Raw genomic sequence first — 144,179 nt, forward strand, 5'->3', positions numbered from 1 at the left:
TTACGCGTTTCTCGTTTTACGCGAACCTCCATGGGTTTAATTGACCGTGTGAACTGAGACTATACTGTATCTCATTCTTTTTCTGTACATTTTGAGTGTTTCTCTTCAAGTTTTTGCTAATCTTAATTCTTCTTCATTTGTTTTCTTGTCAGTGAAGCTTATTCTTAGCTTTCACCTATAACACCACTTTTCAAAGGCCTCCAGCCTCTTTCTGGTGTATGCTGAAAATGTCCAGGCTTCTGACCCATACATCAGCCTTTTTCTCAAATTTAAGTTTTCATTAGGTCTTTCAGAGTTCTTCCATACATATACCATCACAACTTATGTTACTTCCCATATACATAAAATTTTCCACTGCTTGTGATAAGAGCAGTATCATCTGCATAGCGTTTATTTGATATTACTTTACCATTAACTTTTAGTCCTTCATTATCACTTACAACTTCTCTCATTAAGAATTCTGAATACAGTCGCATCACATCTTGTGCAAGGGTTATGTGTTTAGTCAAAATTACCCTTAGAAATCCCTAAAATCACCCATGGTTATATACACCGTCAATAGCGCATCTGGCAACTTGGCGAGTTAGGCCTATTTCAGTTTAAATGTGCACCACACACAGTAAGAGCCAAATTTTTTGTATTAATTACCATAAGGTCAAAAACATAAAGGGAATTAATCAATATGTGTGTAGAAGCAAGCACTAAGGGTGGGAGGTAGAGAGTTACAGCTTGCGTTTCCTCACTCACTGCTCCGCTCTTTCACGGTCTCCTGCTAAATGGCAAAGCACTATTTTTTCTTTTTTATTATTACTGCATTATATTTCTTATTTACCCCTCACATTAACATTTACTGGTACAGTATTATATTATTTTTTGTACAAAGAATAAGTTCTACCACACATCCAGCTCGCAACATAGTTCAGACAATTACCCCGCATAGCCGACTCACAAACGTGTGGTGGGTGTGTATGCCGTGATGTCATGTCATGCATTAAAGCCCAGTAACCCACTACCCCATAACTCATTTACTTCCCACATATGCTCTTTTTTTTTCTTATTTTACAGTTTTATATTATGTTTTCCCTATTTCTAGGCAACATTAGAGTATTGTAATGATTTTTTCAAAACTTGTATAGTTTCATTACAAATAACATTATACGAGGTGGCTGGGCTGGTGCGTCAGCTACATAGTTTGTAGCAAAGACCTTGGCTAGAACTGCCTCCATACATGTCCACTTCTAAAATTTACACACCCATGGTCTTCATTTTCTTGTTTTATATTATATTTTCTTTATTTCTAAGCCACATTAGAGTACTGTATTGTAATCATTTTTTTACAACTTGTATACAGTAATCCCTTATCCAATGCGGGGGTCAGGTTCCTCGAAAACAGTGTGTCGGGCAAAATCCCATCGGGCTAACTTAGCTTCATATGGGAAAAATGGGGTGTCGGGATCGTGGCCGCGTATGGACAGAGAAACAAAATGCTCAAATTCAATTCTAAAATACATTGATGTCATAGATATTTTTGGCTAATAAGTGGTGTCAAAGAATTTTAAGACAAGTACAGTTGCCTCCACATGAACATACCACAGCCTGGGAGTGGGTAAGAGATGTGACAATACACCAACAGGGCCAAATGAGTGGGCGTGAAACAGGGAAATTACCCTGTACAGTATGTGACAAAACACATAACAATAGAGGGGGGTAAAACATAAACAAAACCTGTAATGGTGTTATGCAGCATTGCTTTTGTTACCTCCGAGTGACAGGGACTAACTATGGAGACCGGCAAACAGGGTAATCCACGATTTCATGCCCATGACGCTGCATTGCCACAACTTGTAAATGTGCCCTCACACACACCTAGGCCATGGTACATTCATGTGGAAGCAACTGTACATGAAGGTCAGGGTACAGGTTTTTGTTCATCTTATCAACAGGGAATTTAAGAGTTCAGATTTGACAAGGTACTAATAAGTCTGATCCACTGTAAAGGCACTGCCTCAGTGACCTCAATTATATTGTTTTCATTGCAAGATTCAACAAATTTCTTGTTGCTTTGCCTAACTTAATAGAAAACATTGAACTGGTATGAAAAATATCCATGGCCTCAAGCTGCCAATAGTACGAAGTTGGGCATCAGTTTAGAATGGTATTAACAATATAAAAAACAAAATGGAGCTTGGTTGGATTTATTTATTTATTTTATTTTCAGTAGAGCACTTGCTTTTTCTGTGCTACACCAAGTCCCATTACACTGCTTGGTGACCTGCTGCTCTATGACCTTGGCTAAATCCAGCAATTGTTGCTTTTCTTTGGGCTCTCACCGTGCAGGTCATACATATGCACCAACATGGTGAGTCCTTGAAGGCATCATTCAGGCTTGGTTCAAACCTGGGATATAAAGTCGTAAAGAACTCCAAGTCAATCTATGATTTTAGCAGTGGATTGGCTAAATAAATTAGTACATGGCAACAGGAAACTTTGTTGGTGAAAATATTGATTGCTGTTATGTCCATATTAATTGCAATTATTTAAATGATTCCCATTTTGCAATGGGAACCCATGATTTTGCTCCCCAGCCAAGACATCACACACTATCCTTCCGAGGACAGTTGTGATCTTTTACTTTATACTGTACCATTAATATTTATACTCGAGGAAATCACCTAAAAATCTATCCATTTTCAAGCCCTTTTTATGCATCATTACCTGTTGTTGGCATTTATGCTGAATGGTCTCTTGCAGCCTCACTTCTCAGGTCATTTCTTACATTAAAGTCCTTCTTGGCTTACCCTGAAGCTTTTAATTTTAATATAATTGTTGAAAAATACACAAATTAAGGATCTCAAAATAAAAACACAGAGTTCTTTCCCACTCAAAGATTTGCAAATTCCCCAGACAAAGCATATTAATACCTTGCCTCATAGGGGCCAATCAATTTTACCCAGGTTATTCACACAAGGTTACTCTGCCAATGTTCTCATTCCTGTTACCTTAAAGTAATAAATACTGTATATACATTATAAATTAATTAGTTAGGAGTAAAGTATAGAAGTATTACTTGATAGCTATATTTAAATTAAGCAGATACAAATATTTTCATGCTGGCAGGCTCTCTGAATGCCTGCTGATGTGTATCTGTCATAAATAACTGCAGTTGCAATTTGATGCAGAAATAACCAAGCTGTTGTATAACATGTTTACATCAAATGCTTCTGTTAAGGCCATCAAGAGGTCAATCTAGGCTTTACTGTATTTACTTCACCCCACCAAAATACTTAACATGCATTACTCCTACACTTGTGCCCTGCTCTTTTAAAGCAAACTTGGGAGTCTTACAGTACAGCATTTGAATGGTCCTATAGGTATAATTATTTAGCAATATTTGCTTAAAAACCAATCTTGCATTTAAGTACCAGTTGACAATCCCTCATCAGAAATCCTTGGGGCCAGATGCATTTCTGATTTCAGAACGGTTATTTATTTTTTTTTTAACATGGATCAGCCCACCGACCCATAATGGGGCCTGGGGGGCAAAAAAATAATAATTCATAGGTCTAGGTCGTGTTCCTCATTTTTTATCTTTTCATTCTTGGATTCATTATTATTATTTTATTAGTATTATTGTTATTAATTTTATTGTGTATTTTTTATCAATTTTATTTGCTATGAGTAATAATTATTATTATATTTTCGCCCCCCAGGCCCTGATGTGGGTCAGTGACCTGTGCCAGGGTGTGCTAATCCCTGTAAAAAAAAAAAAGTAGTGCTCCACAAAAAAATAATTTCGGTTTTCAGTTTTCTAAATTTTGTATAAGGGGTTGTCAACCTGTAACTAAGGACCTTAAAAGTTTTAGAATATTACAAAAGCCAAGACACCCAAAAGGAATGGGGTCAGAAGCTTGCTTAGGAGCCCAAAGCCAACAAGTGACTGGTGGTAGTAGGTACATTGTCAAAGTTTTAATTTTAACAGAACAAAGATTGTGAACAATAGTATAATGAAACTTTAACTTTGTACATTTTTTTTTCACTAATATTTACACAATTCAGAAATTACCTTTTTGGAGAAAAAGGGAGGGGAAGGTCTCCGCCAATTCAACTACACTTTACATGTCCAAATTCCTTACCACTAAAAAATATTTTAATTTAAGTACTAGTACTAAATAAAGATTTACTGCCGTCTGCATTACATATCCCCATGGAATAACTTCATCACTAGGCACACCTCCAATCCTGCAAGAGTAATGGTACAGTACTTTTACATACACAAAAAGTAGGGTCAAGGAAACTATAGTTTTTCTGTGATTTTACTGATGAAAGTGAGAAGACGACATACACTGAATATCAGCCTGGCGTCGACATTCAAATACAATGTAAAAATCATGTAAATGAAAAAAAAACTTCTAGGTGACTGAAGTTAATCAAGGGCTACTCAATTGAAACCACACATGATGTTATGACCAACTACAATAGTCACAAGTACGGCATCCTCACCCACATTAATGACTACTGTACATATAAGCTACAGATCTAGGTGTGTGGGCAAAAAGGAATGTTAAGTTACAGCTGGCCAGAATTGGCAATAATAATCTTTGAGGTGGTCTCGCCACTTGGCCTCCCAAAACCTTCAACTTGACGAACAACATCCATGCCTTCAATAACATTGCCAAAGACAACATGTTTCCCATCAAGCCATTGGGTCTTCACAGTGCACAGGAAGAATTGCGAGCCATTTGTGTTGGGGCCAGCATTGGCCATGGACAGGACACCTGGGCCAGTGTGACGCAGAGTGAAGTTTTCGTCGGCAAACTTCGTCCCATAGATTGACTTGCCACCAGTTCCATTACCAGCAGTGAAGTCACCACCCTGACACATGAAGTTTGGGATGACACGATGGAAGGTGGAGCCCTTGTAGCCGAATCCTCTTTCTCCTGTACACAGAGCACGGAAGTTCTCTGCAGTCTTGGGAACTACGTCAGCACGCAGCTGTGGAAGAAATTGGGAATTAGCCTTGACCATCAAAGCAGATTCTATATAGGAGTCATCAAAATTGGTCCCGTCCCACAATCAAAAAAAAAATGGGGATGGGGGCTTCAATAAAGATCTGATAATTCCTTGATACCAATCTAGATTAATTACATTTTCTAACCATCAATTACAATTCCACTGCATTTATAATGAACTAATAACCAATTTACTAGACAATCCATAGCCATATTTTTTGACAAATTATTAAATGGCATATACTGTACAGTACAGGCATCCCAGGCTACAGAAATTCTCCCTTAATGAATTTTGGTGCCATAAAATTTTTAATAAAAAAAAATAATTTAACAAGAAAATTAAAAAAATGTTTAGTGTGGATTACGTGATAACCAAATAACTGTTGAAGGCCACTGACCACCCCAGTTGCCAACAAGCACAACAATGGCACTACTCGGTTAAAAAAATTTTCCCCAGCGTGTGTTCAGTTATGCTTCTGTTCAAGACTATTTGCCCTTATGGACTTCCAGTAGGGTTAATTTATTAAGATTTCCAAAAGACAATTGTGAGCACATTCATGCATTCAACACAAAAAATACAATAGAAAAACAGTTCACCTCAAAGTCTGTACCGTATCTCCTGAATGAATCCGTATTTAAACCAACGAGAAATTGCAGCACCAGCTGTGTAGATATTCTGAACTACACACCATTGAGTAGACTTGGTTAGGGAGGTTTCTTTCCCAAGGATGTTATAGGCATTTCCTCTAACCTTACATTCTGAATGTAATCGCAAAAAAATTATGAACAAACAAAGGCTTCCTCACTTTGTATTCCATTGGCGTTTAAGTATTCACCAGGAGTCCTTCATAACGACATTTATAAGGTTTTACAAAAATGTTTCTCAATTTTATACACGTGTTCATTTTAATTGGTTGTTTTCTTGTAAATGATAAAAGATTTGGTAAAGGTATGGAAGAGGGTGACCACTAGAAATTATTCAAATTGGTTTAAATTTGTTCTACACAAATATTAAACAAAAGGAAACGACAATGCATAGAATCAAATAGAACCTGACCTAATATACCCATAGGTTGGGTATGTTAGGTCAGGTTTTATTAGGTTCTATGCATTATTTTGTATTCATTGTTTTTATATAATGCTAATATATTAAACAAATGGAAACGACAAGGTACAGAACCTTACAATTTATTTATTTACTCTATCCCACTTCACAATTCTCCTCCCGGCACCATTTTTGTTGTTTACCCCACTGAATCCCTTTTCAAGAGACGTTTTCTAAATGATGGTGGACGCTTCCACGAATTCCTCCTAGCCATTGCCAATTTAACCTCAATATTAATGTAAGTTGTTAAACAAATTAACACTATAATGCATAGAACCTGAACTAACATACCCATAGGTTGGGTCAGGTTCTATGCAGTCGTTTCCATTTTTGTGTTTAATATGACATTTGTGAAGAACAAATTTAAACCAATTCGGACAATTTCTTCTGGTGGTCATCCTCTTCTACACCGTAACCAAACATTTTTACCTATGTGAATTTGATTAAATTTTTAATAAACATGAATCGCCCAGTTCATAAACTAGGGTATGATTTAACTAATGTTGCTTAGTACGACAAAGGGGTAGACTGGAAATGTCCAAGTTGGCTTTGGTGCCTATCGTTCCCCATTTCCACGTGGAATCCAGAATTCAATTCTGAACATGTGGGGTATATATTGTTTGTATAGTACAACATACTAAGGTCCACACACATTTTGACTTCCGAGATATATAATAGGCTAGTATTGTCTTACTATGTTTTCATGCGAGTTATGTGACGATCATTTCTTTTAAAAATCATTAGTTTGATAGATAATTAAGTGCCTAGGCTCACATTAGTCACTACCTTCTCTTGCACAGTGATAATTGGGCAAGGTAGGGCCCTATCAAAGCCTACGGCTAAGCACATGCGGTTCAGTTTAAGTTTATGAGGCTGCTCTCACCCCCCCCCCCCCAACCAGTAAAATAACACCATATCACAGTAAACACTGTTTAATATGCTGGGAGGCCTCAAGGGTGGAGCCTCAACTAGGAATTTAGGCAGGTTTCTTTGGTTAGGTTGGTGAAGTCTTAACGCTCTGCCACTTGTTTTCGTATCAACTAAGGTTTAGTTTAGATAAAACCACATTTTACACATTTGCCAAAACTATGACAGTGTTCACTATTAAGTGACCAGGAAGTTTTCAATTATAAAAGAGAACATTAGTTGGCATTGTCAGCCTAGATTGGTCGCCAGGGTTGGATCTTCTTGACATTTAGGTATGTCCAGGGACAAAATCTCCGTTGTAATCTGCAAAATTGTGTTTGGGTCAGCAGTAGTGGTATTGCTGTATTTCACTTGTTGCCACTCCATTCCGGGAATTTTGTATTTGCAATCAGTAGTTTTGACACTTCCAAGACTTAATTCAATGGCATTTCTGGCACAAATTAAGTATAAGCGAGACATTTAACACTGAAAATTTTTCACTTGCCACTAAACGAATCCCGTGAGTTTTATAGTTGCAATCTGTAGTCTTGACACTTCTAAGACTTTTCTTCAATGGCATTTCTGGCGGAAATTACGTTTAAGCGAGATATTTAATATTTTATTATGTATGTTCAAACATGGCAGTACACCCAGAACATCTAACGACTGTGGAGCTCCCCAGTTAGGTTTGGGGTAAATTTTTACTTTAAGACACGAGTCCCAAGGGGTTGACCAATATATTCTGCCAGTGCATTTTAAACGAATCTGACCATTTGGGGCGCAAATTGATCGCCCCCCAAATAAAAATAATGGGGGATAACCTGGGAAATCAGGGGTTTTTGGGGGGGGACCTAACACCCCTAGCCAGGAGCTCCGCCCCTGGGTCCCCCGGTAGGCCTAGCTTAAACTTACCCAAATATTTCAGTAGTTAAAAACTTTGGGGGGCGCCTTGTCCGAAAGTACAATACCTTAGAAGTGGAATGACCAGGGATATGTAAGAATGGGATAGGATGATCGTCTTGTAAAACTCTGCAATAAACTTAAAATAATAATAGGAGCACAAACGACAACCAACCTCCACCACGACCATTGTGAAACTGATCAATGAAATTAAAATCATACCACTGAGCTATAATTTAATGAGGAATAAACCAGAATAAGACTGAGGATGGGAAGGTTTGTTCACCAGACTTTTCTACCGTTAGATTTGTCAGTTTAGTCTTTTTCAAGGCGTAAAAAGATCACACCAAATAGGCCGAATTCATTACCTTATAAATGTTCTCCGGACTATAATACGATACCATTTCCTGCCTCCAAATGTTAATTCCATATTCTACCATCAACGGCGATAGGTACCACAGGAATAACCAATTAAAATACAATGGTAATTATTGGTGAATTTGGTATAAATCAGTAATTCTATGTGAAATATTAATGAAGTAACATATTGTCAAGCTGCCTGTTGTCACGTGTGTCATGACAATAAACGCCGGCATCATGACAGCTCGGCTAGGACATGTCACAAACTGATTTTTCCTTAAATAACACACATAACGTAATATTATTTCACACTTGCCTCCATAACAACTCTACCAAGAGGTTTGCTGTCCGCTACAACATCGAAGAAGACCTGAGGATTCCCCATGGCGAATATATCACGACTTTCTAGAGAGAGAACTGGACTGGCTCTGACCCACGAGTCTCCCGGAGGTTAAGGGACCACTGCCGCGGAGGGATATCTCTTTATCACTCTGTGGAAGCATTTTTATTTCAATTTGATATATTAATTTGTATATCTTTAGTTGTAAGAATTTATATTTTCATAACAAAAAATATCAATTGTTGGGAAATTATTTAATATTTAACATTACCAAGGAGTTGAAGGGACTAGTTTTAAGCGCGGATAAGTGTGAGTTTGGGTTTGTGGTGGAATGGAAAATTCCACTGCCTGTTTGGGTTTACTTGAGTAACAAATGTAAAATATTTAAATATGAACAAGTCATCTTTTAAAAATGAGTAAAAAATAGTTTTAAATTACCTAATACTATTTTATTATTATTACATTGTCAAATAATATCTAAATACAATAGATGTTTAGGTAGCTGCACCGCGGCTGACCAATAGGATTTCAGGACGTCGCACGCCAATGTAGGAGCTGAGAGGTGATTGGCTACGAGGAAGGGCGGTAACTTAAAGACCACATGTTGCATTTATGATAGGTCATTTTTCATAAATAATATCAGCATATATACTTAATATATTTTTTATTTGTAGTACCTCTTATGTAAGTTTACAGATACGATACTAAATCGAAAGAAAATAGTGACAGGACAGGATGCAACTCTGAGTTAATATTGATTGACTGTGGCCGGAAGGTGACTGCAATATTCTCTTGTTATCCAGTTAATGCATCTGATCAGTAACTCTACATCTATTTAACAACTAGAAGGCACAGTCTTCGTCACATACGGCTGTAAAGAGTTTCTCGTTTATTGTATTCAGATAAAATCTACCTATTTGATATATATTTTTTATTTAATTAAAGATGGCGGCATGGCCTTAAAGATTAGGAATCCCGTATATTTAACATATTGATTAAACACCTTGTGAATTAACCGGGGATACGAAATCTTTATGAGGTACAGGATAACTAAAGATTACATCTACAATATGGGCCGCAAGGTATATATATATATATCAACAAATAGTATAAATTGGGCCATTGTAGGGTAGCTGGTTCAGTACTGCTTGAGTACGTTAATTGGTTCAGTACGGCTTGGGTACGGCAGCTGGTTCAGTACTGCTTGAGTACGTTAATTGGTTCAGTACGGCTTGAGTACGGCAGCTGGTTCAGTACTGCTTGGGTACGGCAGCTGGTTCAGGACTGCTAGAGTACGTCATTTGGTTCAGTACTGCTTGAGTACGTCAGTTGGTTCAGTACTGCTTGAGTACGTTAGTTGGTTCAGTACGGCTTGGGTACGGCAGCTGGTTCAGTACTGCTTGAGTATGTTAATTGGTTCAGTACGGCTTGGGTACGGCAGCTGGTTCAGTACGGCTTGCACGGCAGCTGGTTCAGTACGGTTTGGGTACGGCAGCTGGTTCAGTACACGGCAGCTGGTTCAGTACTGCTTGGGTACGGCAGCTGGTTCATTACTGCTTGAGTACGTCAGCTGGTTCAGTACTGCTTGAGTACGTCAGTTGGTTCAGTACTGCTTGAGTACGTTAGTTGGTTCAGGACTGCTAGAGTACGTCATTTGGTTCAGTACTGCTTGAGTACGTCAGTTGGTTCAGTACTGCTTGAGTACGTTAGTTGGTTCAGGACTACTAGAGTACGTCATTTGGTTCAGTACTGCTTGAGTACGTCAGTTGGTTCAGTACCGCTTGAGTACGTCAGTTGGTTCAGTACCGCTTGAGTACGTCAGTTGGTTCAGTACTTCAGTAGGACAGCTGGAACAATGCTGCATGAGTAGGACGGCTGGCGCAGTATAGCTTAAAGACGTCTGATGCATTTTAGCTTGCGTAAGGCAGTTGGTGCAGTATAGCTTAAGCAGAACAGCTGGCGCATTATAGTGCATCTTGAGCAAACAGCTTGAGCATTACAACTTGTGAGACAACTGGTGCTGTATAAATTGAGTGGGTCAGCTGGTGCAGTATAGCTTACATGTGGGTCAACTGTGGGTCAGCTGGTGCAGTATAGCTTATATGTGGACCAGCTGGTGCAGTATAGCTTATATGTGGACCAGCTATAATAGTACTGAACCTGTCGGAACCAAACTGAGGTACAGTATACTCTTGTTAACGTCTGGAGCCGAGCAGCGATCCAGTGGGTGTGTGTGTATTGCCTCGTTAAAGGGATTGGATTTTTTTTAAGGGGGAGGGGGGTGGGTTAAAGGATCCAAAATTAGCTTTTTATTGTTATGGCTGTCCGTACGTAACATCCTATTGGGGCTTTTGAATTTATTTACAAGTATTATATTACTACTGTTAATAAAAATTACCCTAAACACCCTTTCTTACATTGAATAGTTTACTTCACATTTCTCTTCTGAATTTTTATTTTATCCCATTATTGTTTTATTGTTTTTTTGTTTTTTTTTAAACTCAACGTAATTTATTTTTCATTTGTATATTAAACGGAGGTAATTTATCGATACGTCAGTGAAAGTTTCATTGGATTTTATGAATGTTTATCTCGTCCTAAACATACTGCACTTAACCAGCCAATCATTTGATTTATCATGATAACTTTATCGTTCATGTGATCTCAAAAAATAATAATTTAGTCTATACCCAGGTATGTTCGGCCCACTATAATACCGTATACAATCGTGTTTTTTGTGGCCAATAGTTATTTCTTGTCTAATATAAAAAGTTTGAAAGTTGACCAAAACAGTGTTCCTTAAAATTAAAGTTTTGTTTTTATCCTTTACTTTAAAACCGATTTAAGTTGGATAAGTTTAGGTTTAGGAGGGAGATGGGAAGGAACTGGTTCACAAATAGGGTGGCAGATTAGTGGAACAAGCTTAGCAACTTTGTAGTAAGTGCTGGGACGCTGGAAAGTTTTAAAGGGAGGCTAGATAGATTCATGGACGATAGAGAGTGGTAGTAATTTGACAGGAGCTGCCATGCACAGGCCAACGGACCTATTGCAGACTCCTTATTTTCTTATGTTCTTATATTTTATTTCTCGGTTAGATTCTATACAATATATATATATATAATCACAGTAGGTGCACGTGATCCATGTGATAACCACATAGGGAACAAGAAGACACGAAGTTCCGAAGCGCTTTGTGTTAAGCTAGGAACCCATGTGTACGTAGTGCGCAATGCGTGATGCGTATAATTCAAAATAATTGAAAACAAGTTGAAATGATTCAATGTATACGTATTGCGTGATGCGTATGCCTAGTGTCTTGTGTGTTACGTATTCACCGCTCTCAAGGGAAGTGAACAAGCATCACGCAAGTAACACGCCAGGGATGAAGAAGGGGTTTTCCCGTTTCATCCACGTGCTTTCATAGCGTCTGTTTTTGTATTTGGGTGCGTTTCTATGCCAAATTGTTCTCGTCATCACTATGCTACGTAATGTCATATCAAATGTGATTCTGGAGAAGCTAACTGAACTGGTCAGAGAGCATCGAACAATATATGACGCAAGTAGGAGAGATTACAAGACTGCGCGATTTTGCTAACCAATATTTGGAACAGTATGGCCGTATTCTTGTTAATTTACTGGGACTACAGAATTGACTGGATTAATAATAACTGTTTTGTGCATCTAGCATAAATAGTAAACACAAAACAAAATACATTGGAATTTCTCTTTAAACAGCTCTTAAAATAAATCCCTTTCATAAAGAACACAGTTTCATGTTCCCAAGCACTTCGTTAAGTCGTCCCCCCCTGTATTATGCGTACTACACTATACTGTACACAGAGTTCCACACCAGATGAACTTTGCCGTGAAAAGAACTTCCACGCACCACGCATCACATTTGACGGACATATGGGAGCAGTGGATACGCACCACGCATACGCTTCACGCATTGCGCGTTACGCATATACGTACACGTGGGTTCCTAGCCCAATTCACACCTTCGGGGGTACAGCCTGTTCTCACCCCTGAAGATGTTAATTACACGAAAGCGCTCGTTGGGAACTTCGTGTTTTCTTGTTATCAGCACATCAGCAGTTTAAGGACATTCAAAGACGCATTGGGAGTTGACATGTCCACACAATTTACATGCAGTGCGGCAAGTTCAGGGTTGTCCACGTATTTCCTAGAAACCCGATAATTCAGGTGTAGTATCGTATAATAACTTGAAGTCGAAGCAGGGGTATTTATTCTTTGTAGTGGCTATTGGCATCATAATGGTGCAGTGTATGACTTCCCTGAATTTTAGCATTCATTCATTGTGCACCAAAAGTTTTTCCACTGATAGACAAGGCAAGACTAGCTTGGATATCTCCTTTATAGATTGCTTCTTCGATGAGATGATCGTCATTATCACATGATTTGATACCTGTGAAAGAGGTAACCCAGAGGAACTTTACACAGACGTTGTTAGTCGTTTCAAATAGTGTGACGACACTGAGAGAAAGTTGGAATACGAAGTTGAGGTGTTGAAGCCTCGCCAGCGCGGAGATGCTATCGTTGATGAAAGGAAGGAGGTAGTGTTGAGTGAGGGCGTCATCAGCGCTCTTGTGGATGCTAGCTAGAATGACTAAACTTTCATTGTCGGTGTAAGAGTCTAGCCATGAACTCTCATATTCTTGCGTGTTTAACTCTCAGTGATCCACGCTCCTGCTCCAGCTCTCCAGCCACCAAACCCTTCACAAAACACAAAGAGTGGAGATTGTGAAGCAGTTATGGAAGTAGCGGCGTCGCAGATGAGTATACGGTACAGTATGTAGCAGACCTGACAGGTTTTGTGACCAGAGAGTGTTGAGGACAGTATTAATGGTGAAGAGCGTCACATGATGGAAGAGGCATATGAGTAACATTGGGGTGGGTCGGTAATCGAGTTGTGTGAAAGTGGATCTGCTTGACTTAGGGAGAAACAATTGAGACCCTGCAATTGTGTGTAAATAAAGCAGAAAATCAGATCAGCAACCTGGGACTTGGTCACAATTTTTGTGATGCCATATGGCAGCAGGGTCTACCATTAGACAACACATTATGCTTCCAATATCTTCCCAGGCGGTAGTACCTCCCTGTTTGTGAGGTCCATTGTCAACTCTACAGTATGTGGGACGGATGATCGTTGCGGAATGGTCAGATCACCTTCCCTATCGTTTTTTCCCTCTTTAGAGAGAGAAAGGGAGGGGGGGGTGAAAGGAGACATTAGCGTGGAAGCTGAAGAACCTGCTGTTGTTAAGCTAAATTTGTGAGTAAAGGCTAAAAGTGCAGTATAGTACGAGATATATATTATATATTTATATCAGCATTACTAAGAGTCTCTGGTGGTCGTTAAGTATGTGTTAATTCATCTATGATTGCACTATCTACATTCCTCATTATTACCCCACCCCAGAGACTCCGCCTCTCTCTCCAGCCCAGACTCCTCCCAGTCCCACAAGAGACTGCATCTCTCCCCCAGAGTTGTGTTTACCTGGACACATTCCCTCCCTCTCTCTTTCATTTTCTTCCTCCCTCTTTCTTCTCTACTCTCTTTTCCCTCCGCCCCACCACATTCCTCCTCTCACGCTCTCCTTGCTCCCTTACAGTCCTTCCCCTTCCTACCCATTCCTGCCATCCTCTACCCCTCCCTCTTTCCTTTCTTTCACCCCTCCCTCCCTCCACCATCTTTGCCTTACCTTTCATCCACCTCCTCCCTCTCTCTTCCCTTCCTTCCTTATTTATTTCTCATTACATAAAACAAATTCCTAGAGAAATAAATCGAGTGATTCGAAAACGTTAATTCTGGGAGAGGGCGCCACAGCTAACAGTAACTACACCACACCACAGCTAATAGTAACCACACCACAGCTAACAGTAACCACACCACAGCTAATAGTAACCACACCACAGCTAACGATAACCACACCACAGCTAACAGTAACCACATCACAGCGAACAGTAACCATACCACACCACTGCTAACAGTAACCATACCACAGCTAACGAAGAGCATCACAGAACACAGTAACTACACCACAGCTAACGATAACCACATCACAGCTAACAGTAACCACACCACAGCTAACGGAAACCACGCCACACCACAGCTAACAGTAACCACACCACAGCTAACAGTAACCACACCACAGCTAACAGTAACCACACCACAGCTAACGGAAACCACGCCACACCACAGCTAACAGTAACCACACGACAGCTAACAGTAACCACACCACATCACAGCTAACAGTCGCCACACCACAGCTAACAGTAACCACACCACATCTAACAGTAACCACACCACAGCTAACTAAGGACACCGCCGATGCCTCCGGGTGAAGGAGGGAGGGAGGAGTGAGATACGTGACTGCGACAGAGTGCACCAGTGTAGGTCAGGGACGAGACTGATGACAAGTCCCACAAAACACTTTATTCTACAGAGTTAATGTTTACAGTGCGCGATGCTATGAAACAACTGGTGTCGATGTGCGGGAAATATAAGAGTATTGTTTAGAGAAGGATTGGATCACCTGAACTTATGTCACTTGATGTTAAACATTCGAGGGGTGTTGCTGGTATGCTAGATGAGAAGGCTATCGAGAGGACCCTTTCCGTGGCAGCACTAAAGTGTACTTGTGGCTGTTGACATGTGCCTGCTAGCTTCCTCAGAGGTGCCTTTCAGTTTTTGTCTACATTTTTGTCTGTTCCTCCCAATCAAGTTTTGGACCTTATAGCCATTATATTTTGACCTATTCAGAAAATACACCCGAATTGGCATGATAAGTCAGTAAACCTGCAAATAAATCTGCAAGAGCTGCCGGTAACACTGGAATGAGCAGATATCCACCAGTTTATTAAGAGTTGATAAAGCTTATTTCACCTTAAGATTAACCACCTAAATAAAAAATGCCTTTCTTATCTCAGTCGGATTACAGATTTACAGATTGCCCACGAGGGGGTTAGTACCTTACCCGAATTGGTGGGGGTCGTTGGTGGTGTTGTGAGAGGGTAATGAGGTAAGTTTGAACAACAGGAAACGTGATAGACGTACAGGTGTAGCCAAAGAATTCTTGAAGAGATTATAAACATATAGAATGTTTACTCTACAATGAATACATTAAATAACTAAAACGTAACTGAGAACCGAGAGCAGGAGAAATTTTACACTAACTGTCAACTTGAGTAACTGAGGCACACGTGAAATTAATACTATACTTGTACGTGCATCTTAAGGCTATCATTTGTTCTGTAGATAATTAGCTCCGCGTGTTGTTGAGGAAAAGAAATGTCAGTCCTCTACACACAGATTCCCTAAGGCCTAAGCCATACCACTCTGTCCCTTTATTAGTATTATTTTTTTTTTAGGATAAATATTATCTTCTCTTTGCACCTTGTCAGCAGCTGAACTAAATTCTGAGTCACTTTGAGCGCTCTTAGACGTGTAACTGTGAGCGCTCTTAGACATGTAGCGATATTAGAACTCTTGATATCTGGGTTCACGTGAAAATTAGCAGCCACAGATTATCCCACCTGATGATTAAACTCCCTAACGTTAACCTAACCTAATCTAACTTAACATAACCTAACTTAACCAAATTTTACCTAATCTAATCTAACTTAACCTAACTTTTACTGAACCTAATTTAACTTAACCTAACCTTAACTCCCAGGTAGCGTTAGGGTGTTTTAATCACCAGGTAAAATAAGTTGAGGGTACTAATCTTCATATAGTCCTGTTAGTGTTATACATAGGGATGAGGACCACTTGGACACAGACCTTATACCACAGCTCCAAATGAACCTGTTCACCATGAGTAAGTCACATGAGAGACTTTAGTATCATCAGATTAAAGGTGACGTGGGGTAAAGATGCGCTCGTGTTGCTCCACTCTGCGAAGGTCCTGGATTATGTGCGTGTAACACTACCTTACTCTCCACCATTGTTTGTATACCTACTCTGTCTAGGTACATGTACGGTCTAGGTACCTGTACGGTCTAGGTACATGTACGGTCTAGGTACCTGGACGGTCTAGGTACCTGTACGGTCTAGGTACCTGTACGGTCTATATACCTGGACGGTCTATATACCTGTACGGTCTAGGTACCTGTGCCGTCTATATAACTTGTAAGATGATTTTAAGGATATATATCTCACCAGAACTCCCTAACTACGCTTCACCTCCTGTAACTTCGGAAAACCTCACTTCATAAGGTAGCAGGGAGGCCACAGCAGCAGGAGGAGGAGGTAGCAGGGAGGCCACAGCAGCAGGAGGAGGAGGTAGCAGGGAAGCCACAGCAGCAGCAGAAGGTAGCAGGGAGGCCACAGCAGCAGCAGCAGGGTAGCAGGGGCCACATCAGCAGCAGGAGGTGGGGGAGGCCACAGCAGCAGCAGAGGTAGCAGGAAGCCACAGCAGCAGAGGTAGCAGCAGGAGGCCACATCAGCAGAAGGAGGTAGCAGGAATACAGCAGCAGAAGGAGGTGGCAGGGGCCACAGCAGCAGGGAGCAGCAGGAGGCCACAGCAGTGAAGGTAGCAGGGGCCAGGCAGCACAGCCACAGCAGCAGAGGGAGCAGGAGGAGGCCACAGCAGCAGAAGGAGGTAGCAGCAGAGGGAGCAGGGCGCAAGCAGCAGAGGTAGGCACATCAGGAGGCCACACATGCAAGGGTAGCAGGGAGGCCACAGCAGCAGAAGGTAGGTAGCAGGGAGGCCACATCAGCAGTAGCAGGGAGGCCACATCAGCAGAAGAGGTAGCAGGGAGGCCACAGCAGCAGTAGCAGTAGCAGGAGAGCAGCCACAGCAGCAGGAGGAGGAGGTAGCAGGGAGGCCACAGCAGCAGCAGAAGGTAGCAGGGAGGCCACAGCAGCAGGAGGAGGAGGTAGCAGGGAGGCCACAGCAGCAGAAGGAGGTAGCAGGGAGGCCACATCAGCAGAAGGAGGTAGCAGGGAGGCCACATCAGCAGAAGGAGGTAGCAGGGAGGCCAGCCAGTAACCCAACACCGAGACAACATCAGCCATGCGCGTTCCAACCCTCCTCCTCTCTTTCCCCTTCACACGCCCTTCCACTCTCCTCTCACTGCTCTCTTTCCTTCCTGCTTCCCTCTCTCTTCGTCTCTTCTTCCTCCCCTTCCCAGCTTTTATCATCATCTCGCCCCACTCCTGTTATTCTCAATCCAGTTTTCATTTTCCTCATTCTTGTCTTGTTTTCTCTTATCTATCTACGTATGTCTTCATCTCCCCGTATTTTAATTCTATTTATTACTGTCTTTGTTTCTTTTATTTATCTTTCCCTTACTTTTTTTCCCGTCTCTTGTTATCCTTAGTTCTCTTATGTAACATTAGTATTAAGGGTTAAACAATGTGTACACTTTACCCCTTAAATCAATGGACTCGTCTCCCCCTTATTTTTCAACCCACGGAATGTTGCCTCAGAAAATATTACAGAGAGGTTATTAAGTATTTGAATAATATTAAAATGTGTTTTATTTATTTTAATACAAATCAATTCCTATTTTAATTGGTATTATGGAATCACTGGAAACAAACGCCGTGACTCATCAATAAAAGCGTGTGGGTTGAAGATGTGACGTCAGAGCAAAACAGTGTATCGATCACCTAAAGATTAGACACCCCAGGTTTATTTCACCTGATATGACACTTTAGTTTATTTTAACTGATGATTAAGCACTCTAACCCTATCTGAAGGGGGTTAGGTTAGGTTAAGTAAGGTTAGGTTAGGTTAGGTTATCTTGAGGTGAAAGAAATTAGTATTTTGTTTTCATTAGTAAGTTGAGTCTTCCACCACGCTCTCAATATTTACTAACGAGACTTTATAAAATAGATAGATAGATAGATAGATAGATAGATAGATACTAAGTGAATGCCTAATTTCCCTCCCCCTCTCTCGATCCTCCCTTCCTCCTCCTCCCCTCAACTCCCTCGTCCGCGAAGCACCACAAAGAATTTGGTCCAAACCTCATCACCCACTCTCACACTCTGACGCCCACACTTTGAAAATCATGCTCACCCACACCCAAGCTCAGCCATGCCTCTACTGCTAAGGCCACGCTAACCCACGCCTGTGCTTTGAAGCCTACGGTCACCCACGCCCATGCTCTCAGGTCCACGTTAATTCACGCCCATGCTCTTAGACCCACATTAACCTACACCCATGCTCTCAGGTCCACGTTAACTCACGCCTATGCTCTCAGGCCCACGTTAACCCACGCCCATGCTCTCAGGTCCACGTTAACTCACGCCCATGCTCTCAGGCCCACGTTAACCCACGCCCATGCTCTCAGGTCCACGTTAACTCACGCCCATGCTCTCAGGCCAACGTTAACCCACGCCCATGCTCTCAGGTCCACGTTAACTCACGCCCATGCTCTTAGACCCACATTAACCTACACCCATGCTTTTAAGATGAAAATCAAGCCATAGCCCATGCTAAACCATGCCCCTGCTATCACTTTCTTGCCTGTTTCACCCACGCTCGCCTACATTCACCCACACTCGCCTACACTAACCCACGCTCACCTACGCCCATGCTGACGCACACCCATTTCACCGACATTTGTATTCAAATTTGTTTCATTGTTTTGTCCTGTCCTTCAAGGTTTCGTGGTCCTGTTCTTCCAGGTCTCGTGGTCCTGTTCTTCCAGGTCTCGTGGTCCTGTTCTTCCAGGTCTCGTGGTCATGTTCTTCCAGGTCTCGTGGTCATGTTCTTCCAGGTCTCGTGGTCCTGTTCTTCCAGGTCTCGTGGTCCTGTTCTTCCAGGTCTCGTGGTCTTGTCTTCCCAGGTCTCGTGGTCTTGTCCTCCCAGGTCTCGTGATCCTGGCTTCGTTGGCTTTGTCACACTGAATACCTCCTGAACTTGGTGTTGTTGGTTAACCTGAGTCTCTCTTCTTGACGCTCACTTTCTTTCTCTCTCTACACACACACACGCATGACATTTACTGTATATGAGAGTACGTACCTGTAATGTTAACTAGACGTTGTTAAAGGAGACGAAATTATTTACATACAGTATCTTATACTGAACAACATTCCCAGGTACAGTGTAGCGATGTTTCTTGTTTCGTAATATCGTTTGGAGTCTTGGCTAAATCCTGTCCTGTGTGTCTGTTTAATTCTTGAAGGGCGTCTGGCCTATTCTGGCAGACTGTTGACTTCAGAAACCCCGGCAAGTAGAAGTCCGGGTTCTGGCTGGTCATGGAACATTTCCAGAACGTGAAACGAGATGGTGTGCGGATGACCGGTCGACCTGTCCATTCATCCGTCCATCCTGCTGGAACCAAATTTTATCTTCATATCTTATCGGTTCACGTGAAGATTAATTGTCCCAGACGACGAGTGCGGGGAGATATGATAGAAGTATTTAAATGGGTGAAAGGAATCAATAAAGGGGATATAGATAAAGCTCTTATAATATCCGAGCAGGATAGGACTCGTAGCAACGGATTTAAGTTGGATAAGTTTAGGTTTAGGAGGGAGATAGGAAGGAACTGGTTCACAAATAGGGTGGTGGACGAGTGGAACAAGCTTAGCAACTTTGTAGTAAGTGCTGGAACGCTGGAAAGTTTCAAAAGGAGGCTGGATAGATTCATGGATGATAGAGAGTGGTAGTAACTCTCGACAGGAGCTGCCATGCACAGACCAACCGGCCTATTGCAGACTCCTTATTTTCTTATGTTCTTATTTCACCTCGTGATTAACTAGTCTAACATTGGCTGGTGTTAGGTTAGGTTAGCGTTATTTCCTCATAATTTCCTCGCGTTCCATCTCATCTTCCTTAGGAGTGGTACATAATTAGTTGGTTTCGCTCCACACCATGTATTAAGAACTACATCCGATAATGACATCTCTCTCTCTCTCTCTCTCTCTCTCTCTCTCTCTCTCTCTCTCTCTCTCTCTCTCTCTCTCTCTCTCTCTGGCTGTTTGCTTCCAGCAGCTCACCAGCGTCGGCGGCGGCGGCATGTTAAGCAGTCTAGACCAGCAAGAGATACGTTACTGTGTCGCCTCCTGCTATGACGTCATTCTGTGTCACGGCAACTGTTTCTCTATCTCTCCTTCCAGAACACAAACAGGGCGATTAAATGTCTCAACAACCTGTTTGCCACAAAGATAATATGCTTTAATTTACTTTATAATTTATCCACTTATCTACAAATTAATTAGTTTATATTTCTGTTCTTAAATTTTTATTTGATCACACACACACACACACGAGATGGTCTGCTTATATTATATAGTATTGTATAATTTAGTCTCAAGAGTCTTATAGGTTTGACATATTCTTTACGTATATAATTCTTTTAACGTGATATTTGGATCACCAAAAGATTAGACATCCTAGGTTAGGTTTGGTTAGGTTAGGTTAGTGTTGTGGTAGTCCTAATTTTTGTATCAATATTTGAATTTTATGTGATTTTTTTCTTATCATTTTCTTCCCAATAATCTCCTCTTTTATTAATATTCTCACACGCTTTATCATTTGTGCAACACTCAATTTGATTTACAAAGTGAAACGCTTCCACACCTGTGACCCCTCGTTATCACCTTGTGGCGGGAAGTCCGTATCTTTTCTTGTCACCCCAGCTTGAAAGGCCGAATAACAACAGAGGTTCACATTTTGAAACCAACACTATATAACAATCAAGTCACCTGTCACCCCTAATGAACATATCTTTTCCTAATATTTGCAAAGAAAGATAACTTTATTTACCTATTTTACTTACTTTATGACCACCCCTAGAGGTAGCCATGCCGAGGGAGGGACCCGTGTAGGATGCTTCCGTTGTTTTTGATAATTTTGTCAAGGGTTAATTTGAAGCCCAGTACTGTTGTTGATTCCACAGCTTGGGCTGGTAGACCGTTCCATAGGTCTGCCAGTCACTGTGTGAAGCAGTATTTTCTTTTGTTTGTTCTTCTTGATAACGTGGTGAGCTTGTAGTTATGCCCTCTCGTGTTGGTGGTGCGTGACATCACAATAAATAGCCCGGGTTCACGTTTTCCATCACTGCAGAGATGATAGTCCTAAGGTCCTCAGTTTACTTGGGTAATCGAGGTGGTATAGTTCCGGAATCATCTTAGTCACTCAGTCACCTTTTCTAGGGATGCTACTGTAGATCTTTCTGAAGGTTGGGTTTTCCAAGCCTGTATACAGTAATCCAGACTGTGACGTACTTGAAATTTATGCAGTTAAAAGAACATTTTGCTATTTTTGTATTTAAATCCCAGTTTGCCTTCTCACTGCTGCCTCCTACTTGTAACGTCGCTTTCAGTGACTGATCTATTGTAACGCCCAGATCTTGTCACTTATCAACAGATAAGATATATGAATTATTTATAACGGCAGTGTTTGTTAGAACTGTTACTGAACCTTTGCAGCATGCACGTGGTCATTATTTTTCATAATTTCTTATATTCTCTGCAGCCATATTAGTGTTACCGTACAAACACGAGTCACGACAAATGTAAGTTGACTGCACTTCACCAAATTGATTCTGACGATCTCCTTAAATCGCTAGTCATTGTTGGTTTCCCTCAATACTGTCAAGGCCTATGGCTATGGCCTGGCACTTAACATTATAAGGGACCTGCTACGCTTTGCCATAAACAGATAAATTGTACCGGGATATTTCCCCCCACACACTCATCATTCTGTCACTTTATGCAACTTGCTGACAAAACCCATGACCCTTCAGGCTCTTACGCCCTTAATGCATGATCATAAAAGGCAAGCATGAACTCTGCTTGCTTCCCAGATGGGCGCTGTAAACGCTTCTACGCTTCACCTTGCACAGGATGTAAGGGGATGCCCAATAAACTAGCCCCCTTCGGGGCAATCTAATCTGACTCTGACCCATATGTACTGTCAATGAATATGATGTATTCTTTGTTAAACTTAAAACGTGTCCCTTCTGATCGGTGGCTTGGTGAGTGATAACCCGATAAGTAAAATTCACCCGGCGACATTATCTTTACGGCCCCGTGAGTTGCTAATCTCAATGACGTCTGGTTGTTCTGTATCAGCATATGCGTTCATTATCTCAGTCTTGTCAACAAATTATAATAAACTGGATTTATAACTTAGTTTACCAACACCTTATTGTCCCAGTTATCGTTATCATGTCCGCTCTGGTATAAAACTTGTCACAGAAATTGTATAGAACACATCACAGACGTCTATGATACATTCTACACAATTTCTCCCACAAGTTGTAAGTCACAGTAGAAATAACAACGAATGCTACATCACATGCAGATTAGGTACCCCTGCTTATTGCGTGTGAACACTCTCTGGTAGGGTTGTGTTAACATAAGTTTAACTAAGTTTGGGTAGCGTTTGGATGCTTAATGACCACGTTTAATAAGTTGGTGTGTTTAATCTTCAAGTGGTCCGAGTTCTCTACTTTATTAAGAAAATAATGAAGTACTTTACTGTACATACTACATCGTAATGTTTCGGGTGTCTAACCTTCACAAGGGACTGTAAGCAAAAACATCAACAGACGGTGTAAAAAGTAAACCGTTGGCATTAACAGAGATCTAAAGAACTATGTCCCCGCCCCTCCACCCTGCCACACAGAACAAACAATGCCCAGGGGCTCCTCGGCTTGGCCCGGAGGTGGTAGTAGGTAATCCCCTCTACAGCCAGAGAGGGATAAGGGAGAGCATTGTATTTATGGCTGTGTTCGTTAATGCTGTTGGGTACGGCTTTCCAAAGAGGGAATGACTACGTACGTATTCATCTGTGTGTGTGTGTGTGTGTGTGTGTGTGTGTGTGTGTGTGTGTGTGATGTATTATTTTATATACAATTAACAATTCTACATTTAACAATAACAAGAATTATCAGACAAAAGTCGGGCCGCCCTTTCAACAAAATTTCTAAACTAAAAAAAAATTGTCATTTAATTCCAATTTAAAGTTTAATGTCAATTAAATAACAATCCCAATAATAATAATAACAATAATAATAGTACCAATAATAAAATTAATTAGACTACCTAAAAGTCAATTAAATAAAGTAAGTAATTTATACAGTACAGTACTTTGTAAATGAAGTTTGGGTTTGTGGGCGCTTGTCCATCCCGTGGAAAAAATAGAAGCATGCTGGATGGGACTTAGTTTAAGAATAAAGGTGTGTGTGAGAGCCCTGGATCCTGGGGTAAAGGTGTGTGTGTGAGAGCCCTGGATCCCGGGGTAAAGGTGTGTGTGAGAGCCCTGGATCCTGGGGTAAAGGTGTGCGTGTGAGAGCCCTGGATCCTGGGGTAAGAGCCCTGTGTGTGTGAGAGCCCTGGATCCTGGGGTAAAGGTGTGTGTGTGAGAGCCCTGGATCCTGGGGTAAAGGTGTGTGTGAGAGCCCTGGATCCTGGGGTAAAGGTGTGCGTGTGAGAGCCCTGGATCCTGGGGTAAAGGTGTGTGTGAGAGCCCTGGATCCCGGGGGTAAAGGTGAGAGCCCTGGATCCTGGGGGGAGATAGAGAGAAAAAATAGGCCAGTGCTGATGGAGGAGAGTATAGGGAGAGTGTGGTAGTGAAGGAAGAGTGTGAGAGTGAAGGAAGAGTGTGGGAGTGAAGGAAGAGTGTGGGAATGAAGGAAGAGTGTGGGAATGAAGGAAGAGTGTGGGAGTGAAGGAAAGTGTGGGAGTGAAGGAAGAGTGTGGGAGTGAAGGAAGAGTGTGAGAGTGAAGGAAGAGTGTGGGAGTGAAGGAAGAGTGTGAGAGTGAAGGAAGAGTGTGGGAGTGAAGGAAGAGTGTGAGAGTGAAGGAAGAGTGTGAGAGTGAAGAGAGCGTGTGAGTTAAGGGAGATAGAGAGTAAAGACAGGAAGAATAAACTGACTTGGAAATGACTGGTGCGAATAGGTCAAAGTTCACTACAATCCCATATAGCCTGACTGACCTCGTCGACAATGGGGCAATATCCTGTCTAACTTATTGGCTTGACCTAGTTGACCTGTGTCGCATGTTGATTGTTGACCCTCCACCCCACCCCACCCCACCCCACTCCACCCCACCCCATCCGATATATCTTACGAATAAAGAATGTAAATTTTATCATTTCTTAACGATTATACATTTTACATAAATTTGAAAGTCAAGATAGCCAAGACTTATTTTAGAAATGGAATCAATTTCAAATCACAAAACTGTTAGATGCTTTTTATGCAGATTTAGTGCAGGAGAAACCGGAGAAAACCTGTGATATTTGGGAGGTTACTGTACACTGGATCACACTCTTCTCACATCTGACCCAGTCCGGGGATCGAACCGGGACACAATTAGGAGAGGCACTTGTGTTACCTCTGTACTATTAGACAATTGTTGCCAGTTCTGTTGCTAATCTACGTCTGTCAATGCTATTATTACCACTGTCACTACTACATCAAATTATAATACTACTACAACAGTTACTTATAACGGTTATCACAATCAGAGACAGACAGAGAGACAGACAGACAGACAGACAGACAGACAGACAGATAGAGCAGGGGTATCAACAGCACCAAACACACTGCTAATAAACCAATTATGGCAACTCAGGTTAAAACTGGCACTAACATAACCATCATAATTAAAGCATCAACATTATTAACAGTGACAGTATGGGTAATTTTGGTATTATTATTGTTAGTATTAATAGACTGTAGTGTGGAGAAGGAAGGTAGTGGCACGTGGTCGGGGTGCGGCGGGGCGGTCAGTGCTGGGATACAGTGCCAATACTGCATCTGGACATTCCTGTCTGGTCGTCACACCCACACTGTCGCGAGTCACTCTCCAACACGCCGCCAAGGTGACACTTCCTCAGTACTGATGAAAATGAAGATAGTAGTATTAATAAATGCTAGAACAAAAACCTATGTACTGTATGAGAAACAAATAGAAAAACGCAGGAACAGTAAACAAATACAGTAGCACTCTTGCCTTTCACCGCTCTGACATGAGTTCGATAATCACAAGGGTTGGCTGCAAGACGATCGTTATCCGGCGTGACCCTGACGAACACAGTAGGTTTTCTCCGGGTACTCCAGTTTCCTCCTGTACTAACACTGAACCTATGGGAACGAAGAACCCTAACTGGACCTCTAAGGAGACCACTTACACATAACTGATAGAATAATCCAGTATAAATATATCAATCAATCAAGAAGGGCGGTGGATAATGAGCCACATCCACTTAAGGCAACAGTATATAATGAGAAAGCAAATTGGTATATTATTTCATTTACAAAACAACCTAGCAAAGAATCAACACCCAACAGTTCTGGGCACTGTCGTAACTCAAAATCGCACTGTAGCTCAGGGGACTTCTGTCTCTCTTGAATAAAAAATGAGAGAGAGAGACAGAGAGAGAGACAGAGAGAGAGAGGGGGGGGGTATTAGAAGTTTAACCCGGAGATCACTGTGAACGCTCATGTTGGAAAAATGAGCAGCATCTAACTCCACAATCTCCTTCCCACATAGAGGCGGAGACTACATGATTATATTCATAAGTGAACACGCCCCAAATAGTATTGTGGATAATGTAAATTGTGTACAGTCCACACCACTTATAAGCCAAACAGACTGGCGGCCTCGAAATTCCTAACAGGCAACTTCGCTGGGTGCATCCCTCCCCCACCTCCAGAAACACACAAACAGGCAATTAATCGGTGGTCGGCCCCCGAACACGATAGCATAGATAAATAAATAAATAAAATGTATTTGCTTTCTGTTTATAAAATCTCCACGCATTCGTTTTAGTTACAAACATGATAGAATATGTTATAACATGATATTGGAGCTTCCGAACAGGCCACTGGTCATTTACACCGGATATTCCACCAATGAGCGTTGACCAGAGAGGTCGACAAGACGCCCACTGTGCCTCGAGGCTCGCCTTCGCTCGACAGTATATCGATAAGGAGGAGGAATTTTGGCCAAGAGAAGTGTTCACCGATAAAAACATTTTCGTCCACCAACCATGGCCGTATCCATGTGTGGCGCCGAAACAACACAAGGTAGCATACCCATAAAGTTATGTTTACAACCTGTAACATGATTAATATTAGTATACTGTATATTAAATTACTTTATAAAGTCCCGCATATCTTACAGTAAAAAACGAATAATAATTTGACATGAAAATTATAAGGTCTACATTATTTTACGGAGATATGATCGGTACAACGGAGGGGCCGAGTGTGTGGGGGTGGATGACTCTCCACGGCGTCGGGGATGTCAGAGACTCAGGAAGGTTTTTTTTTTTTTACGGGCATTAGCCCACCCGGGCACAGGTCACTGACCCACATCGGGGCCTGGTGAGGCGAAAATGTAATACTACTACTACTAATAATAATAATAATAATTCATAGCAAATAAATTTTATAATGAAAAATAATAAAATAATAATGATAATAATAATAACTGTGTAGTAATAATAATAATAATAATTAACAATAATAATAATAATAATAATAATAATAATAATAATAATAATAATAATAAAGAACCATAAATACAAAATGAAAACAGATCAAAAGTGAGAAACAATATATGTATGTTGTGTTGTCAATAGTAAGAGAAACAAGTGAGACCCTGCAACTTTCGGAATAAGAAAATAATAATTTAAAATGTGTTATATCGTTATTTGTTGTGGGTAATACAGTCTTATCTTATCTCTGTTTGTTTCTTGTTGTTTTGTTTGTTTTTAGTAAGCAAATAAAGCGGGATAAACAATATAAATTACTCTGAATACTTTTTGTCACCAGTTGACTGACACCATTTCGACACATCGGTGACGTAAGTGTTTCGAGGGTTCAGGAACAGCTTTTCGACACATAAGACTCAATCATTCAAAACAAGTCATTATATGAACTAAAATATTAGCATATAATCTTGTGTAATACATCGCTTTATACTTTATAATTATAACAGATAGAGACAAAGATCACTAAAGCTATATGTGGGGAGAAACGAATGAATAAAACACGACCAAACTCAGTCCATTATAGCACTGCCTGGACGAAGTTTGGCCGGTTCGTTCAGGTCTTGAATCTGCCTCGTTTCGCAGTTTCGGATTTATGCGAGTGTCAGCAGAAGCCTCTAACGAGACAATTAGACCAGACGTACACAGTGCTGTCTCTGCCTTAGTGCCGGTAAGGACGTACAAACAAATGGCCGGTGAAGAGACTGAAATTGACGACGACTGAAAAGTATAGTAAAGTGTTCGTCAGTGTAATAAAGTGTTTGTAAGTGTAGTAAAGTGTTTGTAAGTGTAGTAAAGTGTTCGTCAGTGTAATAAAGTGTTTGTAAGTGTTGCAAAGTGTTTGTGTTATGAAGTTTTATAAGTGATGTGACGTGTTAGTGTCATGAAGACTTATAAAGGCCATAAAAGTGGTCTAAAGTGTCGTAAAGTGGCATAAGGTGCTAGAGTGCCATAAAGAGTCACGTTATGTTAATGGTTAACGTTATGTCCAAAACTTTTATAAAGTGCTTTAAAGTGCCAGATGGTCTGATAAAGTGCCATTAAGTCGAATAAGTGTCGTATAATGTCGTAAATTGCAGATTACAGCAACCAAAGAATCCTAACCTAACCTTACCTTCCTGAATTATGTGGATGCTGTTTACTGCAAAATATTACCGTATAATGTCCTAAATTGTAGTGCACCATGAAAATTGCTATGAAGTGTCAGAGGTGTGTTATGAAGTGTCCAATGGTGTCAAAGTGTCCTAAAGTGCCGTCAAAAGCCATATAGTTTGATAGTGTCACAGTGGCATAAAGTGTTATGAAGTCTCGAAATAACTTAAAAAGTGTCCAAGCAAAATCCAAGTGTCAAACGGTGTCGAAAAGTGTCGTAAGGTGCTGTGAAGTCTCTCAAAGTGTCGTAAAATGTTGCAAAGTGTCTTAAACTATCGCAAGGTGTAAAGTGTGTCGTGGAGTACAACAAGGTGTCAAGTGCCATGAGATATCATAAAAGTGTTAAGACGGTGCCGGGAGGTGACCCTGTACGGCGCCAAGGCTTCCGCTACCACCAGCACAAGGTAACTACTAATAATACTACTGTTGTGTTCTTGACATATTGAACAAGGTCTCTTAGTCATCCATTAGGCATAACTAATGCTTAAGATCATTGGTTCTTTCTTAGTTGTTACGGTAATTTAAGTGTGAATAATCGCATAGGTGTGTGTGTGTGTGTGTGTGTGTGTGTGTGTGTGTGTGTGTGTGTGTGTGTGTGTTATGCGGCAGGTAATCTCAACTGGGTTTTTCCTTTTCCAGGTAAGTGTGAGTTACAACAGCTCTCCGAGGAACATTAACACAACACATCTCAGGTACGTCAAGTTATCATGCTCATTGATTATCGTTTTATTCATCAGCTAAGTCTGGAGTCCTTCGTGTGCCACAACAGTTTTAAAGGAACGTCACCCTTTCTCCCTCCATCTTTGAGGAGGTCGGTGTCCCTCCCTTATGATGAGTCAACTTGATGCTCCCACTCGTTCACGCGGACGTCTTTGTGGTCGCCTTTTTTTATTTATTCTTTTTTTTTAGAGAAAGGAGGGGTGAAAGAAAATTAGAGGTGGGGGAAGGAAGTTATAGTTCGGAAATTGAAGAAATTGAGGGGAGGAGGTAAGAGAAGGCGGGTTGGTCGCCTAGCTAAGCTAATGGTGTGTTAGGGCTGTGTCATGGGTTAGTTATTGTCTGTCGGTACAGGCACTAGACATCCTACCCTGTCCCATATATGGGTGTTTTGGGGTCCTTATTTCATATTCCGCCGTCCCTACTGGCGGATGCTGGTCTAGGGAGGTTGTCTATTGCCTGGCCGTGCAGATCGGGGGTGGTAATGGACCTTTTGAGATTTGGTAACTTTTTGGGAACCATGTATGGTTGTTGTCGTTATCTGGTGGGAGTCTTTGAAGGAGTTCTTGCTCTGATCGTTCTATCTTTGCCAGACTCTGCTGGCCAGGGTGTGGAGCTGCTGGTTGATGGGTTTTATTCTCAGGTATCTCGGCTGTGGTTCTGGTGAAGGGGTATCTTTCACTTGTGACGAATCTTAGGGCTTCATTTTGGACCACCTGTAATTTTAATATTTGAGTGGTGCTCGTAGTATGAAGAGGTATTACTGGGAAAGTTAATAGTCGCCTGTGGTCTCTATGGAAGTGTCCCCCTTCCCTTCCCTCACGCCGTCTCTGAGGGCAGCGGAGTCCTCCCCCCTCCTACCGTCTTCCCGTCACAGCCTCGCCTCTTCCATTCAAGTGGGCACATTGATCACACTCACCTGTTTTAGAGGCATCTGTATCTTTACAGGATAGTTCTTGCTACACTGACATAAAATGACCCTCACCATGCTGCCATGGTTTCTTTATCATGCTTTGCAGGCTATTAAATAATCGGCTTCGTGTTTTTTGAGGCGTCATGTTCTATCTATCAGCTGTTGATTCGTCAAACAGGCCCCAGACCTAATTGCTAACAACCAAACCTAACCAATGGGATTGGAGCTTAGTAATAACGGGTCCCAATCCCAGTTAGTACTTATACGAATGGATCCCAATTTTAATGGGCTCCAACCGAAATGCTCAGAACCGTAATGCCTCGGGGGCGATTAGGATTAAGGTTATTTTGGGTCAGAGAAATATTTGATCATCAACTTTTCTTTGTTGACCGTCACAGCTCAGCATCAGAGACAATGTTTTCATTGAGTTGGGTCTCTCCTCCCGTCTTAGACGTGTGGGAGCGGCGTCCCCACACCTCGGGAGCATTAGACCACCTCCTCGTGTTTCAAGAACATCAAAGTATTTTTTAATGTAATTTTTAGGGATGCCAAGTTTTCCTAAGCTTGTATGAACCACCAATTTTTTTAAGTTTTATGAAGATAGAAAGTCATTCGTTTTACTGTATTGGGAGCGACGTTCCTTGTTGACCAGCGTTAAATCTATTTATCTCGGTATTCTTCTCGAAAAAAATGGGGATATGCAATATAGCAATGATGCCATCCATCCATCCGTCGGTCGGTCCATCCATCCATCCATGATAGATTTCGTGTCCACTCGGTAACTCGTCGCAGACGCTATGGATTAATTTCAGTATTAGTGTGAGAGTGTAAATCATGGCGGGGTCTTACCGGGCAGTACTGGGCGTGTTGATAGTTCAGTACTTCAGATAATAATTTTTTTATGGGGGGGGGGACTTTAGAAAACGACGTTGTTTTGGGGGCAAACTACTTAAAAAAACAGTATTTACGGGAACGAAGGAAGCCACTTTCAGTACCCAAGTAAAATTAAGTATTAATGAGGAATAAGTTCCAGGGAACAAATGGTAGCAAATACATTACAAAATTGTTAACATAGAACATTATTGAGTGTTATTCAGCCAGCAAGCCACTGTGGTGTGAAGGCCTAGTCCGGGAGATTAAGGTCCAATCCCAATTAGGCTAAGCATGACGAATATAGTTGCAAAGTGTCGTAACCGTAAGGTTGGTATTGGTATGGTTTACCACCATCACAGCCTAACCTTAAGGTCATGTTATAGACTGGAGAGATTTAACCTTTATCTTCCACAATCTATTAAGGCTATTTAGGACCAACCTTAACACCGGCATAGTTTTGGTAAACAACAGCATTGTGTTGTCCCCCACTAAAGACACTTACATCAGACACCCGTCACCACTCCCACGGGGTGTTTCACAGCAACAGCGGAACAAGGTCATCACTCGATCTAATCCAACCTCACCATATTCTCACACCAAATGAACGTCTCATTAATGAACGAAACTAATTGTTTAATTATTTACTTATAATACTGTTCTCTTATATTTCGTAGGGGTTTTCTTTTCAAGGTGATATCCCCAAGTGGAATGTGTACAGTTATATTTGGAGTAGTAGACCACAGTTCACACTTATACATTTGTCCTTCGTTATTATTCCTACCACCACCCATTTGGAAGAGGAGTTTAAAACATTTATTTTCTCCCTTTATTAAGTAACCTGTTCAGCCTCCCTCCTTCACTGTGACTGCCTGCAGTCTTGACCTCCCCGCGTGGTTCCCAACAAGGTCCGTGTGGACCATCAGCTCCACCACTGACCTCTCCCTCCCCGGCTCCCAGGTGTTCACAATTGAACCCCAAAGATTTTCGATCTGGTTCATGACTGTCTCTTTGCTAGTCCAGTCCAACAGGTGGAGGTTCTCCTGTGTGAGGAACCACTGGTGAACCAGCCTAGCTGTGTGGACAAGGCAGCGATCCTGGACAAATATTATGGCGCCGGAAGGGAAGGGAAAATTCCTCTCGCGGAGAGAGGGAAAGAAAAAATCCTGTGGTTGTCACTGCACATATGGTCACGTACAGGATACTAAGAAGTTAGTGGTACGACACCGTAATAGTGACGACATATGTTCTGTCTCTAATAAGGTGTTTTTAAAGGGGTGAGCTTCATCACTTGGAGAACCGTAATTCTGTTTGAACTCTGAGATATACCAAAGACTCAATTTATTGAGAACGTCCAAAGGATAAATTCCAAGCTAGTGCAAACACTCGGACACAGACAAGAACGTTTTGCAGCTGCCCAGTTCATATGAGTAATAGGGGTTAAGTGAAATGGGACGGCCCAGTATGGGCCAATAGGCCCACTGCAGTTTCCTCCATTCTTATGTTCTTATGAACAGCCAGGGATGGTTAATATAAGTCTATAACCACCTCAATCGGCACTACTCAGGAAAATGTACATTAGATGATGGCCGCTACATTAAAAGTTACGGTCTCGGGCCATGTATCACTGTTTGTGGTCCTCTGTATCCTTCTGTTGATCGTACTAGAACTTGTGGAATAACACATCAGTAAATGTAGTGACAGCTTTATAAGTAATCTCCTTACGATCTAGAACTGGCCGCCACTTGATCCATGGCCAGATGAATCCACTTAGACTTACTTTTATCCTCTTCACCACTGATCGGCTCATAGCCGCTTGGGCGGTCGGTCACGTCTCTGTTACGCACTGTTGGCCAGAGCCTTTACCTGTCCAGTATTTGGCCACTGATATATGGCGAAGTGGATAAGTACATAAGTAAGTAGGTAATGGTTGGTGGGGGTGGTGAATGCCATGTTCGTGGTGGGGCAAGAGGGAGTGAAGGGGTACTAGTGATAGTGGTACGTGATAGTGGAGAGTGGTGGCAATGGTGTTCCTGTAGCCGCTGTTACCATGTCGACGAGACCAGACCTACAACATACAAAACTGAGTCACAAATTCAAACCTGACAACAAACCTGCTCATACTTAATGCATATACAGTAATATGAACTACACTGAACATAATTCTGAGGTTCTTAAAATTTATCCTATATAATATAAACTTAAGTGGTCCAGGATTGGGTAATATAACTTAATCATAGTCCTTAATTATCTTGAGTATACTTTACTGTACGTCGATATTAGGCAGTTATTAACCTTGACACAACCCTCCTCGCTGTGTGTGTGAGAGAACCTACATTGAAGAAATAAAAGATGGAATCATGGAGTTGGTATATCTCAGTACACGGACCTTCTTCAGCCACATAAACATGGTAGTGAACATCAGTGGGGCAGGGGTGGGGCCGAGGTGTTGCAGGGGTGGGGCCGTAGTGTTGCAGGGGTGGGGCCGTAGTGTTGCAGGGGTGGGGCCGAGGCTGAGATGTTGCAGGGGTGGGGACGAGGCTGAGGTGTGGCAGGGGTGAGGGTGGGGCTGAGGTGTGGTAGGGTTGGGGGGTGGTGGTAGATTAGGGTGTGGCAGCGTAGGGATGAGTCAGGGTGAGGAGTGGGGAAGAGCAGGTGTTGGTTGTGGGGCGGGGCAGGATCGGGCGGGGCGGAAAGTTGGGGAGCTTTGGTAACCTGGCCATAACATAACAAAACACTCCCACTATTGCAAGGCTAATTTTACCACACCACGCTGTACACACTCACGCTCCTCACCACCACCACCATCACCACCACAATCACCACCACAATCACCACCACCACCCCCCCACCACCACCCTCAGTTACTGGACGCTGAATCATATAATATTTAATGTCGTCATCTTCACTGTTTCCCTCACCACACCTCGCTCAACTTCACTCATGTGTGGTATATCTTCTACAGACAGAGGTGTATCATCGATTATCGCACACATGTGAGAAAACAACTATGTGTGTGTGTATGTATGTGTGTTTCTGAGCGTGTCTTGAGTCTAATATTTCCGTGTGTGTGTGTGTATGTATGTGTGTTTCTGAGCGTGTCTTGAGTCTAATATTTCCGTGTGTGTGTGTGTGTGTGTGTGTGTGTGTGTGTTTGTTTGTTTTCGTGTTAGGAGCTCGTCTTTGCTTGTAAATTTGTGGTTCAGTTATACCTTATTGACCTCGTAAGTGTTGGTGTACCACACACGCACACACAGCCTGATTCTCCAGTCGCATGGTGTTTAAACCTCTTCTGGAGGCTTGTTACCTTCGCCGTTTTGAGGTGACGTGAAGGGAGAGTGTGTGTGTCTGACAAGCCGATGATTTGCGTCACAGTGAGGGGCACATCTCGCCGATCTCTCACTGACAATGATGTAGTCAATGAGATGCCAGAGTTTTGATCGAAGGTGTTGCCAAGATCCCTTGAACATGTCGGCTTGCCTAAATAAGGTATTGCTGAGGAGTAGGCCGCTGGGATTACGTCTTCCCACTCCGTTTCTCCCCGTGGTTCCCTGCCATAGGTAAGCATCTCTGCCAATTCTGGCATTAAAGTCACCTAAGAACACAACCTTATATCCTCTGGAGATAGAGGTTAGCACTTTGTCAAGGTCGGCGTAAAAGGTCTCCTTTATTTCATCCTCTGTATCCAGTATTGGGACGTATGCACTGTTGAAGATGGCATGACATGAGTGATTCGGTGGGAAACGGAGCATCATGGAGCGCTCGTTCACCGCCACAGGTATTTCAGTTAGCATATACAGGATGGCTTGGTGAATGGCAAAGCCAACTCCATAAATGTGGTTTCTCTTCACAGCAGGCTTACCCTTCCAGATGAAGATTATAGACGGACCCCCGTTCTGTGAGTCGACCCTCGTCTGGGAGCCGGGACTCACTAATGACTGCCATGTCGACGTTATACCTAGCCACTTCTTTTGCCACAAGGGCAGTTATTCTCTCAGGACGCTCGTTTGTGCCAGTATCCTGAAGGGTCCTGACATTCCATGCAGCGACCATAAGAGGTTGTATGATTTGTTTTTGCTTTGATCTATTATTATGATTATATTTTCGACCGCATTAGGATGACCTTACTAAGTGCGGTTGCCCAGTCAGGTTGGTTTTTTAGGCAGGCTATGTTTAGGGCACCTTTTTTCGCCCCCTCCCATGTGGGGTGAACAGAGTGGCTCCTGGGAAAGTGCTGCTCAATCGCACAGACAGGACCGGATTGCACTGCTGCCTAGATCCAAGTACATAAACGACCATAGAGGTATGAGAGGTATGATGAGCTGGATGATGGCTGCGCATGAGTTGATTTATGTGGTGAGGCAGGAGTGCAGGCTGCAACCACACAGCTTGGCTCTCCCTTTTCCTGAATCCAGTGGTGCAGGTAGTTGCAATGACTGGGAAGAGGTGGACTGCAGAAAGCCTAGTTTGTTGGGTATTGCTTTAGTAGCCTGTCCATCTTGCATTGCTTTCATCTGCCGGTGTGGTTGGTGTACTGAGCGATGGGTTTCCGTACCGGTCACCTCTTCCGTCTAAACCGCCGTTGGGGTCTTGTTGGAGCTCTATAAGCATGTCTGCCTGATGTGGGGCTCCACTGCAGATATTTCGTTCGGGGTTTACCCCCGTAGCCGTATACCTACCAAGGTTAATACGCAAGGCAGCGGGGCAATGGCTGGTAGGTCGCCAGAACTTGTCCACATGCCAGTGAGCCTATGCGCCATCCCTCTAGGGCCCACTGCTACTCCGAGATCCCCTGCTGGTCTAGCCTGGGTCCACGAGGCACCCAGTTACCGCGTGTTGCCACGAGGAGGCACAGCAGGAGTCTTGGTGGTGAAGAGGCTGTGTACTGGCAAGGGAAGACTTAGGCAAGGTTTGCTCCCCTGTTCACCTCAAGGGCTAGCCAGCGGCGGCAGCTGAAAGGGAGCAAGCTGTACTTGCACCTTAACACTTATAATGCTGCCACACTAGACGCATTTCATCACCTTGTGTGCCCCACACCTCTCTCTCATAATTACAGTACATATAAAATGTAATTAACTTTTACTTTTTGTTTGATATGTCGAGAACATAGTGTGTGTGTGTGTGTGTGTTGTATGGATCATAGGTGGACGCCCAGCCATCTCCTCTAACTAAAGGTGAACAGGTGAGACACACGTGCCCTCCACACCTGTAGCAGCCTCTCGGGTATGTGTACCAACACTTGCACATGTGTACCACTACTCGTACATGTCTATCACTACTCGTACATGTGTACCATTACTCGTACATGTGTACCACTGCTCGTGCATGTGTACCAACTGCACTAACACTCATACACAGTCCAAGAAGACCAGAGAGAGAGAGAGATTGACTCGCGGGCATTCAGACAGAAGGGCAGGTAGGTAGACAGGAAGATTGACAAACAGACAGACAGACAGACAAACAGGCGGGAGGCAGTAGCGCATGTAGGAAAATGTGGAGACAAACACATAGACAGACAGAAGACATACGGACAGGTAACTAAAGAGAGGCAAGCAGACAGAGAGACAAGCAGGTAGACGGGCAAGTATACAGTATATGCAGACAGACGTACAGGCAGACAGAGAGAACAGGAAATTAATAAGTTGTTAACTATTCCCAGAAGAAGAATAAAAATCAGTTTCTCAATATAACAGCAGAAAGTCATAACCCAGCGGTCTCCCTTTCCCAGAGTCACTGACTACCGTGAGTATAATTTTACCTGAAAACTACCATTGTCTTAATTAAAAAAATATCCGTGAAGCCTCAGCACATGCTCTTTGCTAAGAACCATTTATGATTTTTGTTTTGTTGAAAGACGAAAAGTGTTGTGCTCTAATTTGAAAAAGTTCTTAATATTTGTGTGTGTTTTAACCTGCGGGATATGTCAGCATTTAACAACAATAACGCAACGAAGAAGAAATAAATAGAAATTCGAGTTAGAAAAAAAATCTTGCTTTGTCATCACATGGTTATTGTGATCTTCGATGAGGTATGTAACTTTTGAGTCAACTTTTAAAGTCTTTACCATCATAATTATTTATTTAGAAAAGTAATCTAGTTTTGTCTCTGGTTAAATTGTGTTATGATAATCTGCCTAGAATAAATCTTATCTATTCCTATGGTTTTCAAGATATAAATTTAACATCTATATACTGTTTACTATGTTTACACTATGTAACTTCAAGTCGTCAGTAACACCTATGTAGAGCCCCTACGTATAGAAACTCGTATGAAGTACAGCTACGTAGTAACCTTTGTAGCAATACCTATGCAGTACACTCATGCAGTAAAGCTCTCTTAAGGGAACTTTGACAGCTAATGAGTTTTGACTTCGATATGGCGTATGGGCACGTAGTACCAGTGTATTTATTTTTTATTTACAGTATTACCTTCATTTTACACATTCTGATACAGATAAAGTACCATTTGTCAGTGAAAGTAAAACGGAGACTTATTTAGTTACACTTACCAAATACGTTTGAAAATGAAACGGCACCTTATATCACTTGCCCTAGATCAGGGGTTCTCAACCGGGGGGGAATTTCCGCCCCTCAGGTTTTCAGGGGGGGAAAACTGATACTAATATGGAAAAAATAAAGGATTTTCAGTCTTATATGCATATTATTTGGAATGCACTTTTTGAGGCAGACAATCTTGGAAAGGAGGGGGAATGACATTCTGACATATGGTGAAAGGGTTCATGGGGCAAACAAGGTTGAGAACCACTGCCCTAGATGATGTCACCTCACTTTCGTATCCTAACACCACGGCCCATCAAGTATTCTTTTGACACCGTCCGCAATTTTCATGTTTATTAAAATTAGTAAGTTTTTTTAATCTGATTTATACATTTGAATATTAGTCAAGGGAATTTCTACATATTATAAAAATTCTTAATCTAACTTAAATTCTCACCTCCTGTACACTCACCTCTCTCACCCCTCTACACACTCATCCTCTACACACTCTACCTACACTCCCCCACCCTCTCACCATCAGTTCGGTACTCTCCTGGGGCGCATGCTAGCTAGCTGCTGCTTTAATTCCTTGTCAATTTATGCCGTACCTCACACCCACAGATTCGTCCCTCCCTCTCTCCGTCCTCCCTCTCCCCACCTCCGTCTCCCTCCCTCCCCCCTCCGTCTCCCTCCCTCTCCCCTCTCCCTCCCCTCTCCCCCACCTCCGTCCCCCTCTCCCCCACCTCCGTCTCCCCCCCCACCTCCGTCACCTCCCTCCCCTCCGTCTCCTCCCTCTCCCCACCTCCGTCTCCTCCCTCTCCCCCTCTCCCTCCTCTCCCCACCTCCGTCTCCCTCCCTCCCCACCTCCGTCTCCTCCCTCTCCCCACCTCCGTCTCCCTCCCTCTCCCCACCTCCGTCACCCTCCTCTCCCCCCCTCCGTCACCCTCCTCTCCCCCACCCCCCCCCCCCTCCCCCACCTCGTCCCACCTCCCCCCCCCCACCTCCGTCTCCTCCTCCCCCTCTCCTCCCTCCCCCACTCCGTCACCCTCCCTCTCCCCCCCTCCCTCTCCCCACCTCTCCTCCTCTCCCCACCTCCGTCTCCCCCCTCCACCCCTCCTCCCCACCTCCCTCCCCCCCCCACCTCCGTCACCCTCCTCTCCCACCTCCGTCACCCTCCCTCTCCCCACCTCCGTCACCCTCCTCTCCAACCACTGTTTACCTTTTTATAACAATTAAAAAAAAAACATCTACATCATCTCTACTAAAATAATTATATATGTTCATCTCTCTGTTAACATACATACATAAATTCTATTATACCACATACGAAAGGACTTGCTACTGGGGTGTATGGAGGGTAGTGAAGAACGTGTATGTGGAAGTTACTGGAAGGAGAGGGGGGAACGACCCGGGAAGAATACCGTTTAGAGGTACCATGTGGATATTTGTGCTCGTTTTACGTGTTATGAAGGTAAACTTAAAGAACGATAGATAAGAATACAAAAGCAATAGATACGGTTACAGGAACGTTAGACATAAACTACAAGAAACTACAGAATAAAATAGACAACAGATAAAAAACTACGGGAACGAAAAAACTACAGAAATCACATTAAAACTACTAGAACGACTGGTAAGACCCCTGAAATGTATTGTCATGTTACAGGATGTGGGTAGCGCACGTAGGATGCATCATCACCATGAACCAACGCACAGCCACATTGTCGGTGAAGCCAAGGTTAACCAGACCAGTATGGGTGTGGGCGGCCTCACCTTACACGCCCATACTCACATTCCCACACTAACTGCATCTGTTGTTGTTTCTCGTGGTCCAGCAGCATTTTTTTTTTTCATATTGCTGTTCTTCATATTTCTGTAGCTGTGTTTCCTGTTGCTGAAATTACGTCACGTGCTCCAATTGTTCCTACAGTCAATATAGCTGCCTTTGTCCGTACTGGTTTACTTTTGTACTTGAGTGAGTGAGTGTGTGTGTGTGTGTGTGTGTGTGTGTGTGTGTGTGTGGTAGGTAGGTAGTGTATCAGTATATGCATGGTGGGGGTGAGCTATGACTCACGTCTCCATAAATAATTTGTTTAATAGCGATTCGTGACCAGATACTGTCGCCCCGCGCCCTCACGCCACACATTTCTCCCCCTGTAACTTGTTGATTACATAAAAGAGATTAACGCATGTCTGTTTATTAATTATACTGGTGCTGTATTCTTCAAAAAGACCTACGCCTCGTTGTCAGGGTTCATTTTGTTCGTCTTGAAAATCCCTAAAATAGGTTTGACTTTGGCTCACATCTTCATAAATGCTCCCCATCTCTGGCATACTAACTTGGAAACCTGTATTTTGATTGTGGGAATATACAGGGGGTGGGGGGTCCAGTATTTTAAGAGGTGGGTGGCCCCATATTTGCACGAGGTGTAAGGAGGCGTACCATATGTCCCAAAGTGACGATGACATTTACTGAAGTTAGATGTGAGAAAAATATGAGCGTTAATGCTGATAATAAACTGAAGTTATCAGATCAGTTTGGGAAGAAGGTGGATCACTGCCACCACACACACTTTTTTTTGCTTTGATTCTGGAGTGGAATAGATCTACCGCTGGGAAAAATTCTATGAAGTATATTACTGTATTAGATTTGTTCTTTTATTAAAATAAGTAAAAAGAACGTAAAGAAGCGCTCTGTTAGAGACCTGTGAGCTAATTCTTAAAAGCTGGACTTTGAAAGTTTTCCACTAAATAAAGCTATGGCTAAAATGACATTAGAATTGAATAGTTTTGTACCGTAATCACCTAATGTTTTATTATCATCATTTAGGGGAAAATATTAACGTCTTTATTTATGAGAGTTCGTATCGTACCCGCAGACACGAGCTCCTGAGATGGTGAGGTGGGGAAAGGGGAATACTGTACCTCAGTTTTTGCTCTAAAATGGAATTGTGTTGATATAAAATCGCCTCCTGTTCACCGGGTCACCCGCACCCGTGTCTTGATCGAGCAGCCCACTCCCCACCAACCCCGTTTGAGCCACCTCAACAGGTAATCGACCCGGCCTCTCACACCATGTCTCCCCCTGGCTACTGACCGGCTACTGTTCTAGAAGAAAAGAAGATATCCTGACCGTGACCCTGACGAAGGAGGGTTACAGCTGCAGATTAAACAGGAATTTTTACTTCAGAGTTTTTGGTATGAGTCACAACCTGCTTGAAAATCAAAGGGAGGGACAGTAAAGTCTGTCTGCTTATTAAAATAAAAGTTATCTTAATGTTGTCTTACGTTGTGTTAGGCCGCATGTCTTTTGACGAGTTTGCCTCCCTTTGGGTATAACTAATTAATAAAAAAAATCACAAATATTGTCTTGTAAATGCGATTAAAGATACCCAAACTCAATATTGACGAGCTACTTCACTCCTGAGCAGTTGCTTCAAATTTATAAGGGATTCATTCGTCCTAACTTGGAGTACTGCTAATGTTCAGTGGATTTGACATCCTGTGTACCGCCGGCAAGGCAGTGGGCTTGTAACACTAGTCTTGCCAGTGGTGACCACAGTTTGTGTGTGGATGTCGGTCACACTCGAAAAACCCGTTATAGTGCATCCTTCTTTCCTCACACAGCCAAACTATGGAATGCTCTGCCTTCTTCTGCGTTTCCATACTCTTACAATCTGTCTCACTTCAAAACTCTGCTTCTCCTGCATCTTTGTGGTAGATTAGCATTTTTTCTCTTATATTTTTTGTTTCTTTTTACTCTTATTTTTCGCACCCTTCGATGACCTGTGCCCGGGTGGGTTATTCCCCGTAAAAAAAAAAGTACGAAAAATAGGTATTATACAGTACACAAATGATGGCACCTTGAGAGCGTCAAGAAGGAAATCATCGTACACCAAGGCTGCGCCACCCAGTCCTCTTAGACCCCCAGTAACATCAATAAATACTTTAACTCACAGTGAACCAGTGGCCCAGGAATACTTTGGCCGTGCTCGTATATGGCCTCACTTCCTTGTCACACTGTTACATACATGAGGGTATCAACAGCGAAGGCGATGTGTTGTAAATCGATAGAGCAGCAGCAGTATTAAAAATTTGGGACGATACATTTTGAAATATGTTAATGAAAATTCACAAAGTGTATGGCATATACGGTACATATTTTAAGTTAAAAACAGTGTTATATTTAATTTTATTATTAATATTTTATTTTATTGGTATCGGAATTGTGTGAATCTTGGAAATTCTTTTAGAAGTATTTTATTTGACTAATTAATTTACCTCCGTTCGTCCTCTAGGCGATAATAAGCTTTCCTGTTACTAATTTAATATTAAAATTATCACCGTAAAATACGGAGTTGCGAAAGAGCGTTTTGTGTTAATGGTGTTCATAATTTGCATATTAATATTATTTCTTTATTTCATTACAAGATCTTGTATTTCTATATTTTATTACCTATTTTAAATAATGGCCACCCAACTAGGGGCGGCCATGTCAAGGAAAGGAGGCCATGGCCTTTTACTTTTATCATCTTCGCCACTGATCGGCTCGCTAGCCGCCCGGGCGATCGGTCACGTCTCTGTCACGTACTGTTGGCAAATACTGGGCATGCACCGGTTCCTGAATGTACCTGAACCCGCTCCAGTGTTGGTCAAGTCTTGTCTTGAAAGAGCTCACACTCGGTGCCGTCACAACACTCTCTGGTAGATTGTTCCAAGAGTTTACAACCCTCACTCAGAAGAAGTTTGCCCTCACAGTTTTCTGGACTTGCGGCTTCTTCAATCTTGAGCTGTGACCCCTTGTGGGGCGAGCGTCCGCCAGCTCCAAGTAAGGACACTCGACTGAGTAGTGCCCCCTGAGATGCTTATACACCTCATCTAGGTCACCCCTTGCCCGTCTGTAGTATAAGCTAGGCAAGTTCAGGCGCTCCAATCTCTCAGGGTAGCTGAGGTGCCGAAGTGCAGGCACCAGTCTGGTGGCCCTCCTTTGAACATTTTCTACCAACTGACAGTCCCTGTTTAGGATACCTCCATTATTCTTGATAGGCTTGCATAGGAGTATTCTGAAGCCCAGTACTGTTCTTGTTTCCACGGGTTGGGGCAGTGTAACTCATTAGTTTTAGTTATTACTAATTTAGTATACGCGTTTTAAGTCCTTAGCAATTGGAGCGCCTGAACTTGCCTAGCTTATACTACAGTGGGGCTAGGGGGGACCTAATTGAGGTGTGTAAGCATCTCAAAGGGCACTACTCAGTTGAGTGCCCTTATACCTGGAGCTGGCGGACGCTCGCCCCACAAGGGGTTACAGCTCAAGGTTGAAGAAGCCGCAAGTCCAGAAAACTGTGAGGGCAAACTTTTTCTGAGTGAGGGTTGTAAACTCTTGGAACAATCTACCAGAGAGTGTTGTGACGGCACCGAGTGTGAGCTCATTCAAGACCAGACTTGACAAGCACTGGAGCAGGTTCAAGTACATTCAGGAGCCAGTGCATGTCAAGTACTTGCCAACAGTGCGTAACAGAGACGTAAACGATCGCCGAAGCGGCTAACGAGCCGATCAGTGGTGAAGAGGATAAAAGTAAAAGTAATGCAGTCTTGATGACCAAGTAGCCTCTGGACGTGTTGCTACCATGTGTCACAGCACCTACTATAGTTCTAAATTATTCTTTTGAAGATAAATGTCTAATAAAAACTTATGTTGACAACTCAAGATAACCGTGTAACAGCGTTAAGAGATAACAATCAAACAACATGAACTAAAGCCTCTTGATTTACCCAGCAGAACGACGGCGTCTGATTAGCTGAGGCAGTGAGATAAGTCAGTAAGTACAAACATGGCACACGAAAAAGGGCTAAAATTACAAATTGATAAAAATAATACTGCAACTCGTCTTTCATTACTTAACAAATCAACCAACCAGGCGCCGTCGTTCCGGCAATGGGAAAGCATTAACCCACGTGGCTTCCCCTGAAACACCTGAAAAACTCCAGAACTGTGTAAAGCACCTTTACAGTGGTGTGGCTTCAGCAGCGCTGTACTCCTGGTATATTACTGTATCACACCACACACACGTAAAATGCTGCGGTTGGTGCTACGTAGGCATCTCGCTTACCTCTCTCATTTCGACCCGGGACTCCCGCTTGGCCCCGATACGTGACGCTAACGAACATAGTAAGTTTTCGGTAGTTACTCCACTTTCTTCAGTACTAACACTAGACCCATGAAGAAAATAAGATGAAAATTTCGATACACAGTCTAGACTTTTTCTCTCAGTACACTCAGTTAAATCAAAATCAATATTATTATTGACCGGTTTATCATTAACTTGTACATGTTTCCACAAACAATAATACAGTAAAACTATAATACTGTATCTTAATAATGTTTAGCAGTATAATCGCCTTCTGAGCTATTAAGGAATAATCAGATCCGTCACGTTGAATCCGAACGTTATAATTCTGTCAAAACTGTTGAATACAATTCATTCTTAGTATTTCAAATAATAAATCATACATAGGCAATCATACACAAATGTTTACTCCAATATATATTCACATAACAATCATAGCTATAGGTAGTAGGCAGCTACCAAACAGGAAGGTATACCGCCTGGGAAGATATTGGAAGCATAATGTGTTGTCTAAGGGTAGACCCTGCTGCCATATGGCATCACAAAAATTGTGACCAAGTCCCAGGTTGCTAATCTGACTTTGTGCCTCATTTACACAATTGCAGGGTCTCAATTGTTTCTCTTGTTTTGACAACACAATATACATACAGTATAATGTTTCTCACTCTTGATCTTTGTTAACGTGCCCGCGATCACTTGTGTGTGTATATATTTACACACACAAGTGATCGCGGGCACGTTCGTGCCCTTGTGAGAGTTTGAACGCTCGTGACAGCGTACAGCGAATGAGGGTGCGCCAAGTCCGTAGACTTGCACGGTTAATTAGGGTGCGCCAAGTCCGTAGACTTGCATCGTTTTCCATGGTAAATAAAATTGTTAACTAATGCCTTCCTAAAGAAACCATCGACATGGGACCAGGTTTGTTCCACTCTACGAATTTTTTGCGATTTTTCCACCAAGTTTGATGAAAAACGATTGTGACGTTTTGGCTGCCCAGAACAGACACACACACGCCTGGTCTTATATATATATATATATATATATATATATATATATATATATATATATATATATATATATATATATATATATATATATATATATATATATATATATATATATATATATATATATATATATACTCAAAGTACTGGATATTTGGACCCGAATTCTAGAACAGGGTGGTAATATCGACAATATATACCTAGATTTTGCCCAAGGCTTTCGACAGCGTACTCCATGAGAGGCTGAACATTAAACTGGAAGGGTACGGGATTCTGGGGAGTGTTCTAGCGTGCATTGGAGACTTTCTCTACGATCTCAAGCAGTGTGTGGTGATTACTGGCATGAAATCATCATCTGTACCCGTCACAAGCGGGGTATCACGGCTGTGTATTTGGCCCGCTGTTGTTTGTTTCCTTCATTAATAGCATGCCAGAAGCTATACACTCCTCCATACAAATATTAGCGGACGATGCCAAGTTATTTAGGGAAATTAAGAACCAAACAGACTGTGAAGAGCTGCAGAAGGATCCCTGTGAGCCCTTCTCTTTTATCAACCTTAATCCGGCCATCTGTGTGTGTGTGTGCTTAAACAAATTTACCGTGAACACATAAGCAGGATATACAAGAGTTCTTGGTGTGCACATCACGTTTTCATGTTGAAATATCGATTTGTATACATATCGCTTTCAGTGTAAGGAGAAAATCTTGTAACCTGAAAATGTATAAATTCCCATAAAACAATACGAGAAAAGGAAATCTTTATCAAGGTATCAAAATAATTATTTATATACTTTTGTGAAGAATTTATTGTAACTTGTTGAACAACTTCGGCATACAAATGATCTATACCAAAAGTATTAAAATATATATATATATTTATGACGAAAGAATTTGAACATGTAAATGGCACCAAACTTATTGTGAGTAAATGATAAACAGCCATAATATATGCAGATTTTCTTATTTAGCGGCCATATTGTCCGCCATCTTGAAAATCTCAAATTCCTCAAGGGTGCTGAGGTGGTATCATCTATAGTTTGAATGAGAATACCCGACAGGTGCAGAAACACACACACACACTACATCCTTGACCACCGAAGGGTCAAGACGTACCTGGCGCTCCTCTCGGAGCAGCCAGGTCAACTGTTAAGTTGGCCCATACCAACCCCCTCCCCTGAACCCTCTTCCCCACCGGAATATCAACAAGTTCTCGCCAGAAGTTACTACTTCATTTAGGAAAGGAATGGAACCAGTGTTAAACAGAGGTGAACAGTGGTGAACAGTGCTTAAGTCAGTGAGAACAACTCAACAGTAACAGTGGTACCCAAGTTGACCTTCACACAGTGAGGTCCCAGGTACCCAGTGATAACGGCCCGTGAGACCCAACAACAACCAGCGATGTGTTAATCCGTCTACGATAGGAAGGCCTGGGACCACACCTCACTCATATAACACCATCTGTGAGGGAATTACTACACCACATGTCCCTCATAACACCATATGTGAGGGAGTTACTACACCACGTGAGGCCCCTCATAACACCATCTGTGAGGGAATTACTACACCACGTCAGGTCCCTCATAACACCACCTGTGAGGGAATTACTACACACGTCAGTCCCTCATAACACCATCTGTGAGGGAATTACTACACCACGGGCCCTTCATAACACCATCTGTGAGGGAATTACTACACCACGTGAGGTCCCTCATAACACCATCTGTGAGGGAATTACTACACCACGTGAGGCCTCATAACACCATCTGTGAGGGAACCTGTGACACTACATCACGTGAGGTCCCTCAAACACCATCTGTGAGGGAGTTACTACACTACGAGTTTGCTGTTCAACACCTACATTAATCTGTATGTTCACTGTATGTTCCTTTACCTTTCTCTAATGAAGGCTTTTGTTAAACTACCAATGTATGTAATAAGTCATTTATGTCCAATGTATATTTTCAGCCTTCGGGCTGCAGAACTTTTTCAATAAACCGTCAATTATTATTATTATTATTATTATTATTATTATTATTATTAAAATATGCACCAAACATTTCCAGGTTCACTAAAAATGAAATCAAGGTTTGGAAGTCAATTAGTTTACTCTATTTATTTTGTTACTGTTCTTACTTACTTTTTCAGGCAAGTTTCTTTTGACCTGCGAACTGAAATTTGGACACAATAGTGTCACATTTTTGTTTTCTTTGCTTTTTGGGCAATAGCTGAAACATATTTTGTGCTAGGGAGCGGAAATGTGAACATAATAGTGACCGAGTTCTTTGGTAAAAACTTAAATATTTTACTCATTGTTAAATACTGTATTTCTTCTGGAGGTGAGGGGAAGAGAACTGTTAGTGCAGTACATTGAACACAAGAAAATAAATAATGCATTAGGAAGAGAGTGGAAGAACTATGGAAGTCTCTCAATAAAAGTGGTGGAAGCAGGAACAAGTGTGATCCTTAAAATAGGATTCAATACAAGCTATCACCCTAATAGTCCACCACTAGTTGTAGTGATCATAGGTGAATTAGTTAAATTTTTTACACGTTTCCACATTTTATTCCTACATTGTCGTTCTTGATGACGTCACGGGAAGTTACTGGAATCCAGACTTGCGTTCTTGTACCTTGAGATGTAAACAAACATTTCACGTGGTGTATTGTTGGTATAGAACACTTCATTAACTTTTCCTAACTCGGAGAAGATTTAATATACCACTTTCTAAAAAATGGTATGTAAAGGTCGTCATGGTTTAATGTTTAACAGGTTAGAGGTTTGGATAATAATATTTAACCTGCCAAATTCCTACTAACGCTATTTTACCGTGAGTGTCCAATATCTGCAGGACCTTAAATTCCATATTTTTTAAAGCTTGCATAATAGTTCATGAAACTCTTGCCTCGCCACAGCAAATATACTATACCTGTACTGCACAGTACATTACTTTTGGTACACTGTAGCTCAGGGGTGGGCAATTATTTTTGATGGAGGGCCACTTCATGAATGGTGGCACACTTCGCGGGCCACAGGTTAACAGCGACGAGCCAGTATTGCTACTATGTCCACCCAACTTCCAAAATTGTCCTTTCTGTAATTAATAAGAATTTTTTTTTTCTGATTGCCAAATGCAGTGGCGGGCCACAGAAATAATTTGGCGGGCCAAATGTGGCCCGTGGGCCGCACTTTGCCCACCCCTGCTGTAACTGTAAATTAACATCTCAGTGATTTTTTTTTTTTTTTTTAATTTCATTTATCCTTTTTCAGGCTAAACCAAAATTGAATATTATCAAGGAAAACCAAAAAGCTGTACATCCAAGGAGCAGAAAAGCAAAACAGTTATCCAAAAAATTCAGTAGGTAAGCTATTTGAAATTTTATTTTACCCTATTTTAAGTCTTTCTAAATAAGTAAATTACAGCACATGTATGTAAAATCTTTTCCCATTATAATAAGAATGGATAAAGTAGGTGGGTAATTTTTGAATACCTGCCTTGCCAGCTAAGAGGGTGCTTTGAAGTTGTACATATAATGTCCAATTCCCACTTTGTAAAAGTGACTACGATATAGGAAGGGCATCCAGAAAATATTTTGCTTAAAAATTTTGTAATGGCAACCAAGGACATCATGATATCAGATAATTGTGGTTAAACCCCCATAAATGTGGAAAATGGCCATAAAATGGTGGTGATGACGATAAGATCATTCTGTTTGTTTGATCCTTATGCATTTCCACAATTTAGAAGATGGAGAGCTGAAATTTGGTAGGGCAGTGCGGGTGAATAGAGGATGGTCATGCACTATCTCCTGTTCCTCCCTCTAGTGAAGCAGGGTTCCTCTGCTAGTTTTTATATAATTTCCTCTAATACATACTGGGCCGTCACATGTTATTCTCGTGAGGGAGTTGGGTGTTTCCAAGTGTTCATTAATAGGATATTAGGGACGTCCTCCAGGTCCCTAGCATTTGATTAAATCTGGGCTGGATTATTCAATTAGTAAACTTTGGTTTTGACTCATTTACTTGATAAGTCTGAGTTGTCCCGACAAATATCATTGCTTCCAATTCACTATGGGTTTGTACCAGGCTTGGTATTCCAAAATGCAACCAGATGATATTGATGAGGCTTTCCTGTTACAGTAATTACTGTAACTGGTATTTGATCCCATTGACAAGACAAGTTGAGTTGGCAGTTCAGGTATGCACTATGTTTGTTGTAGGGTTTGTCTACAAGCTCCTGATAATCATGAAAAGTATCTTGTTCACAGTGGCTGATGCCCTTTGAACCAAATTGCTCTATTGTTTGTGGGGGTTAACACTCTTACTACCACCTGGCCTCCTAAGCAAACCTATTTTGTGTCTTAACTACCTTCCTCAGTAACACTACCTCACATTACATCACCATGACACACACACCCAGAACTTATTGACCTAACAATCCTCTTGCCAGTGTTACCTGATTCACCTGATTTTTTGTTTACCCTCACGTCTCGTCACCCTGTGACTGCCATGCTTACTTCACTCAATCAATAAGTTAGCAGATTGCCTCCCCACCCAATCATCACCAAACTGTTCACAATATTATTACACACTGATTTGCACTGGCTGCAGATCTGCTGCTGGCTAGGAGTGATACTTTATAACTTAATACAGGTATACTGTATTAGCTCGTCATCACACATGTCAGGGGTCCTGAGATTTAGGTTTTCATCCTCTTAAACTATTAATTGTACAGAAGTTGTCCAATCTGTGTTCAACTATAGAATGGGATTTCAAGATCATTCCCTTATTTTTCCACAAGAGCTGGTTGTCATTGAATGTTAAACAAATTACTTCTTTTTTTTTCAGACAACTAAAATTACAGAAACGAAGAGGAGAGAGCAATGCGAAGCTTCAGTTTTTAGGTGATAAATTGGTCTGGTTTAAAGATAACATGGATCGGCAGCTTAAGGAATTTACGCCCAAAGATGCACTTGAATTAATTCAGAGGTATGTTTTCCACATTACTATATGTAAGAAATGGTTCAATCTCTGCTCAAGCAGGGCTAGGAGGGTATTATTCATAGCAGAGAGTGTATAATTCTCCAAGCTTAACTTCCCCTTTCAATTTTTCACTATGCAGGTTGCCTTATGGTAATTGCTCTGTTTATTTATTTGTCTTTTTTCCTTCCTTCAGTGTCCAAATAAACTGTTACCTGCCTTTATCTTAAGAGTAGCAGCTAGTCCTCCAAAATAACCCAACAAGTACAGTCACAGTCAAAATTAATCATCCATCCCCCTCCATACCCTCGAGCTCAGGGCCTTATTAGGTCACAAGGGGGTGGGGTAGGTATTGATGGGGGGGGTGAGCTATGTGTAGGAGAGCACAAGTCAAGGGCTACATACTTAGTGAGTGTATGTGGTCTTAGAATTATCCTTAACACCTGAAGGTGTTAAGGATATTTCTGTTGGTGGATGTAGTTTGACGTTGATGACCTCAATGACCCTGGCAGTTGATAGGTCCAAATCCCAAACTACTAACCAACCAGGAAGGCGAGTGTCTGGGGAGGTGTTATATGGACTCGACTTATCTATGCATTTACTTGTGAGTCTGAGGAGCAATGCGAGTGAGCTTTTGGAAGGTAATATGCCATTAGGGTTGATAAGGCATCTGGCCTCCGTGAGGGAAAGCCCCTGATATGGCAAGCTAAGAGAGGAGGGGACGTGACTTTGTATTTGGCCTTGCTCACCACCAGTAATGGTAAACTAGGCTGTTACTTGATCACTTCCAACTCCTGTCAGTACTGTTGTTTGAAAAAAAAATTACTACAGGTGCTCCTCTACTTAAGAATGTTCAACTTATAAACTTTCAGAGATACAAACATCATCAATGAGGGGGGTTACCTGCCAGAACAGGTGTTTAATGTGGATGAGACTGGATTATTTTGAAGAAAATTCCAGATAGAACAAACATTACCTAAGAGGAGAAGAGTGAGCCAGGTTTTAAGGCTGTATTAAAGGGTATAGCTGTACTATATATCCATAATCTTTTCATTTTTTACAATATGTTTGGTATCTACAAGAGTAAAGTCGGTCGTAAGTCGGGGACTACCTGTATATAAAAAAAGTCAAAAGGCTGTGGCAAACTCGCAACTCATGTAACTCCTTTCCCAGCATCCATAAGCTATATTTTCCTATGTTATTTAACAATTGTGCTTCATCAAACATCATTTGTATACAATCTAGATGAAAAAATCCAGCTTTTATACTTAAATTAATTCTTTTTTTTATTAATTAAATGTAATAATACCTGTAATGTGGGCGGGGTAGAATTTAGCCTACTGTAGACAGCAACTGGGGGTTTCATTGGCTTTCAGGAGACTGCAACTTCATAATAGGAAAGAAGCTGATTCTTTAAGCCATTTTTCAAACAAAAAAGGCATCTTATATGCCATAAAATATGGTACAGTTGTACCCCGCTTTACGCGGTTTCACTTAACGCGATTTCTCATATACGCGGTGCCTCGCCAGAACCGAACTTTCACTTGACGCGGTTCATCTACCCATATACGCGCAGAGTGTCCGACTCGAGACGCTATTTTTAGATTCGCCCACCCGCTCCCGCCTGCCGCCTGCCTCGCCTCTCCCTCCTCCTCCCTCCCTCCTCCTCCCTCCCTCCCCTCCCGCCTCCGCCTCCCTCCGCCTGGGCAAGCCGCGCTGTAAGGTTGCGCAGTGTGTGTCTTCTACTAACGTAAGTGTTACACCTACTCTTTTAGTTTTCCTAACCTAACCTTTATTTTTCCTAACCTAACCTCTTCTATATTACTTGTTTGTTCATACCATCATAAAGTTAAGATAAAATTTTTACGACAACATAGTTGTGTGTCGTCAAAAAGTGGAGTTTGGGGGTCGGGCCAGTCTCTATTGGAATTAATCCCATATGTTCTGTTGTTCACTTAACGCGGTACCCTCTGGGTTCAATTGACCGCGTAAAGCTGGGTACAACTGTACAGTACTTCTAATTTTTGAGTTAAGCATTATTTAATGCTGCTTCTTTTTTTTATTTTGTAGATATATTGATCGCAATCTTGAGGAGCTTGAACAAATACAGTTGAAGCACAAGATTGGTGGTCGGGCATCACGGCAGCATGCCAGTCGAGAGGACCACATAAGAATCACACGAGAAAGGGAGATGAACCAGTTTTCTGGCTCAGGCCTTGGTAATAAATATACCCTTATTGTTATGTATAATTCTATAATTATTTTTTAAATTTTCTATATTGGTAATAAGTTTTAATAGAGCAGCTAACTCTGTTAATCGATCCTCAAGGTTGTAAGTCCTCTCTGTAGTGATACTTAAAACAAAGTATCTGCCATATTGTATCTGGAGGCTGTGACCTACAGGACCTTCAGAGCTTCTGTAACGGAATAAACCTCATTAAAGCTGTTTTATCAGAGAATACTGTAGAATATGTTTCATATATCATTTCACTGGAAAATAATTGAGGTTAACTGATCTAGTTTTGTGTGATTCTACACTTCACAATGCACTTACTTGGATCATTCTCCAAATAAAAGTGCAGCAGTTAGTCAAGTTACTTCTTCATGTTGTATATTGTTGTGTTAACACCACAATGCTCCTTTAGGTTACACACTGAGTTGCCTTGATCTAATTTTTGATGAATTTCAACATTCTATATGATGGTAAGCATAACACACCATTACACTTGTCATCTTCAGTTTGATGTTTAATGGACAATAATAATAAGGTCAGATTAAGTGCTAAAAAACACAAAAATAAGTGAGATAAACACAGAAAACAGTGACAATCTTAGACACATCTAGTGCCATTTAGACAGGAATTTTTACTGTTCTGGCATTCAAATTTTGAAGTTTTGGAATTGTGGAATTTTCAGACTGCAAATCATATACTGCACCATATCATATCCTGTATATCAATTTGATCATTCATCTTCTTATTCATTTATTTCATCTTAGAAACTGTGGACTTCATAAATCCAGAAGCCCTGGAAATTTTCAAGTCTTGGTCAGGAGAGATACGCTACTTATCAAACCTCAAACTAAGAAGATTCACCACGCAGTTTTTAGAGACGGGAGTAACATCACCTGAAGGTTGTACCTCACCTCATACTGCAGAGTCAAATGATGGAGAAGAAATGGATGATGATACTGATGATGTTCATAATGAATCTGAAGATGAAGAAATAGCAGAATAATGAAAGATAATTCTAGTTCTTAATGTTAAATATTTGTAGACAATAAATTGATTCTTTTAAAGATACTATCATAACATTCAGTTGTTTTCAATCTTTCCTGTTAAATGTGTTTGTCCAAGCTCCATTTAATAGAAATTATGAAATTTAAATGGTGGAAAGAACTACAGCTGTATACAATATTAATGGTACAGTAAAAGTAAGAGATACAGTTATCCTGTATATCCCTGTTAGTGGTAATCTCCAGTTCCCTGAACTCTCCAATAACTGGAATGAATTTTGAGTCTTCCAGAAAATTTTTCTCCATTCTGGGCCTAAGAACGAGTTTCTGAGGATGAAATCATATGCATTTAAAAAAATAAAATATAAAAAGCTAATTATAAATATATATATGTAGGTACTCCTCGACTTACGACCACCCATACATTACGACCGCCCCAGTCATACCAAAATTTTTTCAAATTACGTATTTTCGAGTCCCGACGTAAGTGATTGCGATGTGTACTGACAAAGTTTTCGTTTGTAATTCCCTTTAAAATGGTTGGGATGCTTAAAAGTGAGAGTTCTCGTGGTGCCGAGAAGAAAGAGAGACACCCATTTTAGATTTTCTATGTACTGTATTATCTTCGCATTTTCGACTTACGACCAATTCGACTTATGACCTGGATTTGGGTCCCTAACCCCGTCGTCGTAAGTCGAGGAGTGGCTGTAATTGGTGGAACTCTGCACTGTTAATTGTAGCAGATATGGGCTCCCTTATTCGGGAATCATGGATTTTGGAGCACAGGGCCTAGAGTATAACTCAACTCTATACGCACTTCAACATGTCAACTTTCTGGCTTATGTTTAGTGAGAAATGCTTCCTCTGAAGACTCCCATCACCTGTGGGGGCTTTTTTAAAATGCAGTGGCTATTCGGCTCTCACCGGATGGATAGCCTGGTAGTCTATGCAGCTGGGACAGCAGTGTTGCCAGATTTTTTCTAAGTAGGCGCTAGTTTTCCACTCGAGTTTTATGAATAGCACTAGAAAAGTGGCTAGATTTTCCAGTTTTACTAATAATGTACTCTACTACTATTACTGGGTGTTTAATGGCATATGAATCTATTATTATTACTTGTATATACTGTACATCAATGTTGTTGATGCGAGGGTAGAATGTTGATGGCTTACATAAATATCAATAATGTTTGAATTGTATTCAGAACAATAATGAAATATATCTCACAACATGATTATCGCTATGTGGGTCATAGGTGGATCTGAGTATACAGTAATATTTCCGTTAGCCACCAGAATCCCTCAAACCCAGAAATCTCCGATAGTCGGCATTGCAATTTGCTCTGAAAATCATTCCCAATGCTGGAATTTTCCAAAAATTTCCATCGTTAGGAAAATTTTTTCCGAGGTTGAATAAAGATGAAAGTTAAAGTATTTTTTTTCGGGGTGGGGGGAGGGGACGGACCTGACCTGACCTGACCTGACTCCATGTCAGGTGGAGGTAGGATGGGGGATTAGTGGTCTCGTATTACTGACCTAATGGAATGTCAGGTCACCCTTTCTTGGGTGGGGGATTAGTGGATTTCATGACCTGAAGATATCTTGAATAAACACAAAAGCTAAAGTTTTTTTTAGGGAGATTGTGATAAGTATAAGTTTAAATGAGCAAAGTTGTATCCCTTCAACATTACATTGCGTAACATTTTAAAAGATGGAGTGAGAAAGCAGAAAGGTGTGAGTGATTAGAGAGATAGAGTGGAAAGGAGTTGTAACATGCACCAGTGTTGCCACGCGATAAGCTTGTAGCGTTCAGGATGTTTGGTTCACACTCAGGATGGAATGGAGAAAGGAAACTCACAATGTGCTCTCTATATACATGTTGTATATAGGTTCAAGGTCGTCGGAGGGAAGAGAGCGCTCCCTGCACATAGCGAGAGGTTGTGGAACTAGGCCTAAGTGATATTAAATGTAATTTGCCGAATTAATAATGATGCGATTCATGAAGTTAAGGGACTATTATTGAATTTGGAATTATTATAGATCGTTTATCAGTCTGAATAATGTTACGGGTGTCCCAAGGAGTTATTAGTTAGACGGAAAATATGTCACGTAGGCCTAAGCTAATGCCTTGAGAGGACGCGACGCTGGCTGGTCCTCAGTCACGTGAAAGCGATTGGACCTACAGGACATCCCTGCGCGTCTGTCCACAGAAATAGTCACGTGGTCTAGTCACCTGTGCTGCGCTATTGCAGTATAACAAGTAAGTCTCATTCAATCTCAGACAGGGTTTAGATAGGGCAGTGATAAAGTTAACTAGAGCTAACAGTGAGTTCATTTCAGGGTTTCCGCCAGAACCCACTTGACTGCGAGAGATTGACTGCCGTTTGAGACTGCCGTTGATGATTGAGGGTGGCGATTGTCGCCATTGGACCGATCAGTGTAGGCCTGTCACTGTTTAGCGGGGTATCAAAGGATCTCTTGAGGGAATCTAGCCGTCTGGGTGCCCAGCTGACGACGGGACGATCGTTGGGGTCATCAGCTCTCCTCTACCTCGGCTCACAATACCACATGTTTCAAGCAGCTTAGTGAAACCCTCTTGCTAACGGGAAGCTAAAGCTTCTCTCAACTGTACAAGGTCTGATTGGCTCACTCCCTTCCGCTTTATGGATGTACTGGGGGGTAAAGTGAAGCTAGCTGAGTGATACAGGGTCGCACACTGGGGCCAAGAGTCAGTGGAGTTTAGAGGTACACTTTCCAAGGTGGAGAAAGGCTGATTTGGGCCTTCAACTACGGGTGCCTGTTGGTTGTGCCTTAAACGACTACGGAGTGCAGGTGGAATCTGTGTGTGTGTTAGGTTAGGGAGCATGGTTCACGGGTATTGGACTCAGTAACGTCTTTATAATAGTGACAATATTTTTGTGTGTAGTTAATACTATTTTTTCAGTTACTAATGTATGCTGTGTGCATTTAAAATTTCTTTATAGTTTCAATCTCAGATATAACCTTTGTTCCCCAGAGTAGTGTTTAAGTTAGGTTAGGAGGTGTGCATCTGTTGGTGTAACATAATTATATTGAGTGCCCTTTAGGCCTATTCATGGTGGAATTAATAATTTCTTATTTTTATACCACTTCCGCAGTGGTGGATATTATTCTGTGAAAACCCTTAAGGCCTGTTTCATGTGTGCAAGCAACATTTCTTAATACTTTAAATTTATTGTTGCCTGAGTTTCTAATAATTTCAATATCATGTATAACTTTTATTCCCCAGAGTAGTGTTTTAAGTTCAAGTTAAGAGGTGCGCATATTGGTGTACCATTATTTGATTGTGTTTGTAGTGTTGGAGGGAATATAAGTGTAAATTTTACAGTGTGTCTCATTCATCCCAGTCACAGACGCTATCCTTCCACGGGTCACGGACAATTCATTTTGCTAGTAAATTTAAGTGCTCTTGTGCTGGTTCGGGATTTCTCACTAAGGAGTGCTTCCACTGCCATTACCATCTAATAATCTTTCATAAACCCCAAGCCAAGTGAGGAAATTAAAGTCCAGTAAATTCCGACCGGTTACATATATATATATATATATGTTTTTTTATTTTATTTATTTATTTTTTTTTTTTTTAATAATCGCCACTTATCAGCTTACTAGCCGCTTGGGCGATTTATCCAGTGTTAGTACAGGAGGAAACCCGGGACCGGGAAACCTGTGGTGTTTGGTAGTGAGAGTCACACTGGATAACACCCTTCTCACGTGTGTCTGGGCCGAGGCTCGACCCCTTGACATATTGGGAGAGAGTTATGCGCTTTACCGCTGTACTACTTGTACAAAGTTAATTACTAAAAATTTTATGTCTGGTGCAAACTAAAGGATGTTTATACTCAAATTAATTGACACCCCACCTCCCTTCATCATCCTCCCAGCCAGCAGATGGCACACACCTGCTGCAGTCCATCTCGGTCTCCTTTATTTTGAAGTCAAACCAGAAGTTATATAAACCCACAGCTATCATATTTTTTTGTATTATTTTATTATTTAATATTTTATATTATTAATGATAAAACACACCATGAGAGGCTGATCATACGAGAATTTAAAGAATAAGTAAAAACAAACTGGTGAACATGGCACCCCACTCCCTCCCCACCTTTAAGAGAGTACAGGGGCCCCCCAAGTTCGCGGATTTTTATTTCGCGGTTCTCTATTATTCGCGGATGACACCCGGGATGTACCCAAAAATACATACAAATAAATAATAATTAGAAAATCCTCTCAAATAATCGGAAACAAATTTATTAAAAATGTGAGTCTACCCTCAAGTCCGTGACATGGATGTTAACCATTGTGGCCCTACCAAACCTGCATTTACACAAGCTGCTCTCTTAACCTGAAGTACACACCAGTGATGCCATCAAAACAAAGGGTTAGCTTAGAGAACTACTGGCATGTATTTCAAATTCCTACCCACATTTAGAGTAGCCATTTTTCAGGATCTTAGGCTTTGGCAAGGGAATGCCTTTGCTTTTTATTTGTTTTATGAAATTTTATGGGATGGTCATTAATACTGGATACCGGGTATGTCCTCAAAAGAGAAAAATGGTGTGAATGACTAATGGGTTTTGGATAGTTTTTTTTAATTTCATTCTTTTATAATGGTAGTCTTAAAAACTCTATGCTATTTATTTTTTGTTGTGGTTTATAATAAGACAACAGACAATAGTTATGGGTATAGTGTAGTAACCCTTTCTCATATATCTAACTTTTTAAGGACGATTCTTGAAACTGATGGAATATGCCTGTTGTGTTATAATGCACAAATTTGCAAGAAGCGTATATTTTAAAATAATTAAGTACTGTAAGTGAGTATAATTACTGATCATGAGAATTACACTGAAAATTATCATAGTTACCTCTTCACACATTATATTCTCTCACATCTTAAGAATTTTCTGCAACTGTTAGAAAATTATGCTCAATAAGACAAGCACTTACAAATAACAAAGATATTAAACTCAAAATACTCGTGTGTAAGAATATACTGTATTTAAAAAAAAATTTAATCTCTTCTGGGCAGTCCTCCAAAAATTTCAGGCGTTTGATCCAAAAGGGTTAAGAGTGTGGATTATAAAAGAATCTTTCAATGGATATACATTTATTTACAAAATATATACTGGTATAGATGATAACAATAGTAACCTTTTTCCCTTAATAGTTCAACAACACTAGGGATTTGACAAGAAATTTATATTTAAAGCAACACAAAAAATATCCAGTGAATTACAAGTGTTTGTTTAGATTTATTATATCACATATATTTAAAAAATTCTATTTTACCTTAAAAGGCACTTAAAACATGCCCAGAAGGCTGTCAACTTTTCCTTTCCTATTGTTTTTAAACATCATGCTAAAAAAAAATAAAGTACAGTCAACCCTCGCTTTACGCGGTCCCACATTCCGCGTTTACACGGTACCCTGCCGAAACCGGAATGCTCACATTCCGCGGTGCATGTACCCCTTTACGCGGAGAGCGGCTGGCGAGCCGCGCCATTTTTGGATCCAAACCTCCCGCCATCCACCATGTTGTGTAAGCGGCGCGAGCAGGGTGCGCACAAGGTCGCCCAGTCATCAAAATATTACCGAGTTCTTCACAGCCGGCCCAAGTCAGTGATAGTGATAATTATAGTGAGGATATGGACTTATATGGACTTTGAGGGGTTTGACAAAGAGGCCCTGCAAGCCTCTGTGGTGGATAGTGATACAATTGATACAGGTGAGGGCCAATAATCTGCCCTCTGCCTCGGAACCAACCCCCCATCCCCGTGTGCCCAGCCATCTTTTCTACTAATGTAAGTGTTAAAAAACCTAATATTATTGATATTTCTCTTAATTATTAATTGTGTGTGCATACCATCATAAAATTAAGAAGTTATTTTTACTACAACGTAGGTATTGTGTCTGAAAAAGTGGAGTTTGGGGGTCGGCCCGGTCTCTATTTCAATTAATCCCATATGTTATGTTGTTCACTTTACGCGTTTCTCACTTTCCGCGGTACCCTGTGGGTTGAATTAACCGCGTAAAGTGAGGGTTCACTGTAATTGGTCCCATTAATTACAAAGAGGTATGATGTGGCGCTGTTTGTTCATGGATTGCAGCAAACTGAGGGTAATTGTGCTTACTGCACAATTACTGATACCTGTACTTCATGAAATATCCAAAAGATATAAACTTTTCATTTTGAAGTATGTAAACTTCACCAAATGATCATCATAATACAATCCTTAACTCGATGTTTCTGCAAATGTGTGATGGATGACAGTACAATTACCGTACTTGAGGAAAGGTTAGGACCTTTTTTCTTTTTTTTCCGTCAAAAGCATTTCAATTAACCATTTAAAATACACTATAACAAACATCAGATGGTTGCCCAAACATGAAAAATTAAAAGGACATAACCTATCAAACCCTGTAATCCTAAGAATGCCAAAGAACCCATTGTTATATAAATAGAAAAAAAATTATGGCAATAAGGAAATATCACAACAAAATACAGTAACAAATTTAAATTATAACAACTATCTTGAGATGGAGAAATTGACACTTCAACCTTGGAAGAGTAATGGGTTTAGTGCAAAATATAAAGACACAGGTTGAAACGTGTGTAAGACTGTTTGGCAAAGTTATTTGTCAAATATAGTATAATCTGTTGTTTAAAGGAACACAGAGCAGTATACCGGTAACTATTTTACAAGTCCTATTTATTAAACATATAGTAATTAATAACTATTATGTGTTTGATTAAGTTAAATCACAATACATAATTCACACAAATTGGTAAATTTCAAATCTCAAACTTTTTAACTTTATTTAAACTTTGATATTGTAAAGGAAAAGGGCCGTTTTATGCTCCGAGAAATTTAGGAATTAACATAGTCCTTGACATCCTACATACCATTACATTACATTATAAGCTGAAGAACTTACCATGTTACAGTACTTACAATATAAAATTTACATACAAATAGATAAAAAGGAGACTGTTGCAGTGTACTGTAGTTATTTTTCAAGGTGTTTATGAAGTGCTTAAGAAATATTCAAATTTTGTATGTAAAAATCTGTACATGTCTTTCAGAGTTACACTATCAGAACAATTCTCCAGTGTAGATGTAACTAAGAGGCCAAGACAAGCAAATATAATAACAAGACTGATTTCTAAGAAAAACTGCAAGAAAGGAAAGATTTATGTCTCAAGTCACCTCTGATGGCCAAACAAGAGCATATAATCACAGTTAAAAATTTTACAGGGAGTGGAGCTGGAAAAGATCAAAGGCCCAGCACAGGGAGACAAGGACAAGTATGAAGTTGATAATGTAAGGAATGGCAAGGGCAATAATCACAACTGCCATATAAACAATAAAATATAAAGTGCTGTACTATAATTCATGTTCCTTATAGCTGTCAACTTGGGATTTTTTAATGGAAGAAAATCTGTTCTTGGGCAAGTATTAAATGGACAGAAGGAGGTCAAGATACCTTTCCAGTCTCACTGGTAGGGAACATTAAAAGAAAATACAGTAGTCTCTCACCTTGCACAGGTGATATGTTCCAAGAAAGAAGAAGGCAAGATAAATAATTAAAATTATGAAGAAAATGGGGAATTGTTCCTAGCAACCACCAACTCTCAATCCTTGGCTAGTGCAGTGCACTGGATCAGACATCATAGCATTGCATAAGCACCATTGGTTGGTTAGCTGCATTACCCATACAGGTACAGTGCTGTATGTTATTACGCAATAAAGGTTCTTTAACGTCAACTGTGTTATTATAAATTTGCAAACCTTGTTTGAAAGAAATAGCAATACATTAAACTTGTGTGTAAGGCAGAGGACTACTGCATCATGATTATGCATGATATGATAGATATAAGTAAAGTTTATTTCCAAGTAAAAAGAGAGCAGTGCAAATATGGAACTTATAAACAAGTAGAGTTTGTGATGAAAAATTTGTGTTTTACATAACTGATGTGAGAAATGATTTATGAATAAAGTATAAAAATAATGGATTCAGACAAAATAAAATATGGTAGACTATACAAAAACTAGACCTGGGAAAATTCTCCCCCCTTTTTTTAACATTAATGTTTACAATGTTGATTTAAAATTTTTCAGTTTGCTCCAATAAGGAATAATTTAATGTATAGAAACTGCAGCAAAACTCTGTATTACTATCTGTTGATTTGCTGAGAAATTAATTCTTATTGTTACCCTTTCTTTACAACCAAGTACGGTGTAATACTAACAGTCTTAATGGATAGAGAATATGCATACAGTCTACGTCATTTGTATATCTGTGAACTAAATGTCAGATTGTTTTGTGTGACTCGGCATATACATGTATTTACAAAGTGTGTTGTCGAGGTGTGTAGTACTGTACTGTATAAATTATAAAGTTGTCGTGATCCCTGTACAGTATTCACAAAGTCCTTAATAAAAATAAGGATTCTCCACCAAAAACTAATGACACCAGTAATGTTCTATGAGTACAATATAAATTAACTGTATGGCAACTCTATTTATGAATTCAATATGAATCATTTATAAAGAAAAAGGTTTTAATAAAGTTATATACAGGCAGTCCCCGTGTTACGACCGTCCAACCTCCGATCATCCGCACTTACGAACGGGATCCCAATACAGTACATTTATCGTAAAAATTTTGATGTAAATCCCATTTTTTACATTATTTTCATTATTCTATATTGTTTAACAATTTATTTGCAGTATTTACATTATTTTTTTATGTACTGTATAGGTTATTATTGTTATTATGTATGGGCAGGGTTGTGCTTTAACCTAACCTAAACTATGGAATTAACACTTCTGAATTACAAACAAATTGACTTTCGATCAGGGTCCAGAACGTATCTCTGTCACAATTCAAGGACTGCCTCTACAGTAAATAGTTTAGTGGAAGATATTGGAAGCTCATCATTAATATCAATAAAAATAAACAGCCTGTTTCTGATATTTCAATAATACATATTTTTTACTAAAAGTTTTAAAATCTATAAGATAATTTAGTAATTACAGTGACCACATTTTATTTTGAAATAAAAAAACCTATACCCCGTATAATGTATATAATAATACTATACATAAAATAAAATTCCTATAAATACTTAATGATACCTAATTGCACAATTATGGTTTGCATTTCTCTGCAAAATGTCTACTTATAATAATCTCATTTCAGTAATATAGAAAATCTAATCATCACCACACTTTAGCTCTCCACTTTCATGAATACCAAATAATTTTTTTATTGGTGAAAAGTTTTATACAAATATCTGTGAACCATCTTTATGTCTAACTTATCATAAACCTTGAACCGAAAATCAAACTTTAAGGAATTCTGCTGTTAAGATGGCATACATACAAACACTTGGCAGAAACATAAAGTTTCATACTACTGCACTGGTCCATTGTTCTTTGTTCGCTGAAAGTGCTAAAGTCAACAATTACTTTACTGTTTTCATCATAAGAATATAACAAATCTGAGAGAAAAAAGAAAAAAATACCCTGCCATGGATGTGAGAGGGCACTGTCAAATACTACACATATACGTGATCACAGTACTAAAAACATTGTAATGGTCCTATTCATATAGAAACGGTCATTACAGTATTGAAAGTATTATTTAATACCTTGAGTCCCAAGACCAACAGTTTTTTAGGTTCAGGTTTGCTCGCTTCAGTTACAATATATGATAAAACCCTGAAATGGTTGATAAAAGTTCATTGAAAAGCCTGACCTTTTATCTTAAGTACAGTACTTCACCCTTACAGTTGTTGCTATTATTCTGTGTATATTTATCATCCATTTCTTTACTGGGTATGGGTTTGCACATGAGTTCAAACTCATTCTGTTACACTATAACAGCTGACCATATGCCTCATAAGGGTTTCAAAACCTTCCCTCATTCATAATGAAATTTATAATAATAAATATACAGGTAATTTCATCCCTCATATACAATTATAGAGAATTGTAACTGATGAGTATATTGTATATAAAGAAAATATTTATCCTGTACCCTGTACTATATTTCATTTTATATATTATTCCCTATTAGATTTTCAATCAGAAGGATTATTTCATTTTCCTAAAGAGTTTGAGTGCACAGTTGCTCAAAAAAGTATGAGAAATATTGTTCATGACAATGACACATCAGACATATGTTTGGGGGAAATGGTAGAGGACCAGGCATTAAAGCCCAGACAACAGGGGTTGTATTGTTCGTTTTGACATCCATCGGAACCCCACTTTTCAGATACTTTTTTGAGCGACTGTACATCTGCCTGGAGACACATACAAGGGTATTTTAATGCTTATCTGTGTACCATAATCTATCATCTAATCATACAGATGTTAAAACTAATAACTCTCACATATTTAATAAATATTAACCAGTTATTTTTACAATTCAACACACTTGTTACTACCCAGTTGATTTCTTGTTCGTTAAGTTTACATATCATGTACAGTACTACCTTTATTAATATTCTACATAACTTACTATTTTTTGGGTTTGTATGAATTGGTAAGGGTAAACCAGATGGTGATCTTATAGCCTGGCTGAAGATGGGGAGAACACAATAGTAGAACACATGGTAAGGCAGCTAGAGACTGAATAACACCAAATGACGGGTGTATTACTGATGCTCTGGATTTTGGCCCTGCTTGTTTATCATTTTTTGCATGTACAGTACAGTGCTATATCCATTCATCATACACAAACACACAAAGTAATTATATTTCAACCAAAAATACAACAAAAGCATTAGGATAAATAAGAAAAATCTTGCCTTTAATCTCAGTTGTGATTCTTTACTTTAGCACTAGTACTGTGTAACACTGCTGCTTCAACATGAAGATGAACCAAGTAACCTAAAATTAATCTTTTTGAAGGGGAGATAAGGGGTATTCCATGTTTGCTTGAAAAACAGCATAACATACCATAGTTACATTTGGTACGACTAAAAAATTATTAAAAAGATCACACAATGAAGTATTACTTTGTTTCACCAGAGTTTGTTTTTCCTGAATATTTTATTGTCTTCCAAATTATGCAAAAAAGCATAACAAAGAGAATTACAATACCTTTTGGCTAAATATATTTAGTGCATTTGCTGCAATGTCATCAACAGAGAACTCGAGTGTACAGTAAATGGGCAGCAACACAAAATAACCATGTTTATGTTAAATTGTAACAATAGTCAACATGTACAAAGTGACAAGAACAAACTTTATAAGTTATATTTTTGGTCATGAAATATAGGCCCATTTCAAAAAAATTTTAATAGTCCAATATGCCCCTTCACCTGCACAGTACATGAATAACAGCTTGACATTTACAAATGTACTGGATATGTAACTTGTCCTCAGTCAGATCTAATGGTACTGTATACTGTACTGTATTTGGACTTTTTTTTTTTTTACAGTTCAACAAGAACCATTTTATGATCAAAGAATTCAGTTGTCCTCATTTAAGTGCACCATACACAAGAATATACAAAGGACTTAAAATTTTATCAAGTTTATTGGCTAGGCTTATTTCACATAAGAAATTAATACAGTACAGTATACTAGTATCCCTCGCTTAACGAATGGGTTTTCTTTCCCTTTCTAACGTATTCATGCTAACGTGTTTGGGAGTAAACGCTGACTGTACACCTTGGCTGACCGCTGATTGTTTGCCTGAACCCAACAAAGTTGTCGGTTACAAATTTTGAAGCCACCAGTTTGTGTGGCTTTTAAGTGGCATGGACTGTACAATAAAAACAAATGAATTTTTTAATTTAACATAATTCTGTATCACAATTACCTTTTTTGAAAGTTATTTCATATATAAATTGTATTCTAGCATTTCCTAACTTAAGCTAGCAATGTGCAAGTATTCCATAATCTTAATCCTCCCCAGAGCAGAGTTGAACATCCCTTTTCCAAGCATCATAGTGCATCACTTTAATAGTGGTTCACTCAGTCAAGCTTTTATCATCACTACAGTAGTAGCAGAGGAGATGGATACAACCTCTGTTTGTGACACATTTACCACCACTAGTGTTATGTCCATAAAGCCGAAGAATTTCAATCCATTATTTAGCTTACCTGGTCGCGATCATGCAGCTAAATTTGAAAGACCAAAAGATGTGAAAAAATAAACTTTAGTTTTAGTGACCTTTTGATATTGACCTTTGACCAATGACCTCCACAAATAAATTATCTTCCAAATTTTGTCAGTATCCATTCATTCTTTCTTGAGATCTCTAGAACACATTCACACTTGGTACCAGGGACATTTTGACCTAAGTCTTAAAAGATGAACTGTGTATAGTAGAGTTGTCTGTTGCATAAAGCTACGGTCACACTAGAGTTTTCTGTGCAATAAATCCACGATAGCACTTCATCCAAAAGCAATAAGTCAACGGTATGATCCGCACACTGGTCACCCAGATGAAAGGAACCATCGACCAATCATCCAGCTGGTAGCAGTGTCTTTTCATCACTTTCCTCTTGAAATCGGGGCTTTCATAATTACAAATTGCAGGGTACTACGTACTTCACTTTTCAATGAGAGCAATTTGAGACTCTGCCCCAAGGAATACTTACAGTATCCATCACGGAAATTTAGTGTGCGTTTGTAGCGTCCAAGCGATGTTTGTTTACAAAAGTGATGCAAGTACTGTAGAGTCAAATGAAATTTTTGCCATGATGTATTATTAGATTATTTTTCATTTACAATAACATTTTTGCTTGTGTTTTGTTATTGAAATACATTTTTGAAATTTTGTGTACATTTTAACATTAAGAAAAAAATAAGAAAGGTGTAAATTTTATTAATACAATAGACTCTTTAGCAAATTTCAACCCACTGTACCGTGGATTTTCAGACGCTCCGTATCGTCCCACTTTCGACAACAAATAAGTCGTTCCTGTCTTGAGGAGTTTGTTGAAAAATCAATGTTATGATGGATTTATTCTGGGTAGGAACACTAGTGTGACTGCAGTTTAAGTACAGTATGGTTAATTTTAATTTATTCTATCAGGAGATACCTTAAACACAAGCATTTTTAATATCCATGACAATTTTCCCACGAACCCATGACTTTCAAGAGCGAATCGATCAATATTACCCCTTTTTACATGCTACAGTTGCTTGCAGGGGAGAATGCTAATATTGGATTATTGCCCCAGCAAGCAAATGTAAGGGCTTTCCTGGGTTCCAAGCCGAGACAGGGTTAGGTCCTAAAAAAAAAAAAAAAAGTAATACATTTTCTCAATTCGATCTCAAGACATTGACAGTTATTCATTATTTCTCTTACATGACAATGGAGTGATAAATGCAAAGCCCAACAAGAAATTCCCAATACAGTATATCTAATTGTCCGTCCACCAGGTGTAGTAGTATAAGTCTCTTCACATAAGTGTATATAATAGAGCAGGCTATCTTAATAACCACAGGAAATAATATCATGGGAAAAAGAGCACACGCACACACACACTCTCTCTTTGACCAATGGCTCTTTTTTCAAGCCAAATTCACAATGTAGTTCATTTTTAAACTCCATACTACCTCAGAATTTTTTTGTCTTTTTTTTTTAATATTATTTTTTCCCTTTAGTTTATCTATTCCTACTTCTTACCCTCATGTATTCTTTGGGGCAAGTCTCAATCTTGTCCAGCAATTTTTTTAGTACAAATTAACTATGAATGGTTAGTTAATGCCATAATAACCAATCCTAAATGCAAATCCTTCAACAACTATCTCAAGTGTTGTTTCTGAAACTTGATACAATAAAGTGGACCCAAAATATTTGGTGAAGATTCTGTAGACATGAAGCTATTTTTAAATCCTTTGTTTTAGGTTTTGTTTTTACATGGTAGAGATATACCAGTAAACATTCTTGTAACTAATAATACAATATATTCATAAAAAAATATATATATATACTGTACTGTTTATATATATTACAACTATGTATCAACCACTTTCATTTTCCAACTAAATGGAGAAGAATAAGTGCACCAATGACAATATCAAATGAGCCTTAGTCCTAAATGGCCCCAACCTAACCATTCAGATTGGGGCCTATAGTCTGTTCACTTGAACTTTGCAATTGAGGCCATGAGTCAGTTAGTAGAAAGGCGGCTGATTTACTGGAGGACGGACAGACACACACACAGTCACTACAGTTCTTTAGTATATAAAATATTGCGCTTAAATTTAATATTTTAAGGAATAATAATTTAAGTGCAGATGTAAAATTTACCATGGAAAATGCATTGGTAACTTATGTATATCATAAATAGACCAAGAAAAAGATTACACAATTTCAGCGACTTCCATGCCCATTTTAACCCCCATGCTACGTGGTGTCACACGGCGAAGGGGAGCTTAAATCTAAACTGATCGGAGTCCCAATTTTCGGTGGGACAGTCCCGCATTTTAGATATGTGTCTTGCTTTCTCAAGTCGTCCTGAAAATGTCTCGCCTTTGGAGCAAATCTTATTAAATGTCCAGCTTTATTAGAATTACTGCCAGTGTGTATAGTCACTTTTTTTGCTACATTACATTCTTGAACAAGTGTTTGGCATTGACTGTAAACCTCCCTAGGTGCAGTCTAACCATCTGTCTGATAGCTAGTCCATACTGGGACTGTTTGTGTTAGCTGCAGAGACAGCAGCCATAGCAGTCATTTTAGCGACTTTTCGCCGCTGATAGTGTAAATTTCAGATGTTTGTAAGCCTTGAAATTTTTTATAATTAGAATTTATTGGAATGGTTTTGTGGAAAAAAAATCACAAACTTCTAATTCTCGATAATATTCTTTCAAACATCGGAAATTTACACAACAGGTATTAGCGGCGGAAAATTTGGTAAAATGACAGTGTTAGTTTAGCAGCCTTAGGGCTGAAGCAGTAGGCAGTGGTGTGTGTACAAGAGAAGGAAATGATTGCAAAAATATCAAAAAGAAAGTGTACAGTACATTTAATGCACACCTGATGTAGTGTGTGTGAGTTCAGCATTGTACAAGATGCCCACATTGTACACAATACTGTGTAGTTTGCCTGTCTGTCTGCCGACTGACATTTCACATGCTATTTTTTGCTTCCCCAAGTGCAGAAATTATTAGAGATCAACACAGAATAGTTATTATCCCCTAAAATGTCAAATATAAATATGATGGATTAAATACTAAAGAACTGTAGTGACTCTCTGTGTGTCTGTCTGCCTTGCTACAAACTGACCCTAGACCTCAGTTCTAAAGTACGAGTCAACAGACTTTAGACCAAATGGACCTAAATCCTTATCCAAACGACTAGATGAAGTTAAGATATAGAACCTATTGGGACCAGGGCCGATGTAAACTGCAACCATTACACTAACTCAACAGGGGATAACAACAATTTCATTCATTCTTAATTATTAATGTTAGGTAATTACCTTCTACAAACAATGTATATGTACTTGCTTGTATGAATAAATACTGACATCAGAACGTTTCACAAGAGAAAAATTACATGACATTACAACAGACAAACATTTAAAGGACACACCAAACTTTCATACTAACAATGTGGAATGAATCAACAACTAACACTGATCTCTGAGGGATTTACTTTTTGACTATTATCACTTAAGGACTTTTATCATCCTGTCCTTAACTAATTTATTTTTAATCAAAATAACTTACATAAACTTGAAAAGCAAACTCACTGTTTTAATCCTGGGCAATATTCAAACATTAAAATAGGAATGACAACAGAATTAAGTGGTCTCCAGCAACTTGCTTTTACCCAATGAGTAGAGGTCAAAAGATTTGGAAATCTACACTATGGCATTGCAAATCACAGATTATTAAAATGTCTTGCCTTCTGGTTCCTTTTTGTATCTTTTGCCTTTTCTATGACTTAAAAAGACCCCAAAATATCTTTGTAAAGTACAGTGATCCCTCGGTTAACGAACGCCTCGGTTAAAGAAATTTCGGTTAGCGAATTACCTTCCATAAGAATCTTCAATTCGGTTAACGAAAAAATATCGGGTTAACGAAATTTTTATGAAATCATGTCAACATGTTTTCGCTTGCTCACCAGCTGGAATATTTGTCCGCCAATACAGGAATCAGTTCTAGGGCTTAAATTCGTTCCCATTTGAGTAAACATCAAGAAGGTTGTACTATTCAATAATTTTCCAAGTTTTATATTAAAATTATTAGTCATTTTAACACTTATTTAACATAATTGGAGTACAGGAAACTAGTTTTTGGTGCGCCCAACAGCCACTTGACTCACCCACAAAGGCGTCAGTTTGTATCTCTGGTCAGTGGAGGTAATATCTTGCTTGTGGCTCTCTTGAACATAAACTATTTTTACATTTTTACAGTACAATTATATGTCATTCTGAAATTTATTTAACATATTGACAATATATAGTGCAGTGTTGATTTAAAGAAAATAATCTTGAACTACACCAAGTGAACTTAAAATTTTATGGGTGAAATGGCGGCATGAAGCATGGGGTGATTTCTCTTCCACCCCAACTTCCTTCTCTTCTCCCTTCTCCTCCACCCCCACTTCTAATTCCCATCATCATCATCAACCAGGAGCCTTCTACATACACACCTCAAATTAAGTATACTGTACTTTATTGCATTTATTTTTACTTTGTATGTAATTTTCGGTGAGCTGGAACCAATTACCCAAAATCCCATTGAAACAATGGTTTCGGTTAACGAACGACCTTCTGGAACGAATTGTGTTCGTTAACCGAGGGACCACTGTGCAAACATATCTATAGAAAAATCTTATTATTCAAAATACTGTACATATCCTTTGATAATCCCTGCACATGAAGTTCATTAAAGAAAAGCTCTCACAGAAAACCCAAATACAGTACAGTACATGTCTAAAAATGTACAGAAAATTTTTTTTGAAAAAAAAAAATAAAAAAAAAATAAAAAAAAATAAAAATAAATAAATAAATTGAATGAACAACTGGTAATCACTCTTATCATGCTGAAAGTGCATGAACTATACTGTACATGGATAAACAATGAAATATATTAATGAAATAATGAGTAACAATAGTACTATACAGTACTGTATGTCATATTGCATCACTATAATCTATGCAGTGTTTATGAACCATATGCAAATTTAAAATATTTTGCAGTATTTGCTTCAAATATTGAACTGGATATTTCTATATAGATTCATGTGAACAGAAAGAATATTTTGAAACTTCAAGATGTCCAACAGTAAATATTTTTTATTTCCCATTCTATGATTATTTGTTTATACAAATTTTCTCACTGGAAAAAGAGCATCCACCAAATAAAATTAGGACTTTCCTGGGACACTGGGGATGCAACCATTTATTAGTGTTCCCAAGAGAGGCACCATCTCTACCATAGTTAGCACCCACGATGAATCATAAGCTAGTTCACATGAAGTTTCCGTCTGCCAATACACCTAAACATAAGTTATTTGTTCTCAAGATACAGGTAAATGTACAACAAAGGAGCTCCAACAAGTAGCACTGTCCCTGCCAGTAAAACTTTCCACCAACTGATGCCCCAGTCGGCTCCTGTACACTTATCCTCTGTTTGTTCCAGTGGACGGAAACGTGGGTCTGTTAGAACTGCAGCAACTTCAACTAAAGAATCTTTATAAGAGTTTGTTTTTTCCCGGATGTTAGCTAAGTCTTTCTGCATACAATTTAAAAATCTTTTTGCTTCCTTGTTAGTGCGGGTATCTCTTAAAATACGATCAATACTAATATAACCCACATGCATTTCAGAGTCACTCTCGTACTCACTACAACTGCTTAAACTTCTTGTACCTAAGACTGCAGCTCTGGTAATGGCAACTGCACTATTTTCACTACAAGCATCTTGTTCTTCTTGTTTTAACATCTCGGCAAGAAATGAGTTTGCCTTTACTGGAATTTTCAGAGATTTCAGGGCAAAAAATTCTTTTTCTTGAATTATCTTGTTGACACGCTTCAATTCTGACACCTGGGGAAATAAAATTTCCCATAAACATTTATTAGCATTTTTCATAAAAATCCTTTGCCAACCACTAAACAGTAGCTCAAACCCAAGACAAATATATCAGGGCCCAGTCCACTATCTGGCAACTAAAATTTAGCAAAGGTGAATAAATTGGTAAAATGAAATAACAAAGTAATGCTGGAACACAAGAAATGTCGCGAGAAGGAAGGGTGAACTCGCCACCTTGTACATTTTTTTTCTCTCCCTTCGCAGGCAGAAACCTGCAGGTGAGCCATGGCAAAAGTGACCTTCAGCCCTACAATATCCTACAGTATAAGGGAAAATTTTGATGTGCTATTCCTAATCATGGTATAAAGTCAGGTGTAGCTTACTGAGTAGAAAGGGCATGGGAGACAGCCAATCACCTCCCAGCTACAATCCACCTGCCACCTTCAGCCAATGAACATCATGTTAGGATGTACAGTCAAGCATGTTGTTGACATGCCAGTTTCCAATCCATTATTTCTGCTATTTTCTTAGGTTTATATACAGGTAAACCAACTTCACACAGTCAATGGTGACAATACCTTTTTGTATACTTTTATGCGAACTACTAGTGATATCATTTTCATTAGCTTACGCCAAATACTGTATAAATTAATGGTTATTAATGTGGGTAATTATAATCAATTGAAAAAAATAAAAATAAAAATCTACAGAAAACAAGTTTCTTTCAAACCACAAATAACACCAAAATTTAGTGATGCCCTGTACAGTATTTGAAATAATTATACATTTCTTAACTTTCAACGCATTTGACTCAAAACATAATTTTAGCGTTTTTGCTCTTCCTTCTCGTGACACCTCGTATGTGAAATAAAAGAATTAGATTGCACATGTGAAGTAAAATATAAATGATGGGGCTGAATAACTTAAAACATAATCGATAGAATACATATGTAGAAGAAACATTACTTAACCTGCATTCAATGTCTTTGTGCCTTCACTTTGAGTATATATCACAGATTAGTCTGCAAAGTATGGTAGGGTGGAAGGTATGTGTGTGTTTTGAGTGTATATATGTGTGTACAGTATGCATATGTGATGCTATATTAATGTGTTGTTGTAAAAAGGTGACTGGTGTTTAAGGTATTGTACTAGAATGGAAGGATTAGATTGAAAAACAGACCACCGAGACACAATTTGACTTGGTGTAGACTGGCTATAATATAAAATATAAACCAAAGTCAGGGGGCAGAGTCAAAATGTTTTAAGGCTAAAACCACACATAGCATGAAAAGACCATATTATAGGCAGGGTGACTAATTTGCCTGAATTACCTGCTTGAATTACTCCAACAAAAACCCACATCTTAAAAAAAAAAAAAATCAAATTTGCCAATCAAATTTAGACTCCTTGGGTAATGTGAGAAGGGTAAACAGTGAAGTTGTCAAATTAGAGGAGTTCAGGTATATGTTTTGTGTGTATTGCATAGTGTAAGTGGGTCAAATATTTATGTGTTTATTTTTCCTGTGTATGTTAGCTCACAACAATCTTACTATAATGTAACACTCAGGTATGCATGCACACACTCACACAAGCATGCAGGCAGGAAGGTAAATATGCACCCACCACCCACCTACACACTAGAACATTGTTATTCTGGCCATCTTTATTCCATAATTCTCTAAAAATGAACATAATTTCAAAATACTGTACCTGTATTCCTCTAAATTTTAATAGCCAGCAAAATACCTAATTTTTGTAGTACCTGGTACAGTAGTATATCCCAGTGCAAAAAATCTATGTTTGGTGCTGCGTTTGCCTGCACTCTCCCCCCAGCCACTCCCTTCAGTCCTGGAGCTTATTGTGAAACATGTCTAACCATTACCATATACAGGTATCGACAAATCCTGGGACAAAAACACTGTTGATATCTATATGTATGATCTATCACACCATCATAAAAGAATTCAAAGCCAAAAGAGATTGCTAGTTTTTAATCTGTGTAACATATAAAATGTAATTACAGTACTTACAGGAATTCTGTATTTTAGAGCAATGCCTGTTAATGTTTCTCCACTCTTTATTGGTCGGTCAACAAGATGCTCATAATCTGACACAACCTTTATAGGAGTGCCGGAGGAGGAAGATTTGGCTCCGGTGTTATTACTTCTGCCACCAATTTTTTTTAGCTCAGTGGCCTCTGGTGTGAATAATTCATCCTCATCTTCATCACAGGAGATGTAACAGTTACCAGATCCTTTTTCAACACTAGATAGTCGTCTGTATTTGTAGTTCCTGAAATCACAATGATAAAAATTATAAATGACAATTCAATTATAAAAAAAATGCCCAAATTAAAAACAATTAAAAAAACATACCAATCACTGAAAAACTTATAAACAGAACACAAAAATACAAAATCAAATTTTGTAGCCAAGTAGACCAGTGAAAAGATACCACCAGCAAAATTCCTTGGGCACAGTCTGTCATTGTCCAGGACGCATACAATTCTTGGCAGCAGAAAGACACCTGTACCTTCATGGAAATTGAAGTTTTAAAACTTTTCTCCTACAAATAAGGACTAAAAGAAAAATGCTTTTCATAGAAGAAATATCTAAAGAAGATTCTTTTTCTTTTAAATTAAATGAAACTTAGAAGAAATACTGGGTAAACAATTCCCAAATGCTTCTTTAGGGTTCTGACTGAAGTACTTTTATTTGACACTAATGTAACAGCACAAAACATTTTATTGTATTGTACCTGTGTAAGGAAAGGCCCACACTTGAAATTTCATGCTTTTATCTAAAGTAAAATATATACTGTATCAAGACTAAATTTGTAAAATAACACTAACCTCTGTACCAATTTACCTCCTCCATGACTGCCATCAGTAAATGTGGACACAAGTTGTAAGCCTAATTTGTTATCATAGGAAATTGAATCTATTCCCAAAAACTGTCCTAAATTTCTGCAGAAACTTGATTCCAGAATATATCACACATTTTCAGATTTTTTCCCTTCACTGTATTTATGTAAACACCATTTGCCTTTCAAAGGGACTCATTATCAGGCCAGTTGATATTTACACAACATTAGGAATATTGACTTAAAAGAGAAACTTAAACATGCTATAATTTGAATACTGTACCTGACTACTGGTAGATATGAATCACATTCTTGATAAATGAGCAAGCAGGCTGAATTTCTTTGGTCTTTTTCTCATTCTAAGTCAGTAACGTATACTGTACTAACAATACTCATTTGGTTGACCTCTCATCACTCCTCACTTAAAGCTAATGTATACAGAACTTAAATGCCCCTTTTTCGCTTAAAATAACCCAACCATCCTTTCAGTCGACCACCCATTTTTAGATTTTATATCCTAATCTCCTCTACCAAAATTTCTCAGCTGCATCCTACAGAATTGCAATCTTAAAATGCTTTCATTCTTTGTCAAGATCTTCCTCTCCATCCTTATGTAATGAAGCAAATGGTTCTCTTCATCATTTCTTTGAATCTTTCTTCAGCTTCCAAATTATCTACCAAACGAAGCACTTGCCCATGAAATAAAAATCATATCCAGGTATTATTATCGTTTTGGTAATGCAGCAAATTTGAGGATTTTAAGTTTAGTTTATGTTAGGTTAAAATTATGGTTTTCCGATGTTTTTTTTGTGTGTGTGTTTTGAACGACTTCCAAATAGGTGCATGACCGAAACAATAATTTTACCCATATCCAAACTCAGAGATGAATATATAGTAAGAAAATATGGTTAATTTATAGTAGTGCTCCGTTCTTTCTTTGGGTATAAGAAATATGTTTTTCCTATGGTTTTTGAACGAATTTGACATTCATTTCCGTCAGAAATCACACTTTTTTTTTTTTTTTTTAAATAGAGATAACTCCCCCCAACACTCTTAAGGGAAGATGTTGGGAAGTGGGAGTTTTGGGTGGGGGAAATCACAGAAACGGATGATGATTTCCAATGGAGAACAAGGTCAAAATCCTTCATTATCAAAAACCATAGGAAAAAAAATATTTCTAATACTGAAAGAAAATAACCTATCTTAACCTACCCTTTTTTCTTTGTAAAAAAAAAAAAAACATAGAAAATCACCAAAAACCAACCTAACCCAACCCAACCTAATCAGACGATAAGTACACTGATTTTTACAGTTCGGACAACTCGTGTTGTTCGGTAATACACCGTGTTTTCTAAAAAATGCAATGGCCTCAGTATTTTTCTGATGGAACTCAGCAATAGACGTAAAGTAATCGTGTTAACAACGTCCACACAGCTCTTCCACCTGTTAAGCCATGTCTGCTACAAATTAAACTTTCCCCTCCCGAAGCACCCACGCATTACTCATTGGCTAAGACAAACAGCTCTTACCCAATAATAAGTCTTCATTCGCCCTGTGCTCCCTAATAATAACGTTACCTTCACCCTCTACTTCCACTAGCCAATAAGTACTCTCCCCCCCCACACATGCACTGCAGACGAAGAAACAAACACACGGGAGCAGGAACTGTGGGGGTGGGGGAAAGAGCTTCTCCGTCCCACGTAAACAAGGACATACAAAAGATAATAATATTAGAAAAATAACATCTTGGTTATCCTTAATTTCCGACAAAAATATAATTGAAGAAAAATGTCTTAGAACTGTCTAAACATATAGAACAAAACACATTTCTAACACCGAGACAGAACGGTGCACTAATATAAAAAAGACCTTAAATATCCATCAAAACCAATTAGGCTGTAACAGTAAAGTCATCAATAAAAACAAGGAAAATTCTTGTCATGTTACTAGCTATTGGAGGGACAGTGTTCTAAAGTATTACCAACAATATAATTAAAAACCCACCAAATTATAGGTAGTATACAAGAAGTGTTCCTAAATATATCAGATAAAAGAGTGAGGTGACATAGTGATAAATGATACCCTATGGCAGGTCTGTCAGAGAGAGGCTTGACAGACTAACACTGTACAGATTTACTTAATATAACATCAGAGTATTGGTAATATCCATTCATCAGGACCCTCTAGTGTTACTTTACCTATGAGAACTGCCACCATTTCTCATTGAAGAACTCATATCTCCTTCACATAGTCAAGTAATGAATGTAACAGACGGTCAGCCTCGGCCTCCTCAGCTTTCATGTGAAGACACTACACGGCCAGCGAGTAACATCAAGAGCAACAAGAAGTGCACTTGTTTTAATAGGTTATTCAATCCGTTTAAAAATTATATTATCTTTTAAGTCTCTAATTCATATTTCATCTTTTAGTAATTGTTATTTAGGGAGGGTATTCTCTTATAATATTTATATTTAAGGATATCATGAAAATATAGTTAATATCTCGGGAATTTTAACTGATAGGAAGAGTTTCTGTAAAATCTAAAATAAATTATTGTTGTAAAAGCGATGGAAACAGTTCACTGAGAAACCCTTGTTACTTTATCTACACGGTGATAATATAATGGACACCTGTGCCAATTAAACCTTGGGTATGTTATTCTTTCATAGTCTATAATGGAGACCCAGTGGACCATGTGTCAAGCTGTCACTAATGGTCATAATATAGACACGTCTTTCACATACATGTTCAGGTATACAATGTGATTTTTTCTTCCCTAATTTTTTTATTTTAGGATTAATACATCTGTTAAATTTAAAATAACTTACTAAATTGAAGAATAGGGTAAGTAAATCATCTATTTGATATGTGGTCACTGGGATGAGAGAAGATCAGGCAGGGCTGCACCTCCCGGCCCCCTCTACCATGCCTTAAATAATGTTTAGAGAAAAAGTGGTTATTAACAAATTGCTGTTAATTTTTACTTATATTTTATTAAGTGATAGTTTGATATAAAGCTTTGTTGCAATTTAAAGGAGCGCCTTCAAAGAGGTAGAGTACCGGTAAACGCTTACTATAGTGGCACCATTCAGAGTTTGTATAGCCGGAATGAAGTCAAATAATGGTCCTACATGAATAAATCGGACTGCCAATCACTTCTCGACTAGTATTTGGTGTCACGAAGTCACAAAAAATTGGTAAACTTAATTTAATCTGAGTTAATAGATCGAGTGCATGTACCTAACCTAGCCTAACCTAACCTAACACATCTCAGATTAAATTAAGTTTACCAATTTTTTGTGACTTTATGACACCAAATAATAATCGAGAAGTGATTCACAGCCCGATTTACGCTTGTACGACCATCATTTGACTTCATTGCGACTACATTTGGGTACATGTGGGTAATAACTCGCTCCCTCGGTACAAGCACGCGATCTATTAACTCAGTTTAAATTAAGTTTTCCAATTTTTTGTGACTTTGTGACACCAAATACTAGTCGAGAAGTGGTTGGCAGTCCGATTTATTCATGTAGGACCATTATTTGACTTCATTGCGGCTACATTTGGGTAATTAGTCAGACCGACCGAAGAAACCTACTAGACCATTGGCCAGCCCTTAGACCACCCTGGGGCCCACCTAGAGCCCCCCTGGAGATTTTGTGGGATGGTGGTTCCCATAAACCTTGGCCTCTTAGCTATTGAATTCAGGTTCTCTGCCAAAATTCATCCTCTGGGTGTGGCGACAATACATGTTTGAAGTTAGGTACTCTTCCTTCTTTATATCAGTGATTTATTTCACACTACAACTAATTCTATCCATTCTTATGCTGATGATTCTACTTTAAACTCTTCTTCACATTTTCCCCTTCCCCCTAATTCTCAAACTAGATCTGTTTCTCGAGCTGATATCATTACATCTGTCAATGCGGATCTGTGTAGCATCTCCGAATGGGGAGGTAGGAACTTGGTTAAATTCAATAGTAATAAAACTCAGTATTTACCAATTGCACTTTCCAAATTAGATGATCTCCCACCAATCACATTTCAGGAGGATATCATTCTGCCAATTTCTAAAATAGATATGCTAGGCCTCACCATTTCATCTAATATGTCATGGAAGCCACACTTCCTCAACATTGCTAAACCTGCCTCCAGAAAGCTGGGAATGCTGTACAGATGCCGCAGCTACTTCACTCCTGAGCAGTTGCTTCAAGTATATAAGGGATTCATTCATCCTAACTTGGAGTACTGCTCTCATATCTGGGGTGGCTCTTCTGTCCAACTGTTTGATAGGGTGGAATCAAAGGTATTTCGTCTTATTAACTCTCCTCCTTTAGTTGACAATCTTTCTTCCCTTTCTCTTCGTTGCAATGTTGCTACACTCTCTCTCTTTTACAGGTACTTTGACGGGCAATGTTCGGTGGATTTGGCATCTCGTGTACCGCCAGCAAGGCCGTGGGCTCGTAACACTCCTCTTGCCCGTGGTGCCCACAGTTTCTCTGTGGATGTCGGTCACACTAGAATAACCCCGTTATAGTATATCTTTCTTTCATCACACAGCCAAACTGTGGAATGCTCTGCCTTCTTCTGTGTTTCCATACTCATACATTCTCTCTCACTTTAAACAGCTGGTTTTCCGGCATCTTCGTGGTGTAGATTAATATAAACTTTTCCTTTACTATTTTTAATTTCTTTCTATTCTTATTTTTTCGCCCCCCAGGCCCCGTTGTGGGTCGTTGACCTGTGCCCTGGTGGGCTGATTCCCGTAAAAAAAAAAAAATAGATCTGACCAGTTCTACATGAGTTGATGGCAGTGAGCGGGGCGGTGTGTCTTGAAATACATCAATATGATTGGCTGGTAATTTTTACAAGTGGATAACCATGGATTTTTTGTTGAGCAACAGCTTGCTCAACAGCCAAAAAGCACAAAACTAACCTAACCTAACAAACCTAACAAACATAAGAACATAAGGAGTCTGCAAAAGGTCTGTTGTCCTGTGCATGGCAGCTCCTGTCGAGAGTTACTACCACTCTCTATCGTCCATGAATCTATCTAGCCTCCTTTTAAAACTTTCCAGCGTCCCAGCACTTACTACAAAGTTGCTAAGCTTGTTCCACTCATCTACCACCCTATTTGTGAACCAGTTCCTTCCTATCTCCCTCCTAAACCTAAACTTATCCAACTTAAATCTGTTGCTACGAGTCCTACTGTTGATATGAAGTACTTTTCCATTATGCTAAAAGATAAATAGTAACTGTCCAATGTAAAACATTTTTTTTTTATTCTAGTAAAATTGGTGAAGACAGCTTTTTATTGCCTCTGTCAATGCTTTCAGCTGTCAGTTTGTGAAGATTTGAACGCATCATGTTGCTCTTACATAATGTGGGCCTACTTCTTATTCTAGCAGACAAGCAGATTATTAAAAGACATGGCTCAAACAACCCAAATAACATGGGCTCCAAAAATCCCCGGGGTGGGGGGGATACTTGACCCCCTGGACCCCCTGCCATATTAAATAAAAAGTACAGATTTTTGTATCTGGTACCAATGAAAGCAACTTTGTTGAAGTTTCATGGTGTAAACTTTAATTTTTTGTGGACATGAGATTATACTTGGACTGAGCTGGTCGGTTGTAAGCACACGTCACGTGGTGACGCGTCAGATTTTTTGGAGGAGTATTTATGGTTAATATTTAGTAGTTGCCAAGACCTATTTATAATGTATATTGAATCTTATATAGGGGGAAAGAGAAAAAAACTAAAAATAATTTATTCTATAGCGTTTCCGTCAAAAATTTATATTTTTCGAGTATTTTAACCTATAAAATTACCAACAAATTGGATTGCTAAAAGTGGGCAGGGCTTTGAAGTAGAGGGAAAATATGTGTGTGTGTGTAATAATAATAATAATAATAATAATGAACTGTGCAGTGTATTTCAAAATCAATGCTCCATTTTACCTAAGAGCTCTAGCATTCGCAAAATGTTGGCTAATACAGTCGTCATCCTTTCCCTTACCTTAATGTATATGTAGAAAACAACTGATTCATTTAAACCATAAATTTCCTTTTCAGAATTGTACCAGAACATGATGTCTTTTACTACAAAATCCCTTCCAGCTTCATCCATCCTCATATCTCGAGGTATGATCAGTATTGCTGTTAATTTTTTCTCCATAGAGGCCATTCTTCTTTTAGATCCAAAGTATAGATCCAAAGATCGATAAATGTGCGTGTACCCCAGGTCGGCAATGTTTCCCAATTGGAAGTGAGGTGGTGTGGATGGGTTCCTAGTAAAACACCAGTACTGTATCACTGTTGGCCTGCTCGCTTTTACACCTTCTGTGTGTTAGATCAGGTGGGAACTGTACACACCTCACTTTGGGTCCATCACTCACCCAGGGTATGCTGAAAGCTCTCTCTCTAGGAACACAACCTGAGCTGTCAATGGGTATTATATAATGTAAATGTTGGAATTCGTATACAGTACCCCTAAATTACATTAAGTCGTTATAAAACGTTTCACTATTAGTTACTTTTCTCTGGAACACATCACCGATGTATAGGGAGGACCCCCTGTACAAGACAGGTTGTAGAAATAAGACAGTTGGAAGACTGATATTGTCAAAGTTTGTGAGAGTTGTCAGTGAAAGGTGTAATATATTTACTATGTTTCCACTTACATTTAAGGTTTTGGTGATACCTGACGTCAAATACACGTAGACCTACAGTTCTGTTTATAATGAATTACTTTTTTACCTTAGTTTTGCAGAAGGTTGGTGGCTCAGGAGGTCTTGGATATTCTATACGAGGGAAGAAAACAAAGTATCGCAAGCCATTAGACCCGCACCATGCAGATGAATTGCCAGGTAAGAAATCTCTCTCTTTAATGAAAAAAGTAAGAAATGCTGTGATGGAGGTGTGGCAGGGGATTAGTGGATCTCATGTTACTGACCTGACCTAATAAAATGTCAAGGGAAGGTTGGGTGGGGGATTAATGGTCTCATGCAATGTCAGGTGGGGAATTAGTGGGTCTTATGGCATGAAGATTTCTTGAAATAAATACAAAAGCTAAGTAGCAAATACATTTAGGCAGGCAAAAGAGTGTATAAACTTTTATTCACAACATCTGCTCTAATTGTGTTAGAGAAATTAATTTGGTACCATTGTATATCTGGAGATGCATTCCTGATGATGTTATTTTTTTAACCTTTGAGATATATACAGTACAGTCTTGTATATGGAGGGCACAGGTATTAATAAGAACAGATGTAACTTCAGTATTTGGCTTATGCCAGTGTTCATTACTATGTGATTTTGACAGATATGATTCCTTAAATAACTTCTCTCATATACACATTTTTTTCCAGAATTTGAGTATGTTGGTGCTAGGTCTCAGCCTGATACCTTGATTTATACTTGGGGAGTTGCGGATCATGGAGCCCTGGGGCGTGCTTCTTTTGTACGTCCAGACCATAAAAATAGACAGCAGCATTTGTCCTATGTTCATCATCCTCATAGACTTGGATTTGGTGAATATCATAAGGTACTGATTTGATAATGTAGGTGAAGACTTAATTCTAAATGTGTAACAGTGTCCAGTACATCAAAGAGCTTTATTCCACTGATCCACAGACAGCATAGGATTTGTTTTCTTTAATAAACTCAAGTAACTCATCATTGAGCAAAATATGGTTGATCTCTTCCTAATTATTTTCTTGAGTGCTTACTCCAGGCTTGTCTCTATTAACTCTCCCTTGATGATATTCTCAAATATTGACATCCAAATCTGATGCTACCTGTATTTGGCTTTTCAGTCAAACTTATTAGCTCATAGAATTTTACTATTGATGTTTACAATCAAAACATGAATTAGGAAAAAATGTCTCCCTGTACAATACTTCTTAATCCTTCTCCACTAATTTTATTTAAAGTACAGTAATATATCTCATTAGTAAAGCAAGCCACACTTCCAATTTCCCACCCGCCACTAGCTGTCATTCATTACTGTAATCGACAGAAACCGCGCAATTCAATAGATCACGTATGTGTATATATATATATATATATATATATATATATATATATATATATATATATATATATATATATATATATATATATATATATATATATATATATATATATATATATATATATATATATATACTGTAATGCACTGATAAATCTTCACACAGTAATGCAGTTCTAACATAATCTGTTCAAATTAAAGTTCAATAAGTTCAATTCAGTGTGAATGTGTCTTAGTTGTGAGTTAGGGCAGCCTTAGCACAGTAAACCCTTGAAGTTCCGGACCCGGTAAATCCGGATTTCAAAAGATTCGGACAAAAAAAATTGGGGGTTCTGGGCTAAGAAGCCTCCCTAAGAAGCATTACCAAAACAAGGTGAAGGTAGTTTTAGGCTTAAAGTGTTTATTTTATAAAATATCACAGACTAAAATTAACGGAATATAAATTTCATTGCTGAAATCCTTGCAAGACAACAAATAAAATATAACAGAATAAAAATTTCGCTTGGAATCCTTGCAAGACAACAAATAATTTGAATATAGACATCATGTATCTTGCACAAGAGATAAAAAATTTAGTCTTTTAGTGTTGTACATTTAAGTAAAAGTTTCTCAACTCGTATTTTTGGATAGATATACGTAACTTTCTTCATTTATTTTTACTTGTTTACATGCACACACTATCCTAAATACATTGTGAAAAAAATAAAAGAAATAATTGTCCTAAGGGCAAACCTGTACTGTACTCAAATGTACTGTACTAAATAATTACTAAAATTGTTATGTCTAGTACAAACTGTAGCATGTTTATATTCAAATTAATCACCATCTTACAAGAACTCCAGCAATGTAAGTTATATTCTGCCAAGTCAATTCTGTGACTTTTATAAGCGAAAAACTTATACTCCCACTATATGACAGATAACTATGCACTGGGTGATCTCCCCACCGGCTGGTTAATACCTCACCACACCCCTCCTCCCCCCTGCCTGGCTGTCAACACCTCACCTCCCCCTTCCCAGGGTGAAGGTAGTTTTTGGCTTAAAGTTTTTATCTTGTAAAATTTCACAGACTAAACTTGGCATAATATAACTTGCATTGCTTGAATCCTTGCAAGACAAGGATAATTTGAGCATAGACATTACATATTTTGCAAAAAGATAAAAGATTTAGTCCTTTAGTGTAGTATACAGTATGTGAGTACAATTGAGTACAGTAATATGTTGCTCAAAATTATGTTTTTTTCACAGGAAAAAGTCGGTGTAACTAACCCCAGTAGTCAGGATAATATATACTGTATTTATGGTGTTTCTATACCATTATTACTTATCGTTTTTATACATTTAGTACATTCGCCGGAAGATTCGGACAATTGGCTTTTCCGGACGGGTGGTTCCCCCTCTTAGTCCGGATCTTCGAGGGTTCACTGTATAGTTAACCTCAGCATTGCAGTTTGCTCTACAGAATCATAACATCTTTGATTTTATACATCTTTGATTTTATGGTGTTGTTGAAAATACAGTGTACCGGGTATTTGTATTTGATTTTTTCTGCACTTTGTCCACTGTATAAGTGATGTACACCTTTCTTTTCAGATTGTAGATTTATCATGTGGCTATGGCTTTACATTGTTTGCTGTTGGTAAACCATCTGAAGTTTCTTGCTATGGAACTGGACTGAATACCGACTCACAGATTGGTAAGCTCAGTTTTACAAAGATTTCTTTTTTCTTTTTACTGTCATTGTAGAAATACTGTATCACCATGAAAATTAAATCTTTGTTTACCCAGTTGTCACTTACCATGCTAAGGCTATGTCCATCATCTTTAAATCTAGGCAATCTGCCGTTTTCTTTTCAGTTACTGGTTGTCAGTCTGAGTGCATGATTGCAGCAGACTGGCTCTCCTCTCCTCTGCTTACATTTTACTGTAGTTTTAGGTGTTTTAGGCGTTATCAAATAATCAAGTACAGTGGAGTCGTTATAATTCGCAAAATACAAATTCATGTTCTTAAATTCGTGGATACCTTAATCCTTACCTCTTTTTTCTTTAATTTTGCGGTCAAATATTCATAATTCGCAGCCAATTAGCAGCTCTGCCATCTTTATTGACATAAGAAACTATAAAATTTGTGGAAATATCATTTCAACGGCCGACCTGTGACTTAAAAAAATATATATAATACACTATGCTGTAAATATAATTTCACTGCTCAAATGTTACTTAAGAATAAAGAAAATATAATATAAAACTATTAAATAAGGAAAATGAAGAGTGGGAAGTAAATTTTGTGTGAAAGATAGGAGGTAGGGCAGACTGGCTGGTAAACTGAGCTTCCCCGCCTTCTGTTCCCGAGTGCTCGTCCCGCTACAACCACTTTAATACAACGTTATACAATTTCCTCATAATTCTCATGTTATTTAGGTTCATTTGCTTTCGGGTTGATAAAACATTATCGTAAAGTAATCAATTCCCCCCTCCCCCCCCCCAACAAAACCCCCCACACTCAACCCCAGATGAGTTATTGTGTGGTGCATTATTCAATTCCTGGTGCTTTGCCTACATAGCATGGTCACAGCCAGTCTGGTGCCTGCCTGTTTGGATGTTGATGTTCCAAAACTGCTTTAATAAACACTAAATGTCATACATAATACATAAAAAATACAGTAACTCATAGATATTATACAAAAATTAGTTCTACTTGTATATTTTATGAACAGTTCCTTCCCTTCTCATAATTATCATTAGAAGGGAAGGAGCTGTTTATGTACTACAGGTATAGAACTAATTTTTGTACAATATCTATGAGTTACTGTATTTTTTATGTATTATGTACAATATATAGTGTTTATTAAAGCAGTTTTGTAACAGTTTGTGTGTAATTTTTGGCCTCTGGAACCAAAACTAATTATTTCCATTTAAATCAATTAAACTACAGTATAATATGCAAATTTGATAATTCACAGTGTCTTCTAGTACCTAACACACAAATTATCGTGACTCCACTGTAATGTTAAGTGGATGTATTATTTCTCACTTAAATTGTGTCAAAAGGTTTGTTATCATATATTACCAGCTTTACTGAATCAAGGTTAGTGTGATACAAGTGGCTAACCTTTCCAGCGGTGTTTATTGAACAATTCTCATCAACTCCACATCTCACTCAACATATTTTGTGGTTTGTTGGTTTGTGAGGATCAGGTCTTTCAACTAGTTTGGTTAAGTTGGTTAAGCAGCATGTGGCATAACTTACCATGCATCTTTGGTTTAATTTGACAAGTATTAATTTCAAAAGCTATGTGAAAATAATAATAATATTTTATAGATGTTAAGAAATATTGATAAGTAAAGATGGTCAAGGTACTGAGACTCAATAGAAGTTGTTGAAGGTGCTGGAAAGTAAATAAATTAATTTAACTCACTTCTAGACTTTAAAACGACCAGCAGACATTCTTGGGTGCATCCAGGGTGCCATCCGTGAATAATAGAGGAACGAGAATTAAAAATCTGTGAATTATCCGGGCGTACTGAACTAAATTTTGTTATGTTATGGCAATGTGCAGAGAATAATCATGGGGAAAGTATAATACTGTAGTGTTTGCTTTCCAATTTTCAGGCAACCATGAACCAAGAAGAGGTTATCCTTTGGGAATGTTAATTAGTCCAGCACCCATTGAGGCACCGTTAGATAAGTCATCAAAAGTTATTAAGGTAAGGAAAATAATATGTATAGGTACTGTACTTGCTCTTCTGTGAAAATTTGCCTGCAGTTTTTTCTTTCTTTTAAGGGGATTAGCCCACTCGGGCACAGGTCACTGACCCACATCGAGGCCTGGGGGGCGAAAATGTAATAATAATAATGAGTTCTGCTATAATATATTTGCTCTAACGCGATTTATGAATTCGGAACAATATTTGTATAATTGTTTGCTATATTTTTGCTTACTATTTCTCCAATTTTGTGGTATTAACTGTGAATGGTAAAGAAGAATATCTCCATTCTGATGATAGAATTCCCGGTGATTATCGTAAAAGAAAGGATATAACACTTGAAGAGAAGCTAATATCAACCTCAAAATCAATCAAGTTACATTCATATTTTTTCATAATGTTAATTTACTGTATGATTTCATTATTAGATATGAATGTAACATTTATTTAGACTAAGGCTAACTAAAATAATAATCTGCACCTAAGAACTATAACATAACAGAACATGCATAAAAGGTAAAAAATAATAATAATAATAATAATAATAATAATAATAATAATAATAATAATAATAATAATAATAATAATAATAAAGAACCATAAAGAAATGCAAAAAGGTAAAAAGATTAGAAGTGAGAAACAATATACTTCGTGTCCATATTATACACCTATGATAACCAATGGTTTACTCCCTGCTGCTTATTGTCAAACAATTCCACATATCATCACTTAGTAAAATTACCACCTTTTCTTTTGCTCTTAGGTTTTCAGAAACTTAAATTTCCTTCCTGTACCAGTTTGCAGTTCACTTTTGGTTTACTTTTAAGATTTGTTTTACATAAAACCAGGTCATAATTCATCTCTTATTATACAGTATCTACACACATTCAAACACCCTGTGTTTATTTGTTCTACCTTCTTTTAGTAACCAATTTCAAGAAAGTGGAGTTGCCAGCTACATACCCATGAACCAGGAGAGGGTATGTGTGTGTTAAAACCCTTAACAGTTGTCAGTTAAAATTCTGATGTACATTTCTTCCTACCAGGTATCCTCTGGAAGAGCTCATACTGTAATGTTGACAGATAAAGGAGGTGTGTGGACAGTGGGAAACAATGCTTATGGGCAATGTGGCAGGAGTATCTTACCAGATGAAGATTATGGCAGAAAAGCAGCTTATCATAGGATCAAAGCTCTTGATGATATTACAATATGTCACATTGAATGTGGACAAGATACTAGGTAGGTCGATAAAAACTAAAGTAAGAGCATTTAGTATTTACTGACTAGAGACATAGATAAAAATAAGTTGTAAAATAAATTTTAGCTGCTGAAGAATTTTGTGTTTTTGGCTTTGCATTCCAACTAGTTAATGAGATTGCTACTAAATGTAGCCCCTGTAGCTGATCCTCTAGTATCTTGGTAACTACTGTTGTATGACACTTTACCGTCATGTCATGGCCTTTTTCCTGAGTATGGTAGTATCTTAATTCTTTAGCATTCGCTTTCATGATGATATCTGGTTCTTACAACCATATCCCATTTTCAAGACATCCTGTGATCTTGTATTGTGCTTCCAGTCTTCATCATGCACCTTATTTCCTCCTCTAATCAAGCTGAATTCCCTGCAACTTATATTATAATCTTTTGACACTTTACTCCCTGTGTAGTGCCTCAGAGAAGTGGAGATCCACCTTACCGTTGTTATGGGGCTCAGTGCTGTCACTGTCGCGAACAACATACCGTATATTGCGGCCTATAAGTAGACCTGGCGTATAAGATGACCTTAATTATTTTATCTGAAATTGTTTATCTAGGCCTATACCTGGCGTTGATCCCCTAAACTGCAATTTGAAAGCTACGTCTTCGGTGTTAGCTAAACTTGCCAACATTTACTTTTCAACAGCACTCATGAGCATTTTCAAAATGTTAAAATACCTTTTGGTGTTAACTACAGCTTTCTTACAAACAAACGTTACTTGGGCACATGAATGTGGTGTAAACTGATCTCAACAATACAGTTCCTATAAGTGTAAAAATATTTAAGATATACAGTACACTAGTTGAATAATGACAATTTACTAGTACTGAAAGTTTATTATTAATATACAGTATTGACAAGTAAAACAGTTTTCAAACTATATTGACAGTATATGGTAGTGCTGTACTAGCAGTAGTGTATATGGCAACAATCACACAGACTCTTGTCACTCGTGACAGTTTTTGGCATTTAGCCAAGTTATTGTTAACAATTGTTTCCTTTTTAGATAATGTCTAACATGTATCAGTATTTCTCCTGATTTTTTATGTATTTAGCAAATTTGTAGCAACTTTAGGGATGAATCTAGTGACATTCACAAACAAGTGTTGGCAACACTGCCCTAACTGCCACAGGCTAGCCAACTGTTTGCAGGCGCCTGCCTTGTTCACAACTTTACAGCACATTGTATGTAAACATTTATAAAATCCAGGTGCATTACATGATTATACTGTAACTGCATTTTTAAACAATTTATCAACAAATATTACAAGTAACTGCCCTAATAACATTTGTTTGTAAGAAACTGTAGTTAACAACGAGAGATATTTTAATGTTTTGAAAGGTGTCGGTGTGACTAGTGTAAACACTGACCTTAGGCAGAGTTCAGTAACAGTCACCCTTTTAGGAAAATGATAAAGTTAGGTAAAACTTGTTTGTGAGTGCTGGAAATTAAGTGACTGAGACCTACCAGTAAGGTAAAGTAATAATCTGATGCTAGTGGCGGAGCGCACTTAGAGATTGACATTTTATAACTGTTGTATAAGATGACCCCTAGTTTTGAACACAAAAATTGGAGCTTCAAATGTCGACTTAAAGGCCGTAATATACGGTACATGCACGCCTGTGTTGGGCTGGACAGTCTGAGGTAGAACTCAAGCTGACGCCACAACACGACACGAGGTGGGGGGGGAAGAGAAAGGATAAAGAGTGTAGGAAGGGTTTGTTGGACTTTCAGTCACCAAGGAGGTGTCCAGGTCATACCACGAGAAGGGGGTCCAACTTACGGCCGACATCGGGAAGCCAGAGCAGAGTGGCTGGCAGGGGGTAGAAGATCTCTCCAAGAAGGGCATTGGCAAAGGTACCTCAGGAACCCTTGAGGGTCCTGTGTTCGTCTACTGAGCCTGGAGGGGCAGCTCAGCAGCTGCCTCCAGTCTCCCAGTGGGGGAACTCGCTATCACCCGTATTGCCGTGTCTTAACTGGCTGACCGTAGGGCGAGAAGGGGGGGGGGGGTCGTACACCTTCGTATAGCGGTCTCTGGTCCTCTGAAGTGCTGTGCCGATGCTGTTGACCACATTCTTCCTTTCCGTCTCCAGTCCCTCATGGAGTGTTCACGGTGGCATCCTCGGGTGTGTCAGCCTACTTCGGTAAGAGAGGATCACCGAGCAACTGCCTATGCAGGGTCGCTGACCCTGACACCAGAGCTCAAGCTGCCTGTTTAAATGTTTTTATGAAATTTCTATGCTATTTATTATATATATTTTTTGCCTTGAATTATTTTTTTTAGCCTTCTAAGCTTTTAGTTTAATTCGGCGACATATGACCTGAGCTGTTGCGCTGCCAGGGATTGATTGATCGACTCAATGCCAGGGATGTAATTACTACAATCAATCAATCAATCAATTAATTATTCAATCACTGTGCAGTGATATAGTCAGTGCCAAGCAAAAGCCATCATATTTTGGAATAGTCTGTGTCCTGACAATGATTTTTCTTCTTTGCAGCTTCTTTCTAAGTGATAAAGGTGTGGTGTACTCATGTGGCTGGGGAGCAGATGGCCAGACAGGCAGAGGGCACTACGATAATGAACCTGATGTTGGTCCTGTCGTAGGAGATATTGTTGGGGAAAATATTGTTAAAGTGTCCTGTAGAGCTGATTGTGCTTTAGCTTTAAATGGTAAGTTATGATTTACAGGGTTTGTATTAAGGGGGGGGGGGGCATCTGTCTTTGGTGCTAGGGGGGAATGGGATGTCCTATCCTTTGTGAAGGAAGCTGGCCTTCTACACAAGTTTTGAGTTTTATCTGTTAACATTTAAAAGGTTTTTATGAAAGTTCTATGGTACCTGTGTTTATGTTTTCGCCTTGCATTAATGTACTGTATTTGTTTTTAGCCTTCTAAGCTTTTAGGTTAATTTGGCGGCATATGACCTAGGCTGTTGCATCGCCAGGGATGTTATTACTATAATCAATTAATCAATTCTATAATGCATTTCTGAGTCACTGATCAAATTGGACAAAAAGGTTTGTGACTCACATATGCGCCACGTATACTGTTTATGCGAGGGGGTTAACAGGAGGTGACTTGTCTTTCAGTTCCAGGCACTCATCTCCTGCTTACTATAATTAGACATACCCAAGATTTTTCACCCTCAAATATATTGAGGGTTTAGTGTACTGTACTTAAACTATTTTTGTAGTTATATAATTTTTACACACAAGGATCAGATAAAATAATTGACATTTATCAGTATATCTCATAGTTTTTAGCTGAAGATGTGTTAAAACTTTCAGAAAAAGGTGAAGTTTTTGGCTGGGGAAATTCTGAATATCACCAGCTAAATTCAGCGACAGATGATATGCAAATTCACGTGGCAAAGAAACTTAATTTTCCTGGTGTAAAGAAAGTTTTAGATGTGGCGTCTGCAGGAACCATGTGTTTGCTTCTTGATGGTAAGTTGCCTCTCAGCTGTTCTTATAAGCATCTTGCTGTTGCTTTAAGTCACATATATAATTAGTGTGTTGTTGTACTGTGATGTAAACATTCCATATTCTGCCCAATTTTTCAAGTTTTACTTTACAGTAATTGCAAAAATCTTGTCAACAATTAGATGTGATCATATAAGAAAAATGTGTGCTCAGGAATACATTAGTTATAATTACAGTATATATTCAATACCTATGTTTGAAAATAATTAATTACATTACTGTACTTACTACTTTACAGTACAGTACAGTACTGTATATAAACATATAAAAGTACTACAGGTTGTACCTCTCTAGTCTGGCATTCTGTGGTCCGGAAACTCCCATGGTCCAGAACGATTTTAGTTTGCCCATGGAGAAAATTTATTTGAGTCTGGTACTTTTCATGTTTGGCTAAATTTTGCCTTATTTACCCTACTTTTTTGGCGAATTAATACCTGTAATAAACCAACATCCTAATAAACCAACGAAAATAACACAGATAAAGTTAAATAAAAACTAAAAACAACACAGAAAAAGTTTTTATGTTCTACAGCTTCAGCTAGAGTTGAACCTAATGACTTGGCAACTTTGTCATCGGAGTAAAAACACACACAACAACATTGGCTGTCCTTATGTTTTCAATTTTACCACTACTGGTGGGTAGAATTTATGTTTTAAATTCAGAAACATGAATTAAAATATATATGAACAGTAAATAAGTGTTGCTTTCATATTCTTATGTAGAGTAATGATGAGATGTTTTCACATGTGCGCACTTACATATGCGCAGTCTCACTTTTTTCTTTACCATTAATGGTTAGCTACTTTTATTGTTCCATTTACGGGTATTAACATTAAATAACATTACTTAAAACAACCATATTAATTTTTTACATTAATTTTACTACAGCTATAACCAGGGTTTTATTTTCTTCAGTTTTAAATGTAGAACCAACAGTCACTGGTTTTGTAAACAACAAAAACAATGCTGTCTCGTCTCCTCATGTGTTTTAATATTCTATGTATTATTAATGAATTGTATTGTTCATTTTCCACACATAAACATTAATTCAATCAAAAATACATTCAGTAATAAACAATAATGAGTCTTTTGAACATAAGAGAAATGACGCTGTTTACACGATTATGCACGTTGTCTGAACGTTGGCGGGCCGCTCAAACCCATCGAAATTCGAGTTTCTGCCGTTGAAATTTTAAATTGTGTGTTTTTTTTGTGTCCAAATGAGAAACGTCGTATTAAAAACTCGCGGAATTTGAGAACCTACTGTACAACATTTAACCCTTCAACATGTTTTCAAAGAGACTATGAAGCAGTGAAAGTGGTGCTAGTGCTTCCAAGCGTAAGCACAAGTCACTATCTATCCAGGAAAAGGGTGAATTTCCATGGTCCGGAAATTTCCACAGTCCGGCACCGGTCAGATCCCGAGGTTGCCTGACTAGAGAGGTACAACCTGTATATTGGGATAAAGCAACTCTAAATAGCCAACAGATCTAGGGGGTTGAATCCCCAGCTTTAGGCTCTTTGCTTGTGAAATTGAGCATGTCAAAATCCCTTCCTTCTCCCTTTAGGGTTACCTTTATGCTGAGAGCTATGCTTTTAAAGTGTAGTACAGTATAAAGTGGATTTATATTTTTTTCCCCACACAAGTCATAACCCTCGGGTCTAGGAATTCAACACCCTAGATTTTTTTTTTGGGGGGGGGGGCGGCTTATTATGGAAACATTTGATCCTGATTCGGATATAAAGTGGGATTTCAGGATCAGTCCACCATTTTCCATTTCAGAGGATGGCCATGTGTATAGTTGGGGTTTTGGGCCTATTGGCAAAGGACCAGATGTAACATATTCAAAGATTCCTACACAATTACCTTTAACATTGTTTGGGCGAAATGAAATTACACCAGATGCTAAGGTAATTTATCTCTAACTGTGCATGAGTTTAATATATCTTAGTTAATGGGATTTGACTAGAAATGGGAACTGTTACTGTATTTTATTGGGAAATTTTTATGAGATTTTGAAGAAGAGAATTACTTAGTCATAGTATTCCTCTTCAACTAATTTCTCTCAATTATCAAAGATTGTATTCCGTCTTAGTAGGTTGTGGTCGCTTGTTAGAGTTAGTCTCTCCCGACGTGGACCTCTTCCACCATAGCCTCCTCAGTTATCAAGACTAACTGTAGAATGTTGTTCTCCATTGTGTATTTCGACAAATGTTGTGTGAGGAATGATTCCTGAATGAGATCAAGGTATTCTTCTCCCTTGGCTTGTACAGCAAGGTTCACCCAGTCTATTGTCTTGTGATTAAAATCTCCCATAACGAGGGCTTATACTCTGGATGCTGTCTGGATGACTATGAAATCTGTGACTTCCTCTTCCAAGGTTGAGGCAGCCCTATAGCACACACCTATTGTCAGCTTGCTTTTGTTTTGAGTTATCAAATTGCACCAAATAAACTTGGATGACCCCATTTTGTTTAGCTTGTCATTAATGGCTGCTGTCAGGTGCTCCTTGACATACAGCAGTACACCACCACCTCTTGTGGCCCTGCTAATTCCAGTTGTTGTGTGTCACATATGTGCCCAATGCAACAGTCTTATTAACTAGACTTCTATCATTCGTGTACCAATACTTGATTGGCCTGGTTTTAAGTACGTACTGTCCTTTTTGAAGACTTTGAGGTCCAGAGAATTTGTTCTCTCTGGGTTAGTAGTATTACAGTACAGTACTTAAAGCTACATAATGCACTATGTTAACATTATTTACAGTTAGTTTGCCACTTAACCCTATTGGCTCTTTCAGTTTGTCCCTGAGCTCTTTGCCATTTTTGGTTGGCAAATTGTTAGGTCAGGGGTTACTGTATATACACACTACTATACTCTGTTGCTCGCTTGATGTTCTGTGCCTTCTTTAAGGTATCCCTCCTTTAGAGATGGTGATCCTCGCTGACAGCACTATGCATGTTTTAAGTCTTTCCACATTTGTGATGTGTACCTCCTCTAAGAAGTCGACTACATTTCCTAGTCTGACGGAATGTTCGTCTATCTCTCCCTCCTTCATCTCCAGGTTCTTTATAATGAGGTTGTCTTAGTATTTATTTATCTCTTATTGTTCTAGCGTCTTGTCTTAAAAATTTTGTTACATTAACCTTAATTGTTACATTACTGTGTCAATCTGATCCACTGCAGGTGATGATTTGGCCATGATTTCTTGTAAATTATTTCATCTTTCCCCTTATCGTTTTTGGTAATCAATCTTGTAGCTTTGGCATGTAAGGACCTTGGTTATGTTGCTTGAGGGCCCCTTGCAGGAACCACAGGTGCTTCGAGTAATTTTTGTATCTATTTATTAAATGTATTTTGTTTTGTAATACTTTAACTATCTTTTGCTGGTACAATCTAAATTTGGCAATGTTGTCTAATGCTTGGGAATGTTGCTGTGGGTGTTATGATTGCTTTAGCTTAGGTGGTGCCTGTTACTTGACTTGTTGTCTTTCTATGGAGAGGGAAACTGTCTTCCCTGAACTATACATATTATACAGTAGTGACTTATCTGTTCCAGAAACGGTAGAGGTGGTGGGGGTATACAAGTGGGCTCTTGGAGGGGTGCTTGGTCGGGGGAAGGTGTCAGGTGCCCCCTTATTCTTAGTAGTGCCTACATCTACAAGTGTATGGCGTCGGTTTAACGAGTGTCAGTTTCTTCACTTCCCATCGATCACTTAGTTCAAATTCACAACGTTTGCTCATGGAAAAAAAATCCCTCATGTACTGTTTGCTTACTGCTAATATTCCAGTACTAACTTGTATTTATGTAGAGTAGAGGACTTTTATTCCAAATACTGTACAACTATTTAGTGTAAAAGTATGTGACATGGTGTACAGTATAGGTATCACATGGATGAAATTCATGTGAATCAGGTTTATTGTATTTATTGTTTTCTTTCATCAGAATATCTTGCTGTAATAGTGTGTGCTAATTAATAAAATATTTCAGGTGGTGAGCATTACTTGTGGGATCAACCACTTGGCAGCAGTAAACAGTAATGGGTCTTTATTCACTTGGGGTAAGAACCCTGGAGGCTGCCTAGGTCTCGGCCACACAAAGGACCAGTATTTTCCACTAAGGGTAAGGGGTATAACATTTTCATCTCAAAAACTTTTCCTTCTACTATGTATGAGTGTAAATTAGTGTTATATATCATTTGACCTGATTCCATTCATGTAAAGTATCATTTTACTTTCTGTACAATATAAAATGTACTGTATCATGAAATTTTAATGAAAAAGACACTTCATGAATTAATCAATGAAGTTTGTTTATTTTTAGCACATTTTATTGTGTCGTGAGTCTGCTTGCAGTTACAGTACAGTCTCCTCGACTTACGACACATTCGACTTACGACAACCCGGACATACGACGGCCATGGTCGTATAAAATATTTTTCACATTACGTATTTTCGAGTCCTGACGTTAGTGATCGCGCTGTGTACTGACAAAATTTTCGTGTGTAATTCCCTTTAAAATGGCTGGCAAGCGTAAAAGTGAGAGTTCTCGTGGTGCTGAGAAGAAAAAGAGACACCCATTTTAGAATTTCTATGTATTATTTTCGCCTTTTCGACTTATGACCAATTCGACTTACGACCTGGTCGTTGGGACGGAGCCCCGTCGTAAATCGAGGAGAGACTGTACATGATTTTTCCTCAAAGAATATGTGTCTTTGCCTGATAAAGGATCTATTGCAACCTTGACATTGGCAAACAATTTCTTATCATCCATTCCAGTTATTTCATGTTTGATGTGGCAGCTGACATGCCACCAAAGGTAGTTGCCATATTTTGTAAAGAGACTGAATTTCAGCCTGCTTTTACCAGATAACTAAACACTCTAGACGTATGACGCCTACTGTATTTCATGGCATATAAGATGCACTTTTTTGTCTGAAAAATGGGTAAAATATTAGCCTGCGTCCTATGTGTGAAGTTGTGGTCTCCCGCAAGGTAATGAATCCCCCCCCCCCCCACGTTGCTGTCTCCAGTAGACTAAATTCTACCTGACCCAACTCCAGAATTAAAAAATATTATTGCTTACTTAAACACATCATTATTAATTTTAATTAGTTAAAAAATAATTATTGCAAATATAAAAGGTCGATCTACAACTACTCTACTAATGGCAATAACCCGAGACGATTAAAGTCTGTACGGCAAACACCCAACTCTTCAAAGGTAACTAAGCAGTAACCATTTATGAACTCTTCCAAGCATTACAATCTATTAATGCCATACCTGCAACATTTATTTTTCAATCTACAAATACCTGATACTTATGAAGATTTACAGAAAACTTTCTTTTCACATTTACATCTGTTAACATCGCGGGCGGCATTGTGGCCAGGTTAGACTCGTCTATGTAACCAAGCTACTGGGCTAAGCTGTTATTTTTCAACTCCTATTTTGTGGTAGATATATGTGACTTTCTTCATTTATTTTTACTGTCATACATAGACACACACACACCATCCTACATACTGTATATATTGTGAAAAAAGTAAAAGAAATAATTGTCCTAAGGGCAAAAACATAAAAGGAATATACATTTCTTTGCAGAGGAGTTAGCTGGCTGAGTGGGGGAGTGAGAGGACAGCTGGTGGGGGGGAGGGGGGAGCATTGCTAGGGAATTGGTGGATGTAGCGTCACCGTTACTATGGTAAACGGAGTACAGATGTACAGTACTGTATATGCAAGTGGCAACTGTGTTAAACTTTCATTGGCTTTTATTTACTGGTTTGGCAACAGAGTATTTTTTGTTGTAACTTATTTATTGGTATTTTTTTATTTATTCTTCGCATTTACTGGTACTGTATACAGTATATTGTTTTAAGAAAACTATGGATACAGGAGGAAATACACACAAAAGTTTTTACCTAAATACTCCCTGCTAAAATGGGGGGTACGTCTTAAATGGCCGTGCATCTAATACCTGTATGCCATAAAATACAATATTTAACCTGCAAACCCCACAGTTAAAGGTAAAAAAAAGGAATTTTATAAGAATTTGTCCATCTTTTAGAATGTAGTTATGGTTTTCCCTTCTAAACTGTGCACCCTGATAAATGATGCATATTTGTTACCTCAAAGTTTTGCTAGTGTGCTCTCAAGTTATTGAGAGTCTTAGTGTACATGTTGTGAGGTGTTGACCGAGGAACTCTGTTACACCTTTACCACATGCTAGTTTGACTCAAACTGGATTGAGGCGCAAACCAACTGTTCAATGTTAGTCTGTTTTACCTAAGATTTAGAAAATGCCTTTAAAATTGTAATAAACAAAATTTAAATTTACTATTAGGTAGAGTTCTGGCCAAAAGTTCAGTACAGTACCAGGCAGTTTTGGCTAACATGGATATGTGGCAATGTCGGAGACATGCACGCACTGCTTTAATGTAACATTATCAGTGATATTGACCACTGTCAGTCAGTAGTATACCTCGATCATTCATGTCTACCACACTGTACTTTCCAGTTTTAATGTAATACTTGTATCCATGTTTAACAACCATGACCAAAATTATCCATAAAAATGGCCAAAGCTCTCCAAAATTCTGCTCAATTATCAGTTCTCTGTAAAAAATTCCAATATACTCCATAAAAATGTCAAAATTTCTCCTTAAAAATTATCCAAATTCTCCTTTAAAATTTCTAAAAAAAATTTGTAAATATTTCCAACACTCCGTAAATATTTACAAAAGTCTTTGTAAAATTTTCCAATATTCTCCATAAATATTTCCATAATTTTCCATTAAAATTTCCAAATTCTCCATTAAAATGTCTAGAATCCTCTATAAAAATCGCTATTTCTAAAATTCTCCCCCAAAATGGTCAAAATTCTCCCCAAAATGGAGTAGATTTCCCATAAAAGTTTCCAATTTCTTTTTAAAATTTTCCATAATGCTGTGTAAAATTTGTTTAAATTATTCATTAAAATTTCAACTCCGTAAAAATTCTCAATATACACTCGTGTTGCATCTTACACGCATTCAACTTTATGCTCTTAGCTCAGGAGAAAAAAGAAGACACAATTAGGGTACAAGCTGATGGCTGAGGGAGATACAGTACTTCCATCTGTCTGTGAGTTGGCCGAGCTGGGTGATTGCCTGAACCATGTTGAGAGCTGGATGTGTGGGAGGTATGCGTGTGGAAGAACGTATTCTTTGTAAATAAAATATATACTGTACCAGTAAATGTGAGGAATAAAAAACAAAATAAAATACTGCATTACCATTTAGCAGGAGATGGTGAGTGAGGAAACGCCAGCTGTACGTCTCCCCCCCCTTCACTCTCAGTGCTTGCTTCTACACACATAATGATTAATTGCCTTTATGTTTATGACCTATGATAAGAATTTTAAAAATTTTTGGCACATTCTGATACTATTATATATTTTATTATTTTTAAGGTTCCTAAACCAAGGAAGATTTATTCTTTTATTGTTAACCATCAAAACAAACTTGATAGCTTGCAAATGAATTTTTTTTAACACTGTTTTGGTTTTGCAGGTCTCTATTGGTGGACAAGTAATAAAAGTTAGTTGTGGTGTTGATCATACAGCTGCCATGGTGAAGGAAATACTCTGAGAAGATATCACGTAAAAGTTTAGAGAAATGAAAAAGTAAGTGTTGAATCACCTGTACATTTCTTATTACAGTACTGTAAATAAACTGAAATAAAATTTTTAGGATATAATTTTGTATCTGTAACCTTTCAGATTTACAAGATCTGGCAAAGTAAATTATAATTTTCAGTATGATACTGTAGAATATAGTGAAGATGTAGCCTGGTGTTGGTGAGAGCTATATATACTGTACTGTAAATCTAAATTTATTGAAATAGCAGTCCCACAGGCATGACTGCCCATTAGGGACAGTGTGGATACAACTCACTGCATACTAAGCTTTTGGTACACGAGGAGGCAGCATGGCAGGTTCTACACTTAACTACCATCACTTCCCCAAGTTGTAATTTTGGGTATTGAAGAAAGAAAGACGTGCTATGTGAAGAGAGAACACCCTGGCAGGTGAAAGAAGGCACATTTTTGTGTATTTTGAAGTGTTTCATTCTCTGATTTCTGTTAACATTTACTACATAGAATGTTTTTTTATTTAAGAAAGATTAGTCACTTTTTCTTTGAGTTCATTTGATCAATGTTTTGCACTACCAAATGCAATGTTGTAGCCATATTACTGATTGGGACGAATTATTATTTTGACATGGGCCTACAAGGCCACGTAACACCTGTTATTGTTTGTAGAGTGTGATTTGCAAGTTTGTCTCGGATACTATGCTAGATATGTAGGATCTTTAACTCAGTTAAGCTCATTCTATGTTCACTTACTGTGTATGTGTTTTTTTCTCCTGGCATAGAAGCTTTGATCTTAGCGGGAGGTATAGTAAGCTTTGTCATATTAAACGAAGCCAGTATAAAAACATACATCTATAAGGTTATTGTTTGTAAATGTGAGATTGTACTATCACCTCAGGGACTATTTTAGATACTGCACATGATATTACTGTGTATATGTGTCATCAGTTCTCTGGTATGGAAGCTTTGGTCTTGGCGGGAGGTGTAATGATTGTTTATCAGACCACAGCTTACATCCCACAGAAATGCAACACATATAACAGTAAGTAGATGAGCAGGGGTACACCCACAAGTTAATCCGTCTACGATAGGAAGGCCTGGGGCCACACCTCACTCATATAACACCATCTGTGAGGGAATTACTACACCACGTCAAGTCCCTCATAACACCATCTGTGAGGGAATTACTACACCACGTGAGGTCCCTCATAACACCATCTGTGAGGGAATTACTACACCACGTCATAACACCATCTGTGAGGAATTACTACACCCCTCATAACACCATCTGTGAGGGAATTACTACACCACGTGACCCCTCATAACACCATCTGTGAGGGAATTACTACACCACGTCAGGTCCCTCATAACACCATCTGTGAGGGAATTCGTACACCACGTGATGCCCCTCATAACACCATCTGTGAGGTTACTACACCACGTGAGGCTACACCTTAACACCATCTGGAGGGAGGTCACACCATCAGGTCCCTCCTAACACCATCTGGGAGAGAGTTACTACACTACGTGTTTGCTGTTCAACACCTACATTAATCTGAATGTTCACTGTATGTTCCTTTACCTTTCTCTAATGAAGGCTTTTGTTAGATCACCAATGTATGTAATAAATCATTTATGTCCAATGTATATTTTCAGCCTTCGGGCTGCATAACTTTTTCAATAAACCGTTAATTATTATTATTATTATTATTATTATTATTATTATTATAAGTTGACACACCCAACAGTGACCCAGGAGACCTGACCCCAGCCACAGAGTACTTGAGTTAACCGGGTGATATGACCTACAACCATACCTTGCCAAGACACACCCAGCTTAGTGTTAATTGGGAGAGGTCACCTGCCGGCTGGTGACCGCCAATATATAGGCCCAGCAGCCCCTTCCACCGGAGATTCCTGATTCAGATTCCATTGAGATGACTTCCACAACACTATCGACGGAAGACGGAGTCACGCTCATCACTAGTTGAGGGCGACTTCCCTCCCAAACACCCAGAGTCCAGCACTCTCTTCAACGGCAACTGCTGGGCCTCCCTCAGGTCACGTGAGTCATTGTCAGAGCTATCCATAGGGTGAGTTACTTACAGTGGGAAGTGTATTCATTTTATGTTTATGTCCGAGAGTCAGTGTCTAATAACGTAAATATAATGTTCTAGTAACTTCGATATAATGCTCTATTAATGTGTGTGTCATTGAGCGAATACTAAATAGCTGTACCATTTAGAGCGGGCGTTTGAGAAGATGTCCCCGAAGAACGTAATATAAGGCTAGGTAATGAACCGGCCGCGCTACCAACCTTCCTCTCTGTACATCCTACAACTAAATATTCTATCTATATCTCCCACCTTAAAAACCCCCCCCATTACAATTATTATATCATATGAATATCGAAAATAATAAGTATTTATAAACACATTATGTGTAATTTAAGTAAAAAATATAGAAACTTTGAGGGGGGAATATTTGCATTTGAGAGCTTGAGTGGCAGCCATGCACTAGAATTTGTTATACTCATGCTAACTTAGAAATTTAATTATATAATCGTGATTACTTATATGAAACTGTTTGTAGATAATTTATTTTCAATGCTAATGCAGCAAATCTCACCCTTTTTTCTCAAATATCAAGCTTGAATAACTCATTACATACAATTATCTCTTGTATGGTGCAGTCAAGTGTGGTGAAGTGAGTAACAGGCCAAACCCTGAACACCTTGCCAGAGAGCAATTCTCTAAACCCAAAAGTATTAAAAAGATTTAACCTTTCCCTATAACCTCTAACCTATAAATTTGTTTATCTTACATTGAGGAGTGAACGAGTTGTGCTTGAATGGCTTTATCATATCCAACTTAAGGGGATATTATAATGGGCAATATTTTCGCCATTTTTGATTCTCCGTCAAAAAACTGACTTTTCCATTCACTCCCTCAATCATAGCACCATTAATATATAAGCATTCCCCAGATTACAGAAGGGTTCCGTTCCTGAAAACCTTTCCGTAACGCGAAATTCCATAACGCAAAACTATTTTTTTCTATATACAGTACAGCAAAACCTCGCTAAGGCAGACTAATTGAGGGGAAGGGGTGTCCGGAATAATAGGTTGTCCACCTTAGAGCAAATTTGTCCAAAAAGACCGCCATTTTAAACAAAAAACAAGTACTGTACAACACCAATGTATCCAATTTTCATGAAAGAAATACATGTTTTGTAATCAAAATTAATTTCAACAAGTAATGTACACAAAGTACCGTACACTTACTTCTAGTTCACTGATAAGGCCTTAGGCTTAACTTTCTCACCCTGGGGGCGCTACTGCTCCCAAGGAGAACCCCTCCAGGCGCGGTTGCACCTGCCACTGGGGATGGTGGCACCCCTGGCAGGGACCCTGTTGACACCACAGACCCTGGCAGGGCCCCTGGGGGCATTAACGACCCTGGAAAGGCCCCTGTTGGTGCCACTGCCCCTGGCAGGGCCCTTGCAGGAGCCACCGCCCCTGGACGGGCCCTTGGGGATGCCGCCGCCTCTGAGAGGGGCCCCTGGGGATACGCCGCTGCTGTCCCTGGGAAGGCCCCTGGGGGCACACCTTCTTCGGAGGGACCCGGGGACGCCACCGCTCCTGGGAGGTCCCCTGGGGGTGCCACTGCCCCTGGTAGGGCCACCACCCTGACAGGTCTCTCTGGGGGTGCCGATGTCCCTGGGAGGCCGAGGGGTCTCCGCCCCTTGGCAGGCCCGTGGAGGCACCACGGCTCCTGGGAGGGCCCCTGGGGCGCCACCGCCCCCTTGAGAGGGTCTGCAGGGTGCCACCCATTGCTGCATCCCTGGGGAATCACCATCCCTGGGAGGTCCTTTGGGTTGCTACTGTCCCTGGGAGGTCCTTTGGGTTGCTACTGTCCCTGGGAGAGTCACTTCGTCTGGCAGGGCACCTAGAGGTGCGACAGCCCCTGAAATGGTCTTTCCTGGACTTGTTTTGATCTTGGCTATTGTTATCTTGAATTTGTTCTTATTTGTCCTGATTTTCCATTTTCTCTCAAAATCATTTATATTTTTTTATCGCTCTTACCGTGTAGAGAGCCATAAATTGGGTTGATTTTCCTGGGCATGATACGATTTGAGTAATATCATCAGCAAACATTACATATTCGCGAGGACAGGTCACCACGAGGTCAGGTCTTAAATTGCAGGGGTAGGCGTGGCTTAGTAGTTGACCCCCGCTCCGTGATGTATGGCAGCGCTGGTTGACCTCGACCACGAGGCATACACTGGGGTATTGGTGGGGTCGGCTACTCGGCGACAAACAGCGTTTGTAGGGGAGAAATCCACTACACTACCAAGTAAATGTATTGTGCTAGATGGTCGGGTGGCGTCTTGTAGCCGAATTAAGGATCATCTAGCAAGAACAATAGTAGTCCCCCCGATCTTATGTAAACTTAAGTTATTTAAACGGGTAAATTGTATACAAGTTAATAGTCTTAAATTGGTCTAAAATGCCCCAGAAAACCGTTATTAAAGGAACTAAAAAACGGGGTTTTAAAGTTAAAATCAAGTTTACTGTAGAAGTATGTTGATCATATCTGCAGTTAAATAAATAAATACAGCAGTTTGCGCTCCTCTAAATCATCCCCACTACAGCCGGGTTCGTCCTTAGGTGCCCACGTAACTAAGGTAGGTCACTGTGCCGTGGGTGAAGCTGGATTGGTCCTGTCGGGGTATCGAGATATAATGTTGTCTAACACTCAGGATGGAAACTCTAATGTGGTTTTCTTGTATAATATAAGTTATATGATGGACAGTCTGGTGCTGGAGGTGCCGTATGGTGAGGAGCTGCTCAGTAGAGACGTTCGGCGAGTGGCGTGTTGTAGGAGGTAGATGTGCAGGAGCTTCGTTAGAGAAGAAGTTGCCTGTTGCTGGCCTCCTGGTTGAATGAATGCCGACAGCGTGGAGCTTGCTGGAGGATGTGTTGCTTGTTCAGGAAGATGGGCAGAATGAGAGCTGGTTGGTGAGGAAGCTCAGAGAAGGACAGCTGGTGGGTCACCATGCTCGCTGGCGGGAGCGAGGACCGCCAGGCAAGTGGAGGAGAGGCGAGGGCCACCAGGCAGCGGCGGGGAAGGAGGTGTTGCTTGTTGTAGAAGAATGGTCAAAATGAATCTCAATGGAGAGACAGAGCTTATATACCCAGTAGCCGCTAGGAGTCATGTTGGGAAAACACTTGAAGTCGCTGGTCACTAGTTTTGTTGCCAAGTTACAGTAACATCTGGTTGGTTGCTAGGGAAGGCGGTAGCAGGTGGTGGCTGTGGCTACGCAGTTGTAGGGGAAACGTCCACTCCAGTCCACTTTCATCGAGAGCGAAACTCAATTCATCCCACCACTGAAACATTGCCAGTAGTTACTCCACGTAGATCTCGGATATCTGGAACAAACAAGTAATCAAAGATTAAATATAAAAGTATACTTTGTATCAAACTCAATCACACAGAAATAATACACTAAATACACTAATATATAACCAAGTTATATCAAATATAAATAGTTAAACAAAACTTATTTTTAACCAACACGAGAAATTTTACTCAAAAGAAAAATACTTTAAATTTGAAAAAAAAAAAAAAATGTATATCCATACAACCAGTAGCATTACTTCCTTTGATGTTATGATCAGTACTGACCTCCCGTCACAGCTTTCAGAGTATTTAAGGACGGCAGTGGTGGGAGAGGGGGGGGGGGGAGATACTGGTGATTTAGGCGGGAAAATCTTAACTAGGCTAACCACCTCATTACAAGTGTTTAAGACATTTCATTTGTCGATAATTGTTCCATAAAACTTCACTATGTCTTGACTATTTATCGCCTTTCTATTGTTAATTTAATATTTTTCTATTTATAACTTGTTAATTTTTCACTATAGAGATAAATGAATGTGGTTTTACCGGGAGTTAAACAGCCGTAACAACCATTAGAGGCTTAACTGTGGTGGTGTCTGTTTCCGGCCGCCCATAGAAAGTCGTGGAATTCGTCATGCTATATTTATCAAAACTTCAAAATGAAAAATGAAAATGAAAAGTCTTTAAGCATGGTAATAAAATAAACTAATTCAATAAATATCTGGCTGGGTTCCTTCTATACATTCCTAAATCTACTATAGAATTCATTGGCCTCTTTAACAGTGTAAGCAATAAAAATGGTTCAACTTCTCACTGATTCTAAATAATAAAAGTTTCACCCTTTAAGTAAACCAGCAGTACTTAAGTATTCCAGGCAGTATATAAGTACCACCAACATATAGGCTTTACTAACGTACAGTATTGTTAATGAATGTGGTGAGAATACTTCAAAGTTTGTATATATATAATAGATCTATAATTTGCTTTGTTTTCAGTTATTTCACACCAAAAATCATTTTATTTTTACGGACTCTATTACATGCTAACATAGTTTTAGGTAAATGGTAATAAATGATTATTTAAATGGCTGTTTTATATATTCAACGTAAAAAGGTAATAAGAGAAGGAATGATATGGAGGTGAGCGCCATCTATGAGTTAACAGCACTACTAAACCTTCATCACGGGGTACAGGGGGAGAGTTGGAGGTGAGCGCCATCTATGAGTTAACAGCACTACTAAACCTTCATCACGGGGTACAGGGGGAGAGTTGGAGGTGAGCGCCATCTATGAGTTAACAGCACTACTAAACCTTCATCACAGGGTACAGGGGGAGAGTTGGAGGTGAGCGCCATCTATGAGTTAACAGCAGTACTAAACCTTCATCACAGGGTACAGGGGGAGAGTTGGAGGTAAGCGCCATCTATGAGTTAACAGCACTACTAAACCTTCATCACAGGGTACAGGGGGAGAGTTTCTCGTCTGGTGGTTCTTGGATCCATCACCAGCTGGAGCCACAAGACAGAGGAAGAAGATGGAGGACGGACCAAGTGTACCTCGATCTGACAGCCCCGAAAATATCGTCCTGAGGCATCGGTAAGACATTTATTCATAATATTATACCAGATATTTAACATTAATAATACTAAGAAGTTATTGGAGAATTATTATGGTTAGACAGAGTGTATTTAATGATTAATTTAGTTAATTGTGTTGGGTCATCTGGTGGAGGTGGTGAAGTACACTTTCTGCCTCTATATGACATCAAAGTTTAAAGTATGTTTTTCCGGTGGTTTTTGATATAATGAACGAATTTGACCTTCATTTGTGGAGTAAATCAATAGTTTTGAGATAAGCCCCTGGTGAATTAATATAAGTGGACAACCATGGAGTTGTTGATTAATGTGTTGTTCCATTGGCTGTCCTCGGGTTTTGTAGGAGAATAAAATAGAGGTCAAATTTGAGTCAAACACCAAAGTACACCAAAAACTAATTCTCATACCAAAGAACCTACCTAACCTAACCTACGAGGAGGAGACGAGTTAGGAGTATAACCTCGGGTAAACACGGCGGGAACCTGCGGACAGCCAATGGACCAATATTAACCTACTTTTCTTCAATGACGTTTCCCTCACAAATGACTTAAATATAGCAGGGAGATTAGGTAATTTTAAGTAATTTCTGAGGAAAACGTCGTAGAAGAAACGTGTTTTAACATTGTCTAAACTATTGGAAAAACACATTGCTCAACAAAAAGTCAATGGTTGTCCACTTGTAAAAATTTACCACCCTGCTCCTCAGAAACTAGAGCTATAAGAATCGAGGTAAAAACTGTCCAAAATGCACAAAAACCCATCGGAAAAAGTTTTGGATTTAACCTAACCTAACCAAACCTAAACTAACGTGGGTGTGTACCTCCATGAACAGACATACATCATGAACTGTTAAATATCTCGCTTAAACGTATTTTGTTCCAGAAATGTTATTGAAGAAAATTGTCTTAGAATTGTCAAAATTACTGATTGAAATTATAAAATTCCCGAGATTCGTTTAGCGACTAGGTTTTTCCTAGTGTATTATGTTTTTCGAGCAATTCTAACCTTCATTTCTGGTATAAATGAGCCGTTATGGAGATATGACCTCGGTTACCGGGACTAGTTTGATTTTGTTCATTTATTCCAGATGTTATTATAGAATTTTAAGAGGCGACATTTGCTAGAAGCTAATACTGTACTGTATAATCTGATGTAATATAACCAACCAAAGCGACCTACCTAACCTTACCTAACTTCCTAGCCAGGGCGTGGAATTGCCATATTAAACAAAGTACTTATTTTGATATCTGGTACCAACGAAAGCAACTTTATAGAAGCGTCACGGTGTAATTTGTATTTTTGTGGATGCAAGAGTGCGCTCGGACTTGGCGAGTGAGCTATAAACAAACACGACGCAGCGAATTTTTTGGAGGAGTGTTTACGGTAAATGTAATTATTCGCCACAGAGCACGGAGAGACATCGTTTTAGTGTCGTGTGCTCGGTTTTTAAGTGTTTTGCCCCCATTTCCTCCTACCTTCATCCCTTGCCCATTACAGGTGATTTAAGATCATATAAAAAATGAATAAAAAAGTGCTTTTAATTAAAATAAAAAGTTGTCGCCTCTTTTAAAATATTATAATAAGAACACCTATGGAAAATATGAGCCAAATCGGAAAAACTCTTGCTGGTGGTAGTGGTGTTCTGAGAAAAAAAGAAAAAACCTAACCTAACCTTTCCTATCCCTTAACACTTCAAATAATATATTAAGGTTACTTTATTTAACTGATGATAAATGAAAAAGTTATTTCATTAATGTTTTGTCAGTGAGTCATTAGCATTTATAGGTCACTAGGGAAGCTGGAATACGTTTAAGAAACTTATTTGCAATCCCAATACATGTAGATTTGAACTGTCCTCTGATTGGTCACAGCAGATTATGTGAAATTCAAACGAAAGAAATTTAAATATTAAATTGCGCAAAAGTTTTTGCCCGCTAGTGCAATAAGAATCCGTCAATATTGTCGTAGCTTCGTCGTATTTTGGTTACGTCCACAAAATGTAACCGCGACATGTCGCGTAAGAATCCGGGTGTGCCGATTCGGTTTTTGTGCGTCCGCCACAAAAGGTTAGGTAGGGTTTTCAATTTTGTTTAATTCAGTTTGGAAGAATGATTGTTGTTGTTTCTAGTGTTAAAGGAAATAAAGGTCACACGTATCTATTAGAAAAAACAAAACAAAATCAAAACACGGAAAATTGTAGTTTCGGCGAAGCGCCTACTTTCGGAAGGTCAGACTCATTCTAAACACATCAAAAACTATTGGAAAAACCCAATTTCAACCTAACCTAACCGATTTGAGTAATCAGTTCCTCCATGTGGTATTAAACAAACAAGTGCCTCTATTATAAGTGTACGAAGTTGTTATTTGACCATGATTCTGGGCCAAATAACCGTCGGCTATTTGACCGGGAACTGCGGGGATCGCACGTATACGATTTTAATGGGATTGTATTCGGGTTGATTGTGGGCATTAAACAAGTCATTACATTATGGTATTATTTAATTGTAGAAGTTTTTGTGGGCAAAAGTATTTAGTTTTATTTTAGATCTCGGTCAAATAACCGGCGGTTATTGTGCCGAGTACTGGTCAAATAATCCCTGCCTATAATATAATAGTTTTACAGTGTTGTGTATTATATAGCTAATGGTCACATTTCCAGGAAACTTCAAGGACCAACAACACACCTCCACGGCAAGTTCAGACTCCGTTAACGGAGAAACGCCGCCGACCCGCGAGAGGGGAGACCGACGTCGTCACTTCACGTCTCGTCGTCGGGTGCACAAGTCGAGTGTATTAGAGGACTTGTATTTAAGTGTACTTGTACAGTAATCCTATAAAAGTGGTCATTTATGTAAACGTTTGTGTTTAATGTGACGTCCCATTGGTGTCGGCGGTACGGGACCTCTCAAAACTATGGCCCAGATTCACATTTTCCATCCCATACCAAATTTTGATTATGTGTTTATTTAGTTTTTCTTTAAAGTACAGTACAGTTTATTAATAACTTTAAGCTTCGTTTTTAAAGCATAATGTCATTGTTTATTAATTATGATTCTTTACAAATGTTGTACTACTTTTTATACCTTTTTCTGCTTGTATGTTTCAATTCAGTTAATGAAACTTTTATTTGCATAGTTTTGAAGAAGACTACAGTACTTAGTTTAAATGTTTGCATATCAACAGTGCAGTACTTTATCTTAAGTAATATTTTCAGGTACTTTCTCCATCACTGCCTAAAGTGGACCTGATGTGAACTAGAATGAAGTTGGCTGGAGATAAAGTGAACTGGACCTGCAGTGAAGTGGACCTGAAGTAGTCTGTGGTATTGTATTTCATATTGTTGTGGTACTTTGAATGTTAGGAAAGTTCTACAGGCATTCCCCAGTTTATAAGAGTACCTGTACTGTGTTTTATAAAAACCTATAGTAAATCGAATCAATATTCCGATATTCTCACAGTATAAAAGTCAAGATACTTTTCTACAATGAAAAAAGTTCCGCCCCCAAATTATGTAGTCTCCAAAAAGTATCGATAGATTTTTTAGCGGTAAAATTTGAAACGCTAGATTAAATACATTGATGTGATCCCCAGTGCATCAGCACGAGTTGGTACAGGTACACCCGGTCACTGTATCAGCAACGGCTATAGACGGCGGGTAGCAAGAGAGGGAGTCATCCGTTGTGTGACATACAACTGTACGGTATATGCTTTTCTATAACAAGAAATCCATTAAGCTATATTAATGTATGTATCGTGCTGGGTAGAAGCAAGGCCCCAACCGAGGATTACAATAATATCAAAATATTCGTGAAACGGAAGAGTTTTGGAACGTCACAAGCGAGACCGAGACGGACCTCGGAGCAGACGTTTCACCATTGTGTCGTTGTAACGGTTTCATTCGTACCGAGATGCACGATGTAGTTGTTGACGTCATTGAATTGAAACATCTTATTTAGCCAGAAAAATGCAGATACAGAGTGGATAGAAATAACAATATTAACATGGCTGAGCCAGTTGAGAACCTGAGCTGTCTTTGAGGCACCTGATATATACTATACATTTATCTCAAGGAAGTATTATGTAACATTTAGTATCATCTGGAATAGTACAATAGCATGGTAGTAATAAGTACATCTCATAATGTTACCACGGTTATCCCTTCAATATTTATTTATTTTATTATTTATTAATTTTATTTTTTATTTATTTATTTTTATTTTTTTTATTTATTTACACATACACACACACACAGTCGGCCCTTAACATACGCGGGGTTAGGTAACAGAATACCCGTGAATGTTAAAATCAATCCTTTTACTAGCCCCCCTAAAAAACCCCTGGCCCCCCCATGTCCTTATTTACCATATATACCTGTGTGTAGTTCGAGTTTTTAAGACCAAATTATTTTGCAAAAAATTGGGGGTCGACCTCTAAAAGGGTAATAGTTTCGTTAGGTTGAAAAATATTTACCAGTAACTACCAGTAAACTATGGAAACGACGCACCAACGCACCACCCGCTGTGAGTGTCGGTACAGCCGCCAGGGCAGTCTCTTGCGTCATCATAGCTAGCCCAAAGTAGCCAAATCCATGGTATGGTATACACAGGACGATGTTAAACAAAGTATTCATTTGTTAAAGTTTATTTATAGATACTGTACATAAATTTTTGTTCATTACATTTGAAACATCAATCTTTGTTAATTAAATTTGATACAAAAGAAAACTACGATACCGTATTTTCATTAAAATATTACATCACAAGTATATTTTACCTTAACTGTGACTGAATTAATATATTCTCAGAAATAAATATGGAAATGTAATATTTTGGCTGAAATGACGTACATATTACTGTACAGTGGAAATTGGGATAAAATTATGAAAACAATGACTTTCGCTTTCTTTCGTTGCTCAAAAGATATTACCGTAATCGCTTTTCGAATGGTTTTCAGTTAAAAAACTGTTGTACTGTACTCATACAGTATTACAATAATATTCTATCCTATCATTAGCCTTATAATCCCACAACTGAAAACCACTCGAAAAGCGATTACGGTAACATCTTTTGAACGAAAGAAAGCAGTCATTGCTTTCGTCACTTAACACTGTAATACGTACATCATTTCAGCAAAAATATTACATTTCCATGTTCTCAGAAATAAATGGTAGTTTTGTTGAAACGTAATGTACAGTATTTAATATTAAAATGCAAAAATAGCTATAAAAACAATTAATACACCCGTAATGTACTGGCTGGCATCTCGTCCCTGCTCCTGCATCCAAGGTCACCACTCCTCCCAACTCGCTCCCTCCTCCGCCTCCTCCACCTCCACCGTCACTACTGCCGACAACAAACACAAATGTTTTGTGAATAACTGCACCTCCACTTCCTATGTACAGTACTGAACTGTACTGTGCTGTGCTACATGCACCTTTTTCTGCTTGTATGTTTCAATTCAGTTAATGAAACTTTTATTTGCATAGTTTTGAAGAAGACTACAGTACTTAGTTTAAATGTTTGCATATCAACAGTGCAGTACTTTATCTTAAGTAATATTTTCAGGTACTTTCTCCATCACTGCCTAAAGTGGACCTGATGTGAACTAGAATGAAGTTGGCTGGAGATAAAGTGAACTGGACCTGCAGTGAAGTGGACCTGAAGTAGTCTGTGGTATTGTATTTCATATTGTTGTGGTACTTTGAATGTTAGGAAAGTTCTACAGGCATTCCCCAGTTTATAAGAGTACCTGTACTGTGTTTTATAAAAACCTATAGTAAATCGAATCAATATTCCTATAGACTCACATTATAAAAGCCAAGATACTTTTCTACAATGAAAAAAGTTCCCCCCCAAATTATGTAGTCTCCAAAAAGTATCTATAGATTTTTTAGCGGTAAAATTTGAAACGCTAGATGAAATACATTGATGTGATCCCCAGTGCATCAGCATAAGTTGGTACAGGTACACCCGGTCACTATCAGCAACGGCTATAGACGGCGGGTGGCGAGAGAGGGAGTCATCCTCGTGTGACATGCAACTGTACAGTTGTGAGGGGGTGGTTTCTTGGTCTGTCACCAATGTGAGGGGCCTGACTCCTCTGTGTCTACACCACCCTCATCTTACTTACTTCTCTTAGTTCTTACTCTTACTCAGTTCCGTCACCTATTCTAGGGTAGCATGGACATTCTTTTGGTAGCCTGGACATTCTTTTGGTAGCATGGTCGAGGGTCTAGGCACGTGAGTGGTAATTTTGGTATCAGGTCACGTGGATGGAAATAAAGGTAAAATACTGTGGGAGAAATGAATATACCTAAAGTACTCTGCAACAAATTTATTAATATGCCATCAATGGGGAAAGATATTATATTAATCATATAATTACCAGGCTCACCTCCTGGGCTTAGTGCAAACTCAGTACCTTCTTCTTTACTCTTACTCACAACATTACTGGTGGTACATTACATGGCACTCATTGTAGACTATTCAACATATACGTAAACAAGGACACTAGTATATGCAGGGGTCCACTACCCAACATGGGATAATTATTTCCAACTAATTATCCCTAACATATCATTACAACACTCTCTGTGGACATATACTTCCAAGGAGTAACCCAGGGTAGAGCACTGGGGCTGTTGTTATTGTGGGTAGCCAGACACATGGCGGGTCTGGGGTCTGGCAAGAAGCCGTGGGGCACATTTATCAGGCACATCGGTGCCATCTTCTCATATATGATCCCAGCTGGACATCTAATACATCCGAGGCCGTTGTTGGATGGTAGAGCGATTCAAGAATCACAATGGGATCTGTATGGATGAAGGGACGGGCACTCACTAACTGTGACAACAACATTACGTTTCAGGGGACGTTAAAGACGTAAATATGACTTCACTCAGAGCATATCAACTACGTTACTGTAACACTTGCACAATCAATAATTGGGTCAAATCACTTAAAGAAAGTGAATTACAACACAGAGTGGAATGGCATACCTGTATGGATGAAGGACGGGCACTGACTACTAGAAATGCCCGCAGGGCCTCCTCCAAAACCGACCAGGAGTCCACCTACTTCTATTCGATGAATTAATTCACTGTACACACTCTGACGTTGAAACTGAGACTATGAACTCAGTTTCATTCCCTACTATTATCTTCACTAACAATGCTCTGACTCAGCTATCAAAAGCAAAATTAAATTGATTACAAAGGGTTGGATGGCAACAGGTCCCCAACATACAGCGTCTGCTATTAAATCCGTGGATTATATTCAAAGTTCCCTTAAGACAAAGACGGAAACAAAAAAAAACGGGGTCGTTTCCACTGGGGGACTCAGAAGGTTTTGTGGACGTTTGGCGTAATATGAATCCTAGGTTTTCAGGTTAACCCGTCATCACGACCATTACACAGTATATGCTTTACTCTAACAAGAAATCTATTAAGCTTTATTAATGTATGTATTGTGCTGGGTAGAAGCAAGGCCAAATCAGAGGATTACAATAATATCGAAATATTCATGAAAATGGAAGAGTTTCTGGAACGTCACGCAGCAAGACCGAGACGACCCCGGGCAGACACATTTCACCACATTGTGTCGTAGTAACGGTTTCATTCACACTGAGATGCATAATATAGTTGTTGACGACATTGAATTGAAACCTCTTATTTAGCCAGAAAATACAGATACAGAGGATAGAAATAACAATATTAATAATATGAGCCAGTTGAGAACCTGTTTCTTTGAGGCAATTCCGATATATACTATACATTTATCTCTCAAGGAAGTATTATAAAATATTTAGTATCATCTGGAATAGTGCACAACAGCATGGTAGTAATAATAATATCTCATAATGTTACCACGTTATCACTTCAATATGTATTTATTTTATTATTTTTATTTTTTATTTATTTATTTATTTATTTATACATGTACATATACACATACATATACATATATACACATGTATACACATACATATTACATACATACATACATATATATGCAAGTAAATCACTGTAGGTGCGTGTGATGCAGGTATATGTTGATAATCACAAGGAAAAAGAAATCACTTTGTGTTTTTTCTCAGGTTGTTGAATATATGTATGTATGTATGTATGTATGTATGTATGTATGTATGTATGTATGTATGTATGTATATATATATATATATATATATATATATATATATATATATATATATATATATATATATATATATATATATATATATATATATATATATATATATATATATATATATATATATATATATACACACACACACACACACAGTGACCCCTTGGTTAACGAACTCAATCCATTCCAGAAGGTCGTTTGTTAACCGAAACCCTTGTTTCAATGGGTTTTTGGGTAATTGGTTCCAGCTCAACGAAAATTTCCTAAATTCAACAAAAATGGTAGAAAAGTTCACTTACTTTGAGGTGTATATGTAGAAGGCTCCTGGATTATGATGATGGGATTTAGAATGGGGGTGGAGGAGAAGGAAGAAGAGAAGTCACCCCATGGCGACATTTCACCCATAAAATTTTAGCTCTCTTGGTGTAATTCAAGATTAATTTATTTAAATCAACACTGCACTGCATTATACTGTATTTTGTCAATATGTAAAATATATTTCAAAATGACCAATAATTTGCTTGGAAACTCAGAAAAAAAAGCGTTTAGTTGAAGAGAGTCTCAAGCAAGATGTTACCTCCAGTGAAAACAGAGAGACACTAATGCCTGTTTGCTGTAGTAAGAGGCTGGATGCTGCGCATTAAACTAGTCACTTTACCTTCAATTATGTTCAATAATTGTTAAAATGACTAAAAAATTGAATATTAAACTTTTAGAATTATTGAATAGTATAAACTTCTTGATATTTAGTAAAATAGTAAGGAATTTAAGCCCTAGAACCGATTAATGTATTGGCGGACTGATACTAAGGCCGGTTGCCCGGTCAGTGCAAGCGTAAACACGTCGAGGTCGGTTCGTATGAAATTCGTCAACTGACTTTTTGTTCGTTAACCGAATTGTAGGCCTACAGTTTGCAATCTTTAATTTCTTATTAGTAGATAATTGTTTATATATATATATTTATAGTAATTTGTTTGTTTCAGTTGTGGACGAGCGAGCCGATGCAAGTTAGAGACGGGAACGGAGACAGATTCTACAGTCGGCGTCCGAGAGCGTTTCTGAGCCGATTCGGACGAAGACCGTCGACCGAGGATGAAGACGCCGCTCGACGCGCCACGAAGACACTCGTCAATTGCGGACGAAGATATCGCCGGACGTGCGAGGAAGACACCGCGGAATACGGGAAGAATACACTCGTCGATGCAGAAGAAGACGCGTGTCGATATTGTATCGCGACTTATGTTTTGTGCCAGTCCAGTTTGAATGTTTTAAAGACGAAGTTAATTTGTAAAATTGATGCCCGTTTTGTTTGTGTAGAGTAATGACTTTTATAATGTTTGTAGTATTGTTTTTACATACCGACTTTGGAAGTCGATACATAGTGAGAATGAATTTATTGAAGATGTTTCCTGTGATGACTAGGGGTTTGCAATAATTTGTTGACAAGATGATCATTGTAGACATTTAGCAAATAGGTCGTAGCATTTCGAATGTCATTTAATGCGGAATTCCGGCACGCAGGTCACCGGCGGCGGGATACGTCCTCAAATAATTGAAGCGCAAATATGAGACGACGCTCGCATTTTGAAAGTAAAAGAAGGGGCAGATCGGACCGACATAGATGAATAAGATGGTGTTGTTGAGGTAACTGATGACTATTTTGTTGAGTTATGAGAAGGGAGAATTAGAAGATAGTTGTTTAGGACTGACTATTTAGAAAGAGAGAGAGTAAAGGAAATAGATTGAGGTAGTAGTTATATATTAGTGAAGATATAAAGTAAAAGGCGATAAGGACGGTGGGAGGGACAAGGATCGATAGATTTTGCAGGGCACGAAAGGAATCGGCGCGCTATCGCTCGGTCGGCGCGGTGGCGTAATTGTGAGAAATGGATGCGCTGGGGATTTTGAAGAGGGAAGAAGTCGCGCGGTAGAGGACACGCGGGGAAATCTGCGGAAGGGACGAGTCGAGGATCGGCGGCACGGTCGCGGGAGACGATCGAATCGACGACGTCTTTGAACGACCGGACGCAGAAGGGGCGGCGACGACGAATCGAGTAAATGTCGGTTTAGGAGAGTAATACGTAAAAGGGGGGGGGTGCAGGTATTTGCGGATATAGACTACGGTCGATCGCGGTCTGTTCACGGGACGGGAAAGAGGGGCGGAGGACGGACACGGAATGCGGGGGAAGTACGGAGAGGGAGACGACGCGGGGTCACGAGGAAAGTAGGAGAATAGACGTGAATAATAATAATAATAATAATAATAATTAATGGTTTATTGAAAGAGGTTGGCAGCCAGAAGGTTGAAAATATACAGTTACATATTTGGGGAATGGGTTTCGAATTACAAATAATATACAAGTAAGATAAGTGATATAAATAAGATATATAACAACTAGATGGGGAAAAGCTTAAACTACAGTGCATTTCAAAATAGTGATAGTGCAAGGAGTAGTGTTTACTGGGAGTGAATACACTGGTTTATTACAAGTTATTGATAACTTTTACAATGGTTGGGACTGGGCCGTTCTTATAGCGATCGGTTCGTGCACGTACGGGCTGGAGATCTCGGGCGGTAGTAGGAGCCGGCTTCGAGGACGGCGTAGAAGCTCGTTACCAAATTTGCAGATGAGGTCGTGGTGATGGTCAGTGTGTTGAGCGCTTCTTGATATGTGGAGTAGGAAGGGGAGAGAATAATCTTGCATGCCCTCTTTTGCACTTGTTCTAGGTGTTTACGTGGTGTGGCATTAGGGAGGAAGACCAGGTGGGGGAGGCATAGGCGAGCTCGGGAAGTACGAATGTTGCGTAAACACCGAGGAGCTCGGGTGCAGGAACTCGAGTCGACAGAAACCGGTGGATTTGACAAGTTCGCTGACGTGTGTTGGGACCTAGAGTAATGGAAGGAGGTGGGACAATGTCGGAGGAGAGGTTGACGTCCATAACCGCGGTCTCGGTACGGTTGATGGTGACACGGTTGTTGGTGGCTCAGTTTTGGAGACCGTTCAATAAATCCCGAAGGGCGGTATAGTCGGGAGCAGAATTGTCGACGCATCATCGACGAGCACGAGGAAGCGGAGCGGTCCCACGTCGGTGCCTCGGGGGACCGAAAGGCGGAGACAGCCCCTCGGAAGCGTACGGCTCGGCATCGGTCACCGAGAAAGTCTGCAAGCCGAGGTGTAAGACTTGTCCGAAGTCAGAGGTCAATAGCTCTGTCGATGATTATATTGTGGTTGAATGCTAGTGAAATCAACGAAGGCGACAGCTACAGACGTTTTTCGTCTCTCGAGACGGCGGTACACGTAATCGAGAGAGCCGACGAGTGGAGGAGGAAGTTTTCGCGTTGCCAAATTGCCGAGGGTCTACGACTCGTGCAATATCGGCATAAGCCCAGTCGAACACAAAACTTTCACAGATTAGGCCGAATATTGGGGCGATTGCAATAGGTCGTAGTTGATTTAAGGATTGTGGGCTGGTTGACTTGGGCACTGGTGATACATAAGAGGTGTTCCAGTCAGCTGGGCATCCGGCTCGACCGAGAGAAGCATCGACGACGGAGCACGGGGGTTTGGCAAGCTCCGGGGAGAACTCCTCGAAGAGTTTCATTGGTAAGTCAATGGGGGTGGTAGAGCGTTTTACTTTTAGTTTGTGCAGGCGTTTTGCTATTTGAAATTCTTCTACTAAGTCAGTGGGAAGGGGGGCCGGTAGGTAAGCGGGTCGAGCGGTCGCGTCCGGCACACAGTAGCGAAATGGCGATCTGCGTGCTCGGCCACGCATCGAGACGCCGCGGCCGACAGAGGGAAGCCTCGGAGGTACGGCAGTAGTTACGGACTTGGAGATTCGCATATGCGGGAGATGGGTAAAGAGTGGTTTTGAAGTAGAGTTGGTTAAGAGGAATAGGTTTTAAATAGTGGGAAGGTTCGATAGGGGCAGTTCTCGGGAGAGCGGACGGTTGCGGGTGCACATTTTGACTCGACGACACGTACTCGAGGAAACACGCGATGCGGCTGTAATGCGTTTTTGGTTATTAGCGGCGTGTCGTTTATTAGGCATCGATTTATACTCGTACGTAATTGTGGATTCGAAGTACGCGCGTAGTTGCGTTCGTGTCGAGGTGTCTATCGTTAATGTGTATAATAGTTAAATTTGGCGGACGAGAAGGGAAAGGAATACGAGGACGGCGTTTATTTTGTAACCCCTCTCTTCGTTTATTTCTTTTCCCCCCGGCTCTCCGTTGTCGTTCCTCCTCCTCCTCCTTCGTGTCCCTTTTCTCCCGTTGCCTTTTCCCCTCCTCCTCCTCCTCGTGTTATCTGTTGTTGTCCCCGCGTTTGAATGCGAGTCCCTTCGTTTTCCTCCTCCCTTTGTTTTTGTGTCCCTCCCTCCTCATCCTGTTCGTTGTCACCCTCCCATTGGTGTCGATCCTCTCCTCTTCCCTCCGTCGGTTGTCGTGTCCGTTTATACGCGCGTTGTCGGAAATGTAATTTGTTGTCGTATTACTGTTGCTTTGTGTAGATTTCACTTATTGGCGTTGTTATAAATGCGTTTGTAAATGTCGTGAGTATGAAATAGATATTGTGGTGATATTTGAATAAATGAAGAGGTCTATTTTGATTTGTAAAGTGATTGTTATTGATAATAATAATAATAATAATGTTAAGTTATTATGGGTGTAATGTGTTTAGTGTGAAATATTTGTCGTCCGGCGAGCGAATACGCAGTCGCGTCGAGAAATGGCGACTACGAATTGTCGTTTTGCGCGTGCGCGGTTATTTATTGCGAAATGGTCGAGGTGGAGATGTTGGAAAGTGTAAGTTAATGTTGTAAAATTGATGAGAATGAAAATGTTTTATTGTGGTGTAGTTATTTTTTGAAGTTGAATGGAGTCAATTGTATAGTTGTAATATTTTGTTGTGATTTCTTTGAACGTGTTTTGTCGTTTGAATAGCGGTATAAAACGGTGGAAGTTATTTGTGGAGTTTAAATATTAGGGAATTGTCTGTAATGTTATAAATGGGCACAGTCGTAATATCGTCGAGTTATTCGTCTGTCGTCGTATTGACTCGTGGGCTCGTAAAAAGAAAATTGTGTCGTTTAGTCACTTGTGGAGTTTTAAAAATGATTGAATTGATTAAAGTTAATTGTGGACTTGTAATATTTGTCGACATGCAATTTGTTACGGTTGTTGTAATGTACTAGTTATTTGTATACTCGTAATAATTTTTGAGTCGTACAATTTTGGTGGAATTTATGGGAGGTATTTGTACTTTGAATAAGTTTTGGATTTGTATTATGTTTGAATATATGCAAGTTATTTGTGCATGTGGAATATATTTTTTGTGGATTTGGAAAATGTGTTTCATGTGTTGTGGACTAGGAATGATTTCTAATGTTTCTTGAGTTTGAATGTTTTTTTGGCCTTTGAATATAGTTTATGTTTTGTGGACTTTGAATAATTGATTATATTTGTGGACTTGTAATAATTTCTGTTTGTGGACTTGTAATAATTTATAATGTTTGTGGACTTGGAATATAGTTTTTGTTTTGTCGACTTGTAATAATTGATAATATTTGTGGACTTTGAATAATTTCTTATGTTTGTGTAGTTGGAATAATTTGGAATATTTGTGGACTGAATAATTTGTTGTTTGTGGACTTTGAATAATTTTGTATTCTTTGTGGCCTTTGAAAAATTTATTGTTTGTGGACTTAGTATATTTTTCATGTATGTGGACTTGTAAGATTTTTGAATGTTTGTGAAGTTAGTATTTTTTTTATCCTTTGTGGGCTTGGAAAAGAATTATTATGTTTGTGGACTTGGAATATCTTTTTTGTTTTGTGGACTTGTAATAATTGAATATGTTTGTGGACTTGTAATAATTTAGAATATTTGTGGACTTTGAATAATTTATTATGTTTGTGGAGTTCAAATAATTTCGAATATTTGTGGACTTTGAAATGTTTGTGGAGTTAGAATATTTTGTATCGTGTGTGGATATATAAAATTTGTGATGTTTTGTGGACTTTGAATGTTTTTTATCTTTTGTGGACTTGGAAATTTTTGTTTTCTTTGTGGACTTTGAATAATTGATAATATTTGTGGACTTCTAAAATTTATTATCCTTTGTGGACTTTGAAAAAATTAATATGTTTGTGGACTTTTAAAATTTTGTCATGTGTTGTGGAGTTAGTATGTTTTTATTGTTTGTGGACTTAGTATATTTTTCATGTTTGTGGACTTTGGAAAATTTGTTATCCTTTGTGGAGTTCGAAAAAAATTACTGTTTGTGGACTTCGAATATTTTTCATCCTGTGTGGACATGGAAAATTTTTCATGTTTTGTGGACTTAGTATTTTTTTATCCTTTGTGGACTTAGAAAATTTGTTATCCTTTGTGGAATTGGTATTTGTTATTCTTTGTGTAGTTAGAAAAAATTATTATCTTTTGTGGACTCGGAAGAAATTAATATGTTTGTGAACGTAGAAAAATATTTATCCCTTGTGGACTTAGAAAACTATCTTATCGTTTGTGGACTTAGTATTTTTCATCCTTTGTGTACTTAGTATTTGTGTACTTTGACCAATTTATTGTTTGTGAACTTAGAAAAATTGGCATCCTTTGTGGACTTATAAAAATTTCTCATCCTTTGTGGACTTAGTATTTTTTATCCTTTGTGTACTTAGAAAATTTTTTTTTATTTTTTGTGGACTTATAAAAATTTTCATGTGTTGTGGACTTAGAAAATTCTTTTATCCTTTGTGCTTATTTTTTTTCTATGTGTGTGGACTTATAAAAATTTCTCATTCTTTGTGGACTTAATATTTGTTATCCTTTGTGTACTTAGAAAAAATTTGTTATCATTTGTGGACTTAGTTTTTGTTTCCATGTGTGTGGACTTATAAAGATTTCTCATCCTTTGTGGACTTAGTATTTTGTGTACTTTGAAAAAAATTTCTTATCTTGTGTGGACTTAAAAAAAAATTTTGTGTTGTGGACCTTGAAAATTTTTGTATCCTTTATGGACTTAAAAGAATATTTTCTTTTGTGAACTTAGAAAAATTTTCATCTCTTGTGGACTTAGAAAAATTTTTCGTGTTGTGGACTTTAATATTTTTCATTATTTGTGGACTTAGTATTTTTTTATCCTTTGTTTACTTAGAAAAATTTATTATGTTTGTGGACTTAAAATTTTTTTTTTATCCTTTGTGGATTAATTTGTTTGTTTCAATGTTTGTGGACTTAGAATATTTTTCATTCTTTGTGCACTTAAAAAAAATCAGTCCTCAACACAAATTTTTTATCTTCTGTGGACTTAGTTTTTTTTTTCCAGTGTGTAGACTTAGTATTTTCATCCTTTGTGGAATTAGTAAATTTTCATCCTTTGTGGACAGAAAAATGTCATGTGTTGTGGACTTATTTTTTTTCATCCATTGTGGACATAGAAAATGTTCTTGGTGTGTGGACTTAGTTTTTTTTCCATGTGTTGTGGACTTAGAAAATTTTTCTTCCTTTGTGGACTATATTTTTCATGTATGTGGACAGAAATATTTTGAGTATAATAAAAGAAAGCATATAATCAATGTCTTTATTTTTCACAAGTTAAAGTACAGCCATATTTAGAATAGGTGAAGTTGTAGAAAATGGGATCACATAGGAAGCTGGCATCATAGAAAACGGGAGTTTTTTGAGCCAGAGAAAATAGAGGAAAATTTCCCATTTTCTTTGATAGTTTCCCATTTTCTCCAAGTGAACAGAAAACGGGATTTTTTTCAAACTCGCTATCTTTTTAAGATAGGCCCTGGCCACCTTCTATATTATTATAAGTTAATTTTTAGAGTGTTTATTGATCAACAAAGGTGATTTTTCAACTGAAAGAAAGTAGTTATTCCAAATTGGTTTTTTAGTTAGTGTTTTCGTGTTTGATTTGCAATCAGACATTAACCTACTGTCAATACTGACAGTAATGTCAGTACCAACAATAGGTCTAGTCTTGTCGTATAGCTCTCATGACACAGATGTCGTGTCTTTGGACAATTGTCGTTGATAGAATGACAATGTCCGAGCTAACGTTTGCAAACAAACATCAAAAACACCAACTCACCAAAGAGGAATAACTACTCTTTCAGTTGAAAAATCACCTTTGTTGCTCAATAAACACTCTAAAACAACACCACATGTGTTCCCGTGTACCTGCAAGTAAAGGGAGAAACAAAAACAAGCATTAAAATTCACAATAATACACGTTATCTATATTTCAACACCTTTACATTAACTAATTTCAATGTCAATTATATTTCAACACCTTTACTTTAATTTAACTAATCTCTATATCAATTATATTTCAACACCTTTACTTTACCAACAATCATATTACATTAACCAATCTCAACTTTTCACACATTACCTTCATCTCGACGTTTTCTGGTGCCTCAATCACTTGTCGTCGTCCTCCACCTTATGTGTTTCTACTTCACACATCTCCCACTCAAAATGCACATCAGGCCATTAAGAAAACACAAAATTCAACTCAAATACATATATTCTATACACTTAGCAATATAACAGTACAGTACATCAATTTCTGCTTCAAACATCATCCTCTCGGCTCCAGCCACGGGGACGACAGCTATACGTTCAAAGGACGTCATCTTCACGGAGATGACGGCTATACGTTCAAAAGACGTCTTCTCGGCTCCATACACCCCAATCACTGGGACCACGGCTATACGTTCACGGGACGTCTTCTCCTCAGCTTCAGAAATGACAGCTATACCTTCAAAGGACGTCTTCTCGGCTCCATACACCCCAGTCACTGGGACCACGGCTAGACTTTCACGGGACGTCTTCACCCCAGTAACAGACGACGGCTATACCCTCAAAGGACATCTTCTCCTCGGATTCACAGAGATGACGGCTATACATTCAAAGGACGTCTTCTCGGCTCCATACACCCCCAGTCACTGAGACGACGGCTATACATTCAAAGGACGTCTTCTCGGCTCCATACACCCCAGTCACTGGGACCACGGCTAGACTTTCACGGGACTTCTCCTCGGCTTCACAGAGATGACAGCTATACCTTCAAACGACGTCTTCTCATCGGCTCCACACACAACGGTCGCACCCTACGCGTTCGAGGGACGTCGTCTTCTCGGCTCCGTACGCCCCAGTCGCAGAGACACGTAATCCTCGACGGCGACTTCGCCCCATCAGTTCCATCTGAAACGGAGAAAACATTTAGCAAATTACACTCTTACATGACGACTGCCGCCAACTGTAGAGGTCCGCTCGTAATGGCCTCTTCTATCCGATGCGTTACACGTACAGGGCACTGCAGCCGTCGTCTTCGCGGCAAAACTCCACGACGTTCCGCTGCGAATCGATGGCGCTCCTCCTTCCCTGGCCGGTAACTGCACGCTCTCGGCTCTGTCGCCCACGAGACTCGTCGGCGGGATTCCGTTCCCCTCGGCCCCCTTTGGGGATTCCCACTGGACGGGTGCTCCTCTGAAAACATTAACAATTCCATATTAAACGCCATTCCGACGATGTTCGTGCATTCGCACTTCCCTCTCCTTCCTAGTCGCTTGCCTACGACAAAAACTCGAACTCGGCCGAGCCCGCAACTGCCAAAACCCAACTTCTTCCTTTTAAACCACACCCTACACTACAAATGCCAACTTAAAAACAATATACACAACTCAAACTACATACTCTACTACAAACCATTCACCCAGGCTAGTACCAATCATTACACAGCCTCCAGTGTGTAACAACAATACTAGCCTGCTACAAACAAACTATTACAACTCAATTCTACAAACACTACTATACAATTACAATACATACCCACCACATCTTCCTACAAAAAAAAAAAACATTCTACCCCACCCAATACCTTCTCCCCACAACAAATTCACCTTCCCGCCCATTCTACTACAAAACGCCGGCCCACGTCCTACTCTAATTTATTACTCCCACTCAAGTCGGAACCCCTTCACTAAACTCATCCCTACACTTCCAAACCTAAAATCTTACCTAAATTCAAACACAAACTCTTTAACACAAACAATCGCCTCCTCACTTCTTACCCTTTCGCTCACGTCACAGCTGCCGCCCACCATTCCCACTAAAAAATTCTCCTACTCCAATCCGGCCTGAAACACAAAAACACATTATTTCCTCCACAACCTAAATCTCCATTCATTTTTACCTGCCACATCACCTTCCTATTGCAACATCTCCAATCGCCCTCCTTATAATCTCCATAAAAATACCCTGCCACACTTCATTACTCTACCTCCATACAGGTCGCCGTCGTCCTTTCACAAAACAGCTCCAACGCCACACTCCCCAATAAGTACACCCATTTAACCTACAAAGAAAAAACAAACATTATATGAAATCAAAAATATATATGCCTCTACACTATTCTTAACATTTCTATTACCTGCTACATCCATTCTCCACATATACTAATCTAAAACTAACCTAGAATTCCTGCTCAACAACTTACATTCATTTCACATCACTACACATCTGACAACAATTCAACTACAATACACTCAATTCCCTAAACTATTCCAAACCATTCATCATGCAACACACCACAACACTTATCTTAAAATGCTGCTACTACTGCTTCTGCTGCTCCTTCTCCTCAACACAGTCTAATGCACAGCCCCATGCATGTAGTAGTCCACCCTGTCAAAAACCTCCTTACGGCACTTGCCAACACCACCCCATCCGAAAACCTGAAAAACAACAACAAACATTTCACAACCAAAATAATGCACCATGTTTATTTCTCCCAATTTTAAACAGCCACACCTGCTTACATTTACGAGGCGCACAATTCCTCCCCTACAGCCTACAAAAATACATACAACTTTCCTCACATTGCCCACCTTAACTTTAAAACAAATACAAACTCACTAATGCCCCCCCCCTACAATTACCCCATCCTTTTTCCTCAACAAACTGCAAAAAACAAACGCTTTTAACGACTAAAATCTCAATACAAAATTACTCTTATCCATCAAACCACAATTACATTACACCTGCATGTTCTCCTACAACTCCAGTCATAACACCTCTCCAAATAGTAACCTCAAAATACTCCCACACTCCTGGCAAAACCCACATCGATAACATTCTTACCACACTCCTAACAAGACTTTTCACCAACAACAAACTTTACCTATAACTTTCAAATACAACCAAAACTCACCTTCAAATAATACACTGCAAAATTTTACGTCACGGTATCCGGTGTCCACGCGCTCCTCTCGACAATTCGCCCATATTCATCCACCACCGGCATGGAAAAAAAATAACAATACGTCAATGTTACAATTACTTTACTCTTCAAATTAACACAAAGTATAGGTGCAACTTCAATAAACAATACTTACACCTTCAGTGCCTCTCATTTCCAACATTCAGTCCAGCGTTAATGTCCCTCTGGATTATCACGTCTTATGGACTGCAACAACTCCTGTAGAAAACAAATAACGTACAAAACTTACATAATACAACATCAATAACGACAACCAGAGTCGCTCTTCATTTTCATATCAAACACACCCCACCTTCAACCATTTTCATATAAAACAGACCCCATCTTCAACCAGTTAACAGTGTACATTACCTTTAAATACATGGTGCACAGGCCGACTGGTTACAACACTCGGCTCGTTTCAAACATCAGCTTCCCCCACCTCTGGATGGTTACCATACTTCTTCTTGGTTAGTCGATACCGTCAACACAAGTCTATATTCTACTCCACCATTTTTAGATTTCTTATTACCACTTTTTTGGGGGGGGGGAGGGGCATCCCCCCTCCCCCCCTTTATTCCCATGCAAGGTGAAGGGCAGAAGCGCCTACACCACCCAACTAGGCAGCATGCCAAGTTCGTGCTTGCCTTTCTGTCTCGTGAGCACGAGCCTAAAGGGTCATAGCATTTTTGGTCAATGGCATACAACCCTTGACCGTCTTTAACATTTTGTCGGCTAGCTCCAACAACTTGTCCCCGAATACGAATTCGCAACTTTCGATTTACGACAGGTACCTACTTCACTGCTAGGTCGACAGGGACCGAGGGGGTCTAGGAAGTGTGTCCAAACCACTTTCCGCCGGCCCGGGAATCGAACCCGCGACGTCTCGCTTGCGAGGCGAGAGCGGTACCGCTCTACCGCCGGCACCCCCCTTTCAGCTGTGGCCCCTTGTGAGGCGGGCGTCGGTCAGCTACGGGTATGGTTCCTCGACAGAGTAGTGCCCTTTCACAGGTTTATACACCTCACTCAAGTCTCCCCTTGCCCGTCTCTACTATAAACTAGAGACACTTGGGTGCACTAGGGAACCGACGACCACATTCCTCCACCACCAGACACCAACCTGAAAAAAGATCACTCGTTACCCATTTATCAAAACTTTCTCACTACCTCTGCTACAGTATATAATAAACTCAATTTATCAAAACTCATTTACATTTTCTTTAACCTACAGCCGAGGAACAAAATTCAACATCAAGTATACATTAACAACATTTTCAACTTAACATTACCAAACTCAAGCCACAATTTATTTTATTTTCAACTTTTAACCTGTCTATTACTCTACGACACAAGACCAAAAATCAATTTAAAATTTCATAAATATTTTACAAACTTCAAGATCACTTACCCAGCTCTGTTCCTCAAAAAACACCAGCTCCTTCCACCAACAACCTGAAAAAAATTATTTATTACCCAACATATAAAGCTTACACAAATTGTCATTACAAATATATTAGTCATGAACCACTTATCAATTTTCCTATTACACCTACGACTACAGTATCACCAACAACTTCCACTTTAAATACCGTATTCACCCAGTCCTCACCGCAAGTCTACACACGCGATAGGCTCCACCTCAAAACTTATGCCACGTTCTCTTCTCTATTCCACAGTATTAGCCTTCCATACACCTGCAAAAAAACTCGAGGTTCAAGCACTGTCTCAAAACCCATTTGAGAGTAACCAAATTACAATCAATTCACATATACCATAATAAATAATTTCTCACAACAGTACTTACCGCTCAACCTCAAAATTTACAACAGGCAACTACCCAAACAAAACCAATACAAATTAATAACACTAATCTGCGTATAAAACGCCAACACTAACTTACCCACGGCACACTGCCACCTTACTTCGCCTCTATCTACGACAACTTCATACGACCACACACAACCGAGCGTGTAGTACCATTATATAGCCTCCAGTATATAACAGCACAAACAACACCCATTCACAAATTTCATTCGCCTTACCTCTAACTAAACTCATAATTCGGGGTCTACCTCTGTGCCGGTCAGCCCATCTATAGGTCACGTCTCAGCAAAAATCAACCTTTCCCACGCTAGTTGGCTCCGCTCATGCGGCAGCCCACTGCGGCTTCCTTGCGGTTCCTATTATCTTTAAATAAACTACTACAAATTCTTAAATAAATAAAATACTCATTAATACAATTTTCTTCATTATTTAACCAAATATACCAACATCTTTCTTTAACTTCCCACCACTTAAACATTATTTATTACAAAAATTCTACCTTTCCTTTCTTTAATAACAGGTCCACCAATCACAGTCCCACAATGTTATAAATTAATTCCTCTTCAAAACGGTACACTACATCATGTACCAGCCTCTCAATATGGTTATTCATGTCAAATCCCCATCTTTACCTCGCTAAGTAAACTCAATATCCATAGTCACTTACCTGCCGTCACCCCTCCTTTACCTCCGGTTGCTGTCGAGAGAATTATTTTCTTTCCCACTTCTCCACTTCATGGAGTCACTATATACACAACATCTCCAATCTTAAAATACACGCATCAAAACGGACACCAGTATCGTTTACTACTTTACACACATAAATACTGCATCTTTCTTTTTCCTCACCGATTTATCAAGATTCCACCACCATCAATTAACACTATGAACTGTCCAAGCTCACGGTACACATACGCTGCATATTTCTTCTTCTCACTGATTTTCAAGATTCCACCTCGATTATCTATCACTATGAACTGTCCAAGCTCACGGTACACAAACGCTTCATCTTTCTTCTTCTCACTGATTTTCAAGATTCCACCTCGATCATTTATCACTATGAACTGTCCAAGCTCACGGTACACATAAACGCTACATCTTTTTGTCTTCTCAACAATTTTCAAGATTCCAACACCATCAATTAACACTATGAACTATCCAAGCTCAAGGTACACAAATGCTGCATCGTTTTTCTTCTCACCGATTTTCACAAGTCCAGTTCCATCACTAAAAACTGCTTTCAACTTCGCATCCAAACAAACAATATTAACACTTCAAATTTCTAAAACACGATATAAACTTTTATTTTAATTAAACTAGCGTAATCACAAAAATATTCTCTACTCTATATACTTCATTTAAGAACACCTTCAAAAGCTCGCTAGTTAACCACAAAATTCTTAAACCATGTTTCAAGTCAAATACACCTATGAAACTTATGACTTGTGTTAAACACCACAGAAAAACGTTTAAGGAAACACTTCCAATGCAGGAAACTAACTGTCCAACGAATATATGTCTTAACACAACATTATATATACTTTTCTGTTTCACAAACTACACTTTCTATTGTAGTTATACACGAGTTCTACCACCAGACACAATAGTCCGAGTGTAACTGATCCATCCTTGCCGGTCCACCCTTTAAATACCCGAAGTTGCCGCCAACTCGCTGCTCAACCGTCAAATTATTCGCTCACTGCTCACTGAATCCGCTCATTCGAATAACTTCAAATTTTCACCATTTCATTTTTCACCTTGGCGTCAAAGTACGAGGATACATTAAAAACTCTGATGTAATCTTCAACGTTATTAAAACAAAATCCAACAAAGTCCATTTCATGAAATATAGTCCAAATTTCTCGAGCTCAAAACCGCCAGAGTCGTGCTTTCCGGGACCCCGAACTTCTCCAGTAAACACCGTCACAACCAAACGAGGGCATTATCCCAGATGAACTGCTCTTGGGTATTTACACCGAACAACAAACACCAGACAATTTGTGATAACCAAACGAACCAAAAAATTAGGATAGCAACTCATAGTATCGTAGTCAATAAAGTTTCCTTCACAAATAACAACATGTTCCCTACACTCACTCCTATCTCCATTCCTTGGTGACAACTACGAACGGTAAATTTAATAAAATCACGACCCGAGTAATCTTTACACATTACCCTAAAAGCTATATATTTATAACTTAATTATAAAAATGCAAAACCACTTCAAATCGTGGTAACATTCTCATATGTATATTATCAGGTACCACATTTTCTCTCCAAGGTACTTACTGTCCTGTACGTGTCAGGTATTGGGTCAGGCCTCACCAAATAAATCATACTCAAATTGTACGTGTTTCACCTTTATCAGTAAATATCTCTCTAAGCAGTATGACTATACCCGATGTAATTGACTCTCCTCGGGGAAGTAGATTATATTCCTCCCCCGAGTACAAGCAGCACTCTACTTCATTATTCTACTTACTTTTAATGTGTATCTTTTCTTCTTGTAACATATGTGTATCTTTGTAAACTCACCTGTAGGACTTCAAAGCTTTTGTTACTTTTACCGTTTCTGCTGTGTGATTCATTTCAAGTCAATCTTAATAACAACTCAATAGTTCATTGTTTTTCTCTCTTTATCAATGTACTTTCTAATCTTATTTTAGTCGTCATATTAACTATTGTGTTTAATTTTAGCAATTTTTTATATTACAATAATACTAATTTCATGTACTATATGCCTCTTAACAATGGTCTGACACTTCACGTGAGGCCAATATTCTTCTTCTAAAACATTCAATACATTCACAATTTCTACCAAGATAAGTAACACACTGAATACATTTTCACACCTCCTGTAAATACGCTTTCCTAATATATATTGTTCTTCACGTTATACACTTCTTTTAGCTTACAATAAACTTTAAATCACTCAGTCGTCATCAAACAGCCATTTGTCTCAAACCTGCAGGCGTTAAAATGATTCGCTCCGGCATGGTGAAACCTTGACGTCATAACAAAGTAATGTTCCCATTGGCTAAAACTTAGCCTTGCGTATAATAAACAGCTTGTGATTGGTCACGGAATGTGGGCCGCCTGTATATAAAGCCCGGTAGACGGCCAACAACTCACAACACTGGTGCCCGACGACGATATGACATCTGCTGTAGTGTTAAATTCTGCTCAATATTGTAAGTGTATTTTTAAATCTTGGCTTTTAAATTATTGGTTTGTGAATATGCAGCCTTAGTTTGAACTTTCGCTTGATAAAGAGGGTAAATTTTATTAATCTTTGGCTATTAACAAAACAAATCTTTTAATTAAGTTTTAGGTTAGACCATTCCACCAGGATGAAACTACATTAATTTTCTTGCTTTTTAGTTGATCTCTAGAACACGCTCGTTAGACGAACGTAAGACCTATACGAGTTGACCGAGGAAGCTGCAGTGTGACCTGTGTACCCCATCAGAACGATTGGGAGATTCTACAAAAGTTTTCGTGGGGGTTTTAAATGTTGCTGGAGAACGCCATCGGAAGAATTACTTGCCTATTCGAGCTCTACCGGGTTAGTGGGAGGTGGATTCTTTCCACAACTTGAGTAAGGAGATTCTTGCTCCCTAGTAAGTGTTAAACTACAAGCAATTTGTGTCTTCAAAAAGCTGGTTTCCAGCATCTTCGTTATTTCTTCAACCATTCATACCCTCCCCCTGGACTCCATTTGTGGATCGTAATTTGTGTCCAGGTGTAATCCTCGTAAAGTGATGTTATATTATATTCTGTGCAACTAAACTCAAATGTGTACGGGTTGAGTACATATTGAATATACAATGTATGTAGTAACCAATAAAATTACTCCATTTATGTTATGGAATAATCTAATTCCTTGATTTTACTGAATCAAAATCTTGAGTATACTAAAATCTGAAGTACGTCTGCTGTTTGTCCTGAAATACGCACTGTATTTTATGATATTAAAAGCTTTCACATCTTGGCAAATACCGCTCTATTCATCTTTAAATATGTTTACATTTTCGCAACATAACCCAATGGACCAATGATGAAATTCATGTGCTGGTTTATAGTTTCCATTAGTTTAAAATGCCCATTCTCATATCCAGAATGGGCAAAAAAACGCATACCCTGTACTGTAGTTCGATTTTCACTGGTTTAAACTGATCTTGGTAAAATACTCAATTCCAAATAAGACATTTGAAAATCTAACTTATAAATATAAGAACTTCCATCTTTGACATAATAGACCACTGCAATACTAAATATTGACCCGAAGTTTTTCAATGTCCAGCCCAAATTAGAGGTCTGGTCATGTCGTGAATTTAAGATTTGGGAGTTTGGCCAATTCCAAAACGTTTTTCTTCTATTGCATTTCCGCCACAAAGTATATTATAAGAATATTTTAATCTAAAAACTGCATTTTACTTGTTTAACATGGGAAAGGCTTTGAAATTAAGGAAAAATTGCATTAAAAAAAACCAAATTGGGTAATGACCACGGTCGTGCATGTTAGTTACGCTCAGAACACAGCGATAAGAGCCGTGAACGAGGATACTTGGGGCAAGGAATAGTTAAGTGGGAAGTACAGAAGGAGCATAAAAGCGGAGTCTGGTTTGTGGGTTAACGTGTAGCTATGCCTTCTTAACGAGTCGGGCGTCCCATTTTTCAGGACGTCTGAGTCCTCCGTTTTCTTTCCATCTTAGAGTGCACCCGGTACAATCGCTGGACAGTTAAAAGCGAACATCATATTGTGTACTATAATAATTGCTGCTATGTGCAAAAAGAACCAAATGCAGAAAAGGTTAGGTCGAAAAAAGGTATTGGCAAGTCATCCCACGATTTTACGTGAACTGCAAGATGGACATGAGCGGGAGATCACCAATTATATGAGAATCGACTCCAACACCCTTTACAAACTCTTAGCGAAAGTAGAACCATATAAAAAACAAATCCAGGATACCAATATGAGGGAGAGTATATCTGTAGAGGCAACGCTCGTATATCTTTCAACTGGGTGCACCTACACGTCAAGAGGATATTGAAACAAAGTTTGTCTCGCATAATACCTGCAACTTGTCAAGCCATGTATGAAGTACTCGAGGGAGATTACTTACAGGTGAGATTTGTAGTACATACAAATTCATGTTATAATTAGGATATACATAGACAGGAAGCTATGGGACGAGAGCGGCACGAACGAACCACACGCACACACGAATGTCATTACATAAACAATCTCCCATTTATTGTCACGCCAATAAGCTTATTTGGTTATACACTGACCCCCCCCAACCCCACCCCCCCACCACCACCACATTACAATCACCCAGTGGTGGGCACGGCTAAACGAAAAGTTAGCTTCGCTAACCTGCTAACTAAAACGTTAACTTCACTAAAAAAAATTAGCGGAAGCTAATGCTAACCGCAAACTTTTATTATATGGATTTAGCTGAAGGCTCTAAAACCCTTAAAACAGACCTAGAGCTGAAATTTTCATATGTTGTCTTACTTTTACTTTTATCCTCTTCGCCACTGATCGCTTGTTGGCGCTTGGGCGATCAGTCACGTCTCTTTTCCATTATATTCACCAAAGATTCGGCTCCGCTAGCCATCCATCGTCTCTGTCACGCACTGTTGGCAAATACTGGGCATGCACCGGCTCCTGAATGTACCTGAACCCGCTCCAGTGTTGGTCAAGTCTTCTCTTGAAAGAGCTCACACTCGGTGCCGTCACAACACACACTGGTAGATTGTTCCAAGATTTATAACCCTCACTCGAAAAAGTTTGCCCTCACGAGCTTAGACATAGAGCTTTCCAAAAAGGTATAGCATGCCAAGACCAGATGATGATCAAGGTGTATACAAATAATTAAATGAACAAATGAAATTAAACATTACTTTACATTCAAATTTGAACATATACTTTATAATCTATATTTACTGTACGAAAAGACAAAGTATTAAACGAATCCAAAAACTATAGTACTGTACAGTATAGCATAAGTAGCAAATAGCATCATCCCAAGATCAGATATTGCTCAACTTACCAAGGTGTACACTGTACACAATTTCACAAATAATTAATTTGCATTCTCATACAACCTATCGGCCTTATTCATTATTCATGTAAATATGCAATACCATCCACATATACATTATACCAGTGCATTTTTATATAACTTATTGTTGGTCTTAGTCAGCCAAGCGTGCCTGACTGGCTGTTGGAGACACGCGTCGCGGCGTCACACGCTTACAACAGACAGGAACAAACATGTATAAATTTTGTTAGCGGAACTAAATTTAGCGGAAGCTAATTGGTCCGCTAATGGTTTCCAAAGTTAGCGAAAACGCTAATCCGCTAACGAGAAAGTTAGCTTCGCTAATTAGCGGTTAGCGGAACCGTGCCCACCACTGCAATCAACAGTATGTTTTTACAGTGCAGCATTACTGAACTATGATGAAATGAATTTTACAAAAAACTGTTTACTGTGTCTGCTCTTGTACTAATAAGTGGTACTTTCACTTCCTTTCATCATATTCAAGTTAGTAATTTTCAACCTTTTTTTTTTTTTTTTTTTTTTTTTCGTGGCCTCCAGCCTCCCCCAATAGCCACACCTTCGCCGCCATTTATTTACCTTAATATTAAATATCCTAATACATAAGAAGCTATCCTAACTGTGTTAGATTAGTTGAGCCGCAGATCTATGCGGCATTCAGTGACTGTAGCCTCATAGTCAATATCTGCAGCAGTTGTCGGCGTAGGGGCAGAAGCTCTCGTTCCCCTGAGGCAGAGCAAAGCCGACCGAAGGAGAGAGAAGGACAGTCGACATCTCATCCAGGCTGTAACATAACTTCTGGGCTGCTGCTTCTGTTCGGAGATCAACTCCGCGAGTCTGGCGTAGAAACATCTTGCACTTGGGCCCATCCCACCAGAGGTTGTGAACACTAGAGGAGTGAAGCTGCCTTGATCAACATTTTGAATTCTCTCCCCATATGCCCGTCTCTTGTCGTTCTCGTTCCTCCTATGTGCAGCATCGAGAGCTAGGTTACGGTGACAAGCGGCCATGGGATCAAAAATCCTGATGTCGAAGAAAGCTCGCTGTCCCCGCGTCCAGAATCCTCGAGCACTGACGTCCACACGGGCTTCGTTAGATGTGTTTGAAGTCCTGTGTTGGAAGATCTCGCCATCCAGTGGAAGGAGGGTCGGTTCTACCGTGACGTCCGGCAGATTTCCTTAGAGCAATGGCATCTGTAAATTCTTGTTTGTTAAGGCTGAAACCATTTGCCCTTATCGGTAACGTAGTTAACCGGTTCGAGGCCCCCACCTCCTGCGCTATAGCTACTTTTTTTGTCAAATTTTCTGGAACCTGCAGCAATAGTTGCTGCAACATGTCATTTTGGCAGTGCTGCCGATCTGTTGTAATGGACCTACGGATCTTATTTACTTCGCTGGTGTCCACTTCCCATATTGCATTCCCAATCTTGGTGGAAGTGCAAGAAGTGTTCTTTCTGCTGGGGTTAAGTCAGGGTGTTTCACTAGTTTGGGAATGAACTTGACACTGATGGCTTCTTCCAGAGGGTGGAGGAGGGGTCCGATCTCAGGGATGGTACGCATCAGGTAGTTCCAGCGATGCTTGACTCCGTGGGTGAATGCTGCAAAGGCCGCATGTGGCTCTGTGTTAGCAATCTCAGATAGAGCTTGGATTTCGCTAACCCACTCGTTCGCCTTTCCCGCTACGTACTCGGTCTTGAACTCCGTAGTGCCAATTACTGCGCCTAGATGTCTTTGGCCGTCCTTAGTTATTTTTCCTTACACCTACTACTGTGATGTTAAATCAAAAGATATTTAACTAAACAATCATTTATTTTACACAATACATGACTATGTTGGCAAAAGACCACTTTATAAATATAGAAAAGAGATATCAGTTCATACATACCTCTCTGTGTAATTTCTGCTTGTGGACAAACCTCACTATGTATGTCACTATCTACCAATGTACATTCAATATATATTAATGTGTATTCTGTGCATTTGATTTAAGTAAATCACACATTATCCAACTGAGATAATCCTGCATAATCACCTGTATGCAAGAAACAGTTGCTCACAAATATACAATAAGAATCACATTCACCAAAAAGCTAATCTATTGACTTAGACTAAACAATATACAAAATTGAACCTTGATCACAAAAAAGAGAGAAAAATGGAACAAAATTATTTTCAAACATCTACAACAATTCTTGCATAATAAGACTATTTTATTATGGACCAATCAGTGCTTAAAGCATTTCCTTTTCACTAACATGGCATACCATTTTGCTTTGAGAATACTGATCAATGAACAATTTTAAATTGTTTACCCTATAGCATCATTTTTCTTTCTATTGCCACAAGTACATCAACTGGGACTGTTGTTGGTACCAAGAATACAAATAAATTAAAAACTATTTTCTTTGCTAAGTTGTCTCCCCAACATATTTCTGGCAGTTTAAATTAGCTTATATCGAACAATAAACTTAAATTTGCTGATGTCAAACATTAAATGTTCAACCATAAATTGAATTAGTGGTGTTGGGCAAGAAATTTAAATAATCTAATGTTGGAAATAATCCAAATAAATTAAGTGACCAATGTCAGACAAAAAATAATGATATAACATCAATAAATTTAACTTGGCTGATAAAGAACACAAATTCTTCAGAATCTTAAATTTTGTTTTCAAAATTAATTACAAAAACCATAACAGAAGATAGGATAAGAATTAAATTTTTCCCACCTTACTCTTGTGATAAATTTCTATATTCTTCATTACTACACATACTAAGCCTTACGTCTTGATGTACATACACGACCTGAGTTGGGCAAACATATGATAATTTCAACTTGCCAAATATTTTAATATCAAGATGCATGTGTACATGAATGTCAAGGGAATGAAGTCAATAGTTTCATAATTATATGTACTGTATATATATATATATATATTTGCTGTTACCTAACATAATAATTCTGACCTTGTGAATTGATGAACAGTAAAAAATAAAATAAAATAAAAAGATGGAGAACAATGCGCTTAAACAGCCCCCAATGTCAGTTAATAAGAGTTTCAAGTCGTTCTTTAGGCAGGAAAGCTGTAACAATAAGGACACGACTCCGGGCGGCTGCTACGCGCTTTTGCAAGATGACCGTCTCCCTCGCGAGTGCTTCCACAAAAGTGCGATGATCCAGTGGCGAATCCTCCTTTACGTGTACTGTAAGGAGAACAAGCGTTGCGTGTAAGAGTGTTGATTGAAAAGTATCTGTAGGCATTGTGGAAGTAATTAACTGTTTGTGCTATTCTACTGTAAGGAGAATTATAAACTTTTCTACTTTTAAGACAAGCATCAATTCCTTACTTCCCTACCAAATACTGGTACACTCTTTCTAAAAAAATAAATAAATAAATAAAATAAAAAATAAAAATAAAAATACTGTAAATTAATAATAAAAATAAAATAAAATAAATAATAATAAAAATTATATTTGCTACTGCAAATACAGTGGCCCCTCGGTTAACGAACTCAATCCGTTCCAGAAGGTCGTTCGTTAACCGAAACGTTCGTTAACCGAAACCATTGTTTCAATGGGTTTTTGGGTAATTGGTTCCAGCTCACCGAAAATTTCCTAAATTCAACAAAAATGGTAGAAAAGTTCACTTACTTTGAGGTGTGTATGTAGAAGGCTCCTGGATGATGATGATGATGATGGGATTTAGAATGGGGGTGGAGGAGAAGGAAGAAGAGAAGGCATTGGGGTGGAAGAGAAGTCACCCCATGGTGCCATTTCACCCATAAAATTTTAGCTCTCTGGTTTAATTCAAGATTATTTTCTTTAAATCAACGCTGCACTGCATTATATATTGTCAATATATAAAATATATTTCAAAATGACCAATAATTTGCTTGGAAACACAGAAAAAAAGCGTTTAGTTGAAGAGAGTCTCAAGCAAGATGTTACCTCCAGTGAAAACAGAGAGAGACTGACGCCTGTTTGCTGTGTTAAGAGGCTGGATGCCGCGCATTAAACTAGTCACTTTACCTTCAATTTTGTTCAATAATTGTTAAACTGACTAAAAAATTGAATATTAAACTTTTAAAATTATTGAATAGTATAAACTTCTTGATATTTACAAAAATAGTAAGGAATTTAAGCCCTAGAACCGATTAATGTATTGGCGGACTGATACTAAAGCTGGTTGCCCGGTCAGTGCAAGCGAAAACACGTTGAGGTCGGTTCGTAAGAAGTTCGTCAAGCGAATTTTTTTTCGTTAACCGAATTGAAGATCCTTATGGAAGGCAGTTCGTTAATCGAAATTACGTTAACCGAGGTGTTCGCTAAACGAGGGGTCACTGTACCAAATAAATATACAAATACAAACTACATACATTAATTCTTAATTACTACTGCACAAGCTAATAAGCTAAACATTAACAGTAATAAAAGTTCATGTTTATAAACCATTCTTCAACAGAGGGAAATAATATCCCTCAAGAAAATTACTGTATAAAGAAAACATGAATTCCAAGCCTTGCCAGACTGTATAAATTGTAGATACCGTACAAACAAAACTGTAATGCTCGGCTCGGGTGCATTAGGCAGACACTGGTGATAAATCTACTGCAAGTTCCTCTACTAGAAAATATTTATGTACTATTACTCAAGTGCTTATTCTACTTCAAGTTTTAGGTACGTACTAATTTATTAGCACAATCTACTCTTCAGAAAAAGGTAGCTTAAATTAAACTAAAAAAAGAATGAAAACTTAAATCTACAAAAAAAACAAAATGAGTGCAGTTGCATACGTACGTTTGACTTACGTTCGTAGCTCCAGGAATCAGAAGGAACATTAAGGTTTCCCTTAGCTTGTGCTAAGTCAACTTTTAATGACCTCTGAGCCGATTTCAGAGAAAGAATCTGCTGACGAGATGCCCTCATCTGAGGAATTTCAGCAGCAGAAGGTCGGCCTTCGTACCTTTTTACATCCTCCTCAGACCATTCTTCAACCTGCACTTTAGATGAAGCATTTACAACTTGTGGTTTTGGAGGAGTCTGAGGATGCAAAAAAGCTTGAGAATGTGCCTGGGCATCCCTACGGTGTTCATCATCCATCTCTGAGTCTTGAGAAGAGCTGAATGAGGAGCACTCCGAGTCTCTTGGGATACTCTCGTATCCAGAAGACTCGCCCAAGGAAGGGTTAGTGCCAAGAGATCCACTGTTTGCTGCTGGGTGGTGGTGCTGATGATGATGATGATGCTGGTGTGGCTGGAGATTTTGGGTAGTTCTCCAAGCTTCATTATTTTCCAAAGGAGTAGCACTACCCTGGGTAGCTGCACCGGAATCGTGACCAGAGTCATATCCTTCGGTGGGTGTAGGAGCATCGGGGGGATACATCAGGGTGCACGTATACCGATAGTTACCCCTGGTGCCCACAGCTGGGGGTTTGGCTGCTCCAACACGGGCAGATTTACCCCAGCGTGTGCGCACGGATGCATTGTCACCTCGTCTGCTAACACTTTGTTTCGCTGCACTTTGTGAGACCACTCGGGAGGGAGACTTTATCAAGTTTTTTGAATTGCGATCAGGAGATTTAGAATTTTCTCTACCTTTGGCTGGGTTTTTAACTTTAGATTCTTTTATTTTTGCCATATTTTTCTTATTTTCTACTATCTTATTATTATTTTGCTTTGCTACTTTGTAAGGAGTTTTCGATTTACTTCTACCAACACCTACACAAAGGAATTTGGAAAGTTTAGAAGTTTGCATCATATACTCTGAGTCTTCACTTATATTACTAACACAGTCACTCTCATTATCACTCTTCCCAGTCACTGTTCGCTCATCATTAATATCTATTACATCTTCATCTTTGCTATAATCATATTGCACTGGGTTGCAAAGTACGACATTAGCTTCAACGTCCTCTATAAACTCGGGTAACGACACTCCATTTATGGGGACTCTGTCAGTCAGCTTTTCTGTTGAATCTGCTAATGGTGCATCCTTTAAATGCAGACTAGCTTCTGAAGCTTGACGTGTCAGATTAGAATCTGACGCGTCATCGGGGTTATGCACGGAAGAAAAATTGAAAAACATTGATGGGATGTATGGTACAAGATCACTTTGTACATCACAAGTGCAGTGTTCGTCAGGAAAATCTAGGTCGTCAGTTCCAATGCACTTATCACTAGCAGAATCCTCCAATGTTTCCAAATGTCGACTCAGCCACTGTGATTTGCTTCTGAAAGCAGACTCTAATTTAAGAATACTATCACCGTGACGAAGCTGTTTCTTGTTACAATGGCGACACAGTTTCTCGTCGGCATGTGCAGGTTCACTACATATGCTGTCGTCTTCGAGTGGAGGTTTCTGATCCTCTAGTAATGAGTCATGACTGTTGGTTAGAATTTCTGCCAGTGTAGCAGCTTGAAGTCGTGAGCCTCCTGTGTGAACTCTTGGACTTTGACGGGCGAGTGTTCTATACAAATCGTGAATCTTGGCTAGTTCGTGAAGATTCCTATTGGCTACATCTGACTGAAGTGCTAAGCTGAGGTCCTGACACACTCGACCATAATCAGTAACCTCAAACAGACTAAATGGTCGCGAGTCATCGTCATCAGAGTCGTCTTCATCACCTGTCTCACCCATCTGGGAGTACGAATCTGAAATGTAGGAGAACTGATGTAGTATTTCTCCAGGAAATCTATCAATATTAATAAAAGGATAACAGGACCACATTATAATTTTTGTCTGTGGTTAACCTTCTTGGTTATATTCCTCAAAACACCATGAACATAAAAAATGCTTCATCAGGCCATTTTGAACATTCATTATTGAAATACAAATGATTTTGCACTATGGACAAGAGTGGGAGGAGTTGATATACAGTCGTAATTGTTATCAACATGTAGTGCAATAGTTATACAGTACGTACAAAATGAAATTCAAAATACAGTACACAATAACTTATTAGAGGTACAGTATTTTATCAAGTGTAAGAGGCCAACATTGAGAGGTACTACGCTCTTCTCTTAGTGACTAGTTTTCTTTATTACAGGAAAACAGTACTGTACCCTGGTTATTGCAAAGGATGCGTTCCTGGAAGTCATTGCAAATAATGAATTCGTGAATGTCAGGGCAATTTTTCCCATCAAAATTAATGTTTTTTGATACAGTAGTATTAGTTTTCTACTCCTTCCAACAATCACTCTTACTGGGGTTACAGCATTAAAAGTTAAACTGTAACTCTGGATCAACATTCCCCCCCCCCCCCTTTTATCCCACAATGGAACAAATGCCATAAGCTGGTTATATGTATTTAGTATATTAGCAGAATGTATCTATAGATCCCCAAACTGTAACTTATTAAACCAAAGGAACTTAAGAGTCTTAAATAGTAATGCAACTGTGCTCAACCATACCCACCTCCTTGTCATGGGGGACTTTAACTATGGCAACATTGACTAGAGAAATGTAACCACGCCAAATGACCTTAATAATCCCTCTACTCTTTTTGTAGAAACTCTTAATAGAAAATTTTCTATTCCAACATGTTAAAGTTCCCACTCATTACAGGGGTGAGCAAACACCCAAGCTGCTGCACCTCATCATAACTATGAGGAGGGTATGGTGGCCAAACTGGAACACCTAGCCCCTGTTGGCACCAGTCGCCATGTAACATTGTCCTTCGGATTTAACTGTAACTTGGTTCATGACAAAACCAAGCGAAGGTGCAAATATTACAATGTTAATTACAACGGGATGAAGGAGATGAGGGGTATCCACTGGCCTGACTCACTAAGATATAAGAACGCAGACTACGCTGAATGTCATAGCCAGTAGAGTGAACCATCTGATTGAGAAATATATACCAAAGACCAAACCCAGTGCCTCCAGGAATACAAGGAGACCACTACACTTGAACCATGCGGCGGTCAACAAAGTTAAGAAGAAAACTCAGAAACTTGAGACGTGGGCTAGGTCAAAGATGAACAGGACAGGAGGATGTATGCAAGAGCCAGGAACCAAGCAAAGTCAGAGTGTAGAAGAGCTGAAAAAGAGTTTCTGAGGCAGACTGTGAGCGAGGTCAAGTCGAACCCAAAGGCACTTTACCGCTATGCAAAGTAGAAATTAAGAAATCGAGTAAGAGTATCGGACCTGAGGCTTGAAGATGGTTAGTTCTGCATATTTTGACCAGGACACGGCAGAGGCATTGAACAGTTTCTTTTCCTCGGTGTTTACAAGAGGAGGCGAACAATCTTCCTGTGTTTGAGAACAGACGGTTCGAGACAGCACTGACCCACATTGTGTTCTCAGAAGAGGTTATAAGGAATAAACTGTCAAAGCTAAAGGTTCATAAGAGTTCCAGCCCTGACATGGTGCATCCCAGTGCTAAGAAAGTTGTGCAACGAGGTTGCCGAGCCCCTGAAGATCCTTTTCTCTAAATAAGTGATTGGAAAATGGCTTATGTAAGTCATATATTCAAGAAAGACTTTCGTTACTCCATGAACAATGAGCTGGACCAGCATAGTGTGTAAAGTACTTGAGACCATTATAAGAGATGCCATGATGGAACATTTACTACGAAACAACCTTGCAAAGGATTGCCAACATGGTTTTATGCCAGGGCGCTCCTGCTTAACACAATTACTCAAGATACAGTACTGAATGTTTGGACCCAAATTTTGGGACGGTGGTAATATTGACAATATATACCCAGATTTTGACAGCATACCCCATAAAAGGCAGAGAATTAAACTGGAAGGGTATGGGATTTGGGGGAAGTGTCCTAGCGTGGATTGGAGACTTTCTGCATGATAGCAAGCAGTGTGTGTGGAGATTAATGGCACAAAATCATCATGTGTACCCATGACATGTAGGGCACCACAGGGCAATGTATTGGGCCCATTGTTGTTTGTTTGTTTAATAAATGACATGCCAGAAGCTATACACTCCTCCATACAAATGTTTGTGGATGATGCCAAGTTATTTAGGGAAATTAATTATCAAACTGACTGCAGAGCTGCAGAAAGAACTCGATGAGTTTCATGAGTGATCGAAGAAATGGCTGCCAAGATTCAATGTGACAAAGAAACTGCATTAATGGAGACCGAATGCGAAAAGGACCCGAGTGTGTGTACTGTACGTTGACAATGAACTGAAGTTCTTGAGCCATTATGAGAAGGTGAATCAAACAACTATACTATTACGTTCTTATAAGAAGGTCGTTCAGATATCTAGACGGTCAGTCCCTTGTAATATTATTCAAGCTTAAGGTGCTTCCCTGCCCGGAGTACTGTATAGTACTGTCATCTCGTCTGGTCCCCGAGATAAGCTACGAACTGTCAGTTGATTGAAAATGTCCAAAGGTGGACCACCAGACTAGTACTTACACCTCGGCACATCGGCTATCCAGAGAGATTAGAGAGCCTGCAAGTGCCTAGCTTATACTACAGACGGGCAAGGCGTGACCTAATTGAGGTATTTAAACATCTCAAAAGGCACTACTCAGACGAGTGTCCATACCTGGAGCTGGCGGACACCAGCCCCACAAGGGGTCACAGCTTAAGGTTGAAGAAGCCATTAGTCCAAAAAATTGCAAGGGTAAACTTTGTCAGAGTGGGAGTTGTGAACTCTTGGAACAATCTGCCAGAGTATTGTGACAGCACCGAGTGTGAGCTGTTTCAAGAGCAGACTTGACCAAAACTGGAGCAAGTTGAGATACATTCAGAAGCCAGTGCATGCCCAGTACTTGTCAACGGTGCATAACAGAGACGTGACCGACCACCCAAGCGGGTAATGAGCCGATGAGTGGTGAAGAGGATAAAAGTAAGATATCTTGATTCTAAAATCTCACAAATTAGGAGACAGGAAAAAAGGACACAGTTATACTTGTCTCTACTCCGCCCAACACTCACTAAGACAGTGGTTAAATCCTCACAACTTCAAGATAATAAAAGTTTAAAGAATAAGATAATCCCTATACAGAAGAATTCTGTCATTTTTATTGGCAATTAATTTACAGTAATTAAACTTAATTAAATAATGTATTGGTTTATTAGTACTGTACCAAGATTAGTTAAGTATAATGATGGTTCGTTAAAGTAATTCAACAAAGCCCCCCCCCACCCCCCCCCCAAAAAAAATGATTAACTTGTTAACTTTTCAATTTGAATTAATAAGTTACTGGCAAATATGCATATGAAGGTTTTGTACCCTATAAGGTTTTCATACACAAAATACCATGTACAATACACTTGTCGTCAAGTGGTGAATACTGTGGTCCATTTACTGAAGTTGAATTTTTCTGGGCTTACACAACACAATAATAACAAAATGGAGTAAGCTAGGGTGTCACATTATAAATGGAAACCACAGGATCAACTCGCACTATATCAGGGATCTGCTGTACAGCACAGTAGTTAATAAAAAATCTAAGTTTATTAATTTATTTTATTTTGGTAAAATAATTGTTTCTACCTTATTTAGAACACATTTATCAATAAAAGGACACAGCTGTGCTTCCACTCTCTAACTCTCACTACAGCTACAGCATCAAAATTTTGAACTTGAATTCTTTCTAAATCAATTTTATCAAATTTATTCTTATTTTTTCCCATTAAGGGACAATAAATACAAACACTCCTCGGGTTATGGATGGATTCCGTTCCTGCAGGCTATCCGTAAGCCGGAAGCGACCCTTCCATATTTAATAGTTGAACACACACACAGTACACATAAACTGTACAGTAAATCCTTGTGATTCACAATTTTGACAGTTTGTGGTAAGCAGATGGTGGCTAGCTCGCGAGCCTCTCCCGCAGCACAACAAGTCACCCCACGCAGCGTCTCCTCTCCCTTTAATCGCGCTCAACCATTGCTTGTGACACAGCATCTTGTGATGTACTCAAAACTTTAGTGTTTCTGTGTGAAATGGCCCCTAAAAGACTGCCTAGTGTCAGTGTTAGTGGAGTGGACGTAAAAGACAAGTCAGTGATGACCCTGACAAAGAAAGTTGAATTATTAGATAAGTTAAAGGAGGGGACGAGTGCTGCTGTGGTTGGTCGGTTGTTTAGCGTGAACGAATCCACAGTGCGGTATATAATGAAGAATGAACGAACAATTCGCGATTCTGTTAAAGCGAGTGCTGCTGCAAGTGCTAAAGTGGCACATATTTTTTGTGACAAGAACACTGTGAAAACAGAAAGAGCATTGAACATTTGGGTTGAGGATCAGCACTGCAAAAATGTTCCGATCGACACCAATATGATTCATGAGAAGGCCAAGAGTCTTTATGCTCATTTTTACGAGTCAACGGGTGGTGATGGGGCTAGTGTGGCTACGGAACCAACTTTTAGTGCCAGTAAAGGTTGGTTTGAGAATTTTAAGAGAAGATTTTCTCTCCATAATTTGAAGCTGACCACACAGTCGCAGGTGCATTTCCTGCAAAATTAAGGAAAATAATAGGAGAGAAAGGCTGTAGACCAGAGAAAATTTTTAATGCTGATGAATCTGGTCTATATTGGAAAAAAAATTGCCTGGTAGAACCTACATAAACAAGCAGGAAAGGCATGCCTCTGGGTTCAAGGCAGCCAAGGACAGAGTGACGCTCATATTCTGTGGCATTGTGGCTGACCACATGATCAAGCCTGGCTTGCTTTACTGCTCAGCAAACCCTAGGGCTTTAAAAGGTAAAAACAAGAACCTTTTTGCCAGTGTTTTGGTAGTCTAACAAAAAGACATGGGTAACTGTGCAAGTATTCCTGGATTGGTTCCATACATGCTTCGTCCCAGAAGTGGAAAAATACCTTGCTTCCAAGAAGATGGAATTCAAGGTGTTATTATTGATAGATAATGCACCAGGCCACCCAGAAAGTTTGCAGTTTAACCATTGAGGTGGTGTTCCTACCCCTTAACACCACTGCTCTTATTCAGCCTCTCAATCAGGGTGTAATATGCACCTTCAAGGCATATTACACCTGCCGCTCTTTTGGTTGTATCCGTAGTGCCATGGACACAGATCCTGACCTTGATGTTAGCAAGTGTTGGAAGGAGTACAACATTGCAGACTGCTTCCCCATCTGGAGTACTGTCACCCCGTCTGGTCCCCGAGATATGCTAGGGACTGTCAGTTGGTTGAAAATGTTCAAAGGAGGGCCACCAGATTGGTGCCTGCACTTCGGCACCTCAGCTACCCTGAGAGATTTGAGCGCCTGAACTTGCCTAGCTTATACTACAGATAGGCAAGGGGTGACCTAA

At 39.3% G+C, this 144,179-nt stretch overlaps 5 protein-coding genes and 2 long non-coding RNA genes across 12 annotated transcripts in view; 3 read left to right on the plus strand and 4 right to left on the minus strand.

The window, feature by feature from the left end:
- Positions 1-3,063: 3,063 nt before the first annotated feature.
- On the minus strand, positions 3,064-8,752 carry LOC121876267 (peptidyl-prolyl cis-trans isomerase F, mitochondrial-like). Its single transcript, XM_042381302.1, has 2 exons — positions 8,597-8,752; positions 3,064-4,992 (listed from the first exon to the last, which is right to left on the minus strand). The coding sequence occupies exons 1-2, from the start codon at positions 8,663-8,665 to the stop codon at positions 4,567-4,569; spliced, it is 495 nt and encodes a 164-aa protein (XP_042237236.1). The 5' UTR covers positions 8,666-8,752; the 3' UTR covers positions 3,064-4,566.
- Positions 8,753-46,228: 37,476 nt separating this feature from the next.
- LOC121876270 (translation machinery-associated protein 16-like) lies at positions 46,229-52,677 on the plus strand. Of its 4 annotated transcripts, none has more exons than XM_042381307.1 (5): positions 46,229-46,253; positions 47,656-47,747; positions 49,234-49,374; positions 51,436-51,584; positions 52,363-52,677. In XM_042381307.1, exons 3-5 carry the CDS (start codon positions 49,319-49,321, stop codon positions 52,599-52,601), a joined length of 444 nt encoding a protein of 147 aa, XP_042237241.1. In that variant the 5' UTR covers positions 46,229-46,253; positions 47,656-47,747; positions 49,234-49,318; the 3' UTR covers positions 52,602-52,677. The 4 variants fall into 4 exon arrangements, with proteins under 4 accessions (XP_042237241.1, XP_042237240.1, XP_042237243.1 ...); XM_042381306.1 differs by lacking the exon at positions 46,229-46,253 and adding an exon at positions 47,011-47,122; XM_042381309.1 differs by lacking the exons at positions 46,229-46,253; positions 47,656-47,747 and adding an exon at positions 47,032-47,122.
- Positions 52,678-69,899: 17,222 nt separating this feature from the next.
- On the minus strand, positions 69,900-75,853 carry LOC121876269 (lysM and putative peptidoglycan-binding domain-containing protein 3-like). Its single transcript, XM_042381305.1, has 3 exons — positions 75,711-75,853; positions 72,681-72,942; positions 69,900-70,665 (listed from the first exon to the last, which is right to left on the minus strand). The coding sequence occupies exons 1-3, from the start codon at positions 75,746-75,748 to the stop codon at positions 70,132-70,134; spliced, it is 834 nt and encodes a 277-aa protein (XP_042237239.1). The 5' UTR covers positions 75,749-75,853; the 3' UTR covers positions 69,900-70,131.
- On the plus strand, positions 75,782-97,656 carry LOC121876268 (RCC1-like G exchanging factor-like protein). Its single transcript, XM_042381304.1, has 12 exons — positions 75,782-75,877; positions 79,590-79,658; positions 80,279-80,383; positions 80,885-81,060; positions 83,139-83,241; positions 85,159-85,253; positions 86,300-86,493; positions 89,015-89,187; positions 89,803-89,961; positions 91,782-91,909; positions 93,991-94,122; positions 97,550-97,656. Exons 2-12 carry the CDS (start codon positions 79,604-79,606, stop codon positions 97,625-97,627), a joined length of 1,398 nt encoding a protein of 465 aa, XP_042237238.1. The 5' UTR covers positions 75,782-75,877; positions 79,590-79,603; the 3' UTR covers positions 97,628-97,656.
- A 6,644-nt stretch (positions 97,657-104,300) lies between these two features.
- Positions 104,301-115,117, plus strand: LOC121876271. Its single transcript, XR_006090741.1, has 4 exons — positions 104,301-104,629; positions 107,288-107,950; positions 110,193-110,300; positions 113,756-115,117. It is a non-coding gene; the product is annotated as an uncharacterized LOC121876271 (long non-coding RNA).
- A 6,171-nt stretch (positions 115,118-121,288) lies between these two features.
- LOC121876275 lies at positions 121,289-126,223 on the minus strand. 3 transcript variants are annotated; one of them, XR_006090744.1, is made up of 6 exons: positions 125,632-126,223; positions 125,451-125,494; positions 124,415-125,162; positions 123,995-124,261; positions 122,093-123,518; positions 121,289-121,986 (listed from the first exon to the last, which is right to left on the minus strand). It is a non-coding gene; the product is annotated as an uncharacterized LOC121876275 (long non-coding RNA). The 3 variants fall into 3 exon arrangements; XR_006090745.1 differs by having other exon boundaries at positions 121,289-123,518; positions 125,652-126,223; XR_006090743.1 differs by having other exon boundaries at positions 121,289-123,518.
- Positions 126,224-133,723: 7,500 nt separating this feature from the next.
- Positions 133,724-144,179, minus strand: part of LOC121876389 — a 138,164-nt gene continuing 127,708 nt past the window's right edge. Inside the window, exons 10-11 of the mRNA XM_042381463.1 lie at positions 136,742-138,583; positions 133,724-135,136 (exon numbers count right to left, since the gene is read on the minus strand). Coding sequence (XP_042237397.1) covers positions 134,976-135,136; positions 136,742-138,583 — 2,003 coding nt within the window. The 3' untranslated portion in view covers positions 133,724-134,975. The remainder of the gene's footprint in view (positions 135,137-136,741; positions 138,584-144,179) is intronic.

This window comes from Homarus americanus, unplaced genomic scaffold (genome assembly GCF_018991925.1).
Source record: "Homarus americanus isolate GMGI-L3 unplaced genomic scaffold, GMGI_Hamer_2.0 scaffold34921, whole genome shotgun sequence".
Lineage (NCBI taxonomy): Eukaryota > Metazoa > Arthropoda > Malacostraca > Decapoda > Nephropidae > Homarus > Homarus americanus.

What these genes read in the sequence shown, in the direction of transcription:
- LOC121876267 (XM_042381302.1), bottom strand. Translation starts at nt 8,665, where the DNA reads ATGGGGAATCCTCAGGTCTTCTTCGATGTTGTAGCGGACAGCAAACCT. An exon ending in TTGGTAGAGTTGTTATGGAG is followed by an intron (nt 4,993 to 8,596) that starts GCAAGTGTGAAA and finishes TTTCTTCCACAG; the next exon opens with CTGCGTGCTGACGTAGTTCC.
- LOC121876269 (XM_042381305.1), bottom strand. Translation starts at nt 75,748, where the DNA reads ATGAGTTCTTCAATGAGAAATGGTGGCAGTTCTCATAG. An exon ending in AATGGTGGCAGTTCTCATAG is followed by an intron (nt 72,943 to 75,710) that starts GTAAAGTAACAC and finishes TTGTGATTTCAG; the next exon opens with GAACTACAAATACAGACGAC. An exon ending in CTCTAAAATACAGAATTCCT is followed by an intron (nt 70,666 to 72,680) that starts GTAAGTACTGTA and finishes TTATTTCCCCAG; the next exon opens with GTGTCAGAATTGAAGCGTGT.
- LOC121876268 (XM_042381304.1), top strand. Translation starts at nt 79,604, where the DNA reads ATGATGTCTTTTACTACAAAATCCCTTCCAGCTTCATCCATCCTCATA. An exon ending in CCATGCAGATGAATTGCCAG is followed by an intron (nt 80,384 to 80,884) that starts GTAAGAAATCTC and finishes ATTTTTTTCCAG; the next exon opens with AATTTGAGTATGTTGGTGCT. An exon ending in GAATACCGACTCACAGATTG is followed by an intron (nt 83,242 to 85,158) that starts GTAAGCTCAGTT and finishes TCCAATTTTCAG; the next exon opens with GCAACCATGAACCAAGAAGA.
- LOC121876270 (XM_042381306.1), top strand. An exon ending in TTATCCAAAAAATTCAGTAG is followed by an intron (nt 47,748 to 49,233) that starts GTAAGCTATTTG and finishes TTTTTTTTTCAG; the next exon opens with ACAACTAAAATTACAGAAAC. An exon ending in GCACTTGAATTAATTCAGAG is followed by an intron (nt 49,375 to 51,435) that starts GTATGTTTTCCA and finishes TTTATTTTGTAG; the next exon opens with ATATATTGATCGCAATCTTG.